Below are 144,179 nucleotides of genomic sequence, written 5' to 3'. Positions count from 1 at the left end.
AGTGAAGGTGTGTGGGGTATAGTAGACAGTGAGTGAGGGTGTGTGGGGTATAGTAGACAGTGAGTGAGGGTGTGTGGGGTATAGTAGACAGTGAGTGAGGGTGTGTGGGGTATAGTAGACAGTGAGTGAGGGTGTGTGGGCTATAGTAGACAGTGAGTGAGGGTGTGTGGGCTGTAGTAGACAGTGAGTGAACGTGTGTGGGCTATAGTAGACAGTGAGTGAGGGTGTGTGGGGTATAGTAGACAGTGAGTGAAGGTGTGTGGGCTATAGTAGACAGTGAGTGAGGGTGTGTGGGCTGTAGTAGACAGTGAGTGAACGTGTGTGTGCTATAGTAGACAGTGAGTGAAGGTGTGTGGGCTATAGTAGACAGTGAGTGAAGGTGTGTGGGGTATAGTCGGCAGTGAGTGAGGGTGTGTGGGGAATAGTCGGCAGTGAGTGAGGGTGTGTGGGGTATAGTCGGCAGTGAGTGAGGGTGTGTGGGGTATAGTCGGCAGTGAGTGAGGGTGTGTGGGGTATAGTCGGCAGTGAGTGAGGGTGTGTGGGCTATAGTAGACAGTGAGTGAGGGTGTGTGGGCTATAGTAGACAGTGAGTGAAGGTGTGTGGGGTATAGTTGACAGTGAGTGAAGGTGTGTGGGGTATAGTAGACAGTGAGTGAGGGTGTGTGGGCTATAGTAGACAGTGAGTGAGGGTGTGTGGGCTATAGTAGACAGTGAGTGAGGGTGTGTGGGCTATAGTAGACAGTGAGTGAAGGTGTGTGGGCTATAGTAGACAGTGAGTGAGGGTGTGTGGGCTATAGTAGACAGTGAGTGAAGGTGTGTGGGCTATAGTAGACAGTGAGTGAAGGTGTGTGGGCTATAGTAGACAGTGAGTGAGGGTGTGTGGGGTATAGTAGGCAGTGAGTGAGGGTGTGTGGGGTATAGTCGGCAGTGAGTGAGGGTGTGTGGGGTATAGTCGGCAGTGAGTGAGGGTGTGTGGGGTATAGTCGGCAGTGAGTGAGGGTGTGTGGGGTATAGTAGACAGTGAGTGAGGGTGTGTGGGGTATAGTAGACAGTGAGTGAGGGTGTGTGGGGTATAGTAGACAGTGAGTGAAGGTGTGTGGGGTATAGTCGGCAGTGAGTGAGGGTGTGTGCGGTATAGTAGACAGTGAGTGAGGGTGTGTGGGGTATAGTGGACAGTGAGTGAGGGTGTGTGGGGTATAGTCGGCAGTGAGTGAGGGTGTGTGGGGTATAGTAGACAGTGAGTGAGGGTGTGTGGGGTATAGTCGGCAGTGAGTGAGGGTGTGTGGGGTATAGTAGACAGTGAGTGAGGGTGTGTGGGGTATAGTGGACAGTGAGTGAGGGTGTGTGGGGTATAGTCGGCAGTGAGTGAGGGTGTGTGGGGTATAGTAGACAGTGAGTGAAGGTGTGTGGGGTATAGTAGACAGTGAGTGAGGGTGTGTGGGGTATAGTAGACAGTGAGTGAGGGTGTGTGGGGTATAGTCGGCAGTGAGTGAGGGTGTGTGGTGTATAGTAGACAGTGAGTGAGGGTGTGTGGGGTATAGTAGACAGTGAGTGAGGGTGTGTGGGGTATAGTCGGCAGTGAGTGAGGGTGTGTGGGGTATAGTAGACAGTGAGTGAAGGTGTGTGGGGTATAGTCGGCAGTGAGTGAGGGTGTGTGGGGTATAGTAGACAGTGAGTGAGGGTGTGTGGGGTATAGTCGGCAGTGAGTGAGGGTGTGTGGGGTATAGTCGGCAGTGAGTGAGGGTGTGTGGGGTATAGTAGACAGTGAGTGAGGGTGTGTGGGGTATAGTCGGCAGTGAGTGAGGGTGTGTGGGGTATAGTAGACAGTGAGTGAGGGTGTGTGGGCTATAGTAGACAGTGAGTGAGGGTGTGTGGGCTATAGTAGACAGTGAGTGAGGGTGTGTGGGGTATAGTCGGCAGTGAGTGAGGGTGTGTGGGGTATCGTAGACAGTGAGTGAGGGTGTGTGGGCTATAGTAGACAGTGAGTGAGGGTGTGTGGGGTATAGTCGGCAGTGAGTGAGGGTGTGTGGGGTATAGTAGACAGTGAGTGAGGGTGTGTGGGCTATAGTAGACAGTGAGTGAGGGTGTGTGGGGTATAGTCGGCAGTGAGTGAGGGTGTGTGGTGTATAGTCGGCAGTGAGTGAGGGTGTGTGGGGTATAGTAGACAGTGAGTGAGGGTGTGTGGGGTATAGTAGACAGTGAGTGAGGGTGTGTGGGGTATAGTCGGCAGTGAGTGAGGGTGTGTGGGGTATAGTAGACAGTGAGTGAGGGTGTGTGGGGTATAGTAGGCAGTGAGTGAGGGTGTGTGGGGTATAGTAGACAGTGAGTGAGGGTGTGTGGGGTTTCGTAGACAGTGAGTGAGGGTGTGTGGGGTATAGTAGACAGTGAGTGAGGGTGTGTGGGGTATAGTAGACAGTGAGTGAAGGTGTGTGGGCTATAGTAGACAGTGAGTGAGGGTGTGTGGGGTATAGTAGACAGTGAGTGAGGGTGTGTGGGGTATAGTAGGCAGTGAGTGAGGGTGTGTGGGCTATAGTAGACAGTGAGTGAAGGTGTGTGGGGTATAGTAGACAGTGAGTGAGGGTGTGTGGGGTATAGTAGACAGTGAGTGAAGGTGTGTGGGGTATAGTAGACAGTGAGTGAGGGTGTGTGGGGTATAGTAGACAGTGAGTGAGGGTGTGTGGGGTATAGTAGACAGTGAGTGAGGGTGTGTGGGGTATAGTAGACAGTGAGTGAAGGTGTGTGGGGTATAGTAGACAGTGAGTCAGGGTGTGTGGGGTATAGTAGACAGTGAGTGAGGGTGTGTGGGGTATAGTAGACAGTGAGTGAAGGTGTGTGGGGTATAGTAGACAGTGAGTCAGGGTGTGTGGGGTATAGTAGACAGTGAGTGAAGGTGTGTGGGGTATAGTTGACAGTGAGTGAAGGTGTGTGGGGTATAGTAGACAGTGAGTGAAGGTGTGTGGGGTATAGTAGACAGTGAGTGAGGGTGTGTGGGCTATAGTAGACAGTGAGTGAGGGTGTGTGGGGTATAGTAGACAGTGAGTGAAGGTGTGTGGGGTATAGTAGACAGTGAGTGAGGGTGTGTGGGCTATAGTAGACAGTGAGTCAGGGTGTGTGGGGTATAGTAGACAGTGAGTGAAGGTGTGTGGGGTATAGTAGACAGTGAGTGAGGGTGTGTGGGCTATAGTAGACAGTGAGTGAGGGTGTGTGGGCTATAGTAGACAGTGAGTGAGGGTGTGTGGGCTATAGTAGACAGTGAGTGAAGGTGTGTGGGCTACAGTAGACAGTGAGTGAGGGTGTGTGGGCTATAGTAGACAGTGAGTGAAGGTGTGTGGGCTATAGTAGACAGTGAGTGAAGGTGTGTGGGCTATAGTAGACAGTGAGTGAGGGTGTGTGGTGTATAGTAGGCAGTGAGTGAGGGTGTGTGGGGTATAGTCGGCAGTGAGTGAGGGTGTGTGGGGTATTGTCGGCAGTGAGTGAGGGTGTGTGGGGTATAGTCGGCAGTGAGTGAGGGTGTGTGGGGTATAGTAGACAGTGAGTGAGGGTGTGTGGGGTATAGTAGACAGTGAGTGAGGGTGTGTGGGGTATAGTAGACAGTGAGTGAAGGTGTGTGGGGTATAGTCGGCAGTGAGTGAGGGTGTGTGGGGTATAGTAGACAGTGAGTGAGGGTGTGTGGGGTATAGTGGACAGTGAGTGAGGGTGTGTGGGGTATAGTCGGCAGTGAGTGAGGGTGTGTGGGGTATAGTAGACAGTGAGTGAGGGTGTGTGGGGTATAGTCGGCAGTGAGTGAGGGTGTGTGGGGTATAGTAGACAGTGAGTGAGGGTGTGTGGGGTATAGTGGACAGTGAGTGAGGGTGTGTGGGGTATAGTCGGCAGTGAGTGAGGGTGTGTGGGGTATAGTGGACAGTGAGTGAAGGTGTGTGGGGTATAGTAGACAGTGAGTGAGGGTGTGTGGGGTATAGTAGACAGTGAGTGAGGGTGTGTGGGGTATAGTCGGCAGTGAGTGAGGGTGTGTGGTGTATAGTAGACAGTGAGTGAGGGTGTGTGGGGTATAGTAGACAGTGAGTGAGGGTGTGTGGGGTATAGTCGGCAGTGAGTGAGGGTGTGTGGGGTATAGTAGACAGTGAGTGAAGGTGTGTGGGGTATAGTCGGCAGTGAGTGAGGGTGTGTGGGGTATAGTAGACAGTGAGTGAGGGTGTGTGGGGTATAGTAGACAGTGAGTGAGGGTGTGTGGGGTATAGTCGGCAGTGAGTGAGGGTGTGTGGGGTATAGTCGGCAGTGAGTGAGGGTGTGTGGGGTACAGTAGACAGTGAGTGAGGGTGTGTGGGGTATAGTCGGCAGTGAGTGAGGGTGTGTGGGGTATAGTAGACAGTGAGTGAGGGTGTGTGGGCTATAGTAGACAGTGAGTGAGGGTGTGTGGGGTATAGTAGACAGTGAGGGAGGGTGTGTGGGGTATCGTCGGCAGTGAGTGAGGGTGTGTGGGGTATAGTAGACAGTGAGTGAGGGTGTGTGGGCTATAGTAGACAGTGAGTGAGGGTGTGTGGGGTATAGTCGGCAGTGAGTGAGGGTGTGTGGGGTATAGTAGACAGTGAGTGAGGGTGTGTGGGCTATAGTAGACAGTGAGTGAGGGTGTGTGGGGTATAGTCGGCAGTGAGTGAGGGTGTGTGGTGTATAGTCGGCAGTGAGTGAGGGTGTGTGGGGTATAGTAGACAGTGAGTGAGGGTGTGTGGGGTATAGTAGGCAGTGAGTGAGGGTGTGTGGGGTATAGTAGACAGTGAGTGAGGGTGTGTGGGGTATAGTAGACAGTGAGTGAGGGTGTGTGGGGTATAGTAGGCAGTGAGTGAGGGTGTGTGGGCTATAGTAGACAGTGAGTGAAGGTGTGTGGGGTATAGTAGACAGTGAGTGAGGGTGTGTGGGGTATAGTAGACAGTGAGTGAAGGTGTGTGGGGTATAGTAGACAGTGAGTGAAGGTGTGTGGGGTATAGTAGACAGTGAGTGAGGGTGTGTGGGGTATAGTCGGCAGTGAGTGAGGGTGTGTGGGGTATAGTAGACAGTGAGTGAGGGTGTGTGGGGTATAGTAGACAGTGAGTGAGGGTGTGTGGGGTATAGTAGACAGTGAGTGAGGGTGTGTGGGGTATAGTAGACAGTGAGTGAGGGTGTGTGGGGTATAGTTGGCAGTGAGTGAGGGTGTGTGGGGTATAGTCGACAGTGAGTGAGGGTGTGTGGGGTATAGTAGACAGTGAGTGAGGTTGTGTGGGGTATAGTTGGCAGTGAGTGAGGGTGTGTGGGGTATAGTAGGCAGTGAGTGAGGGTGTGTGGGTTATAGTTGGCAGTGAGTGAGGGTGTGTGGGGTATCGTTGGCAGTGAGTGAGGGTGTGTGGGGTATAGCAGACAGTGAGTGAGGGTGTGTGGGGTATAGTAGACAGTGAGTGAGGTTGTGTGGGGTATAGTTGGCAGTGAGTGAGGTTGTGTGGGGTATAGTTGGCAGTGAGTGAGGGTGTGTGGGGTATAGTAGACAGTGAGTGAGGGTGTGTGGGGTATAGTAGACAGTGAGTGAGGGTGTGTGGGGTATAGTAGACAGTGAGTGAGGGTGTGTGGGGTATAGTAGACAGTGAGTGAGGGTGTGTGGGGTATAGTTGGCAGTGAGTGAGGGTGTGTGGGGTATAGTCGACAGTGAGTGAGGGTGTGTGGGGTATAGTAGACAGTGAGTGAGGTTGTGTGGGGTATAGTTGGCAGTGAGTGAGGGTGTGTGGGGTATAGTCGGCAGTGAGTGAGGGTGTGTGGGGTATAGTAGACAGTGAGTGAGGGTGTGTGGGGTATAGTAGACAGTGAGTGAGGGTGTGTGGGGTATAGTCGGCAGTGAGTGAGCGTGTGTGGAGTATAGTCGGCAGTGAGTGAGGGTGTGTGGGGTATAGTAGACAGTGAGTGAGGGTGTGTGGGGTATAGTAGACAGTGAGTGAGGGTGTGTGGGGTATAGTCGGCAGTGAGTCAGGGTGTGTGGGGTATAGTGGACAGTGAGTGAAGGTGTGTGGGGTATAGTAGACAGTGAGTGAAGGTGTGTGGGGTATAGTCGGCAGTGAGTGAGGGTGTGTGGGGTATAGTAGACAGTGAGTGAGGGTGTGTGGGGTATAGTAGACAGTGAGTGAAGGTGTGTGGGGTATAGTAGACAGTGAGTAAGGGTGTGTGGGGTATAGTCGGCAGTGAGTGAGGGTGTGTGGGGTATAGTAGACAGTGAGTGAGGGTGTGTGCGGTATAGTAGACAGTGAGTGAGGGTGTGTGGGGTATAGTAGACAGTGAGTGAGGGTGTGTGGGGTATAGTCGGCAGTGAGTGAGGGTGTGTGGGGTATAGTAGACAGTGAGTGAGGGTGTGTGGGGTATAGTAGACAGTGAGTGAAGGTGTGTGGGCTATAGTCGGCAGTGAGTGAGGGTGTGTGGGGTATAGTAGACAGTGAGTGAGGGTGTGTGGGGTATAGTCGGCAGTGAGTGAGGGTGTGTGGGGTATAGTCGGCAGTGAGTGAGGGTGTGTGGGGTATAGTAGACAGTGAGTGAGGGTGTGTGGGGTATAGTCGGCAGTGAGTGAGGGTGTGTGGGGTATAGTAGACAGTGAGTGAGGGTGTGTGGGGTATAGTAGACAGTGAGTGAGGGTGTGTGGGGTATAGTCGGCAGTGAGTGAGGGTGTGTGGGGTATAGTAGACAGTGAGTGAAGGTGTGTGGGGTATAGTCGGCAGTGAGTGAGGGTGTGTGGGGTATAGTAGACAGTGAGTGAGGGTGTGTGGGGTATAGTAGACAGTGAGTGAGGGTGTGTGGGGTATAGTAGACAGTGAGTGAGGGTGTGTGGGGTATAGTCGGCAGTGAGTGAGGGTGTGTGGGGTATAGTAGACAGTGAGTGAGGGTGTGTGGGGTATAGTCGGCAGTGAGTGAGGGTGTGTGGGGTATAGTCGGCAGTGAGTGAGGGTGTGTGGGGTATAGTAGACAGTGAGTGAGGGTGTGTGGGGTATAGTCGGCAGTGAGTGAGGGTGTGTGGGGTATAGTAGACAGTGAGTGAGGGTGTGTGGGCTATAGTAGACAGTGAGTGAGGGTGTGTGGGGTATAGTAGACAGTGAGTGAGGGTGTGTGGGGTATAGTCGGCAGTGAGTGAGGGTGTGTGGGGTATAGTAGACAGTGAGTGAGGGTGTGTGGGCTATAGTAGACAGTGAGTGAGGGTGTGTGGGGGATAGTCGGCAGTGAGTGAGGGTGTGTGGGGTATAGTCGGCAGTGAGTGAGGGTGTGTGGGGTATAGTAGACAGTGAGTGAGGGTGTGTGGGCTATAGTAGACAGTGAGTGAGGGTGTGTGGGGTATAGTCGGCAGTGAGTGAGGGTGTGTGGTGTATAGTCGGCAGTGAGTGAGGGTGTGTGGGGTATAGTAGACAGTGAGTGAGGGTGTGTGGGGTATAGTAGACAGTGAGTGAGGGTGTGTGGGGTATAGTAGGCAGTGAGTGAGGGTGTGTGGGGTATAGTAGACAGTGAGTGAGGGTGTGTGGGGTATAGTAGACAGTGAGTGAGGGTGTGTGGTGTATAGTAGACAGTGAGTGAGGGTGTGTGGGGTATAGTAGACAGTGAGTGAGGGTGTGTGGGGTATAGTAGACAGTGAGTGAGGGTGTGTGGGGTATAGTAGACAGTGAGTGAGGGTGTGTGGGGTATAGTAGACAGTGAGTGAGGGTGTGTGGGGTATAGTAGACAGTGAGTGAAGGTGTGTGGGGTATAGTAGACAGTGAGTGAGGGTGTGTGGGGTATAGTAGACAGTGAGTGAGGGTGTGTGGGGTATAGTAGACAGTGAGTGAGGGTGTGTGGGGTATAGTAGGCAGTGAGTGAGGGTGTGTGGGGTATAGTAGGCAGTGAGTGAGGGTGTGTGGGGTATAGTAGACAGTGAGTGAAGGTGTGTGGGGTATAGTAGGCAGTGAGTGAGGGTGTGTGGGTTATAGTTGGCAGTGAGTGAGGGTGTGTGGGGTATCGTTGGCAGTGAGTGAGGGTGTGTGGGGTATAGTAGACAGTGAGTGAGGTTGTGTGGGGTATAGTTGGCAGTGAGTGAGGTTGTGTGGGGTATAGTTGGCAGTGAGTGAGGGTGTGTGGGGTATAGTAGACAGTGAGTGAGGGTGTGTGGGGTATAGTAGACAGTGAGTGAGGGTGTGTGGGGTATAGTAGACAGTGAGTGAGGGTGTGTGGGGTATAGTAGACAGTGAGTGAGGGTGTGTGGGGTATAGTTGGCAGTGAGTGAGGGTGTGTGGGGTATAGTCGACAGTGAGTGAGGGTGTGTGGGGTATAGTAGACAGTGAGTGAGGTTGTGTGGGGTATAGTTGGCAGTGAGTGAGGGTGTGTGGGGTATAGTCGGCAGTGAGTGAGGGTGTGTGGGGTATAGTAGACAGTGAGTGAGGGTGTGTGGGGTATAGTCGGCAGTGAGTGAGGGTGTGTGGGGTATAGTAGACAGTGAGTGAGGGTGTGTGGGGTATAGTCGGCAGTGAGTGAGGGTGTGTGGTGTATAGTCGGCAGTGAGTGAGGGTGTGTGGGGTATAGTCGGCAGTGAGTGAGGGTGTGTGGGGTATAGTAGACAGTGAGTGAAGGTGTGTGGGGTATAGTCGGCAGTGAGTGAGGGTGTGTGGGGTATAGTAGACAGTGAGTGAGGGTGTGTGGGGTATAGTAGACAGTGAGTGAGGGTGTGTGGGGTATAGTCGGCAGTGAGTGAGGGTGTGTGGGGTATAGTCGGCAGTGAGTGAGGGTGTGTGGGGTATAGTCGGCAGTGAGTGAGGGTGTGTGGGGTATAGTAGACAGTGAGTGAGGGTGTGTGGGGTATAGTAGACAGTGAGTGAGGGTGTGTGGGGTATAGTCGGCAGTGAGTGAGGGTGTGTGGGGTATAGTAGACAGTGAGTGAGGGTGTGTGGGCTATAGTAGACAGTGAGTGAGGGTGTGTGGGGTATAGTCGGCAGTGAGTGAGGGTGTGTGGGGTATAGTAGACAGTGAGTGAGGGTGTGTGGGGTATAGTAGACAGTGAGTGAGGGTGTGTGGGGTATAGTAGACAGTGAGTGAGGGTGTGTGGGGTATAGTCGGCAGTGAGTGAGGGTGTGTGGGGTATAGTAGACAGTGAGTGAAGGTGTGTGGGGTATAGTCGGCAGTGAGTGAGGGTGTGTGGGGTATAGTAGACAGTGAGTGAGGGTGTGTGGGGTATAGTAGACAGTGAGTGAGGGTGTGTGGGGTATAGTCGGCAGTGAGTGAGGGTGTGTGGGGTATAGTAGACAGTGAGTGAAGGTGTGTGGGGTATAGTCGGCAGTGAGTGAGGGTGTGTGGGGTATAGTAGACAGTGAGTGAGGGTGTGTGGGGTATAGTAGACAGTGAGTGAGGGTGTGTGGGGTATAGTAGACAGTGAGTGAGGGTGTGTGGGGTATAGTCGGCAGTGAGTGAGGGTGTGTGGGGTATAGTAGACAGTGAGTGAGGGTGTGTGGGGTATAGTCGGCAGTGAGTGAGGGTGTGTGGGGTATAGTCGGCAGTGAGTGAGGGTGTGTGGGGTATAGTAGACAGTGAGTGAGGGTGTGTGGGGTATAGTCGGCAGTGAGTGAGGGTGTGTGGGGTATAGTAGACAGTGAGTGAGGGTGTGTGGGCTATAGTAGACAGTGAGTGAGGGTGTGTGGGGTATAGTAGACAGTGAGTGAGGGTGTGTGGGGTATAGTCGGCAGTGAGTGAGGGTGTGTGGGGTATAGTAGACAGTGAGTGAGGGTGTGTGGGCTATAGTAGACAGTGAGTGAGGGTGTGTGGGGGATAGTCGGCAGTGAGTGAGGGTGTGTGGGGTATAGTCGGCAGTGAGTGAGGGTGTGTGGGGTATAGTAGACAGTGAGTGAGGGTGTGTGGGCTATAGTAGACAGTGAGTGAGGGTGTGTGGGGTATAGTCGGCAGTGAGTGAGGGTGTGTGGTGTATAGTCGGCAGTGAGTGAGGGTGTGTGGGGTATAGTAGACAGTGAGTGAGGGTGTGTGGGGTATAGTAGACAGTGAGTGAGGGTGTGTGGGGTATAGTAGGCAGTGAGTGAGGGTGTGTGGGGTATAGTAGACAGTGAGTGAGGGTGTGTGGGGTATAGTAGACAGTGAGTGAGGGTGTGTGGTGTATAGTAGACAGTGAGTGAGGGTGTGTGGGGTATAGTAGACAGTGAGTGAGGGTGTGTGGGGTATAGTAGACAGTGAGTGAGGGTGTGTGGGGTATAGTAGACAGTGAGTGAGGGTGTGTGGGGTATAGTAGACAGTGAGTGAGGGTGTGTGGGGTATAGTAGACAGTGAGTGAAGGTGTGTGGGGTATAGTAGACAGTGAGTGAGGGTGTGTGGGGTATAGTAGACAGTGAGTGAGGGTGTGTGGGGTATAGTAGACAGTGAGTGAGGGTGTGTGGGGTATAGTAGGCAGTGAGTGAGGGTGTGTGGGGTATAGTAGGCAGTGAGTGAGGGTGTGTGGGGTATAGTAGACAGTGAGTGAAGGTGTGTGGGGTATAGTAGGCAGTGAGTGAGGGTGTGTGGGTTATAGTTGGCAGTGAGTGAGGGTGTGTGGGGTATCGTTGGCAGTGAGTGAGGGTGTGTGGGGTATAGTAGACAGTGAGTGAGGTTGTGTGGGGTATAGTTGGCAGTGAGTGAGGTTGTGTGGGGTATAGTTGGCAGTGAGTGAGGGTGTGTGGGGTATAGTAGACAGTGAGTGAGGGTGTGTGGGGTATAGTAGACAGTGAGTGAGGGTGTGTGGGGTATAGTAGACAGTGAGTGAGGGTGTGTGGGGTATAGTAGACAGTGAGTGAGGGTGTGTGGGGTATAGTTGGCAGTGAGTGAGGGTGTGTGGGGTATAGTCGACAGTGAGTGAGGGTGTGTGGGGTATAGTAGACAGTGAGTGAGGTTGTGTGGGGTATAGTTGGCAGTGAGTGAGGGTGTGTGGGGTATAGTCGGCAGTGAGTGAGGGTGTGTGGGGTATAGTAGACAGTGAGTGAGGGTGTGTGGGGTATAGTCGGCAGTGAGTGAGGGTGTGTGGGGTATAGTAGACAGTGAGTGAGGGTGTGTGGGGTATAGTCGGCAGTGAGTGAGGGTGTGTGGTGTATAGTCGGCAGTGAGTGAGGGTGTGTGGGGTATAGTCGGCAGTGAGTGAGGGTGTGTGGGGTATAGTAGACAGTGAGTGAAGGTGTGTGGGGTATAGTCGGCAGTGAGTGAGGGTGTGTGGGGTATAGTAGACAGTGAGTGAGGGTGTGTGGGGTATAGTAGACAGTGAGTGAGGGTGTGTGGGGTATAGTCGGCAGTGAGTGAGGGTGTGTGGGGTATAGTCGGCAGTGAGTGAGGGTGTGTGGGGTATAGTAGACAGTGAGTGAGGGTGTGTGGGGTATAGTAGACAGTGAGTGAGGGTGTGTGGGGTATAGTAGACAGTGAGTGAGGGTGTGTGGGGTATAGTCGGCAGTGAGTGAGGGTGTGTGGGGTATAGTAGACAGTGAGTGAGGGTGTGTGGGCTATAGTAGACAGTGAGTGAGGGTGTGTGGGGTATAGTAGACAGTGAGTGAGGGTGTGTGGGGTATAGTCGGCAGTGAGTGAGGGTGTGTGGGGTATAGTAGACAGTGAGTGAGGGTGTGTGGGGGATAGTCGGCAGTGAGTGAGGGTGTGTGGGGTATAGTCGGCAGTGAGTGAGGGTGTGTGGGCTATAGTAGACAGTGAGTGAGGGTGTGTGGGGTATAGTCGGCAGTGAGTGAGGGTGTGTGGGGTATAGTAGACAGTGAGTGAGGGTGTGTGGGCTATAGTAGACAGTGAGTGAGGGTGTGTGGGGGATAGTCGGCAGTGAGTGAGGGTGTGTGGGGTATAGTCGGCAGTGAGTGAGGGTGTGTGGGGTATAGTAGACAGTGAGTGAGGGTGTGTGGGCTATAGTAGACAGTGAGTGAGGGTGTGTGGGGTATAGTCGGCAGTGAGTGAGGGTGTGTGGTGTATAGTCGGCAGTGAGTGAGGGTGTGTGGGGTATAGTAGACAGTGAGTGAGGGTGTGTGGGGTATAGTAGACAGTGAGTGAGGGTGTGTGGGGTATAGTAGGCAGTGAGTGAGGGTGTGTGGGGTATAGTAGGCAGTGAGTGAGGGTGTGTGGGGTATAGTAGACAGTGAGTGAAGGTGTGTGGGGTATAGTAGGCAGTGAGTGAGGGTGTGTGGGTTATAGTTGGCAGTGAGTGAGGGTGTGTGGGGTATCGTTGGCAGTGAGTGAGGGTGTGTGGGGTATAGTAGACAGTGAGTGAGGTTGTGTGGGGTATAGTTGGCAGTGAGTGAGGTTGTGTGGGGTATAGTTGGCAGTGAGTGAGGGTGTGTGGGGTATAGTAGACAGTGAGTGAGGGTGTGTGGGGTATAGTAGACAGTGAGTGAGGGTGTGTGGGGTATAGTAGACAGTGAGTGAGGGTGTGTGGGGTATAGTAGACAGTGAGTGAGGGTGTGTGGGGTATAGTTGGCAGTGAGTGAGGGTGTGTGGGGTATAGTCGACAGTGAGTGAGGGTGTGTGGGGTATAGTAGACAGTGAGTGAGGTTGTGTGGGGTATAGTTGGCAGTGAGTGAGGGTGTGTGGGGTATAGTCGGCAGTGAGTGAGGGTGTGTGGGGTATAGTAGACAGTGAGTGAGGGTGTGTGGGGTATAGTCGGCAGTGAGTGAGGGTGTGTGGGGTATAGTAGACAGTGAGTGAGGGTGTGTGGGGTATAGTCGGCAGTGAGTGAGGGTGTGTGGTGTATAGTCGGCAGTGAGTGAGGGTGTGTGGGGTATAGTCGGCAGTGAGTGAGGGTGTGTGGGGTATAGTAGACAGTGAGTGAGGGTGTGTGGGGTATAGTCGGCAGTGAGTGAGGGTGTGTGGGGTATAGTGGACAGTGAGAGAAGGTGTGTGGGGTATAGTCGGCAGTGAGTGAGGGTGTGTGGGGTATAGTAGACAGTGAGTGAGGGTGTGTGGGGTATAGTAGACAGTGAGTGAAGGTGTGTGGGGTATAGTAGACAGTGAGTGAGGGTGTGTGGGGTATAGTCGGCAGTGAGTGAGGGTGTGTGGGGTATAGTAGACAGTGAGTGAGGGTGTGTGGGGTATAGTAGACAGTGAGTGAGGGTGTGTGGGGTATAGTAGACAGTGAGTGAGGGTGTGTGGGGTATAGTCGGCAGTGAGTGAGGGTGTGTGGGGTATAGTAGACAGTGAGTGAGGGTGTGTGGGGTATAGTAGACAGTGAGTGAGGGTGTGTGGGGTATAGTCGGCAGTGAGTGAGGGTGTGTGGGGTATAGTCGGCAGTGAGTGAGGGTGTGTGGTGTATAGTCGGCAGTGAGTGAGGGTGTGTGGGGTATAGTAGACAGTGAGTGAGGGTGTGTGGGGTATAGTAGACAGTGAGTGAGGGTGTGTGGGGTATAGTAGACAGTGAGTGAGGGTGTGTGGGGTATAGTAGACAGTGAGTGAGGGTGTGTGGGGTATAGTAGACAGTGAGTGAAGGTGTGTGGGGTATAGTAGACAGTGAGTGAGGGTGTGTGGGGTATAGTAGACAGTGAGTGAGGGTGTGTGGGGTATAGTAGACAGTGAGTGAGGGTGTGTGGGGTATAGTAGACAGTGAGTGAGGGTGTGTGGGGTATAGTAGACAGTGAGTGAGGGTGTGTGGGGTATAGTAGACAGTGAGTGAGGGTGTGTGGGGTATAGTAGACAGTGAGTGAGGGTGTGTGGGGTATAGTAGACAGTGAGTGAGGGTGTGTGGTGTATAGTAGACAGTGAGTGAGGGTGTGTGGGGTATAGTAGACAGTGAGTAAGGGTGTGTGGGGTATAGTAGACAGTGAGTGAGGGTGTGTGGGGTATAGTAGACGGTGAGTGAGGGTGTGTGGAGTATAGTCGGCAGTGAGTGAGGGTGTGTGGGGTATAGTCGGCAGTGAGTGAGGGTGTGTGGGGTATTGTCGGCAGTGAGTGAGGGTGTGTGGGGTATTGTCGGCAGTGAGTGAGGGTGTGTGGTGTATAGTCGGCAGTGAGTGAGGGTGTGTGGGGTATAGTCGGCAGTGAGTGAGGGTGAGTGGGGTATAGTCGGCAGTGAGTGAGGGTGTGTGGGGTATTGTCGGCAGTGAGTGAGGGTGTGTGGGGTATAGTGTAGGTACATTCCCTGATGTGCTGCTTGTATTCCAGACACGAGCCATTCAAGAAAATGTAAAACACTCTTTTCCAAAATAACAGAAAATAATGAAAAGCTGCTCCGTGAGATAATGCAACAGTCAGAACCCTGAAATTACCCCCGGTATTTTAATAGATGAACAATTAATGTGTTAGGGTGGAATTACCCCCAGCATACAAGCATATGAATGAATAACGAGCGATGTCTGATGTTCATCCGTGATTCATCTGTGGCTAACTAAACAAGTTAAGGATAGCATTAGATTAAAAAAAGAGGCCTATAATGTTGCAAAGAAGAGTAGTAAGCCTGAGGATTGGGAGAGTTTTAGAAACCAGCAAAGGATGACCAAAAAATTGATAAAAAGGGAGTAAATAGAATATGAGAGTAAACTAGCAAGAAATATAAAAACAGATTGTAAGAGCTTCTCCAAGTATGTAAAAAGGAAGAGAATAGCAAAAGTAAACGTTGGTCCCTTAGAGGCTGAGACAGGAGAAATTATAATGGGGAATAAGGAAATGGCAGAGACGTTAAACAATATTTTATATCTGTCTTCACAGTAGAGGTAAAAAGCATACCAGAAATAGTGGGTAACCAAGGGGCTAATGAGAATGAGGAACTTCAAGTAATTAAGATCAGTAAGAAAAAAGTACTGGAGAAATTAATGGAACTAAAAGCCGATAAATCCCCTGGACCTGATGACCTGCATCCGAGGGTTCTAAAAGAGCTGACTGCAGAGATAGTGGATGTGATCTTCCAAAATTCTCTAGATTCTGGAATGGTCCCAGTGGATTGGAAGGTAGCAAATATAACCCCACTATTCAAGAAAGGAGAGAGAGAGAGAGAGAGAAAACTGGGAACTACAAGGCAGTTAGTCTGACATCAGTCGTTGGGAAAATGCTGGAATCCATTATTAAGGAAGTGGTAACAGGGCACTTAGAAAATCATAATATGGTTAGGCAGAGTCAACATGGTTTTATGGAAGGGAAATCGTGTTTGACAAATTTATTAGAGTTTTTTTGAGGATGTAACCAGCAGGGTAGATAAAGGGGAACCAGTGGATGGAGTATATTTGGATTTTCAAAAGGCATTTGATAAGGTGCCACATAAAAGGTTGTTACACAAGATAAGGGCTCATGGGGTTGGGGGTAATATATTAGCATGGATAGAGGATTGGTTAACGCACAGAAAAGAGAGAGTAGGGATAAGTGGGTCATTTTCAGGCTGGCACGCTGTAACCAGTGAGGTGCCGCAAGGATTAGTGCTTGGGCCTCAGCTAATTACAATCTATATTAATGACTTAGATGAAGGGACCGAGTGTAATATATCCAAGTTTGCAGACGATACAAAGCTAGGTGGGAAAGTAAGCTCTGAGGAGGACACAAAGAGTCTACAAAGGGATGTAAACAGGTTAGTGAGTGAGCAAGAAGGTGACAGATGGAGTATAATTGGGAAAATATTCACTTTGGTAGAAGAATAGAAAAGGGTAGAATATTTTTTAAATGGTGAGAAACTATTAAATGTTGGTGTTCAGAGAGATTTGGGTGTCCTCGTACAAGAAACACAAAAAGTTAGCATGCAGGTACAGCAAGCAATTCGGAAGGCAAATGGCATGATGGCCTTTATTGCAAGAAGTTGGAGTACAAGAGTTACTACAATTGTACAGGACTTTGGTGATACCTTACCTGGAGTGCTGTGCAAAGTTTTATCTCCTTATCTAAGGAAGGATATACTTGCGTTAGAGGTAGTGCAACAAAGGTTCACTAGATTGATTCCTAGGATGAGAGGGTTGGTCTATAAGGAGAGATTGAGTAGAACGGGCCTATACTCTCTGGATTTTGGAAGAATGAGAGGTTATCTTGAAACATACAAGATTCAGAGGGGGCTTGACAAGGTAGATGCTGAGAGGTTGTTTCCCCGGGCTGTAGAGTCTAGAACTAAGGGGCATAGTCTCGGGATAAGGGGTCGGCCATTTAAGACTGAGATGAGGACGAATTTCTTCACTCAGAGAGTTGTGAATCTTTGGAATTCTCTACCCCAGAGGGCTGTGGATGCTGAACCGTTGAATATGTTTAAGGCTGAGATAGATAGATTTTTGGACTCTAGGGGAATCAAAGGATATGGGGATCGGGCAGGACAGTGGAGTTGAGGTCGAAGATCAGCTATGATCTTATTGAATGGTGGAGCAGGCTCGAGGGGCCGTATGGCCTACCCCTGCTCCTATTTCTTATGTTCTTATGTTCCTCCACTAACACAGAGAGATGATGTGGAGATGCCGGTGATGGACTGGGGTGGACAAATGTAAGGAGTCGTACAACACCAGGTTATAGTCCAACAGCTTTATTTGAAATCACAAGCTTTCGGAGCTTTCCTCCTTCGTCAGGTGAGTGCAGGGTTCCATAAAGGCACAGCATATATAGTCAGAGAACAATGCCTGGTGATTACAGATAATCTTTCCAACTGCCCGTTATCACACCTCGGCAGAGAGATATTCACAGCAATCAAAGGAGTGGATGGTGTTCAGACAGTGGAACATTACATCACAGACTACTGAATACACAAGCGGTCAGATCACAAAGACAGAGAGAGAGAGAGACACCCGAAAGGCAGTGAGAGAGAGAGAATGACCAGTTGTATTAAAAACAGATAAACAGACAGTATTGGTAGGAGTGACCACCGCACAGTCCTCGTGGAGATGAAGTCCCGCCTTCGCACTGAGGACACCATCCAACGTGTTGTGTGGCATGACCACCGTGCTAAATGGGATAGATTCAGAACAGATCTAGCAGCTCAAAACTGGGCATCCATGAGGTGCTGTGGGCCATCAGCAGCAGCATTGTATTCCAGCACAATCTGTAAACGCATGGCCTGGCATATTCCTCACTCTACCATTACCAACAAGCCAGGGGATCAACCCTGGTTCAATGAGGAGTGTAGAAGAGCATGCCAGGAGCAGCACCAGGCGTGAAGCTACAACTCAGGACTACATGCATGCTAAACAGCGGAAGCAACCTGCTATAGACAGAGCTAAACGATTCCACAACCAACGGATCAGATCAAAGCTCTGCAGTCCTGCCACATCCAGTCGTGAATGGTGGTGGACAATTAAGCAGCTAACGGGAGGAGGAGGCTCTGCAAACATCCCCATCCTCAATGATGGTGGAGTCCAGCACGTGAGTGCAAAAGACAAGGCTGAAGCGTTTGCAACCATCTTCAGCCAGAAGTGTCGAGTGGATGATCCATCTCGGCCTCCTCCCGATATCCCCACCATCACGGAAGCCAGTCTTCAGCCAATTCGATTCACTCCACGTGATATCAAGAAACGGCTGAGTGCACTGGATACAGCAAAGGCTATGGGCCCCGACAACATCCCAGCTGTTGTGCTGAAGAATTGTGCTCCAGAACTAGCTGCGCCTCCAGCCAAGCTGTTCTAGTAAGCTACAACACTGGCACCTACCCGACAATGTTGAAAATTGCCCAGGTATGTCCTGTCCACAAAAAGCAGGACAAATCCAATCCGGCCAATTACCGCCCCATCAGTTTACTCTCAATCATCAGCAAAGTGATGGAAGGTGTCGTCGACAGTGCTATCAAGCGGCACTTACTCACCAATAACCTGCTCACCGATGCTCAGTTTGGGTTCCGCCAGGACCACTCGGCTCCAGACCTCATTACAGCCTTGGTCCAAACATGGACAAAAGAGCTCAATTTCAGAGGTGAGGTGAGAGTGACTGCCCTTGACATCAAGGCAGCATTTGACCGAGTGTGGCACCAAGGAGCCCTAGTAAAATTGAAGTCAATGGGAATCAGGGGGAAAACTCTCCAGTGGCTGGAGTCATACCTAGCACAAAGGAAGATGGTAGTAGTTGTTGGAGGCCAATCATCTCAGCCCCAGGACATTGCTGCAGGAGTTCCTCAGGGCAGTGTCCTAGGCCCAACCATCTTCAGCTGCTTTATCAATGACCTTCCCTCCATCATAAGGTCAGAAATGGGGATGTTCGCTGATGACTGCACAGTGTTCAGTTCCATTCGCAACCCCTCAAATAATGAAGCAGTCCAAGCCCGCATGCAGCAAGACCTGGACAACATCCAGGCTTGGGCTCATAAGTGGCAAGTAACATTCGCGCCAGATAAGTGCCAGGCAATGACCATCTCCAACAAGAGAGAGTCTAACCACCTCCCCATGACATTCAACGGCATTACCATCGCCGAATCCCCCACCATCAACATCCTGGGGGTCACCATTGACCAGAAACTTAACTGGACCAGCCATATAAATACTGTGGCTACGAGAGCAGGTCAGAGGCTGGGTATTCTGCGGCGAGTGACTCACCTCCTGACTCCCCAAAGCCTTTCCACCATCTACAAGGCACAAGTCAGGAGTGTGATGGAATACTCTCCACTTGCTTGGATGAGTGCAGCTCCAACAACACTCAAGAAGCTCGACATCATCCAAGATGAAGCAGCCCGCTTTATTGGCACCCCATCCACCACCCTAAACATTCACTCCCTTCACCACCGGCGCACTGTGGCTGCAGTGTGTACCATCCACAGGATGCACTGCAGCAACTCGCCAAGGCTTCTTCGACTGCACCTCCCAAACCCGCGACCTCTACCGCCTAGAAGGACAAGATCAGCAGGCACATGGGAACAACACCACCTGCACGTTCCCCGCCAAGTCACACGCCATCCCGACTTGGAAATATATCGCCGTTCCTTCATTGTCGCTGGGTCAAAATCCTGGAACTCCCTTCCTAACAGCACTGTGGGAGAACCGTCACCACATGGACTGCAGCGGTTCAAGAAGGCGGCTCACCACCACCTTCTCGAGGGCAATTAGGGATGGGCAATAAATGCTGGCCTCGCCAGCGACGCCCACATCCCGTGAATGAATAAAAAAAAGATAACTTTTTTTTCGCTGGTGGGGTTACATGTAGCGTGACGTGAACCCAAGATCCCGGTTGAGGCCATCCTCATGGGTGCGGAACTTGGCTATCAATTTCTGCTCGACGATTTTGCGTTGTTGTCTGTCTCGAAGGCCGCCTTGGAGAACGCTTACCCGAAGATCGGAGGCTGAATGTCCTTGACTGCTGAAGTGTTCCCCAACTGGGAGGGAACCCTCCTGTCTGGCGATTGTTGTGTGGTGTCCGTTCATCCGTTGTCGCAGTGTCTGCATGGTCTCGCCGATGTACCATGCTCCGGGGCATCCTTTCCTGCAACGTATGAGGTAGACAACGTTGGCCGAGTCACAGGAGTATGAACCATGTACCTGGTGGGTGGTGTCCTCTCGTGTGATGGTGGTATCTGTGTCGATGATCTGGCATGTCTTGCAGAGGTTGCCGTGGCAGGGTTGTGTGGTGTCGTGGACGCTGTTCTCCTGAAAGCTGGGTAATTTGCTGCGAACGATGGCCTGTTTGAGGTTAGGTGGCAGTTTGAAGGCGAGTGGTGGAGGTGTGGGGATGGCCTTAGCGAGGCGTTCGTCGTCATTGATGACATATTGAAGGCTGCGAAGAACATGGCGCAGTTTCTCCGCCCCGGGGAAGTACTGGACGACGAAGGGTACTCTGTTGGTTGCGTCCCGTGTTTGTCTTCTGAGGAGGTCTATGCAATTTTTCGCTGTCGATCGACGAGTCGAGCGTCATATCCCGTTCTTACGAGGACGTCTTTCAGCGTCTGTAGGTGTCCATCGCGTTCCTCCTCGTCTGAGCAGATCCTGTGTATTTGCAGGGCCTGTCCATAGGGGATGGCCTCTTTGACGTGGTTAGGGTGGAAGCTGGAAAAGTGGAGCATCATGAGGTTGTCCGTGGGCTTGCGGTACAGTGAGGTGCTGAGGTGCCCTTCTTTGATGGGGAAGTCCACAGGGAATTCTATCGTCAATTTGTCCGACCACCCCCTTCAATCAGACGAAATCGAAGTTCTCAGCCGAGGGCTCAATTTCTGCCCCACCACCAAAATGGACCCCATCGGTCTCGCGGGGGACACAGAGGAATTCATCAGGAGAATGAGGCTCTGGGAATTCTTCCACAAATCCCAAGATTTCAGCAGCGAACCCAATGAGACAATCAACGATCCGGAACAGAACAGCAGACAGTGGGATCCGCGGTACAGCAACCGAAGAAGAAATAGTCAAACTGGACTCCTCCGGAGGGTCGCTGCCCTAAGCTTGACATGTATGCTCAAGCTGTCAGGAGATGCGTCAACACCAGATTCATCAGCCGCACTCACAAGACAGTCCAGAATGTCACACGAGCACAACGCAACGCCATCGACGCTCTCAAGACCAACCGCAACATCGTCATCAAACCAGCGGACAAAGGAGGAGCCATCGTCATACGGAACAGAACGGACTGTTGCAAAGAAGCATACTGACAACTGGACAACCAGGAACACTACAGACGGTTACCCGCAGATCCGACCAAAGAACACACCCACCAGCTCAACAAACTGATCAAGACCTTCGATCCAGACCTTCAAAGCATCCTACGTACTCCCCGCGTGGGAGACTTCTACTGCCTCCCAAAGATACACAAAGCCAACACACCCGGACGTCCTATCGTATCAGGCAACGGAACCCTGTGTGAGAACCTCTCTGGATACGTCGAGGGCATCCTGAAACCCATCATACAGGGAGCCCCCAGCTTCTGTCGCGACACTACAGACTTCCTACAAAAACTCAGCACACGCGGACCAGTTGAACCAGGAACACTTCTCACCACGATGGACGTCTCAGCACTCTACACCAGTATCCCCCACGATGACGGCATCGCTGCAACAGCCTCAGTACTCAACACCAACAACAGCCAATCTCCATACGCCATCTTACAACTCATCCGCTTCATCCTGGATCACAATGTCTTCACCTTCGACAACCTGTTCTTTACCCAAACACACGGAACAGCCATGGGGACCAAATTCGCACCCCAATACGCCAACATTTTCATGCACAAGTTCGAGCACGACTTCTTCACTGCACAGACCTCCAACCAACACTATACACCAGATACATCGACGACATTTTCTTCCTATGGACCCACGGCGAAGAATCACTGAAGAGACTACATGATAACACCAACAAGTTCCATCCCACCATCAAACTCACCATGGACTACTCCTCAGAATCGGTTTCATTCTTGGACGCACGAATCTCCATCAAAGATGGGCACCTCAGCACCTCACTCTACCGCAAGCCCACGGCCAACCTCACGATGCTCCACTTTTCCAGCTTCCACCCTAACCACGTCAAAGAGGCCATCCCCTATGGACAGGCCCTGCTCAGACGAGGAGGAACGCGATGGACACCTACAGACGCTGGAAGACGCCCTCGTAAGAATAGGATATGACGCTCGACTCGTCGATCGACAGTTCCGACGGGCCACTGCGAAAAATCGCGTAGACCTCCTCAGAAGACAAACACGGGACACAACCAACAGAGTACCCTTTGTCGTCCAGTACTTCCCCGGAGTGGAGAAACTACGCCATGTTCTTTGCAGCCTTCAACATGTCATCGATGACGACGAACACCTCGCTAAGGCCATCCCCACGCCTCCACTACTCGCCTTCAAACAGCCACCTAACCTCAAACAGACCATCGTTCGCAGCAAATTACCCAGCTTTCAGGAGAACAGCGACCATGACACCACACAACCCTGCCACAGCAACCTCTGCAAGACATGCCAGATCATCGACACAGATACCACCATCACACGAGAGGACACCACCCACCAGGTACATGGTTCATACTCCTGTGACTCGGCCAACGTTGTCTACCTCATACGTTGCAGGAAAGGATGCCCCGGAGCATGGTACATTGGCGAGACCATGCAGACACTGCGACAACGGATGAACGGACACCGCACAACAATCGCCAGACAGGAGGGTTCCCTCCCAGTTGGGGAAAACTTCAGCAGTCAAGGACATTCAGCCTCCGATCTTCGGGTAAGCGTTCTCCAAGGCGGCCTTCGAGACACACGACAACGCAAAATCGTCGAGCAGAAATTGATAGCCAAGTTCCGCACCCATGAGGACGGCCTCAACCGGGATCTTGGGTTCATGTCACGCTACATGTAACACCACCAGCGAAAAAAAAGTTATCTGCTTTTAATACAACTGGTCATTCTCTCTCTCTCACTGCCTTTCGGGTGTCTCTCTCTCTCTCTCTCTGTCTTTGTGAACTGCGTATTCAGTAGTCTTGGATGTAATGTTCCACTGTCTGAACACCATCCACTCCTTTGATTGCTGTGAATATCTCTCTGCCGAGGTGTGATAACGGGCAGTTGGAAAGATTATCTGTAATCACCAGGCATTGTTCTCTGACTATATATGCTGTGCCTTTATGGAACCCTGCACTCACCTGACGAAGGAGGAAAGCTCCGAAAGCTTGTGATTTCAAATAAAGCTGTTGGACTATAACCTGGTGTTGTACGACTCCTTACATTAACACAGAGAGAGAGAGAGAAAGAGAGAGAGATGTCAAACAAAAATGTTCAGCATCCTAGTGTCAAACTGAGTCATACGGCCCAGAAGTGAACATGACTTTAGAATGGGAGGGTCCTGCTTGGCCAAGTGACAACCCAAGTGGACTGTGATTAACCCCACAGTGTGATGTACTCACCAAAAGGCATTTGATAAAGGTCCACATGAAAAGTTCCTCGTTAAGCTCAAAGCTGTGGAGATTTAGGGTAAATCTTGGGAACAGATTAGAAACTGGGTCTGGGGTAGAAAACAGTGAGTACTGGTTAGATGAGCAATGTTGAGTGGGCAGAGGAGGTACTGAGTGGGAGGCCCCAAGGTTCAGTATTGGGATCATTGCTGATTCTAATTTACATCAACACTTCGGATACAGAAACTCAATACAAATTGGTTAAATTTACAGATATATATTACTGACCTGGGCTTGGGTATACAGAGTATAATTTCAAAGTTTTCAGATGACACGAAATGTAATAAACAATGTGGAGGATAGTAACAGACTTCAGGAGGACATAGACTGGTGAAATGGGCAGACACATGGCAGATGCAATTTAACGCATGAGGAGTAGCAATATAAACTAAATGGTACAATTTTAAAGGGGGTGCAGGAACAGAGGGACCTGGGGGTGCACATACACAAATCTTTGAAGGTGGCAGGACAAGTTGAGAAGGCTATTAAAAAAGTATATGGGATCCTGGGCTTTATTAATATAGGCATAGAGTACAAAAGCAAGGAAGTTATGCTAAACATTTATAAAACACTGGTTAGGCCTCAGCTGGAGTATTGTGTTCAATTCTAGGCACCACACTTTAGGAAGGATGTCAAGGCCTTAGAGAGGGTGCAGAAGAGATTTACTAGGTACCAGGGCTGATGGACTTCAGTTATATGGAGAGACTGGAGAAGCTGGGGTTGTTCTTCTTTGAACAACGAAGATTAAGGGGAGATTTGATAGAGGTCAAAATCATGAAGGTTTTGACAGAGTAGATAAGGAGAAAAAATTTCCAGTAGCAGAATGGCCAGTAACCAGAAGACATAGATTTAAGATGATCGGCAAAAGAGCCAGAGGCGACATGAGCAAACATTGTTTTATGCACCGAATTGTAATGATTTGGAATGCACTGCCTGAAAGAGTGGTAGAAGCAGATTCTATAGTAACTTTCAAAAGGGAATTGGATAAATACTTGAAGGGAAAAAATTTACAGGGTTATGGGGAAAGAGCAGGGGAATGGGACTAATTGGATAGCTGTTTCAAAGAGCCGGCACAGGGATGAGGGGCCTGTCTTCTACCATGATACTATGACACCAAGATACATTACCAAACTAGGAGGAACACTGGGATCAAAGGAGACCCAGAAATTACAGAGTGAGGTAAACAAAATATATGATTGGGCAGGACAATGCCGCATGAAATTTAATACAGACAAGTATAAAGTACTGCACATAGGAGGAAAAATGGGCAAGACATGTTCTCCATGAATGTTGTTGGAATAGTAAATGATTACTGTGTGAGGCAAAGGAGGAGATTGCGGGGGCTCTGACACATATATTCAGAACCTCTCTGGCCACAGGGGATGTGCCAGAGGACTGGAGAACCGCTAATGTAATACCATTATTCAAGAAGGGGAGTAGGGAAAAACCGGGGAACTACAGGCCAGTGAGCCTAACATCAGTGGTAGGAAAATTATTGGAAAAAATTCTGAAGGACAAAATTAGTCTCCACTTGGAGAAGCAAGGATTAATCAGGGATAGTCAACATGGCTTTGTCAAGGGAAGATCATGTCTGACTAATTTGATTGAATTTTTTGAGGGGGTGACGAGGCGTGTGGATGAGGGTAACGCAGTGGATGTGGTATACATGGATTTCAGTAAGGCCTTCGATAAAGTCCCCCACAGGAGACTGGTCAAGAAGGTACGAGCCCATGGAATCCAGGGTGCCTTGGCACTTTGGATACAAAACTGGCTTAGTGGCAGAAGGCAGAGGGTGATGGTCGAAGGTTGTTTTTGTGACTGGAAGCCTGTGGCCAGTGGGGTACCACAGGGATCGGTGCTGGGTCCCTTGCTGTTTGTGGTCTACATTAATGACTTGGATATGAATGTAAAAGGTATGATCAGTAAGTTCGCTGATGATACAAAAATTGGTAGGGTGGTAAATAGCGAGGAGGATAGCCTCAGTCTGCAGGACGATATAGATGGGTTGGTCAGATGGGCGGAACAGTGGCAAATGGAATTTAACCCGGAAAAGTGCGAGGTGATGCACTTTGGAGGGACTAACAAGGCAAGGGAATACACAATGAATGGGAGGACCCTAGGCAAGACAGAGGGTCAGAGGGATCTTGGTGTGCAAGTTCACAGATCCCTGAAGGCGGCGGAACAGGTAGATAAGGTGGTAAAGAAGGCATATGGGATACTTGCCTTTATTAGCCGAGGCATAGAATATAAGAGCAAGGAGGTTATGATGGAGCTGTATAAAACACTGGTTAGGCCACAGCTGGAGTACTGTGTGCAGTTCTGGTCGCCACACTACAGGAAGGATGTGATCGCTTTGGAGAGGGTGCAGAGGAGATTCACCAGGATGTTACCAGGGCTGGAGCGCTTCAGCTATGAAGAGAGACTGGGAAGATTGGGTTTGTTTTCCTTGGAGCAGAGGAGGCTGAGGGGGGACATGATTGAGGTGTACAAAATTATGAGGGGCACAGATAGGATGGATACTAAGGAGCTTTTTCCCTTCGTTGAGGGTACTATAACAAGGGGACATAGATTCAAGGTAAAAGGCGGGAGGTTTAGAGGGGATTTGAGAAAGAACTTTTTCACCCAGAGGGTGGTTGGAGTCTGGAACTCACTGCCTGAAAGGGTTGTGGAGGCAGGAACCCTCACAACATTCAAGAAGCATTTGGATGAGCACTTGAAATGCCTTAGCATACAAGGCTACGGACCAAATGCTGGAATATGGGATTAGAGTAGACAGGGCTGATGGCCGGCGCGGACACGATGGGCCGAAGGGCCTCTATCCGTGCTGTATAACTCTATGACTCTATGACTCTATGAGCGTGAATATCCAACCAATGCAGCGCAGCAATTAACAAAACCAATAGAATGTTAAAACTACACAAAAAACACAGTCAAATACAGGTCAGAGTACATCATGATCAACCTGGTCAATGCACTGGTCACTCCGCACATTGAGAACTGTGTCCAATTCTGGTCACTGAGACACAAGGGAGACTTTCAAGCACTGGAGGCAGTGCAGAGATGGGCCATGAGACTGATCCCTAGTGTCAGGGGTCTGAGTTGTGAGGAGAGACTGGAGAGACTTGGGCTTTTCAGCCAGGAAAGGAGAATGTCTCCTTTCAAATACAGAGGGGTCGAGGATAGTAGATGGGTAGAGGAAAAAAAAATCTGGAATACCGCTTGAAATTAATCCGTGGGAGTAGAACAAGGGGACACGGGTTCAAACTAGAGCAAGGTAACTTTAGGACTGATATCAGATTCTTCTTCTTCATGCAATGAGTGATCGACACTTGGAATGGACTGCGGGCAAAGTGATGGAGGCAAAAACCCTGGAATCGTTTAAGAAATATTTTAAGTGCTGGACATAGTTCAAATCCCACCAAAGCAAGTTGTGAAATTGAATCCAATAAATCTGGTAATTTGTGGACTGGCACCAGAAAAATGAAAGCTGCCGGATTGTTGTAACAACCCAACTGATTCACGGATGTCCTTCAGAGAACAACCTGCTACCTCTATCTGATCTGACCTACATGTGTCTCTAGTGTCACCACCTTCTCATGGCAACAAGGGATGGCAATAAATGTGGCTTTACCATATAGCCCACATCCCAAGAACAATTAAAAAAAGCAGGTCACACCTTGGCCTCTCCACCTACTCCTCTGGCACCTTCTACTCCTTGAAGCATCTCGCCCTGTCCCACCCCTTCACCTCTCTTTACAATCCTTAAGATCTACTGCACCTCAAGCCCCACCCAGAGTCTTTCTCTTAGATATCCTCCCTTCTTTCTTTCTTCCCTCAATCTCTGCTCGGAGTGACTTCTCAGTCATGATACCTGTACAGCTTTGGATTTGCTTAACGATCTCTCACCCCCAACTTAATTCCCAGCAAAACCTTCATTATCTCCCATTGTCGTTCCCCATCTTCACTTCTTCAAGTCCAAGGAGTGCAGTCTTGAGAGTGTCAGCTTTGATTCAGTGGGTAGCACGCTCACCTCTGAGTCAGAAGGTTGTGGATTCCTGTACCCTAACTTGTACTAATCAACCCCGTGCTCGCTGACCTACATTGGCTCCCGGTCCGGCAACGCCTCGATTTTAAAATTCTCATCCTTGTTTTCAAATCCCTCCATGACCTCACCCCTCCCTATCTCTGTAATCTGCTCCAGCCCTACAACCCTACGAGATCTCTGCGCTCCTCCAATTCTTGCCTCTTGCACATCCCCGATTTTAATCGTTCAACCATTGGCGGCCGTGTCTTCAGCTGCGTAGGCCCTAAGCTTTGGAATTCCTCCCTAAACCTCTCCGCCTCTCTCTCCTCCTTTAATCATAGAATCAGAGGAATTTACACCACAGAGATCGTTCGCCCATTGTGTCTGTGCCGGTCAAAAAAGAGCTATCATGCCTAAGCCCACTTTCCAGTACTTGGTCTGTAGCCTTGTAGGTTACGGCACTTCAAGTGCATATCCAAGTACTTTTTAAATGTGATGAAGGTTTCTGCCTCTACCCTTTCAGGCAGTGAGTTCCAGATCCCTACCATCCTCTGGGTGAAAAAATTTCTCCTCAGCTCCCCTTTAATCCTTCTACCAATTACATTAAATCTGTGCCCCCTGGTCACTGATCCCTCTGCTAAGGGAAATAGGTCCTTCCTATCCACTCTATCTAGTCCCGTCATAATTTTATACACCTCAATTAAATCACCCCTCAGCCTCCTTAGTTCCAAAGAAAAGAGCCTATCCAATCTTTTTCGTCAGCTAAAATTCCCCAGTCCTGGCAACATCCTCGTAAATCTCCTCTGACCCTCTCTAGTGCAATCACAACTTTCCTATAATGTGGTGACTAGAATTGTACACAGTACTCAAGCTGTGGCCTAACTTAGTGTTTTATACAGTTCTAGCACAACCTCCCTGCTCTTATATTCTATGCCTCGGCTAATAAAGGAAAGTATTCCATATGCCTTCTTAACCACCTTGTCTACCTGTCCTGCTACCTTCAGGGATCTGTGGACATGCACTCCAAGGTCCCTCTGTTCCTCTACACCTCTCAGTATCCTCCCATTTATTGTGTATTCCTTTGCCTTGTTTGACCTCCCCAAATGCTTCTCTGGATTGAATTCCATTTGCCATTTTTCTGCCCACCTGACCAGTCCATTGATATCTTCCTGCAGTCTACAGCTTTCCTCTTCACTATCAACCACATGGCCAATGTTTGTATCATCTGCAACCTTCTTAATCATGCCCCCCTACATTTAAGTCTCAGTCATTAATATAGACCACAATCAAGGGACCGAGTACTGAGCCCTGCGGAACCCCACTGGAAACAGCCTTCCAGTCACAAAAACACCCGTCAGCCATTACCCTTTGCTTCCTGCCACTGAGCCAATTTTGGATCCAACTTGCCACTTTCCCTTAGATCCCATGGGCTTTTACTTTTTTGACCAGTCTGCCATGTGGGACCTTGTCAGAAGCCTTGCTAAAATCCATGTAGATTACATCAAACGCGCTACCCTCATTGACTCTCCTTGTTATTTCCTCAAAAAATTCAATCAAGTTAGTCAGACACGACCTTCCCCTAACAAATCCATGCTGACTGTCCTTGATTAATCCGTGCCTTTCTAAATGATGATTAATACTGTCCCTCAGAATTGTTTCCAATAATTTGCCCACCACTGTGGTTAGGCTGACTGGCCTGTAATTACTTGGTCTACCCCTTTCTCCCTTTTTAAACAACAGTACAATGTTGGCAGTCCTCCGGCAACACATCTGTAGCCAGAGAGGATTGGAAAATGTTCTGTCTTTGTCCTTTTCCATAACTATGCTAAATCTAACTGAATTATGATCACTCCCACCAAAATGCTCTCCCACTGATACTCCTTCCACCTGTCCAGCTTCATTCCCTAAAGCTAAATCCAGAACTATCCCTTCTCTTGTTGGGCTTGCCATGTACTGGCTAAAAAAGTTCTCCTGAATGCATTTTAAGAATTCTGCGTCCTCTTTAGCTTTCACGCTGTTTGTGTCCCAGTTAATATTAGGGTAGTTGAAATCCCCTACTATTACTGCCCTATTGTTTTTGCACTTCTCAGAAAATTGCCTGCATATTTGCTCTTCTATCTCCCTCTGACTGTTTGGGGGTCTATAGTACACCCCTTTTTTGTTCTTTAGCTCAACCCATATGGCCTCATTTGATGATCCTTCCAACAGATCATTCCTCCTCACAGCTGTAATTGTTCCTTTAACCAATATTGTCACCCCCCCCTCCTTTTTTATCCCCCTCTCTATCTCATCTGAAAACCCTGTAACCAGGATCGTTGAGCTGCCATTCCTGCCCCTCTTTAAATCATGTTTCAGTAATAGCTAAGGTGTCATACTTCTACGTGTCTATCTGTGCCCTCAGCTCATCTGCCTTATTCACTATACTCCTTGCATTGAGGCATATACCATTAAGCACTGCCAAACTCCTTTGTTGTCTATTTTCTAGCCTTTGTTTCCTCTGCCTTCCAAACTCACTTACTACCTTTCTACCTTCCATTTCCAGCTCTGCTTCTCTCCCTTCTGAATCCACGCTCAGGTTCCCATCCTCCTGCCAAGCTAGTTTAAACTCTTCCCAACAGCACTAGCAAACCTCTCCACGAGGATATTGGTCCCAGCCCTATTGCAGTAACCTGTCCGGCTTGCACAGGTTCCCACCTCCCCCAGAACCAGTCCCAATGCCCCAGGAATCTAAAGTCCTCCCTCCTGCACCATCCCTCCAGCCACGCATTCATCTGCCCTATCCTCCTATTTCTATACTCGCTAGCACGTGGCACCGGGAATAATCCGGAGATTACTACCTTTGAGGTCCTGCTTTCTAATCTCTTTCTTAACTCCTTAAAATCTGCCTGCAGGTCCTCATCCCTCTTTCTACTTTGTCATTGGTACCGAGATGGACCATGACCTCTGGCTCTTCACCCTCCCCCTCAGAATGTTCTGCAGCCGCTCAGTGACATCCTTGATCCTGGCACCACGGAGGCAACATACCATGCTGGAATCACGCCTGCGGCCGCAGAAATTCCTGTCTGTTCCCCTAACTATGGAATCCCCTATCACTATTGCTCTCCTGACCTTCCTCTTCCCCCCCTGTACAGCTGAGATACCTGTGGTGCTGTGGACTTGGCTCTGGCTGTACTCCCCAAAGGAACCATCGCCCTCTCCAGCTGAATACAGGTTAGAGAGCGAGATGCCCTCAGGGGACTCCTGCACTACCTACCTGGTCCTCCTTATCTGTCTGGCAGTCACCCAATCCCTCTCTGCCTGCACACTCTTAAGCTGCGGGGTGACCACCTCCTGAAACGTGCTATCCACGTGGCTCTCAGCCTCGCAGAGGCATTGTAGTGACGCCAGCCACTGCTCAAGCCCTGAAACCAGGAGCTCGAGCTCCTCCAGCAGATGACACTTCCTGCACATGTGGCCGTCTAGGAAAACGAGAGATGTCCCGAACTTCCCACATGGCACAGGATGTGCATTCGACAGGACCAAGGTGCCCGGCCATGCCTCGATTTACTTGTTTATTAGCTACTAACTAAACTTACCAGAAATAAATTTAAGACTCGTCCCTGATCGGGACTCAAAAAAAACGCTCACCAATCAGCTCCATCCCTTGTGCTGACATCACTTCAGGTGTTTTAAAATGTTTTTTTAATATACCTCTCACTGACGCCGCTCCTCTTTATCCCCGCTCTCCGCTCTCACCTCTCGCCACCGCTATCACGCTGGTCTCTAAGATGCTCCTTAAAACCTACTTCTCCTAATATCGCCTTATCTGGCTTGGTGTCAAATTTGTTTGATAATGCTCCTGTGAAGCACCTTGGGATGTTTTACGTTAAAGGTGCTATATAAATGCAAGTTGTTGTTATTTAATTAAGCTCAGTTGTGACTTAGAATAAACTGTCATCTATGTTTTAGCAATTTATACCTAATTTGTAAATTTAACCTGGGGGAGGGGTGAACTGGGTGGGCTGTGGGTCAGACACGGACCTTTTACATCTGGAACCGGGTTTAAGTCTAACCCACACGGATGGGACGAAAGGCTCCTCTCTCTTCTGGGTCTCAGGGTCGAGTTCTTGGACAAGAGAGAGCTGTACAGACAGGGCAAGCCTGCACCTGAACCGAGCCGGGACCAATATCATCCCAGAGAGGATAACCAAAGATGTGAGGGACCAGCCCGAAACTTGACCGCCTGTTTCATGGCTGCTGAAGTGCGTGAGTACTTGCAAGGATGTTTCCATCCGTGCCACACAACAGCACCATCCCCACAGGTCTGTCCAAGTTTCAGATCATTACTGACCACTACTATAGTAGCATATGCCGACGGGCTCCCGGCAGGAATCGTACTGCCGAGAGAGCCCATCAGTACAATGGATGGAAATCCAGGACGCTGTTGCAGTATCTGAAGAGGCAACGAGGGATCTTAAAGGGGCAGAAGAGCCCCAAAGAAGGAGAAAAGGAGTTTTTCTGCAATACGGGCTGAGGAGTTGGGAGATCCAAATCTGAGGTGCTAAAGCACCACCTCTGGCAACAAGGTGTAATTACAGTGTGACAAGTTTACATAGGTATTTTCCATTATAATTGTGGACAAAGCAATTTATAATGGGTAAAAGGTGATAGATATGTGTGACAAAAATGTGACAACGGGAAGTAAGGTTTTGTAGACAGGAAGTACATGCAGACATAAGATTTTTAATATTATAGATATGTTAAAATAGAATGTATTTTAAACATAAAAGTTACAAAAAATAAATTGATCAATTTTGCAGCAACCCACTCTTCATTTGACTACAGATGCATATCATTAAAACTTTCCCTTTAAATGGCTGAAACCTGGTTACATAACTTCCTTCAGCCAATCGAAAATGAGAGCGTTGAAGTTTTACTTGGTTACATCATTAGGGCCAAGAGACACGAAAACCTGACTATTTTTCTCAAACAGCTCAAAAATTAAAAAAATTAAAAGTGTCAAGAAAATGTAAGACTCAAGTCACACAGAGTGATGCACTGGTCATACTCGTTAACTGTCACAGCTGGGTAGAGGGGCTCGGTGAATGATTGCTGCTGGAAGGTGTGTAGCAGGGTGAGTCTCCTATCTGACACACTGTAAAACGAGATTACTCCAGCCTCAAAATCCACGTACACTCCCACCCTGGAGGGGTTTCCAGCAGTTACTTTAGTTTTATTCCCATTGTACAGAGCTGTACATGACCCCAGCACTGAGCACAGGCTCCATGATTTTTCGTTCATTCCCAGTGAACACTCAGCTCCCTGTCCCTTCCGGCTCAGGCTCCTGTAACAGACTCCCAGCCTCCAGCAACCTCCTTTCACCTCCGCCTCCCAGTAAGAACGGCCAAAGCTCACACCCTCAGCACACAGGACCTGTGGGAAACAATCAAATCTCTGTGGATTGTTGGAATACTTTTTATTCTGCCTAGTTAACGCTGCGCTCCTGTTACTGTGGGACACGGCGAGTTGAAAATGAGCTGTGACTAGATCCAGAGTCGGTGTCTGTCCATCTGTGAATAAAAGCAGAAATCTGAGTAAATCCCTTTCATTCATTCCTGGGAAATTACTGGAGAGGGTGTGAGTTTATTTACATCTTGTGGGGGGGGGGGGGGGGGGAAGAGTTGCAGAATTTGGGGCCGTTGGCTGATCTCCCAACAACAAAGGATGCTTTGCCGCAGAAGGTACACACATTACAGCTCAACCCTCTAGATGTCTCCCTTCTTCATCTTCCAACCTCACATTACAACGGTCCTGCTTTTAAGCTTAACTAAAAGGGCCATTACATCAGCTCCTCCATGACCTTGTAGACGATGTAGACATAGAAATACGGCAGGGGGACTGTGATATACTCGAACATATTAACATCGAGCGGGACGAGGTATTGGCGGTTTTAGCAGGCCTAAAAATGGATAAATCCCCAGGCCCGGACGAAATGTATCCCAGGCTACTGTGTGAGGCAAAGGAGGAGATTGCGGGGGCTCTGACACATATATTCAGAACCTCTCTGGCCACAGGGGATGTGCCAGAGGACTGGAGAACCGCTAATGTAATACCATTATTCAAGAAGGGGAGTAGGGAAAAACCAGGGAACTACAGGCCAGTGAGCCTAACATCAGTGGTAGGAAAATTATTGGAAAAAATTCTGAAGGACAAAATTAGTCTCCACTTGGAGAAGCAAGGATTAATCAGGGATAGTCAACATGGCTTTGTCAAGGGAAGATCATGTCTGACTAATTTGATTGAATTTTTTGAGGGGGTGACTAGGCGTGTGGATGAGGGTAACGCAGTGGATGTGGTATACATGGATTTCAGTAAGGCCTTCGATAAAGTCCCCCACAGGAGACTGGTCAAGAAGGTACGAGCCCATGGAATCCAGGGTGCCTTGGCACTTTGGATACAAAACTGGCTTAGTGGCAGAAGGCAGAGGGTGATGGTCGAAGGTTGTTTTTGTGACTGGAAGCCTGTGGCCAGTGGGGTACCACAGGGATCGGTGCTGGGTCCCTTGCTGTTTGTGGTCTACATTAATGACTTGGATATGAATGTAAAAGGTATGATCAGTAAGTTCGCTGATGATACAAAGATTGGTAGGGTGGTAAATAGCGAGGAGGATAGCCTCAGTCTGCAGGACGATATAGGTGGGTTGGTCAGATGGGCGGAACAGTGGCAAATGGAATTTAACCCGGAAAAGTGCGAGATGATGCACTTTGGAGGGACTAACAAGGCAAGGGAATACACAATGAATGGGAGGACCCTAGGCAAGACAGAGGGTCAGAGGGATCTTGGTGTGCAAGTTCACAGATCCCTGAAGGCGGCGGAACAGGTAGATAAGGTGGTAAAGAAGGCATATGGGATACTTGCCTTTATTAGCCGAGGCATAGAATATAAGAGCAAGGAGGTTATGATGGAGCTGTATAAAACACTGGTTAGGCCACAGCTGGAGTACTGTGTGCAGTTCTGGTCGCCGCACTACAGGAAGGATGTGATCGCTTTGGAGAGGGTGCAGAGGAGATTCACCAGGATGTTACCAGGGCTGGAGCGCTTCAGCTATGAAGAGAGACTGGGAAGATTGGGTTTGTTTTCCTTGGAGCAGAGGAGGCTGAGGGGGGCATGATTGAGGTGTACAAAATTATGAGGGGCACAGATAGGATGGATACTAAGGAGCTTTTTCCCTTCGTTGAGGGTTCTATAACAAGGGGACATAGATTCAAGGTAAAAGGTGGGAGGTTTAGAGGGGATTTGAGAAAGAACTTTTTCACCCAGAGGGTGGTTGGAGTCTGGAACTCACTGCCTGAAAGGGTTGTGGAGGCAGGAACCCTCACAACATTCAAGAAGCATTTGGATGAGCACTTGAAATGCCATAGCATACAAGGCTACGGACCAAATGCTGGAATATGGGATTAGAGTAGACAGGGCTTGATGGCCGGCGCGGACACGATGGGCCGAAGGGCCTCTATCCGTGCTGTATAACTCTATGACTCTATGAATCTATGACCTTGACTCTTGTCTAATATCTAATACATTAGGTATTATTAGCTCAACATACCAAACACTCAAAAAGGCTCCACAGCACGATCTCAGGACATAACTTAGACTACCTTATCTATTTTCTTGCACAGAAAAGAATAAACATATAGATGTATCCACGAGAAGATTAGAATTATCCAAGGCTATTTTATACGACAGTCGTGGCCTTACAGATATTACCTGTCAGCTACATTTGCAGATTTTTTAATTCTAAGATTTAACTACAGAAAATGGAATTTAATATAATTGAATTATTTTGGTAAAATGATTTCCCTTATTATTTCTCAATCATAAATTCTTAAAGGGACAGCAACAAGTCTGAGGAAGTGGGAAGAGATGTCTGGAGGCAGTTCGGGGGACCAGCAGGGCAGCTTGGTTCTCAGACATGGGCGTGGAGATGCTGGTGGAGCAAACTGAAGACAGAAGGGTCACCGTCTTCCCCATGGATGATCAGTGCGTCTCACAGCGAGTTGGGGAGGGGGCTTGGCAGGAGTGTCACAAAGCCTGTCAATGCCTGAAGCAATTATACCAGGAACTGTACAGAAAGAAATTCAATGACATCAGCAGGTGTTCTAAGGATGACATTTGCTCCCTCCCCCATCATCACATATCTCATTCTTTCTACTCAGACGAGCTGACCCCTATGATCACCTCTTCATAATTTGTCATTCCTTTGTTATTTCCCCCTCATACTTCCACCTACTTCTTGTTAAAGCAAACAGGGTTCTAGGTTGTATTCACAGGACAATTCAATGCAAAACTAAGCCTACCATTTTGTCCTTGTATAAGACCCTGGTTAGGCCTCACTTATACTGTGTCCAGTTTTTGGTCTCTTCACAATGTGGGTGATATTGAGGCTTTCGAAAGGGTGCAGAGGAGGACAACAAGATTAATTTCCAGTTTAAAATACCTTAGTTACACAGATAGGCACAAAGAGCTGGGTGTCTATCCTTTAGAGAAGCATAGACTTGGGCGATTTGTACGAGATTTATAAAATAACGAAGGGACTAGACTGTGTTCATGTAGACCGATTATTTCAACTGAATAGGTTAGGGAGAACCAGGGACCACAGACTCTCATTCCTTATGAAGAGAACACCGTCAAAATCTTATGTCACCGTGACAATAGAACATGGTGACGCTGGAGGATTGGTCCCAGATAATGGTTTGTGGCCAACTCTTCCATCTCTTCTCTCCTCATGCATCACTCCTTCCCTTTTGGGGGTGACTGTTCAGCTCATGAACATGCCGACTTTGGCCTCGCATGCACAGTGATATGACATATGCTTGCCATCCAAGTATCGTTCTCACCCTAGCCCACTCCTTGTAAGGGAATATCTCTTGCAATAAGGGTTTTTTTTAAATGTAGATTAAGGATTTTAAAATGTATTAGAAGTTTAGGTTAAGTTACTGAATTTATTCAGTCATCTATCCAGCATTTAGTGTTTATCTAACAGAGACTCAGTATTTTTCCACCACGAGCAGACAGATCGGCCCCATTCCACATAGTGTGTGGAAGGCATCCCTTGAATTCTAAGATGTGCTAATTTTGGAGATTAGCAGGGACAATGGAAAAGCATAAAGTAGCAGACCGACCAGCCCCGAACTACATCAAGCACCTGGGCTGTGTTTAAGGCATCTTATGTTCCTTTGAAATGCCTGCCAGGGATTAGCAGTTAGACAAACAAGATGGTCATTATCTGTTGAAGGGAGATGAAATTGGGGAGGTGCTAACCACAACAATTTTGATGGCTCAGGGGTCGGGTTCCTAAAAGGGGTGTATATGGACCCAGTACAATCCAACATCCAGCATAGAGAAGGGAGACAGTTCAGCGTGAAGGAAGAAGGCAAACAATTCAAGGCAATGACAAAGTTACAATCTCCACCCACAGGACAACGGGGTAATATGATTCCCCGTTCTTTGATAATTACCGCTTAAATACTTGCATGTATTAATCCTTGCTTTTGTTCAAATAAAAGGTCATTACTCGAACCAGTTGGTGTCAGGTTGAAATAGTCTTACTTCCTCTTTCCCTAAGTCGGACAAATGACTTGGATATGAGGACTAGAGAGAGAGAGATCAGGAAAACCCTGATCAAGATGCACTGTCACTCAATCGTACCCTGCCAAGCACTAGCTCAGAAATAGGCACCCTGCTTGACTTTGTGGCATAGAGAGAAATGCACCAGATGATGGCCAGAGAATAACTGAAGTGGGAAAGAGGTGGTAGCAAAGGGCAAAGGGCAGAGGGTCACATCCTTGCCTCAGAAGATCTTTTCTGAGCATCAGTGTGGCCAAGATCCCCCACCCCCTACACCCCCTCCCCACACCCATTTCAGAGCCTTAAGAAAAAAGTCTTGATTTCCTTTTTGGGACTCTTCTGCATGCTTTAACTGCCCAACTGCCTCTTTGGATGCTGCAGCACTGGCCCCGTTATACCACCACCTGGACTGACCTCTTCCACTGCAGCAGGCTCCCTCTTGTGCCCAGGATCTCACTGGAAGCCCATCCAGCATTCAAGATGATCTCGCCCCACCGACCCAGGAAAATGGGTCGGGGTTACAGCAGGGTCATAGGTCACAGTGGCGGGCGTGGCTGCTCCTTTGCTGCGAAGAGCCCCGTTATGTCCAGTTTTGGGTAGCTTACTTCAGGCCATGGAGAGGGTGCAGAAGAGATTCACTAAGATGATACCAGGGATGAGAGGCTTTAGTTATGAGGAGAGACTCGGGCTCTTTTCCTTAGAACAAAGAGGAGATTTGATCGAGGTGTTCAAAATTATGAGGTTTTGATAAGGTAAATTGGGAAAAACTATTTCCACTGGAAGGTGAGTTACCAAATAAAGGCCATGAATTTAACATTATGACCAAAGGAACAAAGGGAGAGGTTAGGAGAATTTGTTTGATGCAGGAGGCTATTGGGTGATGGAATGCCATACCAGAAGCAGAGATGGAAGCAGAGTCCTGAATAACTTTTAAAAGGGAAGTGGATAAATAGTTGAAACATAAAAAAATTAAAGGATATGGGGAAAAGGCAGAAGAATGGCAGACTAAGTGGATAGAGAGCCAGTCACGGGCAGTGGGCCAAGTGGCCTCCTTGTGTGATATAAAATTCTATGAGTCGTTGAGTATATTCAAGACTGAGATCGATGGATAATTGGACACTAAGGGAATCAAGGAATATGGGGATAGGAGGGGAAAGTGGAGTTGAGATAGAAGATCAACTATTGAATGGCGCAGCACACTCGAGGGGCTGTATGGTCTACTCCTGCTCCTATTTCTTAGATTCTTATGATACCGTGATTCAAAAAGGACATCAGTCACTTGCTTGATATGTGGATGAACTGCAGATTGACTGATATTACTGATGTCCCCTGTCGGAGCCTGGGTGTATCCGGAGGCAAAAAAGTTCAGGGCTTCAACAACCTTGACTGAAACAGGCATGGCCGTGTTTGACCCAGCATTGGCTGCAGGTCTTTTTTGGAGTCGGTGACACATGTCTATCACTGCCTCCTTGGAGAATTGTAACTTCCTCACGCACAGCTCCTCGCGTAGGTTCAGGTTTGTACTTCTGGGGCTGTAGGCTTGGGTGGAAGGATAAGGGCATGTGCGATCAGGACTCCTGATCGTTCACCTGAGGAAGGAGGTAGCCTCCGAAAGCTTGTGAATTTAAAATAAAATTGCTGGACTATAACTTGGTGTTGTAAAATTGTTTACAATTGTCAAACCTGAAAATGGGCAGTAAGGAGACAAAAATTGGCACCTTGGTGTTAAAGTGCAATTTTCTGCATCTTACAATCTGTCTCGGGTACAGCGGAGCCCAGTCTAACTGTGATTCCCATCAGGGTGTGTGAGTTGGTTTCTCTGTGTGCAGTTAGTTACATGGAAATTAAACAGGTGCTGTAACCACAGACTAACCTTATTATGGATTATAGAACATACTGATCTGGAATGCATCCAGCAGTGATGTTTGCAAGTCTGCAACTTCCCCAGCACATCATCCTGTAATTAACTGGTATCATTGCACAGATTAGTGCAAGTATTGTAAACCAGGATCCATGATAGTATTGCTTTAGTACTTACACAGTAAGACCGTGATATCTCTGTCCCTCTCCACCCGTTCCTGCAGCCACTGTTCCAGCTCCTGGAGTTTTGTTGCATCTAGGCCCGGAGATGGGAGTGATGGGATTGGTTTCGATAAGTCACTCAATCTGATGAATCACACAAACACATTTAAAAGGCTGTGAGCTTTTGAGGAATGCAACAGAGATCGGCCTTTACTGGCAGAAGTTACAACAGTACTTCAGAATTACTTTTGAAGTGGCAGCCAATTTGCACACAGCAAGCTCCCACAAACAGCAATGTGACAATGAGCATCTACGTATTTCACCACTACTCTCTGTTTCCTGTCCCTTAGTCAATTCTGTATCCATGTTGCTACTGCCCCCTTTATTCCATGGGCCGCAATCTTGATGATAAGCCTACCATGTGGCACTTTATCAAACGTCTTTTGAAAGTCCATATACACCACATCAACTGCATTGCCCTCATCTACCCTCTCTGTTAACTCTTATCAGGTTAGCTAAACACGATTTGCTTTTAACAAATCCATGCTTCTTTCCCTAATCAATCCACACTTGTCCAAGCGACTGTTAATTCTGTCCCGGATTATCATTTCCATAAGTTTCCCCACCACTGAGGTTAAACTGACTGGCCTATAGTTGCTGGATTTATCCTTACACCTTTTTTTGAAGAAGGGTGTAACATTTGCAATTCTCCAGTCCTCTGGCACCACCCCCATATCTCTGGATGTTTGAACATTATGGCCAGTACCTCCGCAATTTCCACCCTGAAATAATTTCAGTGGGCGCCCGGTAGAGAGGAGCATACGTCAAAGCACACGTGCCTGAGTTAGAAGGTCATGGTTCAAGCCCCGCATCAAGACTTGAGCACACAATCTACGCTGACACTCTAGTGTCGTACTGAGGGAGTGCTGCACAGTCGGAGGTGGCAGCCAATTTGCACACAGCAAACTCCCACAAACAGCAATGTGATAATGAGCATCTACTTTCTGTTTCCTGTCCCTTAGTCAATTCTGTATCCATGTTGCTACTGCCCCCTTTATTCCATGGGCCGCAATCTTGATGATAAGCCTACCATGTGGCACTTTATCAAACGTCTTTTGAAAGTCCATATGCACCACATCAACTGCTGGATGCATTCCAGATCAGTGTGTTCTATAATCCATAATAAGGTTAGTCTGTGGTTACAGCACCTGTTTAATTTCCTTGTAACTAACTGCACACTGAGAAACGAACTCACACACCAGGATGGGAATTGCAGTTAGACCGGGCTCCGCTGTACCCGAGACAGATTGTAAGATGCAGAAAATTGCACTTTAACAGAGAAATTAAACCGAGGCCCTGTCTGCCCTCTTAGGTGGATGTAAACGGTCCCATGGCAGTATTGGAGAGGAGTAGGGGAGTTCTCCCCAGTGTCCTGGCCAATATTTATCCCTCAACCAACATCACTAAATCTGATTAACTCGTCACTTGTCTCATTTGTGGATCGAGGGACATTGCTGTGTTCAGACTGCCTGTCTCATTTGCCTATGTGACAACAGTGATTGTATTTCAAAAGTGATTCATTGGCTGTGAGGTACTTATGGATGTCCCGAGGATGTGAAAGGTGTTTTATAAATCCAAATTCTTTCTTCTTATCAAATAAATCAGCACAGTCCAGACATAGAACCTGGGACATTTCTGAGCTATTTTCTCCAATCTCATCCCTTTCCTTTCTCCATATTCCTTGTCAAATACTTATCCAATTTCCTTTTAAATTATGTTATAGTCTCTGCCTCAGTAGCCCCAGTGGTAAAGCATTCCATGTTCTAATAACTCTCTGTAATAAAAAATTCTTCTAACTTCTCTCTTCATTCTTCTCATGATAACCCTGGGTTTATGCCCCTTGTCACTAATTCGCCGACAATCTTTCACTGTTTCACTCTGGTAAAACCTTTCATAATCTTGAACACCTCCATTTGATCTTCCCATGTATCCTTTCTGTTCCAGTGAGAAAAGTCCCAAAGTAGGAGCCTTTTGTAATAACTATAACCTCTCACTCCTGATACTATTCTAGTGGGCCCTCACCTCCAATATCCTTCCGATAATGGCATGTCCAGAACTGCATACAATATTCCAACTATGGACTTAGCCAATGTCATGCACAAATTCAACATCTCTGTATATTTTTATTAAACCAACTGCGCTGGTTATAAACCCAGATCTCAGAAGTAAAAGGACAATGCATCACTTGTTCATGCAGCCAACTCCTCTTTTCTCTGATCTCAGCCAGTCTCTGCATTGGTTAAAATCTCCCTTGGATATCCTTATATCAAATTCTGGGTCTCTCTCTCTGCTGCGAATACCTTGCCTGATTCTTACCGCCAGTAGATGCTGGATCATGTCCCCTTGCCCCAATATATCGGGTTCATATTCAACAGCCATGTCAGATAAAGTATAGAAATGGAGCTGACCAAAGGCCGATATCAGTTCAATGTGGGTGCAACCAGTTTCTGGCCACGTGCTACTTGATATTATCGCCCAACATGTTCAATTAAAAAAAAATAGGAAGCAATATGCTACTTACCTGGCGGCTTCAGAATTAAACACCTGGAATAAAATACAAATGGAAAGAAGTATCAAAATAGAAACTGCACTGAATAAAAGTGTTAAAGAGAAATAATAGCTTCAGTGGACCTTTGCATTTTTTATTGAGACCAAAGTGAAGAGCAAGACTCACAATGTAGCCTGAAAACAGTAAGGGAGCAGACGAGATAAATCTGGGAACGCCAAGCATGGGTTTTAAAAGTTCGTAGATTTTAGGAGCAAGGGAAGATAGAAGACAGAAGAAGGTAAGGGATCCAACAGCGTTGAGATCCTAGGAAAAGATCAAGAAATTACAGCACAAAGAGGAGGCCATTCTGCTCAACGGACCTGGGCTAGATTTTCCTTCGAGTGGGTGGCATAAATGTAAGTAGGTTTGTGACTTAAATTGTGATCTCACAGGTTTAAAAATAAGCCACAGGCTGCAGGCATTGAAGATGTGTATTAAAGCCAGGCCAGCCAATTTGTGGAATGTCATGGCTCACCGCCCACTTCAAATGGAGACAATGATAGTCCATTGACTCATCTCAGATTCATTAAGCCATGATGGTCCCTTTTCATTTTCGGTCTGAATTTCCGCATAATTGTCCCAATCTCTTGCTATACCTTTAGCGGAATTCCGGGAGAAAAGGCACAAATGGCCGTTTTCAGCCATTGATTTTCTGGGGTTCTAGCCAATCACTTGCCGGAGATCCACTGCAGTAATTCCAGGCATTTGAGACTAGCAGGAGACGATCTCACGGACAGAGGAAAGGTAGTTGGTTTGGTTGACGGGCCAATTGATGAATCGCTGAATGGGGAATACGTCAGAGGAACACAGAAAACAAAGGACAAAGGGTCACACGGGCAGTCAGACTGCTTGGTCTGGGGAGGAAGCCTGGACTCACGAGGGGAACTCGATCAGCTCAAGCTTAATGCCAGTGGGGAACAGAAGGCTGACCAGGTTGTGTTGAGTAAGAATATTAAAAGGGACAGTGTGGCATATTTTTATTATTTTACTTGCTGTCAAAGAAGGTTCTGTACTCAGTCTAATCAAGGTGAGATTTGATTACAATTGTTACCCTGTACATTCACTCATTGTCTATAAATAAAGCAGCTTAACGATTCGTATCTGTTCTCATCTCACCAGGTGTTTTTGGTCTATCTTCAGAAAGATTGGAGCAGCCATGTGAAAGACATGATATCCAATTCAGCTCACAAGGGGGCCCTATTGTTAAACCTCCATGTTACACTATTGTATAATTAGATATTGAACAGTACGGGTACACTCCTGAACGTAGATGCTCAGACCGCTCACTGCATTGCTGTACCTGAAAGATTATCTAAGGCAGACTGCTGTAAGAATCAGGAATTTAAGATTGAGTTAGTTGGAGGCCATGCCACCGAGGTTGTGTATGGTACACTGGAGGGATCGGGCTTGATGAGCTAACGTTTCTTACAATCAACCTCGTCATTCTGTATCACATTAAGATTTCTAACAGGTACAATCCTTTTGGTCTCTGATCAGCATTCCCTGGTTAATGCTGGTATATTTGCATATTGTGCTATGATCTGAGGTGGAACTGCCTATAGTGGAAATATCCCACTCGGCCCACATGCAACATGAAATGTAGAGAAAAATATTTTCACAGATGTTGAGAGAGAATAGTTATACACTTTTAGAAAGGTGCGAACATGGGTCGGTGCTCAAAATAGTTAAAGGAATAACTTTTAATTGGCTGACTTGTCACTCTTCAGATAGACAATCCTATTTCATTTAATTTTCTGTACAGAAGCAGCAATTGTTACCTGTATAAAGATGATGTCTTTCTCCTTGGAGACATTATTCTGATCGTTCAAATATTTCCTGAAATCTCTTGCTTTGGCGTTAAGTTTTCTGATCTGGGCATCAATCTCTGCAATTACACGATTCTCCTCTCTGTCCAGATATTCAAAAACTTCTCTTTCCTCATTTTCAATCTGCTTCCTCAGTGCATCACTCTTCTTCTTTATTTTAATTTTCTTTTGTTTTATCTCATCCTTTGGAAGGAGAAATGCATCAAACTGTAAATCAATCCCCTCCTCTAGGCACTGTGGGTGCATAATTGGGCCGTGTAGCACCCATTGTCTCGGCGCTACACGGCCTCTCCGACATCCAAGATGGCGTCTCGGATGCACACGCACGTTTCCAGCGTGACGTGCGCCAGACGCCATCTTGGCATAGGAGTTTGCGCAGGCGCAGATAACGCATGCTGGAATCATGTGAAGTAGGGAGAAAATGGCTTCAATCAGTGTGCAACGCTGATTTAAAGTGATAGACACCATTTTGGCACTTGGCGCTCAACTCAATGCACAGTCTTAACCCCAACCATTTGAACGTGTCTTGGAGTGCCTGGAGGACCCCCCCACCAGCGCTATTTAAAGGGACCATGCAGGATTTACAGATTAGTGGCTGGATTATTGCTTCTGGCTGCCGAGACATTTGTAACTGTTTCTGGAGGTCTCCTAGACTTCAATACTAGGACGCAGGGACATAGCCTGACATTTAGAGCCAGGACATGCAGGAGTGAAGTTAGGAAATGCTTCTACACGCAAGGGGTGGGAGATGTTTGGAGCGCTCTTCTGCAGACGGCAGTTCAATGAAGAAAGTTAAATCTGAGATCGATAGATTTCTGTGAATCAAGGGTATTAAGGGATATATGGAGTTAGGTCCCAGGTCCACCATGATCTCATTGAATGGTGGAACAGGCTCGAGGGGCTAAATGCCACTGCCACTTGTTGCCTCTAGATATGCGCCACCTTCTCCTGCAAGAAAGCGGGACGTGTGTCTGGGTGATGTGCCTGTCGTGGTTGAATAGCTGCCAGTGTGTGTGGCCTGTGAGTTGTGGGTGGGCAGCTTGAAACAGTAGTAATGTGTAAGGGTGAGAGGAAGCATCTGATTGGAAGAGTTGAGTACTGATGGAAAGAGTTTATTGGTATGTGGGTGATGGGGGTGTAGTGTGTGGTGCAGTTGGTAGGAGACGCCACTCGACAGTTGGCCTCACTCACCTTGCCCACTCATGTCAAAGCATTGAACTTCTTCCTACACTGCATCCATGTTCATGATGCTGTGCGCCTGGCATTGACTTCGTCCCCCGTTGCCTCCCACTGCCTTTTGTATATGTCCGGAGGGCCTCTTGCCTCCCCCCAACCCCCCTGCGGATATAGGATGTCCCTCCTTCTGTCCTCCTCTTGCACCAAGGCCTCTAGTGCATCAGCAGAGAACCTTGGTGCATGCACTCTCGCAGGCCTGGTACCAACTCAGATTGGGAGATTGGTGAGGTCTGGCATGCAGATTGGAGGATGTGAGATTTAGTAGTGCACAACCTTTATTCAATGTTTTACATAACTCATCAGTGTGTAAACATAGGGATGGGACCTGCATCTGTATTTTATGTGTGTGATGTCTGATCTCCGTTCAGACTCCGTGCAGACAGTGGACTGTTATTTTCAACAAATAACAGGTACCATCTACCTTTAAGAGATTCTAAGAAACATCCTCCCTTTAAGATATTGAGTTCCCTCTGGTGGTGGAAAATGTGAATTGCATTGATTCCACGTGCAAGGCCTGGAAATGAATGCTGATTACAGGTAAGTCCTCGGGTGGGTCGAAACTTGCAGGGGCCATTGGGCGCGGGGTAATAGCACATCACGCTACCTACGCCCAAAAACGGCCCCTATCGAATTTTTCCCCCTGTGTCTCTCCAAAGCACTCATCATCATCACGGTCTTCAAATGGTATTGGTCGAATTGCCCTCCTGTTGCTGGGTTAATGGTGGGGCAGGACTTCCGTCCATCCACATGACTCCACCACTAACCCACCGAACCCTCCTCCCGGGCCTCTCCTTAGCTATGGGACAGATTAGGAATGGAAATACACTGGTCACCGTTGTTGGGAGGGAGGGACATTAAGTGCTGGTGTAGCCTTTAAAAAGGTAGATAAAGGGGGGCATCAGTTTCTCAGCAGCAAGAAGTCCAACTGCTAGAATGTCAGAAAGGGCAGCAGCCTTGGCGGGGGGGAGCTGGGAGGGACCATCAGATTCACAGATGTACCCATGGAAGTGTTGCTGACTGAATTCAGGGCGAGAAGGGATCGACTGTTGGCCACTGAGGGCAGGAAGCTCCATAATTGGGTGATTCAGCGTGTCTGGAGGGAGGTGGTAGAGGCAGTCAGTGCAACCTCCATCATCTCAGGAACTGCCACATAGGGCAGAGAGAGGGTCAATGATCTCTCAAGGGTGTCCATTAATACAGCTGTGGCCACTCATACAGTCTTGGCCACTCATACAGCCTTCACTCACCTCCTTACCTCTTGTACTCTGTTCACTGTCAACGCCTGGGTGTCAGGGGAACTCACTATGCAAAGGGCGACCTCTGTAAACTCTCAAACATCATCTGAACTCACAACCACCCTGTCACTCACACAGGCTGCCACAAGGAGTTCTGCTGGTCTTGAGGAACACTTAGTTTAGAGACAATGCACCTACATGTCTTATCATCATGGAATGCATACACTCATATTGGGAAGGATATCCCTTCACATTCCTTTAACTATGTCTTCTATCTCCACAAAAGAAACGGTGACCTACAATCAGCAATAGCAAACTACAATTGGAGAGGAACACTAAAACTGAAACCTGAATGGCCACATGAACAAAAAACTCTGCAAGCAATAGGCAGAGAAACAGAAGAGACTGTGGGAGATGGCAAGGTTGGAGGCAAGAGAAGGTTGGTAAAGGCAGGCCAAGGCTCCTCATTAGTGTCAGTTGCATGTGCTTTCTCAAAGTATTGCAATACCCTTACACTCAGCTGCCATTTCTTCAAGGGAAAATGTCACTGTGTGCACAACTAAACAAGCTTTTCTGTGTTTCATAGGATGTGCTGTGGGGGAAGGGGCTCACCACTCCCACAACTACCAGGCACTTCCAGAGTGGCTGCTGCCACTTCCACATCTGCAATTCCTTCCACTTCATCACCAACTCTGTCATTGCATCTTACCTGCACAAGTGCTAGCACTGAGACACCCACTTGGAAGGAAGTAGCTGGTGAGTCAGAAGGGTTTTCAGTGGGTGAATCACTGAACACTAGTGAGAGTGAGGACCTGGGAGTGGAAGAGGGGGATTGCCGTTCCTCCACGGTGGTGTGGGGGAGGGAGGAATGACTGCCCTCGACTAAGGAGCCTAGGAAACCAAATCTCAGGGGCCCAGTCTTCCAAAGAACTACGATTAGGGAGCATTGATCTCGTGTAGGCAGTGGAGACGGTTTCCACGCATATGGTTGAGATAATGGAGATAAGGGATGAGTTCACTACCCTTATCTGCAACACATTGCAGGAAGTTTCCCATGACATTCAAAACACCCTGGAGAGAGGGACAGTCTGAGAGATTGCTGCAGCATCAAGGAGGCAGGAGGAGGTAACAAGACGATGGTAGCTTCCAGTGGCAGGAACCACTGTATCAAAAAATGCTTTGAGGGTCAGTCTGAATTTGGCATTGTCACAGGGCTTGCAAGACTTGATTGGGACTATTTGGAACATAACGATATTGACCAGTAGCACCTCTGTGCACGTGCCCTGCACTATTAGGCTACAAGGCGTAGTCACAGATGCCGCTATCTCGCCAGAGAGTGACGCTGAACATGCATCGTTAAGGCCCCTTCCAATGCCTGCACAAGGGAGCTTCAAACATGGACCAGTCACTCCTTGACACTGCAAGAGAAAGGCTTCCAGAAGCTGATCCGAGACAACTGCTTCACTGAGACGAGAAGCACTCTAAGGCCTCTAAGGCTCCAGAGGAACCATCCCAGCCACCAACCGCTCAATATCATCACACTCAGGGAGCACCTTGTAGAAGTACCAGACTAGGAGCTTGTGCAACTGAGGTTGACAAGGTGTTAACAAGTCATTGTAGATCATAAAATCATAAAATGGTTGCAGCACAGAAGGAGGCCATTCGGCCCATCAAGCCCGTGCCGGCTCTTTGTAAAAGCAATCCAGTTAGTCCCATTCCCCCACTCTTTCCCCGTAGCCCTGCAAATTTTTTTCCCTTCAAATATTTATCCAATTCCTTTTTGAAAGCCACGAATGAATCTGCTTCCACCATATTTTCAGGCAGCGCATTCCAGATCATAACTACTCGCCCCGTAAAAATGTTTTTCCTCATGTTGTCTTTGGTTCTTTTGCCAATCATCGTAAATCTATGTCCTTTGGCTCTCGATCCTTCCGCCAATGGGAACAGTCTGTCTTTATTTTATCTAAACTCCTTGTGATTTTGAACACCTCTATCAAATCTCCTCTTAACTTTCTCTGCTCTAAGGAGAACAGCCCCAGCTTCTCCAGTCTATCCACGTAATTGAAGTCCCTCATCCCTGGAACCATTCTAGTAAATCTTTTATGAACCCTCTCTAAGGCCTTCACATCCTTCCTAAAGTGTGGTGCCCAGAATTGGACACAATACTCCAGTTGTGGCCAAACCAGTGTTTTATAAAGATTCAACATAACTTCCTTGCTTTTGTACTCTATGCCTCTATTTATAAAGCCCAGAATCCCGTATGCTTTTTTAACCGCTTTCTCAACGTGCCCTGCCACCTTCAATCATTTGTGCACATATACCCCCAGATCTCTCTATTCCTGCACCCCCTTTAAAATTGTACCATTTACTTTATATTGCCTCTCCTCATCCTTCCTGCCAAAATGTCTCACTTCGACCTTCTTTGCGTTAAATGCCATCTGTCACCAGCCTGTCTCTATCCTTTTGCAGTCTATTACTATCCTCCTCATTGTTTACCACACTTCCAAGTTTTGTGTCATCTGTAAATTTTGAAATTGTGCCATGTACCCCTAAGTCCAAGTCATTAATATATATCAAAAAAAGCAGTGGTCCCAGCACTGACCTCTGGGGAACTGTACATCTTCCTCCAGTCCGAAAAACAACCGTTCACCATTACTCTCTGTTTCCGCGTGTAGATCTCCTTTTTGGTCCCTAATCGGTCCCACCCCTCCCCTTACTACCCATTTACTATTTACATGCCTATAAAAGACTTTTGGATTCCCCTTTATGTTACCCACCAGTCTATTCTCACACTCTCTCTTTGCTCCTCTTATTTCGTTTTTCACTTCTCCTCTTACTTTCTATATTCAGCCTGGTTCTCACTTGTGTTATCAACCTGACATCTGTCATACATCCCCTTTTTCTGCTTCATCTTACTTTCTATCTCTTTTGTCATCCAGGGAGCTCTGTCTTTAGTTGCCCTACCGTTCACTTAAACTGTCACTTAGAAAGGCACGGACTAATCAAGGACAGTCAGCACAGATTTGTTGGGGGGAGATCTGACTAACTTGATTGAATTTTTCGAGGAGGTGACAAGGAGGATCGATGAGGGTAGTGCAATTGATGTAGTCTACATGGATTTTAGCAAGGCTTTTGACAATGTCCCACATGGCAGATTGTTCAAAAAAATAAAAGCCCATGGGATCCAAGGGTCTGTGGCAAATTCAATCCAAAATTGGCTCAGTGGCAGGAAGCAAAGGGTAATGGTTGACGGGTGTTTTTGCGACTGGAAGGCTGTTTCCAGTGGGGAGCCGCAGGGCTCGGTACTGGGTCCTTTGCTTTTTGTGGTATACATTAATGATTTGGACTTAAACGTAGGGGGCATGATTAATAAATTTGCGGATGACACAAAGATAGGCCGTGCGGTTGATAGTGAGGAGGAAAGCTGTAGACTGCAGGAAGATATCAATGGATAGGCAGAAAAGTGGCAAATGGAGTTCAATCCGGAGAAGTGTGAGGTAATGCATTTGGGAAGAGCAAACAAGGCAAGGGAATACACAATAAATGGGAGGATACTGAGAGGTATAGAGGAAGTGAGGGACCTTGGAATGCATGTCCACAGATCCCTGAAGGTAGCAGGACAGGTAGATAAGGTGGTTAAGAAGGCATATGGAATGCTTTCCTTTATTAGCCGAGGCATAGAATATAAAAGCAGGGATGTTATGTTGGAACTGTATAAAACACTAGTTTTTCTTTTATTCATTCATGGGATGTGGGCGTTGCTGGCAAGGCCAGCATTTAGTGCCCATCCCTAATTGCCCTTGAGAAGGTGGTGGTGAGCCGCTTTCTTGAACCACTGCAGTCCGTGTGGTGAAGGTTCTCCCACAGTGCTGTTAGGAAGGGAGTTCCAGGATTTAGACCCAGCGACGATGAAGGAACGGCGATATATTTCCAAGTCGGGATGGTGTGTGACTTGGAGGGGAACGTGCAGGTGGTGTTGTTCCCATGTGCCTGCTGCTCTTGTCCTTCTAGGTGGTAGAGGTCGCGGGTTTGGGAGGTGCTGTCGAAGAAGCCTTGGCGAGTTGCTGGAGTGCATCCTGTGGATGGTTCACACTGCAGCCACTGTGCGCCGGTGGTGAAGGGAGTGAATGTTTAGGGTGGTGGATGGGGTGCCAATCAAGCGGGCTGCTTTGTCCTGGATGATGTCGAGCTTCTTGAGTGTTGTTGGAGCTGCACTCATCCAGGCAAGTGGAGAATATTTAGGCCACAGCTTGAGTACTGCGCACAGTTCTGGTCACCACATTACAGGAAGGACGTAATTGCACTAGAGAGGATGCAGATGAGATTTACGAGGATGTTGCCAGGACTGGAGAATTTTAGCTCTGATGACAGGTTGGATAGGCTGGGGTTGTTTTCCTTGGAACAGGGCAGGGGAGTTCTCCCCGGTGTCCTGGCCAATACTTATCCGTCAACCAATATCACTGATTATCTGGTCATTTATCACATTGCTGTTTGTGGGACCTTGCTGTGTGCAAATTGGCTGTCGTGTTTCCTACATTACAACAGTGACTACACTTCAAAAGTACTTCATTGGGCGTAAAGCATTTAGGGACATTCTGAGGTTATGAAACGCATTATATAAATGCAAGCCTCTTTCTTTCTTGCTGGATGCCATTAGTGACTGTAAATGGTGATGACACCCGACTGTGGCCTATTACTTGGGCCATTAATACCAACGTGCAATTACCAAAAGTTTCACAAATCTGCTAGGACATCTGACCTTTAGAAGAATCTCCCATGGTGCATCACAATTCACAGAATCGAATGCCTTTGAGACTCTGATGCTTTTCTCTACACTTCTCCTGGATTCGGCGGGCTGAGAAAATCATGTCAGATGTTCCGCAACCAGTCTGAAAGCCCCATTGGCTTGCTGGGAGAAATTCTCCCACTTATTGTTTGTTTAGTCAGCAGAATATGATGCGGGCAAGAATTCTACCTGCTTTGTCTCTCCAATAGACTTCTGAGGCAGCGATGTGCAAAAAAGTCTAAATAAGACATTCTTGATCTGTAAACCATGTTGAGTTGTGTGTAGGGAACATGTGTCTTATATGATAACATTCTAAGTGCCTCCCATGCAACCTCTTCCATCTCTTTCTTCTACTCTTCATAACATACGGATGGAAGGATTCTCATTGGGAAATTGATGTCCTCATTGCAAAACTGTATTTTCTGCAGAGCTGACTAAACAGGACGGGAAAAGTCCTGACAGAACCCCCAGAGCACCAAACAGCTAAAGTCGATATGCAAGCAAAGTAAGACAAATTGTCAACTCCAGTAAACAAGATGGCCTCCTCGATGGGTTATTCACCTCAGGAATACTGCTCTGCAGCTCATACCCCCATTTACAGAGTGCCTGTAATAATCTGGGTTGGGTTTGGGGTTGAAGTGGGGGTGGAGGGAGGTAACCACGACCACTTGACCCCATTTAAATGTGTAAGGACGGTCTACCAGTGGCCCTTAAAGAAATGTCCCGTGTCCTGGACAACCACGGGTGCAGGAAGTGTCGCCAGCTGGAGGAGCGCGAGCTCCGGGTTTCGGAGCTTGAGCAGCAGCTGGCGTCACTACAGTGCATCCGCGAGGCTGAGAGCTACGTGGATAGCATGTTTCAGGAGGTGGTCACCCCATAGCTTAAGAGAATGCAGGCAGAGAGGGACTGGGTGACCACCAGACAGACAAGGAGGACCAGGCAGGTAGTGCAGGGGTCCCCTGAGGGCATCTCGCTCTCTAAACAGTATTCAGTTCTGAAAACTGGTGAGGGAGAGGGTTCCTCTGTGGAGTGCAGCCAGAGCCAAGACCATAGCACCATGGGTGGCTCAGCTGTACAGGGGGGAGGAGAAAGGTGGTCGGGAGAGCAATAGTGATAGGGGATTCAATAGTTAGGGGAGCAGACAGGTGTTTCTGCGGCCGCAGACGTGATTCCAGGATGGTATGTTACCTCCCTGGTGCCAGAGTCAAGGATGTCACTGGGCGGCTGCAGAACATTCTGGAGGGGGAGGGTGAATAGCCAGAGGTCATGGTCCATGTCAGTACCAACGACATAGGTAGGAAGAGGGATGAGGTCCTGCAGGCAGAGTTTAAGGAGTTAGGAAAGAGTTTAACATACAGGATCTCAAAGGTAGTAATCTCTGGATTACTCCCGGTGCCACGCACTAGTGAGTATAGAAATAGGAGGATAGGGTAGATGAATGTGTGGCTGGAGAGATGGTGCAGGAGGGAGGGCTTTAGGTTCCTGGGGCAGTGGGACCAGTTCTGGGGGAGGTGGGACCAATGTCCTCGTGGGAAGGTTCGCTGGTGCTGTGGGGGAGGGTTTAAACTAATTTGGCAGGGGAAGGGGCACCAGGATGTGGTGTTGGAAAGGGGAAACAAGGGGCACTAACGATCAGGAGAGAAGGATAGCCCTAGAGTAAGAAATAGTGAGGTATTAGGTGAGATCAGACTAAGAGAGCTTAAAAGAAAGTCTAAGACGGGTTTGCAGTGCATGTGTTTAAACCCACGGAGAGTGGTAAACAAGATTGGTGAGCTGCAGGCATCATTAGCCACATGGGAGTATGATGTCATGGTGATAACGGAGACCTGGCTCAAAAAAGGGAAGGATTGGGTACTAAATATTCCTGGATATTCAGGAAAGAAAGAGAAGGAAAAAAAGGAGGGGGAGCTGGTGGCAGTATTGATTAAGGAGAATATTGCAGTGCTGGAGAGAGAGGATTTCCTGGAGGGGCCAAGGACAGAATCTATTTGGTTAGAGTTAAGGAACAATAGAGGTGCCATTACACTACTGGGGGTAGTCTATAGGCCATCAACTGGTGGGAAGAATATAGAGGGGAAAATTTGCAGGGACATTACAGAGAGGTGCAAAAGCTATAGAGTAATGATAACTGGGGACTTCAACTATCCTAATATAGACTGGGATAACAATAATAATATAAGGGGCAAAGAGGGGGAGGAATTTTTGAAATGTGTTCAGGATAACTTTCTCGAGCAGTACGTTTCCGGCCCAACGAGGAAGGAGGCATTGCTGGACTTGGTTCTAGGGAATGAGGTGGGCCAAGTGGAGCAAGTGTCAGTGGGGGAGCATTTAGGGAGCAGTGATCAAAGTCTCATAAGGTTTAGAATAGCAATGGAAAAGGACACAGACCACTCTAAAGTAAAAATACTCAATTGGAGGAGGGCCAATTTCAATGGGATGAGAACAGATCTGGCCCGGGTAAATTGGAATCAAAGATTGGCAGGCAAAACTATAATTGAACAGTAGGCGCCTTTAAAGAGATGATTCGGGTACAGACAAGGTACATTCCAACGAGGGAGAAAGGTAGGGCAACTGAATCCAGAGCTCCCTGGATGACAAAGGAGATAGAGAGCAAGATGAAGCAGAAAAAAGGGGCATATGACAGGTGTCAGGTTGATAACACAAGTGAGAACCAGGCAGAATATAGAAAGTTCAGAGGGGAAGTGAAAAAGGAAATAACAGGGGCAAAGAGAGAGTATGAGAATAGACTGGCAGTCAACATAAAAGGGAATCCAAAAGTCTTCTACAGGCATGTAAACAGTAAACGGGTAGTAAGAGGAGGGGTGGGGCAGATTAGGGACCCTAAAAGAGATCTACTCGTGGAGGCAGTGGGCTTGGCTGAAGTACTAAATGAATAATTTGCATCTGTCTTTACCAAGGAAGAAGATGCTGCCAGAGGCTCAGTAAAGGAAGATATAGTTAAGATACTGGTTGGGCTTGAGTACTGGGCAGAGTTCTGGTCACCACATTACAGGAAGGATGTAAAGTTAGGCCACAGCTTGAATAATGCGCACAGTTCTGGTCACCACATTACAGGAAGGATGTAATTGCACTAGAGAGGGTGCAGAGGAGATTTACGAGGATGTTGCCAGAACTGGAGAATTTTAGCTATGATAACAGATTGGATAGGCTGGGGTTGTTTTCCTTGGAACAGAGGAGGCTGAGGGGTGATTTGATTGAGGTGTACGAAATTATGAGAGGCCTAGATAGAGCGTATAGGAAGGACCTATTTCCCTTAGCGGAGGGGTCAATAACCAGGGGGCATAGATTTAAAGTGATTGGAAGAAGGATTAGAGTGGAAATGAGGAAAAGTTTTTCACCCAGAGGGTGGTGGGGGTCTGGAACTCACTGCCTGAGAGAGTGGGAGAGGAAGAAACCCTCAACTCATTTTTTAAAAAAATACCTGGATGTGCACCTGAAGAGCCGTGACCTGCAGGACTACGGACCAAATGTGGGAAAATGGGATTAGGCTGGGTGGCTCGTTTCTCAGCCGGTGCAGACACGATGGGCCGAATGGCCTCCTTCTGAGCCGTAAATTTTCTATGATTTCTATGATTCTATGGGCTAAAAATCGAAAAAGAAGAGGTACTAGAAAGGCTAGCTGTATTTAAAGTAGATAAGTCACCTGGTCCGGATGGGATGCATCCTAGGACACTGAGGGAAGTAAGGGGGGAAATTGTGGAGGTACTGGCCATAATCTTCCAGACATCCCTAGATACAGGGGTGGTGCCAGAGGACTGGAGAATTGCAAATGTTACGCCCTTATTCAAAAAAGGGTGTAAAAATACACCCAGTCAGTTTAACCTCGGTGGTGGGGATACTTTTGGAAACGATAATCCGGGACAGAATTAACAGTCACTTGGACTAGTGTGAATTGATTAGGCACGGATTTGTTAAATGCAAATTGTGTTTAACCAACTTAATGTGGTAACATAGAGAGTAGATGTGGGCAATGCAGTTGATGCGGTGTATATGGATTTTCAAAAAGCATTTGATAAAATGCCACATGGTAGGCTTGTTATTAAGATTGCGGCCCATGGAATAAAGGGGGCAGTAGCAATGTGAATACAGAATTGGCTAAATGACAGGAAACAGAGAGTAGTGGTGAACGGTTGTTTTTCGGACTGGAGGGAGGTGTACGGTGGTCTCCAGGGGTCGGTGCTGGGACTACTATTTTTCTTGATATATATTAATGACTTGGACTTGGGAGTACAGGGCACAATTTCAAAATTTGGAGATGACAGAAAATTTGGAAGGGTAGTGAACAGTGAGGAGGATAGTGATAGACTTCAAGAGGATACAGACAGGCTGGTGGCATGAGCGGACACGCGGCAGATGAAGTTTAACATAGAAAAATGCGAGGTGATGCATTTCGGTAAGAAAAATGAGGAGAGGCAATATAAACTAGAGGGCACAATTCTAAAAGGGGTAGAGGAACAGAGGGATCTGGGGGTATATGTGCACAAATCGTTGAAGGTGGCAGGGCAGGTTGAGAAAGCGGTTAAAAAAGCACACGGGGTCCTGGGCTTTATAAATAGAGGCATAGAGTACAAAAGCAAGGAAGTCATGATGAATCTTTATAAAACACTGGTTCAGTCGCAACTGGAGTATTTTGTCCAGTTCTGGGCACCGCACTTTAGGAAGGATGTGAAGGCCTTAGAGAGGGCGCAGAGGAGATTTACTAGAATGATTCCAGGGATGAGGGACTTATGTGGATAGACTGGAGAAGCTGGGATTGTTCTCCTTGGAACAGAGAAGGTTGAGAGGAGATTTGATAGAGGTATTCAAAATCATGAGCGTTATCGACGGAGTAGATAGAGAGAAGCTGTTCCCATTGGCAGAAGGATCAAAAACCAGAGGGCATAGATTTAAGGTGATTGGCAAAAGAACCAAAGGTAACATGAGGAAAAACTTTTTTAGACAGCGAGTGGTTGGGATCTAGAATGCACTGCCCGAGGGGGTGATGGAGGCAGATTCAATCATGGCCTTCAAAAGGGAACTGGATAAGTACTTGAAACGAAAAAATGTACAGGGCTACAGGGATAGAGTGGGGGAGTGGGACTAGCTGGATTGCTCGTGCATAGAGCCAGCACGGACTCGACGGGCCGTATCACCTCCTTCCATGCTGTAACTTGCGACTCTGTGATTCTATAATGCGGCTATTTCTAGAGGATTGTTCTATAGGTCCCATTTGCCCCAAAACCACTCAAAAACTGGCAGTAAATTAAAGGACGATCCAGCCCTTGGTCTCTGATTTGTTAAAAATTCATTCTCAGAATGTGGGCATCACTGGCAAGTCTGGCATTTACCAACTAGAGAACAGGCGACCCTAGACTGGGTATTGTGCAATGAGAAAGGATTAATTGACAATCTTGTTGTGCGGGATCCCTTAGGGAAGAGCGACCATAACATGATAGAATTCCTCATTAAGATGGAGAGTGAAGTAGTTGAATCTGAAACTAGGTCCTGAATCTAAATAAAGGAAATTATGAAAGTACGAGGTGCGAGTTGGCTATGATAGATTGGGGAACTTTACTAAAAGGGATGACGGTGGATAGACAATGGCTAATATTTAAAGAACGTATGCAGAAAATACAACAATTATTCATTCCTGTCTGGCACAAAAATAAAACAGGAAAGGTGGCTCAACCGTGGCTTACAAAAGAAATTAGGGATAGTATTAGATCCAAAGAGGAGGCATATAAAATTGCCAGAAAAAGCGGCAAGCCTGAGGATTGGGAGCAGTTTAGAATTCAGCAAAGGAGGACAAAGAGATTGATTAAGAGGGGAAAAATAGAATATGAGAGTAAATTAGCAGTGAATATAAAAACTGACTGTAAAAGCTTCTATAAATATGTCAAGAGAAAAAGATTAGTGAAGACAAATGTTGGTCCCTTACAGTCAGAAATGGGGGAAATTATAATGGGGAACAAAGAAATGGCAGAACAATTAAAAACATACTTTGGTTCTGTCTTCACAAAGGAGGACACAAATAACCTCCCAGAAATGTTAGGGAACCAAGGATCTAGTGAGAGGGAGGAACTGAAGGAAACCAGTATTAGTAAAAAAAAATAATGCTATGGAAATTAATGGGGCTAAAGGCTGACAAATCCCCAGGGCCTGATAATCTACATACCAGAGTACTAAAGGAAGTGGCCCTGGAAATAGTGGATGCATTGGTGATCATCTTCCAAAATTCGATAGGCTCTGGAACAGTTCCTACTGATTGGAGGGTGGTAAATGTAACCCCACTATTTATGTAAGGAGGGAGAGAAAAAAACAGGGAATTACAGACCAGTTAGCCTAACATCAGTAGTGGGGAAAATGCTAGAGTCTATTATAAAAGATGTGATAACAGAACACTTGGAAGGCATTAACGGGATTGGACAAAGTCAGCATGGGTTTATGAAAGGGAAATCATGCTTAACAAATCTACTGGAGTTTTTTCAGGATGTAACTAGTAGAATAGATAGGGGAGAACCAGTGGATGTGGTGTATTTGGATTTTCAGAAGACTTTTGATAAGGTCCCACACAAGAGGTTAGTATGCAAAATTAAAGCACATGGGATTAGGGGGAATATACTGGCATGGATTGAGAATTGGTTGACAGACAGGAAACAGAAAGCAGGAATAAACAGGTCTTTTTCCGGATGGCAGGCAGTGACTAGTGGGGTACCACAGGGATCAGTGCTTGGGCCCCAGTTATTCACAATATATATCAATGATTTGGATGAGGGAACTAAATGTAACATTTCCAAGTTTGCAGACGACACAAAGCTGGGGTGGAATGTGAGCAGTGAGGAGGATGCAAAGAGGCTCCAATGTGATTTAGACAAGTTGGGTGAGTGGGCAAGAACATGGCAGATGAAGTATAACGTGGATAAATGTGAGGTTATCCACTTTGGTTGTAAAAACAGAAAGGCAGATTATTATCTGAATGGTGATAGATTGGGAAAAGGGGAGGTGCAACAAGACCTGGGTGTCCTTGTACACCAGTCGCTGGAAGCGAGCATTCAGGTGCAGCAAGCAGTTAGGAAGGCGAATGGTATGTTGGCCTTCATTGCAAGAGGATTTGTATACAGGAGCAGGGATGTCTTACTGCAGTTATACAGGGCCTTGGTGAGACCACATCTGGAGTATTGTGTGCAATTTTGGTCTCCTTATCTGAGGAAGGATGTCCTTGCCATGGAGGGAGTGCAACGAAGGTTTACCAGACTGATTCCTGGGATGGTAGGACTGATGTATGAGGAGAAATTGGGTCGACTAGGCCTATATTCACTACAGTTTAGAAGAATGAGGTGATCTCGTTGAAACATATAAAATTCTAACAGGACTAGACAGACTAGATGCAGGGAGGATGTTCCCGATGGCTGGGGAGTCCAGAACCAGGGGTCACAGTCTCAGGATACGGGGTATGCCATTTAGAACCGAGATGAGGAGAAATTTCTTCACTCAGAGGGTGGTGAACCTGTGGAATTCTCTACCACAGAAGGCAGTGGAGGCCAAGTCATTAGATGTATTCAAGAAGGAGATAGATATATTTCTTAATGCTAAAGGGATCAAGGGATATGGGGAAAAAGCAGGAACAGGGTACTGAGTTAGATGATCAGCCATGATTATTTTGAGTGGCAGAGCAGGCCCGAAGGGCCGAATGGCCTACTCTTGCTCCTATTTTCTATGTTTCTATGTTATTGCCCACCCTAGTTGCCCTGAGAAGGTGGTGGTGGGCCTTATAATGGTTTGATACAACTGAGTGGCTTGCTAGGCTACTTAGAGAAGGCAGTTAAGAGTTGGCAGTTGGTGTGGAACTGGAGTCACATATAGGCAAGACCAGGTAAGGATGGCAGGTTTCCTTCCTTAAATAACATTAGTGAACCAGTTGGGTTTTTACAACAATCTGACAGCTTCATGGTCACTTTTACTGATACTAGCTTTTTATTTCAAGATTTTTTTAAAACTGAATGCAAATTCTCAAACTATCATGGTGGAATTTGAATTCACCTTCTCTCGATTACTGGTCCCGTAGCATAGCCATTACACTACTGTACCCAGCACTTGTCAGCCATGGCACAGTGGGTAGCACTCTCACCGCTGAGTCAGAAGGTTGTTGTAGGTTCAAGTCCCACTCCAGAGACTTGAGCACATAATCCAGGCTGACACTCAATGCAATACGAGCGAGCGCTGCACTGTCGGAGATGCCATTTTTCGGACGAGGGCCTTTAATGCCTCTCATATGGACGCAAAAGATCCCGCAGCACTATTTCGAAGAAGAGCAGGGGAGTTCTCCAAGGTGTCCTGGCCAATATTTATCTAGAGTGTCTATTGACACCACTGTGCCAGCCAATGAGTTGGAGGTGAGGTGGGACTTACAGCAAATGGCATATTTTACAGCAAACAATGTCAATTTACAGAGTCTATTTAAAAAGAGTCTGCACGAACTGCTGCAAACACAATTCATGACCGAAACTGCAGCAACATCTCCTGATAAAAGCATAGTGATTTCTCCAGCAAAATGTAGAGAGTGGAGGATAGTTACATAATACAAATTATGTTAGTAAAATCGGTCCCAGTTATTCACAGCAGTGCGGTCTCCAGGCGTGATTGACATGGCAATTACCCAATCATCTCCATTCTGGCCGAGAATAGTGTTGTCACCATATGCAGCCATGTTTATCCCATAATCAACATCACTAAAAACAGATTATCTGGTCGTTTTCTCATTGCTGTTTTTGGGATCTTGCTGTGCGCAAATTGGCTGCCGCGTTTCCTACATTACAACAGTGACTACACTTCAATAGTACTTAATTGGCTGTAAAGTGCTTTGGTTGTCCTGAGGTCATGAAAGGCGCTATATAAATATAAGTCTTTCTTTAACTTTTAATGCAGAGGTTGTAGAATTGTGTCATTACCCCACTTGCAGCTGTATTATTCAAACCTACCTGAGTTTTCTGTTTTTCTTTCTGAAGGTCTCTAACAGCAGCCTGTACAGCTTCCACATTGTTCCTGATCTTTCCCATTTGATCATTGAAGGAAGTCTGAAATATAATCACTTTGTTACTTCAATCAGTCCTTCTCTTTAAATACATGCGCATATCTAGTTGGTATCTTCAGAATTCCAAAAACAAATGGAAAATATACAGATTAAAACATAGGCCGGGAATTTCCTCAGAGTTGCTCCCGCTCCTCACCTTAACTTCACTGGAAGTGTGGCACTAGCTGCGTAAACATGGTTTCCGCCAAAGTTACACCGGTAGAGCAGGAGCAGTTCCGAGGAAATTCCTATCCATAGATTAAGGTGTAGATTTTCTGAGTCCTTGCCTATGGCAAAGTAATTCCCAGATCTAAACGCTCATCAGACATTCAACTGTACCAAGGCATGCTGATGGCATGTGCTACATTTTCATGGGCGAGGACTTGGATAAGTTACACCGACCCAGTGATACTCAACTGTAAACCTGGCTTCTGTCGAGACTGTATCAAGAAAACCTGGAATGAGGCAGTTTTTGATACTTACCCCTGCCCTGAATGCAGAGCAGAGTACAGGGAGAGCTCGTATCTGGAGAAGATCTACAAACTGGGGAATACAAAGGGCTAGGCTGACACTTCAGTGCAGTACTGAGGGAGTGCCGTGCTATCTTATGGATGAGTTGTAGGTGCACGTAAAAGATGATACCATTTGAAGAAGAGCAGAGAGCTCTCCTGGTGTCTTGTCCAATTTTCCTCTATCAACCAACCCCAACAACAATGGATTAAGCAGTCATTCATCTCATTTGCTGTTTAGAGGACTTAGTTATGCACAAATTAGCTGCTGCATTTGCCCAAATAACAGTGACTATGCTTCGAAAGTAATTATTTGGTTGTGAAGTGCTTCTTTCTATAGAACATACGAACATACGAGAAAGACCAGCTGGTTCATCAAGACTGTCCCACACTCATGTGTATGATGCTGTGGCATCATGACCGAAACTTCCTGCACCCACCCTCCCCTCTGCAGGTTTGTGATCTCTTGGGAGAGGTGAAAAAAACAGAAAAACCCAAGGCCAATAAGGGAAAAAATACTCTAGAAAATTCCTCTCTGACCCCCCCCCCCCCCACCTCAGGTGATCAAACCCAGTCCAGGAGATCACACAGACCAAGTGTTATCTATAAAACTACTTCCCTTCCCAGTCAGGAACCGGCCCAGCTCCCTCTTGAAGGCAGAGAGTCAGCACCCACCACACCAGCCGGCAACACATATGGATTCACAAAAAAAATTACACCCAGATAGAGGGTTTATTAATGTGCCTTCTTACCCTCAGCTCCTTCTCTCCCTCGCTGATGCTCCCACACCTGTGGTCCTTGTGTTTCCCGATTAAAGTGCAGAGAGTGCAGACACACACTTTATCATCCTTACAGTAAATCTTCAGCAGCTCTTGGTGCTCTGTGCATTTCCAGCGGGACACGTCTGCAGTGGGCTCCACAAGAAGATGGTTTTTAAACACAGCGCTCTCAGTGTGATGTCTGAAGTGTTCAGGGCACATCGAGGCTTCGCACTTCAGGCAGGTCTTCACGGCTGGTTTGCTGGTACAGTAGTTGCATGGAAGGAAAGTTATTGAAGTATCCCAAGCGTTGTATTTCTGGATTATATTCGCCAGTTTGTAGTTCTTCTCCAGGTATGGCCTCTTCTTGTACTCTGCTCTGCATTCAGGGCAGGGGTAAACAGTAAAAACTGCCTTATCCCAGGTTTTCTCAATACAGTCTCGACAGAAGCTGTGTTTACAGTTGAGTATCACTGGATCGGTGTAAATCTGGAGGCAGATGGAACAAATTAGCTCCTCTTCTAACCATGCTTGAGGTGAAGCAGTCGCCATTGCCTAAATAAGAACAGAAAGTGAAAGTGTTACAAAGTGACTTGTAAAGTGTCAAATACGTAAACACAGAGAATCTGAGTACTGCAGATGGTTCTGAAGATCAGTTACAGCATCGCAAGGGTACTGAATTATATTAAGCTGAATAAATACTTTCATCAATCTCATCCAAATGTAAATGTGATTAAATGACATTGTAAGGAAGATTTAATTTCAACTAACATTGGATAGAAGACCTAATGCTCTAAGTCTAGGAACCTGACAGGAGTGAATCTCTAACAAAGGAAAGAACTTGCATTTATGTGGCATCTTTCATGACCTCAAGACTTCCCAAAGCGTTTTACAGCCAAAGAAGTACTTTTGAAGTGTAGTCACTGTTGTAATGTAGAAAACATGGCAGCCAATTTGCACACAGCAAGCTCCCACAAGCAGCAATGAGATAATGACCAGGTAATCTGTTTCAATTATCATCGTTGAGGGATAAATATTGGCTGGAGCACCAGGAACAACTCCCCTGCTCTTTTTTTGAATAGCGCCATGGGATCTTTTACATCCATCTGAGAGGGCAGATAGGGCCTCAGTTTCATCCGAAAGAAGGCACCTCTGGCAGTGCAGCATTCCCTCAGTACTGCACTAAAGTGTCAGCCTAGATTGTGTGCTCAAGTGTCTGGAGTGGGACTTGAACTCACGATCCACTGGCGAGAATGGTGCCACTGAGCCACGGCTGACACCTTAACAACATCACTCAGGGCCTGCACTCTTTTATCTGAATCTCATTCATGTCAAACAAACACATATAAAAGTGAACAGATTGACTGAGGTTCCAATTAATTCAGCAACATGGAGACGGCAAAGATCCAGGAATGCCACTCCCAGTGGTGTCAGGAGAGGGCAGTCAATTTTGATGAATTCACAACTGAAACATTAACTCCTTTGCTCTCTCCACAAAGGCTGCCTGACCTGCTGAGTGTTTCCGGCATTTCCTGTCTTTATTTCAGATTGCCAGCATCAGCAGAATTGTTATGGTTATAATTGATTATATTGTTGGCCCAGCCTTTTCAACAGGATGTATTCTCAACGCTTAACCTGGTGGCAATAAGTAAGCAAATACAATAGGCTGTATCGAAGTGTGAGGTAATGCATTTGGGGAGGGCAAACAAGGCAAGGGAATACACAATAAATGGGAGGATACTGAGAGGTGTAGAGGAAGAGAGGGACCTTGGAGTGCATGTCCACAGATCCCTGAAGGTAGGACAGGTAGATAAGGTGATTAAAAAGGCATATGGGATACTTTCCTTTATTAGCCGAGGCATAGAATATAAGAGCAGGGAGGTTATGCTAGAACTGTATAAAACACTAGTTAGGCCACAGCTTGAGTACTGTGTACAGTTCTGGTCACCACATTACAGGAAAGATGTGATTGCACTAGAGAGGGTACAGAGAAGATTTACAAGGATGTTGCCAGGGTTGGAGAATTTTAGTCATGAGGAAAGATTGGATAGGCTGGGGTTGTTTTCTTTGGAACAGAGGAGGTTGAGGGGAGATTTAACTGAGGTGCATAAAATTATATGGTGCCTAGATAGCATGGACAGGAAGGACCTATTTCCCTTAGCAGAGAGGTCAATAACCCGGGGGTGGGTGGGGGGGGGGGTGCATAGATTTAAAGTAATTGGTAGAAGGATTAGAGGGGAGCTGAGGAAAAATGTTTTCACCCAGAGGGTGGTGAGGATCTTGAACTCACTACCTGGAAGGGTGGTAGAGGCAGAAACCCTCATCACATTTAAAAATACTAAAAATACTTGGATACACACTTGAAGTGCCGTAACCTACAAGGCTACGGACCAAGTGCTGGAAAATGGGATTAGGCTGGGTAGCTCTTTTTCGACCGGCACAGACACAATGGGCTGAATGGCCTCCTCCTGTGCCGTAAATTTTCTATTTCTCTAATCCAAAATGGGCACCTACTACGATGCAGTTACACCATTAACTTAGGTGAGTTTAGCCTTTCCTTATACACTTCTCCCTCTACATATCCCACAGAATTTCGTTCTGCCAATTCGGTAAATACTTGGGTAGTAACATCTATGACAGGTAAGGATAGGATAAATGACACATATAAATTATCTCGTAAAAATCGAGGTTTATTCTTATCCCTAACCTGGCCCATAGGGTGAATAGTAGCATTCCCCAAATTACAGATGGTTAATACAGCCTCACATTTGTTTCACTATTTCCCTTAGAATACCAATAGACAAGGTCGTAGCCCCTTAAAATATGTGGGACTTCACTTCACATCAAAAATCCCAGTGTTTGATCAATAGACGAAAGCACCTGTGTTCCATACGCCCATCCTATTCCCTTTGCTCGCTCGTTTCGCTTATATATCATTTCATTTATTTTATCCTGCGTCTGAGTGAAAAACTTGGCAATGTTGTGCATGTTATACACAATCTATCGTTCTTCCCGTGCTAGCTCATCAATTGCGTTTAGGATTGGTGCATCAACCAGTTTGTCCATCGTGCATGTCCGTAATGACGCGCATGCTTCTCTTTAGTCTCAACATCTACCAGATTCCAAATTGACGTTCCTGTTCCAAAAACCCTTGTTATCGCACCTACCCATCCCACAGTGTCCGACTGTAATTGTCTTGTCCTGAAGATTCCCTCCTCTGGAACATAGGAACAGGAGTAGGCCATTTAGCCCCTCATGCCATTTGATAAGATCATGGCTGATCAGTCATCTAACTCCATATACCTGCCTTTGGCCCATATCCCTTATTACCTTCGATTGCCAAAAAGCTACCTATCTCAGATTTAAATTTAGCGATTGAGCTAGTATCAATTGCCGTTTGCGGCAGAGTTCCAAACTTCTACCACCCTTCTACCACCCTCTGGTCTAGTTTCTACCCCCCGTTGTGTTATCTATCATTCTCTACCTCTGGTACCCATTTTATCTGCATGTCTCTTGTGGCCATTTGCCACAGTACCGTAAATTGGATGCTATTCACTTATGGCACATTTTACAGTTTCTAAGTCCCCTGTCATATTATACCCTCAATAATAAATGTAATTAATATATAAACAACAATGGCATTTCGCTTCATCTGTGGAGAAAGCACAAAGTATTATTTGTTCTGCCTCCATTTGTTTTGGAGACTTGGAGTAAAACACCCTACACAATCTTAACTTGATATCTCCAACTGTCTGTCGTCTTGGGGCGCTCTGTGCTTTGCTACCGACTAACTTCCCCCGTTGGACGGCTGTAGACCCACAGGGTCAAAGTTGTCCCAAATGTAGAAGTAACTCTGTAAGATTTCAAAACTTTGTTGCAGCACTGACTGTGAAAAGAGGGTGGAGCCAGCTTTACCACAGCAGCTCCATGCTCAGGCAGATTTCAACTAAATTTAAAGAAACTTTGAGAATTGAAAAAAAAACAATCGATTTAGACCTCAAACCTCACAGACATAAAATAGGGCATTTGCCCGTAACTATAATAATTCTCCAAAGTCTTTTGACTTTTTCTTGTACATTTAATAGTGGTACTATGCTTAGAAAACATAATAAGTAAAATGCTTATATTAAACGATCAGGACTACAAAGGGTGAACGATGCTTCAGATTTGTGAGAAGTAAAGGAAATGGAGCCAGCTACAGCCTGAAACTACAGAGTGCAAACACTTAAAGAGACCGTACACTAAAAACTAAAGAATAATCTTATAGTTTGTAACAGTAAGAGAGAGAGATGGAATCTTCCCTTTTCATATTTTCCCCCTGTTTTAAATCATCTATTCTTCATCTCTCATCTGAATTTTCAATCTCTGATGTTGTCCTTTTTGTCATCTCTGCAGACTCTTGCTCTACGCATGAAAGCCCTGGACGACAAAAGAAATGGAAATGAATTGATCCTGGCAATGGAACAATCTTCACAATCACCATACTCAGGCTTCTCATTGTTCAGTCATTGATGAAATAAAGTCAGCATGTGTGTCAGAGCTTCTTAAAATTCTGTCAACAGGCACCTGCGAGTTCCCAGTCTCTTGATCTCCGATTGAGAGGGACGCAGATGTGCCACTTATCTCCATGGCGTCCTCTGCATGTGTGAGCCTCATAATTTGTGGCGGGCCACCTCCAGTCCTTTCTCCTACAAGGGGCGAAAGAACAGACCTGTGAGTGACTGAAGGTCACATATTCACCCGATGGATGCAATGCATTGGGTGAGGGTGACTATCAGACAGAAGCATCAGAGGGTGGCTATCAGACAGATGCATCACGCAGCTTGGAATCGGAAAACCTGGAAGGAAAAATTTAATCATTCAATCAAGTTGAGATCGCAGAATCCGACCCGCTAACTTCACTTCCGGGTTTCGCACACGTAATCCCCCCCCCCTCGCCCCCCCACTCGGAACCCATCTTTGCATTAATATCGGGGCCTGTGTCTCCCTTTTTATTCTCTTGGACCATTGCATCCAGCACCCTTACAGTGGCTCGCAAATCATTATTCTGTTGCTTTAGCTGAGAACACCTGATTTGGGTTTCCCGATTTATGTCCTCAATATCTCCTTCATATCTTCTTTGCTCAACTACTTCTGACTGTTAAATTGCTACATCATGTTCCTGACCATGGATTCTCCTACCACACTGGAATATTTCCTCTTTTTTCTCCCATTGCTCTCTCGCTTCTTTCAGGATGACTTCTAAAACAGCTATTATTGCCTGTCCTTCTGACTTCTCTATTTCTAGTTTCTCATTACTCTCCACCCAACTGAGTACAATGTATTGTAGTGGCCAGCAACCACACTGCTTTCCGCTGCTTATCTTTATAGCTTCATTTTTCTTTTAACTCTGGCCTCACTCGTGCACACTTCTGCATATTTCTCCTGCCACTTTGGCAACAACTTATCTATATATTTCTGAATTTCCTCTTCCGTCTTACTCCAACCGTATTAGGACACAAAATCCTGACTACTACAATCCTCTTTTTATAAATTTGGTCGGGTGTGAAATCCCTTTTATGTCTCAATTCTGGGCACCATGCTTTAGGAAGGATGTCAAGAACTTAGAGAGGGTACAGAGGAGGTTTACTAGGATGATACAAGGGATGAGGGACTTCAGTTACACGGAGAGATTGGAGAAGCTGGGATTGTTCTCCTTAGAGCAGAGGATTGTTAAGATCTCGAACGCACTACCTGAAAGGGCGGTGGAAGCAGATTCCATAGGAACTTTCAAAAGGCAACTGGACATGTAGTTGAAGAGGAGTAATTTGCAGGGTTATGGGGAAAGAGGTGGGGTATGGGACTAAATTGGACAGTTGTTTCAAAGAGCCTGCACAGGCACGACGGGCCGAATGGCCTCCTTCTGTGCTGTAAGATTCTATGATTCTAACATAGACTTGTATAGCACCTTTAACATAGTGAGTCTTTCTATGATGCATCACAAGTGGGCAGTAATTGAAGTAGTTTCACAACTGGCTGGATCAAAGGAGACTGACATGGACCTGTGCTGGAGCGACAGGAAGTGACTAGAGACAGAATTTGCAGATGACTCCAAGGTGATGGGGCTGCAATCAATCCAGAGCCGGCTGTTCGAGTTCAGAGGAATTTAGATGGTTTAGAATGTTGGGCTGAGAAATGGAAAATCAAATTTTATTGTCAACACGAGTAAGTGATGAGTGTAGGGAAGGATAATAAACATTGGAACTGTAACATTAAATAGATAGGATGTATGATACAACACAGGAAAAGAAACTGGGGAATTGCTGGGCAGCAGTAAATAAGGTAAGTTGAATCTTGGGTTGTAGTGTGGAACAATGTAAATGTGTGGCACTGAGCCTATAAAGGGCATTGGCTCATCGCCATCTGGGCTACTGCAATTCTGGGCACCATATCACAGGAAGGACATCATGGCTCTGGGAAAAGGGCAGCAAAGGGCCACCTGTCTGAGTAACAAGGAGAAACTGTAAGAGGGGAGTGGGAGAGGATCTGTTTGAGGGATTCACGATTATTAAGGGTATTGACAAGTTAAACCCTGAGGAAGTGTTTACCGTGGCCCTGAGAATGACAACTACCGGGTACGGTAGCATAGTGGTTATGTTACTGGGCTAGTAATCCAGAGGCCTGGACTAAAATCCAAAGTCATGAGTTCAAATCCTGCCACGGCTGCTGGCGAATTTAAATTCAATTAATTAAATAAAAATCTGGAATTAAAATACTAGTATCAGTAATGATGGCCATGAAACTACCGGATTGTCGTAAAAACCCATCTGGTTCACTAATGTCCTTTAGGGAAGGAAACCTGCCGCCCTTACCCGGCCTGGCCTATATGTGACTCCAGACCCACAGCAATGTGGTTGATTCTTAATTGCCCTCTGAAATGGCCTAGCAAGTTACTCAGTTGTAAAATCTCGCTACAAAAAGTCATAATAAGAATAAAACCGGACGGACCACCCGGCATCGGACCACCGGACACGACAACAGCAAAACACCAAGCCCAGTTGACCCTGCAAGGTCCTCCTTACTAACATCTGGGGACTTGTGCCAAAATTGGGAGAGCTGTCCCACAGACGAGTCAAGCAACAGCCTGACAAAACCATACTCACAGAATCATATCTTTCAGCCAACGTCCCAGACTCTTCCATCACCATCCCTGGGTATGTCCTGTCCCACGGGCAGGACAGACCCACCAGAGGTGGCGGTACAGTGATATACAGTCAGGAGGGAGTGGCCCTGGGAGTCCTCAACATTGACTCTGGACCCCATGAAATCTCATGGCATCAGGTCAAACATGGGCAAGGAAACCTCCTGCTGATTACCACCTACCGTCCTCCCTCAGCTGATGAATCAGTCCTCCTCCATGTTGAGCACCACTTGGAGGAAGCACTGAGGGTAGCAAGGGCACAAAATGTACTCTGGGTGGGGGACTTCAATGTCCATCACCAAGAGTGGCTCGGTAGCACCACCACTGACCGAGCTGGCCAAGTCCTGAAGGACATAGCTGCCAGACCGGGCCTGCGGCAGGTGGTGAGCGAACCAACACGAGGGAAAAACTTACTTGACCTCGTCCTCACCAATCTACCTGTCGCAAATGCATCTGTCCATGACAGTATTGGTAGGAGTGACCACCGCACAGTCCTCGTGGAGTTGAAGTCCCGTCTTCGCACTGAGGACACCATCCAACGTGTCGTGTGGCACTACCACCGTGCTAAATGGGATAGATTCAGAACAGATCTAGCAGCTCAAAACTGGGCATCCATGAGGCGCTGTGGGCCATCAGCAGCAGCAGAATTGTATTCCAGCACAATCTGTAACCTCATGGCCCGGCATATTCCTCACTCTACCATTACCAACAAGCCAGGGGATCAACCCTGGTTCAATGAGGAGTGTAGAAGAGCATGCCAGGAGCAGCACCAGGTGTACCTAAAAATGAGGTGCCAACCTGGTGAAGCTACAACTCAGGACTACATGCATGCTAAACAGCGGAAGCAACATGCTATAGACAGAGCTAAGCGATTCCACAACCAACGGATCAGATCAAAGCTCTGCAGTCCTGCCACATCCAGTCGTGAATGGTGGTGGACAATGAAACAACTAACGGGAGGAGGAGGCGGCTCTGCAAACATCCCCATTCTCAATGATGGCGGAGTCCAGCACGTGAGTGCAAAAGACAAGGCTGAAGCGTTTGCAACCATCTTCAGCCAAAAGTGCCGAGTGGATGATCCATCTCAGCCTCCTCCCGATATCCCCACCATCACGGAAGCCAGTCTTCGGCCAATTCGATTCACCCCACGTGATATCAAGAAACGGCTGAGTGCACTGGATACAGCAAAGGCTATGGGCCCCGACAACATCCCAGCTGTTGTGCTGAAGACTTGTGCTCCAGAACTAGCTGCGCCTCTAGCCAAGCTGTTCCAGTACAGCTACAACACTGGCATCTACCCGACAATGTGGAAAATTGCCCAGGTATGTCCTGTCCACAAAAAGCAGGACAAATCCAATCCGGCCAATTACCGCCCCATCAGTCTACTCTCAAGCATCAGCAAAGTGATGGAAGGTGTCGTCGACAGTGCTATCAAGCGGCACTTACTCACCAGTAACCTGCTCACCGATGCTCAGTTTGGGTTCCGCCAGGACCACTCGGCTCCAGACCTCATTACAGCCTTGGTCCAAACATGGACAAAAGAGCTGAATTCCAGAGGTGAGGTGAGAGTGACTGCCCTTGACATCAAGGCAGCATTTGACTGAGTGTGGCACCAAGGAGCCCTAGTAAAATTGAAGTCAATGGGAATCAAGGGATAAACTCTCCAGTGGCTGGAGTCATACCTAGCACAAAGGAAGATGGTAGTGGTTGTTGCAGGCCAATCATCTCAGCCCCAGGGCATTGCTGCAGGAGTTCCTCAGGGCAGTGTCCTCGGCCCAACCATCTTCAGCTGCTTCATCAATGACCTTCCCTCCATCATAAGGTCAGAAATGGGGATGTTCGCTGATGACTGCACAGTTTTCAGTTCCATTCGCAACCCCTCAGATAATGAAGCAGTCCGAGCCTGCATGCAGCAAGACCTGGACAACATCCAGGCTTGGGCTCATAAGTGGCAAGTAACATTCGCGCCAGATAAGTGCCAGGCAATGACCATCTCCAACAAGAGAGAGTCTAACCACCTCCCCTTGACATTCAACGGCATTACCATCGCCGAATCCCCCACCATCAACATCCTGGGGGTCACCATTGACCAGAAACTTAACTGGACCAGCCATATAAATACTGTGGCTACGAGAGCAGGTCAGAGGTTGGGTATTCTGCGGCGAGTGACTCACCTCCTGACTCCCCAAAGCCTTTCCACCATCTACAAGGCACTTGCCTGGATGAGTGCAGCTCCAACAACACTCAAGAAGCTCGACACCATCCAAGATAAAGCAGCCCGCTTGATTGGCACCCCATCCACCACCCTAAACATTCACTCCCTTCACCACCGGCGCACTGTGGCTGCAGTGTGCACCATCCACAGGATGCACTGCAGCAACTCGCCAAGGCTTCTTCGACAGCACCTCCCAAACCCGCGACCTCTACCACCTAGAAGGACAAGAGCAGCAGGCGCATGGGAACAACACCACCTGCACGTTCCCCTCCAAGTCACACACCATCCCGACTTGGAAATATATCGCCGTTCCTTCAACGTCGCTGGGTCAAAATCCTGGAACTCCCTTCCTAACAGCACTGTGGGAGAACCGTCACCACACGGACTGCAGCGGTTCAAGAAGGCGGCTCACCCCCACCTTCTCGAGGGCAATTAGGGATGGGCAATAAATGCTGGCCTTGCCAGCGACGCCCACATCCCGTGAACGAATAAAAAAAAAACAGAGGCATGGGATGGAGCTCAGAAGAGAGAAGGTGAACGGACAACATCCTTCCACCTCATTTTCCTCACAATCTACTCGCTGAACACCCAGTGAAACACGGCACTATGGTCTGCCCCAGATCTCCTCTAACCGGAGGGGTTCCGAGGACAGGCTGAAGACCGGAAGGCAAGTGCACAGAGTGGTGAGAATGACCTGCTGCCACGTGGAGTGGTTGCCACAGATAGCATTGACACATTTAAGGGGAGGCTTGAAGCATACATGAGGGAAAAGAGGATAGAGGGATACGGGGTCAAGGTGCGTAGGGTACAGGATTGTTTGCGTCATTTAAATGTCATGAATTTTCACACTTTGGTTAATGGAAAACCCAGGCTGTAAGTTAACCACAAACAACAGACTTTTGTCAACTGCAAAGAAAAACAACAGAAAACAGAAATGGTAAAGGTCGCGACTTTGGACACTGCAACAAAAAGGACACAGCAGCAGCATATCACAGACTTTAGTCTACTGCTAAGGAAAACAACAGAAAACAGACATAGAACAGGAAAGGTCGTGACTTTGGACACTGCAACAAAAAAGTAACAATGACAATGAGGCCTCTTTTATGGGAGTCAACAACCATAAGACTAAACCTCAAAAGATATAAAAAGGAGAGGCAATCGTCAAGAAGTGGCAACGATAAAAGTACGAAAGCCAGGAAGAATCGCTTTTTAAAAATTCGTTCATGGGATGTGGGCGTCGCTGGCGAGGCCGGCATTTATTGCCCATCCCTAATTGCCCTTGAGAAGGTGGTGGTGAGCCACCTTCTTGAACCGCTGCAATCCTTTGTAGTAACGGTTCTCCCACAGTGCTGTTAGGAAGGGAGTTCCAGGATTTTGACCCAGCGACGATGAAGGAACGGCGATATATTTCCAAGTCGGGATGGTGTGTGACTTGGAGGGGAACGTGCAGGTGGTGTTGTTCCCATGTGCCTGCTGCTCTTGTCCTTCTAGGTGGTAGAGGTCGCGGGTTTGGGAGGTGCTGTCGAAGAAGCCTTGGCGAGTTGCTGCAGTGCATCCCGTGGATGGTACACACTGCAGCCACAGTGCGCCGGTGGTGAAGGGAGTGAATGTTTAGGGTGGTGGATGGGGTACCAATCAAGGGGGCTGCTTTGTCCTGGACGGTGTCGAGCTTCTTGAGTGTTGTTGGAGCTGCACTCATCCAAGCAAGTGGAGAGTATTCCATCACACTCCTGACTTGTGTCTTGTAGATGGTGGAAAGGCTTTGGGGAGTCAGGAGGTGAGTCACCCGCCGCAGAATACCCAGCCTCTGACCTGCTCTTGTCGCCACAGTATTTATGCGACTGGTCCAGTTAAGTTTCTGGTCAATGGTGACCCCCGGGATGTTGGTGGTGGGGGATTCGGCGATGGTAATGCCATTGAATGTCAAGGGGAGGTGGTTAGATTCTCTCTTGTTGGAGATGGTCATTGCCTGGCACTTGTCTGGCGCAAATGTTACTTGCCACTTATGAGCCCAAGCCTGGATATTAACCAGGTCTTGCTGCATGCGGGCACAGACTGCTTCATTATCTGAGGGGTTGTGAATGGAACTGAACACTGTGCAATCATCAGCGAACATCCCCATTTCTGACCTTATGATGGAGGGAAAGCCATTGATGAAGCAGCTGAAAATGGTTGAACCAAGGACACTGCCCTGAGGAACTCCTGCAGCAATGTCCTGGGGTTTAGATGATTGGCCGCCAACAACCACTACCATCTTTCTTTGTGCTAGGTATGACTCCAGCTGTCCCTTATTAACCTATGCTTCTCCAAGTGAGAATTGATTTTGCCCTCGACAACGGTCTCTCGTAGTTTCCCCACCACTGACGTTCGACTGATTGCCCTGTAGTTACTAGGTTTATCTCTCTCCCCTTTTTTGAACAGGGGTGTAACATTTGCCACCCTCCAGTCCTCTGGCACCACTCCCATATCTAAGGATGATTGAAAGATTGTGGTCAGAGCTTCTGCTGTCTCCACCTTAGCTTCCCTCAGCAACTTAGGATGCATCCCATCTGGACTGGGGTACTTGTTAACTTTGAGTGATGCCAACCTATTTAGCTACTCATTTCTATCTATTTTTATCCTATCCAATATCTTTACTCCACCCCCCCCTCCTCTACTACTATATTAACTTCATCATCTTCTTTTGTGAAGACAGATGCAAAGTACTCATTCAGTACTTCAGTCATGACCTCTGCCTCCACAAGATTTCCTTTTTTGTCCCTAATTGACTCCATCATTCCTTTAACTATCCTTTTACTTTGTATGTGTTTGTAAAAGATTTTTGGTTTTCCTTTTATGTTAACCGCTAATTTTTTCTTATGCTCTTATATCCTTTTTCAATCTCCCCCTGCACACACTGTATTCTGCCCGGTTTTCAACTGTGTTCTATTCCTGTCATTTGTCATAAACCTTTTTCTGATTTATTTTAACCTCTATTTCCTTTGTCATCCAGGGAACTCTAGCTTTGGATGCCCCATCTTTCCCCCTTATGGGAATATGCTTGGTTTGTACCCGAATTATCTCCGCCTCGAAGGCCTGCCACTGCTCATTTACTGTTTTCCTGGACAATCACTAAAATTGGCTCTTCCAGTTGTGTATTTTCACCATTGATTTTTCTTTGTCACTTTCCATAACTACTTTAAACTTACTTATATTATGATCACTATTAGCCAGATGTTCTCCCACTGAAACACAATCCACTATCCCTACTTCATTCCTCAGAACTAGATCCAGCACAGTTTCCTTCCTCATTGGGCTAGAAACATACTGATTGAGAAAGCTCTCCTGTACACATTTTAGGAATTCTTCACCCTCCTTCCCCTTTACTGTTTTTTCCCCATAGTCTATATTAGGGTAATTGAAGTTCATAATATAATATTGTTAAAAGGCTAGGCCATTGGGGAGGAGATAGTTTATACAGTATCAGCCAACCTCTAACTTTGATCCCCGCTCCTTCTCCGGGCCTTCTCATTTGGCTCTTTTCCCCATCCCATTTGCTATCACCTGGCTGGATTTTGTTTCTTCTATCCACATTCAGTTCTACTATTTTCACTTGACCATCTGAGAGATTTTAGGAACCTGATTATCCGCAGATGGGTACACCAAAATCTTAACTTCGTCCTTTGACTGCCCTCAGTTTTACTTTGCAACCCAACCGCTTCCATGCCCCATTCATCTACCAATTCGCACCCTTACCTGTGCTGTTTTAAGGCCACTGCTCTGCCCGTTTATTTCCTCCCACCTCATTGCCCTTCACTTTCTTACATAAATGTGGTCATCCCGGAACCCCCCCCCACCATTTCAAATTCTCCACAAGAAGCAGCCACAACCACATTCCAAGTGAAATAATTCTAAAACAAAAAGGAAAAACAAAATCAACAGGACTAGCAGAAATGAAAGACTCGAATGAAGGTTGAAACAAGATTATGTACTTGCATTTTCATAAAGTTTTTGACAAGACCCTTTATCGATATTTAACTGCTAAGGAAGGATGGAGTAAGAGGTAAAATGGCACTGAAATATGCCTGAGAAACAGTAAGGAGCAGGTAGCCATCAATGGGACATTTTCACACTGGAAAGGGGTTATGAGTGGGGTACCTCAGCGTTCAGTCCAGGTACCCTTGCTATGTTTAATATTGATAAGTTTGCAGATACCACCAAAATAGGGGGCAGAACAAGTGAGGAACGATTAAGGTTCAATAGGACTGCATCTGCTGTAATAACAGATGGCTGATGCAATTCAGTGTATAGAAGTGTAGAGCAATTTGTATAGAAACAAGGAATCAATGGTTCATGAGTTCCTAGCTGAGTAGATAAAAAGGCATACAAAGTTGCAACAACAGGGGGATCAAGGATAAATAAAACTGAAATGCACTGTTGATTACAAGGCATTTGCTAGACCCCATCAGGTGTACTGTTTGCTATTCCGATCACCTACTTGAACATACTATCTACCCTGAGAGGTAATGAACACAGATTCCAGCATCAGTAATCTAGTGAGGAAAGGTTAAGGAAAATTTTATTTTCTTTGGATGAGAGGTCTTCAAGGTGATCTAGTTAAGTTTAAGAAAGGAATTGGAAAAAATTAACCATCAACTCTTCTCTGAAGGGCTAAAATATTCAGAATTAGGAAATTAAGAGTAAGAAAGGAGATCCGCCAGAACTTTTTCCATCCAAAGGTTGTGGAGTTGTAGAATACTAGGGGAAGCCAATGAAGTAAACAGGGTCCAAGAGGCAATTAAATGCAGTGTTATGTAGAACCATTGCCAAAAGCATCCTCTTGCACCTGAAGGCATGTCGCTGCATCGCCAAACGATTTGCAAAATAAACTCTGAAGTCATGTTATTCGGGGACCAGATGAAATTGCAGGAAAAGGCTAGTAAGTGCATCAGAAGCCATTCCTTTAATGATGCACTTCTACAGTCAAAACTGCAGTCTGCCATTAATCATACTAGAAATCTCCATGGGCAGTCATAAACAAGCTCTTACTGTCATGAACTAAAAGGCAAGCCGCCAAATTTGCATCTCATCCCAAAATTAATCTCAGATACCCAAAGTGTCATTTTTATTTTTATTTATGGAAAATTGAAGTGACTCTTTATCAGAGTCTAGGCTCAATACAAGTACTTTAACAATAAAGTAACCATGAAATGATCATTAATTCCAAAACAATTCTGGTTTCAGAGGCAGTAAACAAAAATACACAAGAACATGGTACTGTGATTAGCACTACGCACCACTATTAAAGATTTCTTTTACATTAAAATCAGTTAATAGAAACAAGATCTAGTAGCGACGCTGGAAACGGGGATCGTTGGACGGTCTCTGCACTCGGTCTTGGTCACCAAAGCTGCTCGTTCCTTGCATGCCACCTCCTGCCATCATCTGGACAGTGCGGTTCATCGGTTGAACACTACTCTGCTGGTTCCCCCCTTGCACAAATCCTCCATGCCTGTGGAAAAAGGATATTTGTCTCTTAATTCAGTGGTACTGATGGACAAGCCAAGAGCCAAATACAAACGAGCCAAAGTGGGTCCACAGAGACAGCTGTTATGAGCCCCAACAGAAATTAAACCTCTATAGCCAGTAGAACATCTGTAGATAGGACAAGGCACTCACTACATTTAGCAGACCCATCAATACTCATGTTACAGGTTCACGCAGATCTCAATTTGGGGATGAGAAGAAGAATGAAATCTCACCAAATCTCTTCCTATTTAACTTCAACTATGTCAAAATACTGACCAGGTGCAGCACAAATATATTATACAACAGGAAAATTAAAAGGATGAGAAAAAGCAATTTAAAGGCAACCATCCGGCCCAACCAATGTTGGAGTTTATCCTCCACGTGAGCAGTAGTCCTGATCCCATATGCCCAACCTGTTCCCATATCCTTTTATTCCCCTTTCCATCAGCCATCTATCTAACCTATTCTTAAATGCTGACATGGGCTGTTTCATTCATTAACTCTGGTACAGCCCCAATGTTTCTCTTACTTTTAATCTTGTATCTATGGTCCCCATTGAAGCGCATCCGTCAAAAACCCCAACATTTCCACTACAGCACCCATTTTGAAGGCCCCTGCTTTTTTGACTCTGCCTCACTATTCAACAATTTGACAATCGTTTTATATCTTAGTAAACACAACGCACTGTCAAACTTCATTTAAGAACACAGCTCACAAATTAATAGGTTATAAATTGAAATATTTTTTAATACTGAAAAGTTACTGTGGGAAATATGTTCCCACACAAGAAACCCAAGCCTCAGTCTTGTAAGGAATTAAATAGAAATTACAACACGGAAACAGACCGTCCGGCCCAACCAGTCCATGTTAGTGTATATCCTCCACGTGAGCAGTAGTCTTAATCTCATATGCCCATCCTGTTCCCATATCCTTTTATTCCCCTTTCCTTCAGCCACCTATCTAACCTATTCTTAAATGCTGACATGGGCTGTTTCATTCATTAACTATGGTGGAGCCCCAATGTTTCTTTTACTTTTAATCTTGTATCAATGGTCCCTTGTTCTAGGCCCCTCAATCTCTAGAAATGGTCTGTTTCTATACACTGTCCCAACCCTTTATAAACACCTCTATCAAATCACCCCTTAATCTCCTCTGTTCTAACAAAAGCAGTCCCAGTTTTTCAGGTCTCATACTTTTATTTCCTTGTGCCAGGAAACATTCTAGCGGATCAGCATGACAGCCTCTCTATTGCCTCAACATCTGCTACTTTTTGTTTTACATGTTCCACCATCTTATCATAATCCCCTGCAGCTTCCTTTGGACCTCAGAATTATTTACTATGCTCCTATTTTAGTATCATCGGCAAATCTGGACACCACTCCCTCTATGCCTATATCCAAATCACTGATATACACAGTGGACAGAAGTGGTCCGAGAAAAGAATCCAGTGGGAGATCGGAACCCACATCCAATCACTCTGAGAAACTGCCCTCACTTCCTTCTCTATGTTTCCTCCCTTCTAAACCAGTTTTTAAATTCAATTTGCTGAATCCTGATGAGCACAAATATAATTATGCTTGATCATATGCTACGATCTCTCTTAGTTGCTTTAAAGTCTACACAGATATTTTTCTAGTAGCAAGTATAATTGCATGGCTGGCTACTTGTTTCTCAGTAAATGGAGCAAAACAGAATGGATAACGGCACTGACTTCATTCACTAATGCCAGCAGCAATGAAGACTATACTGACCTCCATTCTGCATATTTACATCAGTCATAAGTTGTTCCGAGAATGCCAACTGAACTCAGCTGCTCTGGTAAAATGAGAAGGATTGGGATCAACCTTTTCACAAAAGTAGTTCATGATCAAATACTTCAATTTTAATTTACTTCTCACCAAGTAACCCTCATTTAAAAAAACAAGTCATGTTCAGTTGCAGGATGCAAGTTTCACCCACCGCTCATCTACAGACAGCTGCTGAAACCATTCAAGCAGAAGTTGAAATCCAACTGTGTGGATATGCAAATGAGTTTCTAAATGGAAAATTGGCCCAAGATCAGCGTCTGCTTTTAAAATGTGTTTTGTATGAAAGGTGGCTAAGCAGAAAAATAAAAAGGGAGATAGTTGACAATCTTAAATCATCGCCTGCTTCAATAAACATTTCCCTCAGAAATGTGATACTGTATAGATAGAAAATATGAATTCCTTCACAAATTTTCTCCTGTAAATACAATCTACTAACATACTGAAAGTTTTATAAACTATAGAACAGTCACAGGACAAAGCTAGTCATGCTTACGGGCTGTTTAGCCATAATGAAAATGCGTAATAAAGATTTGTTTTGAAGTCTCACTTGAAACAGTATTTAATTTTTGAAAACCAGATAATGTGCAGTTCCCATTTTGTGAACAGACCTAGAGATGACGACGGAAGACAGCTTGTAAATATTAATGGATGTACATATACGTGCACACAGTATCTGATTAAGGGGTTCAACAAAGTCCAATTGAAATGAAAACATTTGCTTTATAGAGAATGAATAAACAGAATTCTTGCCACAGAGGCTATCACAAAATGTAGCCAATTTTGAGGTTTATTTACCGATGATGTCTGCCAATTTATGAAAGCAGTGTAATGTAACCTTTTGAAGTGTAAGGTCCAATTAAAATGATACATTCAGAAAGATGGAATAGCAGCACAAATTCCAGTTCTACAAGATCAATTTTAAGGTTTTGGGGACTAAATGCCCATTCTGGGGAATGGAATTTCTCTTGATTTCTTGTTTCCAGAACAGGTGCAAAGTAACCAAATGCAGAGTAAGATTTCATCTCCAACAGATATCTATATGTCAATCTCAGCACATCCCTAATGTGACTTCTTTTCCCCCCACCAACCATCCCTATGGCACCTGAATAAGCCTGCTAATTTAGTGCCAAATTATGGGCAGTTCTGTGCTGCAGACCCACACTCATGAGGTACTGCCCCAAACTCATTGATGACCTGTAAGAGCCAGCAAAGAAAGGCCACTTTCATCTCATTAAATTCGACTGGTTTTAAACCCAGGCCCCAGTGATTACCTCCTATAAATCCCAATGCCAACAAGTACTAGGAAGGATACTCAGAACTCCTGATCAAATATTGTTTAACTAAACTATATTTGTGCTCAGCAGGATTCAGCAGCAGCCAACAATCCCAAAGCCAATAAGCTTCTCACTTAATAAGACATGTCTCTTCTTACCCAGGCATTCCTCCTCGTTGCATCATATGACCTTGTCCAGACTGGGCAGGTATGGCCCTATCACCTCCTACAATAGCAGAATACTGAGTTATTCTCCACAAGAAAAAGCCTTACATTACCTATGACACTAATCATTTTTACAAAAGATTCATAAATTAATTCAACAAAAACTCAGGACAAATTTATTGTGGCTAACTGTTTGCTCGCCATTACTATATTTCAGGGGAAAATACTTTCAACAGCTAGCCAGAAGTAAACAAGAACCAAAGCATCATCTCAAAAACACCCCATCCCTACCCTAACAGAAGGGCTTGATAAATGCAGAAATTCAGTGCCCTAGAACTTATGACAATGAACACAAAGTCATTAAGCTGTAAAGGCCAGTGTAGGTCCAAACTTTAAAGCCATTTGGGTTTCAGTAATGTCAGCTTGGCTCAGTTGGTGGCACTGTTTCCCGAATCAGGCGGCTACTGATTTGAGCGCGTAATCTAGGCTGACACTTTAGCACAGTACTGAGAAAGATCTGCATTGCTAGGGATGGCACCTTTCAGAGAGATGTTAAACTAAGACCCGCCTGTCAGCTCAGCTGGGTGTAAAAAAATCCTATGGCACTACTCAGAGTAGGGAGGTCCCTTAGTGACCTGGCTAACACCTCTCCCTAACACCACCAAAAACAGATTCTCTCATCATCCATTGCACGAATGAATGATGTGGCATTGTGGGACCTTGCTGTTTGAAACTGGCTGCCACATTTGCCTAAATAACAAGAGTCAAAAGTAATCCACTGGATAGGAGGTCCTGGGGATGTGATATGGCACTATATAAATTCAAGTTGTATGAAGCTTTTAATCTGAGTTAGATTTGTCCCATTTTGCCATATACTAAAAGCACCACTTTATGATTAACTAGAGACCTGAAACTTCAGATCACCTAAAGTATACTTTAATAAAAGCAAAATACTGTGGGTGCTGGAAATCTGAAATAAAAACAGAAAATGCTGGAAACATTCAGCAGGTCAGGCAGCATCTGTGAACAGAGAATGACAAAAGGCCATCGACCTGAAACGTTAACTCAAGTTTCTCTCTCCACAGATACTGCCTGACCTGCTGAGCGCTTCCAGCATTTTCTGTTTTTATTAAAGTATACTTTAAATAGGTGCAGTAGCTGCTGCAAATGTTGGGTAACTGCAAAGGATTAAATTACTGATTGCAATTATCAAAGTCACCATTGATTTTTTCCTGTTGAAGTCTGCCCTAGTGAGGAAGTGCCCTGCAATTTAAAATCCAAGTTTGCATTGAGGTTCAGTTCATGGATGTACAACTGTACACTAATACAATCTCCAGTTAAACTAAAATAAAAGTACAAGAAAATCCCTAATCATAAACACCAATAAAGTGTGTTACTGAGTTGATAGATTAGTGCTCAAGTAGAGTTTGCACATGTTGCCAATACAAAATTAAGATTCCAAATCTACTTCCAACAAGAAGCCAGGAGGGAAATCATTTAAAACTGAAAATTAAGTTTAGAGAAATATCAAAATTGAGAAATTTCAGACACAACAACCACCTTTCCTATCAATGGGATTAGATGGCTTGATACAACATAATATACTGTACACCGTATCAGCTTTAAAATGAGAATAGCTAATTATTCACTGTACTGCCCACATCAGTGAAGCAGGCCTATGGAGGATCCAGGTCAGTCAATGGTTTGGGGCAGTCATTTGATTTGGCATGGAGTACACTATGAAGAGATCATGGGATAGATCCCATCATAAATCCACAGCCATGCTAATGGAGTGGGAAAAGAGTGATTCCACAGGGAGACACAACCACGTGGTTGCTCCTCAATCCCTATATTTCAATAGTCCTGCTGACACATTCAACCATTCAGTCATACAGACATCATTTGTCTAATCCATTTCTCCACAATGTGCTGCAGTTTGGATAATGTGTCTAATACTGACACTTTTGCATCTCTGACCAATTGCTATGACTTGGGAAGCAAGAGGCAATTAATGTTAGTTAACTTTAATTGGGTCTTTTCCATATTTGTCAGTCTAACATAAAACTAAATGTACAATTCATGTTTAAAGCTATACTTTGCAAAAAAAGTGGATCTCCCGTGTTGCTCACAGTGAATTGGAGGATACAACAGAAGTTTGGGAGAGATGTGGTGAGACAGTGAGGTAAATGGATAGTAATATTTTTTGATTCCCATAAAGCAATTTAATTTTTTTCCCACTATGTGCATATTTGAAGTCTGACATGCACCATACACAAGACATACTGTAACACATAAAAACTGGTTTAAGTATTGAAGATTAGAAAACTTATAGTTCAAAAGCAACAGGCCGATTCAAATAGACAATTAAAACATTGTGGTAACCTAGACTGTCGGGAACAAATTTAAATTTTGACTAAAGAGGTTCCAAAAACTGCACACTCCAGTTAAAAAAACGTGACCCAATAGTTAACACAGAGCTGGCTAAGCTTGTCTTGTTACAACATTACTTCTGATGTGAAGATGCCGGTGATGGACTGGGGTGGACAAATGTAAGGAGTCTTACAACACCAGGTTATAGTCAAACAGCTTTATTTGAAATCACGAGCTTTCAGAGCTTTCCTCCTTCGTCAGGTGAGTGTAGGATTCCATAAAGGTACAGGATATATAGTCAGAGAACAATGCCTGGTGATTACAGATAATCTTTCCAACTGCCCATTATACCCTTGGCAGAGATATAATCAAGGCAATCAAAGGAGTGGAATGGTGTTCAGACAGAAAAACATTACATACAAGACTACTGAATACACAAACGGTCAGAACACAAAGACAGAGAGAGAGAGACACACCCAAAAGGCAGAGAAAGAGAGAGAATGACCAGTTGTATTAAAAACAGATAACTTTTTGCGCTGGTGGGGTTACATGTAGCGTGACATGAACCCAAGATTCCGGCCATGCAGACACTGCAACAACGGATGAACGGACACCGCACAACAATCGCCAGACAGGAGGGTCCCCTCCCAGTCGGGGAACACTTCAGCAGTCAAGGACATTCAGCCTCCGATCTTCGGGTAAGCGTTCTCCAAGGCAGCCTTCGAGACACACGACAACGCAAGAAATTGATAGCCAAGTTCCGCACCCATGAGGACGGCCTCAACCGGGATCTTGGGTTCATGTCACGCTACATGTAACCCCACCAGCGAAAAAAGTGATCTGTTTTTAATACAACTGGTCATTCTCTCTCTTTCATCTGCCTTTTGGGTGTGTGTCTCTCTCTCTGTCTTTGTGTTCTGACCGTTTGTGTATTCAGTAGTCTTGTATGTAATGTTTTTCTGTCTGAACACCATTCCACTCCTTTGATTGCCTTGATTATATCTCTGTCGAGGGTGATAACGGGCAGTTGGAAAGATTATCTGTAATCACCAGGCATTGTTCTCTGGCTATATATGCTGTACCTTTATGGAATCCTACACTCACCTGACGAAGGAGGAAAGCTCCGAAAGCTTGTGATTTCAAATAAAGCTGTTGGACTATAACCTGGTGTTGTAAGACTCCTTACAACATTACTTCATAAGATAAACCATGCATAGACTGAATTTGAGATCTACATCAAGTCCATACTACCTGAATTATCTGCCTCAGTGTAAAATGATAAGCCAACACTTGCAATTACTTGGTTGTCAGAGACATAGCTGAAGTATACAGACATTTAGAAGGAAATAAAGTAAAAGTAAAACGCTAAGCTTGATCACAGCTAGTTTTAAGAAAGAATGACTAATCAATCATAAGATTGGAATCTTAAAACCCACCGTCGACTTCTTTTCATTATAAGCTCCTTTCCCCTAACAGGTTACCTTGCCAACGGTCGTGATCTCTTCCCATCATTCCTCCATCCATAGTACCCTGCCAAGAGCGTTCTGGATGACCTTCGATCTTCCGCCCATGGTCACTGCTCCAATCCCTATCTCTGCTCAAGAAAAAGTAACAAATCTTACAATGTAAATCAGTAAACATGTAATGATATTCCAAAAGAGATATGCTAAGTGGGGCGAGAATTCAATTTCCATGGTAACTATAATTTGTTAGTGTTGGCATGAACCATATTTATCTTAACTCTTATGTAACTTACACTCACTCAAGTACTGCTTCGGCTACTCCTCCCCTAACCCCCGCCCCCAAATCACCAGTTCTCCATCTCCAAACTTATCTCTTTCATGAGATCCACTTGTTGTGCCCTCAATCACCTCCCCACCCAATTCATAATCAACCACCTTTCCCTGCTCCCATGCTTCCCGTTATAAATGGTTCTCCCTGTTTTGGCACCTCCAATTGTCAAAAAGCCTACCCTCGACTATCTTCCTCACTGACTGCCCCATCTCCAACCTCCTTCTTCTCCAAGGTCCTTAAACATGCTATTGCTGTGCAACTTCATTCTCACTTCTCCCTCAACTCCCTACTCGTTTGCACCCCATTCATAAAACAACCAGCCTTGATCAGTGTCCCCTGCGACCGTGAAACATTATTACCCACACCCCTGGTCTCTTCACAGTGCTTGACACAGTTAATCATGCCATCCTCCAACACCGCTTCTCATGGTCCATCTCTTTGGATCTGCCCTTGCTTCGCTCCACTCCTACCTGTCCCAACGCAGCCGGTGCATCTGCAGCAAAGTTGACTCCTGCCACCTCCTCCACCCCCATGGTTTCCTGCAGTACACTCCATAATTCCATTCTCAGCCTCTCACTTTTCTCAGTTACATGTTGCCCATCAGCAACATCACACAATCACAAAATTTGTTTTAATGTGTATGTGGAGGATACTCAGTTCCACATCTCCATCACTTCCCTCGAGTCCACCACAACCAGGATTTCCTCCAAGTGAACAATGGAAATACCAAAGCCACTGAATTTGGATCCTGCCAATAATTCCATACCCCTAGCAGATTCCATCTACCTCCTCAATGGCTCACTCAAAAATATCGTGGCCATCATGATTACTTCCACCTCCGCAACAGAATGATACTAGGGCTTAAATAGTTAAATTACGAGGAGAGGTTGTATAAGCTTGGCTTTTATTTCTTTTAGACAGTTGAGGGGCGACGCAAACAAAGTATTTAAAATGATTAAGGGATTCAATAGGGTGGATACAGAAAAACTATTTCCTCTGGTGGAGGAATGCAGAACCAGAGGGCATATGAAAATTAGAGCTAGACTATTCAGGAGTGAAATCAGGAAGCACTTTTTCCATGTAAAGGGTACTGGAAATCTGGAGCTTCCCCCCCCCCACCACCCCCCACCCCCCGCAAAAGGCTGTGGATGCTGGGTCAATGGAAATTTTCAAGTTTAAGATCGATAGATTTTTGTTAGGTAAGGGTATCAAGGGTTATGAAGCAAAGGTGGTAAATGGAGTTGAGGTACAAGTCAACTATGATCTAACTGAATGGCGGAACCAGGCTCGAGGGGCTGAATGGCCTACACCTATTCCGATGTTTCTATTGCCTGCCTCTGCCCTCAGTCATTACAACCACAACTGATATAATTATCCGTGCTTTTATCAGCTCCTGACTTGATATCTCTCATGCCCTCCTCACCACCATTCTCCCAAGCTGCAGGGTCCATAATCCATGTCTCCAAAATTCCACCATCATCATCCTGTCCTACACCAAATCCCGCTTACACATCACTCTAATCTTTGCCTACCTATCCCCAACATGTTCTTGTCCTCATCTACAAACTCCCTCCATGGCCATGCCCTACCCCAACCTCTGTGATCTCCTCCACCCTTATGCCCTACCTCAGCCCTTCATTCCTCCCATTCTATCCTCGTGTGCAACCTACTCCCTCAGTTCATATAACACTTACCTTGACTGCTGAGGCATAATTCCTCCTCTGTTGTCTCCTCCTACTCGTTTCATATCTGGTCCATAGCCACTACCAGATCCGCCCCAACCTTCTCGCTGTGACCCTGAATCGCGGCTGTGACGCTCTGGTCCTCCGTGTCTTCCATCAGGATAATGCTGAATACACAATTATATTCAAATATTTTGTTAGTTTTTTGAACAATTTAGAATATGAATTATTATTTTAACTGTTGCGTTTTGAATACAATTCCTTTTAAACCAATATCCTCATGTCCAACAACTGCTGCTACTGCATAGCTTCCATATTGGGATAACGAAGCAGATTACTGCTCAGTGGCGAGACCTGGGCTAGTACACATTGGTACCCTCACAATAAAACCTTGTTGTTCTCCCTCCATTTTATCAATACCAGAATGGTCAAGTGCCCCTCTGAACCCTTCTTTCTTTCTCCTTCAAAGCTGCAAATATGTGGGCCTACATGCTCATCCGCCTCCTTGCATCCTTCTTGTATTAAAATCAAGACTTATGACACCATCTCTGACTCTTCCAAGATCACAAAACTGGGGAATCTTCCCTTTCCCTGACAATGAACAGGTTTTAAAACTTGAGCTTGATATTGCCCTGCACTATGGGCTGTGGTCTTTCATTTAGGTTTCTCAAATAGACTTCTGCAGAGCAATCTTAAACTTGTCTGTGAAGAAAAAGAATCACTAAAACTAACATTTAGCACCATTACCGAGAGAAAGACTGCTTATTTTCCCTCTGCCCCCATTCCCCCACTGAGTCCTTAGGTGGTCAGACAATTGACAAGGCAAGAGTTTGAGCTCTCACTAGACAGACAACAGATCTCAGGGGCTCGAAAGCACGATGAGCAGCATAACATGTGCAAATACATTGTCACCATCCCCACTGTCCCTGCAAGATACAGGCCATACCCCATCAGGCGGTTCCACCAGTCTGCAATGTGGAGCTTCATCATCTGTGTACCTCTGCAACCCAATCATAATCTGCATCAACCTCATGATATACAAGCACCTGTTCTTACACCTGGCTTTCAGATATTGCTTCCAACAGCTTTGCCCCAAGTCCAAGTTTCCTCATCAGCTCTATGATGGACAACTGCCTTCAGAGTGCTGGAAGGACGACACAGGGCAGGATTGCGACACGTATGTTCCAGATGCCCAGGTTGAATGTCATGTGCCAGCCACTAGTTACAGAAGGTCCTCGTATGAGGGGCTTTAGCAAAGAGATGTCCCCACCGTGAAACTGACTTTCCCCCCTTCCAGATACTCAGTAACAGATCTCCCTCTCTGCAACTGATGTCCCCCAAACATTTTTCGGAGGTCCAATGGCTATTTGTCTCCACATCAAGACTCCATCACCAAGAAAAAAACGACAAACCTGGCTTAAGACCTGACAGTCCCAATCCCATCGATGCAATCAATGAATTTATTCAAGCAAAGTGAAATATGTTACCTGTCCATCTCGGTCACCAATAATGCTTCGGGAACTGTAGAAGAAAAGAACACAATAAAACCAAATGAATGCGAGCGTTTAGACTGCCACAGTTATGAAGCACATACTATATACACTGGCAAATGAACTACCAAGATACAATTTAAATCTCCTTCATAGAATCATAGAAAGGTTACAGCATGGAAGGAGGCCATTCGGCCCACTGAGGCTGCGCCGGCTCCATGAAAGAGCAATCCAGCTAGTCCCACTCCCCCGTCCTATCCATGTAGTCTTGCAAATTTTTTCCTTTCAAGTACTTATCCAGTTCCCTTTTGAAGGCCAGATCCTAACCACTTGCTGTGTAAAAAAGTTTTTCCTCATGTCACCTTCGGCAAAAGAACCAATCACCTTAAATCTATGTCCTCTGGTTCTTGACTCTTCCGCCAATGGGAACAGTTTCTCTCTATCTACTCTGTCTAGGCCCTTCATGATTTTGAATACTTCTATCAAATCTCCTCGCAACGGTCTCTGTTCCAAGGAGAACGACCCCAGTTTCTCCAGTCTATCCACATAACTAAAGTCCCTCATCCCTGGAATCATTCTAGTAAATCTCTTCTGCACCCTCTCTAAGGCCTTCACATCTTTACTGAAGTGCAGTGCCCATAACTGGACACAATACTCCAGTTGTGGCCGAACCAATGTTTTATAAAGGTTCATCATGACTTCCATAATTTTGTACTCTATGCCTCTATTTATAAAGCCCAGGATCCCATATGCTTTTTTAACCACTTTCTCAACCTGCCCTGCCATCTTCAACGATTTGTGTACATATACCCCCAGGTCTCTGTTCCTGTACCACTTTGAGTTGTGCCCTCTAGTTTATAGCCGTTCTTCTTACCGAAATGTATCACTTTGCATTTTTCTGCGTTAAATTTCAACTGCCGCGTGTCCGCCCATGTCACCAGCCTGTCTATATCCTCTTGAAGTCTATCATTATTCTCCTCACTGTTTACTACCCTTCCAAGTTTTGTGTCATCTGCAAATTTTGAAACTGTGCCCTGTACACCCAAGTCCAAGTCATTAATATAGATCAACTTCAACTACTATGACCGTTAACTGTTATGTAGTACCACTGCAGTGGACTATTTTGATTGGGTTTCCTCCTCCAGCTGTATCTGTTAAGCATCTAACCAAGACAAACTGGAGACTTGCTCCCACCTGAACACCGACCGCTATCACTATTAACTGGCCCAAAAGGATCTTCTTGAAGTTCTGTTAAATACACCCATACAGCACTGGTATTTACACCAAAACACTGCACGAGCATGGCATTCAACAGCAATCTATTTTAAATTAGATCAGATAAAAATACTTAAAACACTCATTTACACCCGGTGTAAACACGTAGGTCATACCAGATTAAGATGTAGAACATAAAACAAATTTGTTCAAGTGTTCCAGCTAGTTTTAGGTTAATTTTCCAACTTAACAGTACCCTGAACCTGAAGGCCAATAGGAGGAAGTCACAGGGAGAGCATTTTCAGCACAAAGTGCCCCACTCCCTCTTGTAAAACGTTTTATTTAAAAAAAAATAGAATTGGTTTCTTGTCTGGCAGTACACATCTCAGCTCATTAATTTTCCCTCCCATGTCAGGTATCTAATTGCATCCAAAGCTGCTCAAACAGTAGATTCCTGGGATGGTCCATGTGCATCCTACAGCAACCGTATAACTGAGTCAGTGCTGTGGGCCGGCACAGGAGCAATTCTGGAGATGGGAACGTTAGGTTTTCTGTTCTCAGCCAAAACATCTTTACTTAGCTCAGCAGTCCAAAGCACCGACTGGTGTGTGCATAAATGGAAACAATATGGCCAATTTACATCACAGAAATTCCAGGTGAAAGGAGATCTGAAACATGGGGTCTCTCCCTGAAGGGAGAGTAAACAAGCAAACTGAATACATTTCTTAGCTACCATCAAAATCCTCTTAGAATTACATAGAATGTACAGCATCGAAACAAGCCATTCGGCCCAAAAAGTCCATGCCGGTGTTAATGCTCCACACGAGCCTCCTCCCTCCCTACTTCATCCGGCCCGATCAACATATCCTTCTATTCCTTTCTCCCTCATATTTATCTAGCTTCCCCTTAAATGCATCTATACTAGTCGCCTCAACTACTCCTTGTGGTAGCGAGTTCCACATTCTAACCACTCTCTCAGTAAAGACGTTTCTCCTGAATTCCCCATTGGATTTATTGGTGACCATCTTACATTTGTGGCCCCTAATTCTGGTCTCCCCCGCAAGTGGAAACATCTTCTTTACGTCTGCTCTATCAAACCCTTTCATAATCTTAAAGACCTCTATTAGGTCACCCCTCAGTCTTTTCTAGAAAAAAGATCCTCAGAGTGCTAAATCTTTCCTGGTAGGTGTTACCTCTCAGTTCTGGTATCATCCTAGTAAATCTTTTTTGCACCATCTCCAGTGCCTCTATATCCTTTTTATAGGATGATGACCAGAACTGTTTACAGTATTCCAAGTGTGGTCTAACCAAGGTTCTATACAAGTTTAACATAACTTCTCTGCTTTTCAATTCTATCCCTCTAGAAATGAACCCCAGTGTTTGTTTTTTTCATATGGCATTATTAACCTGCGTCACTACTTTTAGTGATTTGTGTATCTGTACCAGTGATTTAGTGATTTGTGTATCGATCCCTCTGCTCCTCTACCCCATTTAGACTCATTGTCCAGACAGTACGTGGTCCCCTTATTCTTCCGACCAAAATGTAATACCTCACTCTTACCTATACTGAAATTCATTTGCCAATTGCACGCCCATTTTGCAAGTTTATTAATGTCTTCCTGTATTTTGTTGCAGTCCTCCTCGGTATTAGCTACACCTCCCAATTTGGTGTCGTCCGAAAATTTTGAAATTGAAATAGAATACCTCATATTAAGGTTCCTTTGTTGAAGCTTTTCTATCCCTTTAACTTCATACTAATTATATATACAAACCGAAATCCCCATTGAGAGCATAGTTCAGTTCACCCATTAACCTTTACTGTTGAAATAGGCTCCACATTCCCATGGCCAGTTATTAAACTTTCTCTGGTTGTTTAGCTTTCAGATCAGTGTAATGCCTCTGCTACCACTAGTTAAACTAATTCCATTCAAACCTGGCTGTAAGAAAACGGTGACTAACCAAACTTCTTGCGTAGAATCTGATTCCATGGTATCCCTGGCATTTCAAACATGCAGAAATAGTCATCAGACCTATCAATGCTCATCCTAGCCAAGAGACAATGCAACCTAGTACACCATCCACCCCAATTGCTACTAATACTAACTCATGGGAAGGCAAAAAATATTTCTACAAAAAAAATTGTCATTTTCAAGAAATAGTCTAGGAAATTCCTCCCCCACTCTGAGGCAATCAAGCAAGCTCCAAGAGACCCATGACACATCTCAACATGCACTTAATTCTCCCCCCACCCCGATATAGAACCATAGAAAAGATACAGCACAGAAGAGGGCCATTCGGCCCATCGTGTCTCGGCCGGCTCGAAGAACAACCAGGTGCCCATTCTAATCCCACCTTCCAGCACCTGGTCCGTAGCCCTGCAGCTTACAGCACTTTAGGTGCAGGTCCAGCTACTTTTAAAAATGAGTTGAGGGTCCCTGCCTCTACCACCAATTCGGGCAGCGAATTCCATACACCCACCACCCTCTGGGTAAAAAAGTTTTTCCTCATGTCCCCTCTTATCCTTCCGCCAATCAGCTTAAATCTATGTCCTCTAGTTCTTGAACTCTCCGCTAGGGGAAACAGGTACTTCCTGTCTACTCTCTCTCGGCCCCTCAATTTTGTACACCTCAATCAAGTCTCCACTCAGCTTCCTCTGCTCCAAGGAAAACGACCTCAACCTATCCAATCTCTCCTCGTAGCTGCAATTTTCAAGCCCTGACAACATTCTTGTAAATCTTCTCTGCACTCTCTCCACAGCAATTATGTCCTTCCTGTAATGTGGTGACCAGAACTGCGCACAATACTCGCTGTAGCCTTACCAGCGTTTTATACAGTTCCATCATTACATCCCTGCTTTTGTATTCTATAACCTCGGCTAATAATGGAGAGCATTTCGTATTCCTTCTTCACAACCTTATCTACCTGTATTGCCACCATCAGGGACCTGTGCACATGCACTCCAAGGTCTCTCACTTCCGCTACCCCTCAATATATTCCCGTTTACTGCCTATTCCCTTTTACTGTTTGCCCTCCCTAAGTGCATTACCCCACACATCTCCGGGTTGAACTCCATTTGCCACTTTTCTCCCCAATCCACCAACCCATTGATATCTTTTTGGAGTCTACGGCTATCCTCTTCACTATCAACTACATGGCCAATTTTTGTGTCGTCTGCAAATTTGCCAATCATGCCCCCTACATTCAAGTCCAAATCATTAATATGTACCACAAACAGCAAGGGATCCAACACTGAGCCCTGTGGCACACCACTGGAAACGGATTTCCATTCGCAAAGACATCCATCGACTTTTACCCTTTGTTTCCTGTTGCTGAGCCAATTTTGGATCTAATTCGCCAGATTTCCCTGTATCCCGTGGACTTTTACCTTTCCGACCAGTCTGCCATGTGGGACCTTGTCAAATGCCTTACTAAAATCCACGTAGACAACATCCACTGCACTACCCTCATCAATCCTCCTCGTCACTTCCTCAAAGAACTTAATCAGATTTGTAAGGCATGACCTTCCCTGAACAAATCTATGCTGACTATCCCTGATTAAACCATGCCTTTCCAAGTGACAGTTTATCCTATCTCTCAGTATTGATCCTAATAGTTTGCCCACCACCGAGGTAAGACTGACAGGCCTATAATTGTTCGGCCTTTCCCTCGTACCCTTTTTAAACAATGGTACTACGTTTGCAGTCTTCCAGTCCTCCGGTACCTCCCCTATATCAAGTGAGGATTGGAAAATGATCCTCAGAGCATCCGCTATTTCCTCCCTGGCTTCCTTCAATAGCCTAGGAAACAATCCATCCGGCCCTGGTGACTTATCAACTTTCAAGGATTCCAGTTCCTCTAGTACTTCCTCTCTCGTTATGTTTACCATATTCAATATTTCACATCTCTCCTCTTTAACTACTACGTCCGGATCATCCCTTTCCCTTGTGAATATGGAGTCAAAATATTCATTTAAAACTCTACCCACATCCTCTGTTTCTACACACAAGTTACCCTTATCATCCCTGATAGGTCCCACCTTTTCTTTAGCTATCCTCTTGTTCTTAAGGTACTGATAAAACATCTTTGGATTTTCTTTAATCTTACTAGCTAATATTTTTTCATGCCCTCTCTTTGCCTTCCTCATTTCCTTTTTTACGTCATCCCTGTACTTTCTATACTCCTCTAGGCTTTCTGCAGTATTTAGTTTTCTGTGACAGTCATAAGCTTTCTTTTTCTGCTTTATCAAGCCCCGTGTACTTCTAGACAACCAGGGGACGTGTCTGCATTGCACCCATAGAATTTCACTTTTCAGTGCCTCCCACTGGCTTGCCACTGATTTCTCCTCAAGTAGTTGTGTCCAGTCCACTTCTGCCAAATCACCGTAGTTCTGTAAAATTTGCCTTCCCCCAATTTAAAACGTTTACTCCTGATTTAACTCTGTCCTTTTCCATAATAATGCTAAAACTAACTGAATTGTGGTCACTATCCCCAATATGGTCACCCACTGTCACTTCACCCACTTGCCCATCTTCATTTCCCAGGACTAAATCTAGAATTGCATCCCCTCTTGTTGGGCTTGTCACGTACTGGCTAAAAAAGTTCTCCTGGACACTGATCAAGAATTTTGTACCCTCTGTGCCCCTCACACTGTTTGAATCCCAGTTGATGTTAGGGTAGTTGAAGTTCCCTACTATTATTGCCCTCTTATTTTTGCACTCAGAAATTTGCCTACATATTTGTACTTCTATCTCCCTTTCGCTATTCGGGGGTCTATAGTACACTTCCAGTAGTCTGACCGCCACTTTTTTATTTCTTAGCTCAACCCATATGGCCTCGATTGATGATCCATTTAGCATATCATCCCTTCTCAACTGTAATTGGATTCTTTAACCAATAATGCTACCCCCAATGTCCATAGGAAAATAACATTTCAGAGATCTTTTCTTGCTTTAGGAATTAATTTCATACCCAGAATCACGCCTGTCCGGCATGCGATCAGTTTTCCAGTCCCCACGTGGTGGCCCCCTTCGTGGAGAATCGCGCCGAGGGCTGTGGTTGCGATGGGAGCCGTGATCAAGGTGTCTATCGTGGTCTCTACCAGATTTCATCACAATATCACGGCCCCGGCTACCACCCCGCCTATCATGAAATCCTTCAGGTCTCTTGTCAAATCTTCCTCCAAATGGTGGTTCATCCCGACGCGGTGGGCCGCTATCTCGGCGGTCAAACCGATCCACTCGCCTTGGCAAGAGAGACATGACATTAAGCAACAATATGTCCAAACTCACTTTCACTAATGGCAAAATTAATCAAGGCCAGTGAAAACAAAGCATAAATCAAAAATCACTGTCAGGATCTGTGTTAATCTAGAAATCCGGGGACTTGTCGTTGGTCAGAACACCGTCGTCTTTGGGACCTGGGGCCTAAACCAATCCAGACTGACAGGATAATTGTCTCTTCTCTCTGCCTGCTGTAAAAGTCTTAAGTAAAATGTATCTCTGGCAGTCACTCTAGCTCCTATTGGGCACTGGCATACATTAAAAAAAAACATCCATCTCACACTGGGCTGAAAAAAAGGCTGATGTGGAAAATGAAGGTGGGCCACTGGTGGTTGCAAGTTTAAATTTAGGGTAGTGTAGAAAAACATTCCTCTATATCTTACTCATCCTATACCTGATCTGAGAGAGGCTGATACAGGTACTGGGGGAAGAAATGGAAAATGTTGCAACTCCCAGCACTAGAACCCTTCAATGTATTGAGCATAACTAAGCAATTTATAAATCAACAGGAGACTGATGTCAGGCATTTGAAAATCAATAGGATGATAAAAACCCATAACTTGTGCTTAGAACCACCACTTACTAGAGTGTCCAGTTTCTCCCAGGCAATTATATCAAATAGTGAAAAAAAAAGTTATTTTAAGATTTAGATCTTCACCAACATCAACAAACTTGTTTTAGACAACAATTTTCCACAATTAATACTTGTGACTAGAAACCGCAGTTAACTATTGGGAAGATTCTGACAATCAGGAGAATAGCAGACATGCAACCAAATATATTTTAGCTCAAGTGTGAACAATGGTCATTATGAATGTGCCAGTGGACATTTTAGGCCCTGTGTAAATAAACCTGCAGTAACAAAAGTTAACTCTCGATTACCTTATTTTTTAACCAAAAAGGTTGGAAATAAACAAAATTAAAAACTGCTATTTTTTGGGAAAAACAGAGTTTCCATTTTGTTTGGCACCATCCTTGCAAATTTATCATTCGATAGTCAAAATAATGCTGAAGTTTCATATTTGTGTATTTGTAAAGTTCACTAATTTAACTCCATTGAGGCAAGGCACAGGTAGGATTCTCAAACTGTAAACACCCACAACTGCCAAATGCTTCAAGCTTCTTTAAATCTAAGAAGGCTGTGCAAGTATAATTAACTCCCGCCCAGTCTCAACACACATCACATGGCCTACCCTGAACTGCGACTCACCTGTCCATCTGCATATCTGGAAACCCCCGCCCTCGATCCCGGTGATCAAAGTCATTGAACCTCTCTGGGCGGCCAAAGTCTGACCCGTGACTGCTGTATCTGTTGTCACTGTCCATATGGGCTATACGTTTCTGGTCAGGCCAGTACTGATCGTCCCGTCTAGGAGAGGAAGATTAAACCATTTTTAGGATCCAGCATTACACACAATACCAAGTAGGCATAGAAACAGGGAGCGACATCACAGATTAAACATTTACCTATCGCTATCATACGGCCTTTTTATACCACCACGGCGTTCATGTTCATAGCGCATTTGCTCCTGTTGGCGTCGGAGTTCTTCTTTCTCTCTATTAATTCGCTCCTGTTCTCGCCTCCTCTCCTGTGGGGCAAGTGGAAGACACATTTTTAGGATTATATAATGGACAACATTAGAGAGAAAAGAAAGCTTAATTTAACTCTCAACGCAATCTACTGATTTTCTATCTGAATTAAACACTTTCTTTACATTTTTCTTGTACTAAACTATCACAATTAGGAGTTAGTCACTATGGTTAAAAGGCCATGAAAAACAACTAGATAGGCTTTTCTCCATCTCTGACTGAACATTAATTATGACATCTTGCATTAATAAGAACCTCTATAACTTATCAAACATGCTGAAAAAACATTGGTTTTCTTTCAATATTGTCTCTACATGCTTGCCAGATGCTGCAAGTAGGTTTGTGATAGAGTGCAGCATAACCTGCTGTTCTAGACAAAGGAAGCTTCATTTAAAAAGTGACATGTGAAAGCTCTTTCTTAATTCATCACTGGTCTCTATTTTCTAAGGTGCAGATGAAAAAATGCTGTTATGAGAATATTTCTTTAAAGGATAAGGATAAGGATAGGGAAGAACTTTCAGTAAAAAAGCACACAATTCTAATTATTGGGGTAAGGAAATCTGGAGAATGATGTTTAGGATCAGCCCAGGATTTAATCTAGACAGCCTGATTCAGGGTAACTCCAAACATGCTTTCCAGGTCTCCGTATGGAGCTGACCACCTACTCATTTCAAAGATCCGGTGATTTTAGCAGTTTCCCAGTGAGAAACAACAGGGGCTCGATTTTAGGGTCGGGTTTCCTGCGGGTTTCCAGCGGGGGGGGGGGGGCCCCCGAAAATCCCGATGAGGTCACGTGACCGGATCGCGCTGCGATCCCGACCACTTCCGGGTTCCCCGATGACGTGCGGGGCTGCGTGCGTGGCCCCCGCTGGTGGGAATCCCGCAGGCAATTAAAGCCAGCGGGGTTCCACTTGAGAGTACTTACCTTGCTTGTTGAGGTCAGTTAATGAGCTGAATCAGCTGTCAAAAGAGGAAGTGTGGGATTTTACCTGCATCGCAGACTGTTTCACACACTGGGGGAAACAGTCTCTCTCCAACCAGGCGTGTTGCAGCCAGCAGCCTGTGGCAGCTGCCAAGGTGCACTTCACGGGGGAGAGCCCTCACCCACGCAGGAGGCCACTGCGTCACATAGGGCAACCCCTGCCCCCCACCAACCCCCCGCCAAGCCAGAGGACAGACCGACACGAAACCGCAGCCCAAGTCCGAGGAACCACCCACCTACCCTGCACAACCCCTCAGACCAACACCTGCCAGATGGGTGGTGCGTGGACACCCTCGGAGGACGAACAGCATGACCAGCCCCAGCAGCCTCGCAGTCCACCGCAGAGACGTGGAGCCCCCCAACACGGTGTTGTTGCACGCCCACCTGCACAGCAGGAGGGAGGGCTACCGCAGAGAGAGACGCATCGCAGAGGGCACTACCCTCGCCACATGGTCCACAGACCGATGCGAAGCTCCCCGGACCTCTCCGAGCAGCAGTGCACACGGAGGCGCAGATTCGCTCAACATGTAGTCGTGGAGATCTGCAGGCTCTTTCATGCCGAGCTGCTCCTGGCTGGCCCCAGCACCAAGTGCTTACCTGTCGCTACCAAAGTCACCACTGCCCTCCACAACTTCTCCTCCGCATCCTTCCAGGGTGCAGCCGGCTACACCGCCGATGTCGCTCAGTGGTCTGCGCGGAAGAGCCCTGCAAATACACCTGCACCTACTCTGCAGTAACACGATGGGTGGCATCAGTGGTGGGTCCTCATAGTGATACCCAGGAGCGGGCATTATTGGACACAACAGACAGGATTCGCGGAGACATGGCAGTGGTGGTGCCAATATAATGTGTGCTGTTTGTTGCTCTGAAATTCAATATAGGTAACACCCATGGCAAATCCTCCGACACCCTTGTGCACCCCCTTCATGCTCACGAAACATTTGCCTTACGCTGCCTACTGCACATATGTGATGCATGCCCTGTGGCTGCAGCACAGGTGGTGGCAGGTTGAGTGAGGCTGGCCGTGAGGGAGATGCACGAGAGGGTGAGTATGGGATAGAGCCATGAGATTTTATGAGGATTGGGTCGCATGTTAGTGGCAGGATGAGTACTGGCGAGGTGAGTAGGTGGAGGTAAGATGAGGATGGGGTTTGAGTGGGTATGAGGGGTGATGTGACAGAGTAGTGTTGGCGGTGCCGAACGAGATGTGGGGTTGGGGCAGTGTTGCGGCAGATGGAGTGTAGGGGAAAGACTTCGTGTTCTCACTGTGGCTGACCTACTGAGGTCATTGCAGCGCCTCCTGCACTGTATGCAGGTGGGCGATATGTTGGTTGCGCAGGTGACCCCCTCTGCCACCTCGAGCCAGGCCTTCTTGGTGGCAGAGGCTGGCCGCTTCCTCCCGCCCGCCGGGTGGAAGATCTCTGTCTTCACCCTCCTCCTCACCCCATCTGATGATACCTGGGGTGAGGCATCATTAAACTGGGAGCAGCCTTCCCCCTGGGCTGCTCCATGCTGAAATTTGTTCCATTGGTTGCAGCATCTGTCAGTGGAGGACTGCCCCTTTAACTAGAGAGCCTCCAGCTGACAGATCGTACTGCGCATGCGCAGCCCGCCCGACGCGCAGACCAGCAGCGTGGACCCCGGAGGAGCAGGTAATTGATTCCTATTAGTGTGTTGCCTGCTACGATCGCGCGGGCAACCCACTAATTTCACCGAGCGTGTTGACCACGCTCCCGAAACCCAACCCGCCGGAAACCCGCAGGCCTGGTAACATCGACTCGAGGAAACAAATAAAAAGTATCTGAAAATGTATTCCTACATTTAGCTGTGGCCTGGTTAGGCCACAGCTGGAGTAGTGTGTGCAGTTCTGGTCGCCACACTACAGGAAGGATGTGATCGCTTTGGAGAGGGTGCAGAGGAGATTCACCAGGATGTTACCAGGGCTGGAACGCTTCAGCTATGAAGAGAGACTGGGAAGATTGGGTTTGTTTTCCTTGGAGCAGAGGAGGCTGAGGGGGGACATGATTGAGGTGTACAAAATTATGAGGGGCACAGATAGGATGGATACTAAGGAGCTTTTTCCCTTCGTTGAGGGTTCTATAACAAGGGGACATAGATTCAAGGTAAAAGGCGGGAGGTTTAGAGGGGATTTGAGAAAGAACTTTTTCACCCAGAGGGTGGTTGGAGTCTGGAACTCACTGCCTGAAAGGGTTGTGGAGGCAGGAACCCTCACAACATTCAAGAAGCATTTGGATGAGCACTTGAAATGCCATAGCATACAAGGCTACGGACCAAATGCTGGAATATGGGATTAGAGTAGACAGGGCTTGATGGCCGGCGCAGACACGATGGGCCGAAGGGCCTCTATCCGTGCTGTATAACTCTATGACTCTACATTTGCCTTTTCTTTAGCCACCACATTGACTGAATGAACTAAATTTGAACAGTTCCTCAATTATTGGTACAGTTCCTGGTCGTCCCGTTTTACCTGCTCTATTCGGATTCTCTCCCGTTCCAGCTTTTCTCGTTCTAACCGTTCCCTCTCGAGACGCTTCCTTTCAACTTCAAGCCGCTCCCTCTCCCTCTGGAGCAGCTCCCGCTCTTCACGCTCTCGCATACGCTCTCTCTCCCATTTCTCCCGTTCTCTGTTAGAGGAAAATAGATTTTCAGTTAACTACAAAAATAAATCAACACCACTTAGAGATAAAAGCGGCCCTTACTAGATAGACTGATCATTTCAACGTACATACTTTCAACGTATAAGTATCCCCCTTACCAAAGAATGCGGAAAACAGCCGAACATATCCATTGGCCGAATGCTCACTGATACTGTAAATGGCTCCTTTTGCTCAGCCACTTCAAAACTGCCATCACTCCCCTCCTCAAAAATCACAACGTGGACAGTGTCTATCGTAAATCGACTCCCTTGGAAAAACTCAGTAACCTTCCCCTGAAGTCACTTCCCTATCCAGCAACTCAGTCTGAACTAGTATGCAATCTTAGCACCATGTTTGATCCAGAGTGAATTTCAAATTCTATAATTTATTAAACCACGAAGGCTGCTTACTTCTACCTCCACATGATTGCCTGCCTCGGCTGAAACCATCATCCACAAATTCGTTACCTCTAGACATGACTCCTCCAATGATCTCACCAGCCTTCCAAACTTGGCTCCTTAGGGATTCCAATTCATCCAAAACTAAATCATGTGCTGCACCAAGTCTGCCTCATGTGCTTGTCCTCACTGATCTCAATTGGTTTCATTCCCCAATGAACCAAATTCAAAATTCTCACCCTCGTTTACAAATCCTTTCATGGCCTTCTCTAGGTCTACATCCCAGCCTCTGCCCCACAGTCTTCCAACTTTGGCCTGCTGTGCCTCCACACACTGATGCACCGTGGATGATAAGAGCAGTCAGCCATTTTGGGCCCCATGTCTGGACCTTTCTCCTTAAATTTGTCCACCTCGCTACCTCTCTCCCCAGCTTTAATAGTCTGCTAAAGACCCATCGTTTGACCATGCTTTCCTTCATCTCTCCTGACCTTTTCATCACTCCTCAATGTCTGCTTCTCCTCTGAAGTGCCTTGGGAGGCACTATTTAAATATCTCTATTTGTGGGAGTTCACTAGCAGTCTCATGGAATTGTGAATCTCCTAGAGGGAAAAAAAATATTTTGCCATTTGCTCAAAAGGGAGTTATTCAACCAGTTGCCACTGAGGCCAGAGACCAGTATCCCTTTCCTGCTCCTTCCTAGTTGCCGATTCTACCACTTTAACACCAGTCAAAAGCAGAGTTGTTTTTCCCCCAAATTACATAACATCAGATTTCAAATAGGAGGGCACCAAATATGGTGACAAGGCACTGCCAGCCACCCAGTGGTAACAAGGCACTGCCAGCTACATAGCCGTCTTCAAGTTGCATCGATTGGACCTTTCTTGAATATGGCTCCTCTTGTAGTTCAAAAGGAGTAAGGAAAAGGTTTTTTTTAATATAAAGTGACAGCTTGAACCATCAGATTAAGTTTCTAAAAAAAAACAATTTTCACAAAGACCATTTTTAAAGCTCAATTATGCTTTGCTCAAAAACTGCAAATGTGTACTCACTGCTGAAGTTAGTCACTAGTATGTCAAATTTACAATCCTTTAATTAGACATCAAATTCATGTTGAGGACAACTGGCACCTTAAAAATGCTCCTCACACCTCTTTACTCTCTATAGTATTTCCCTTGGATCAGATTGTCTTGCTTTGCAAACAGAACTTGTTCAGATCAATATCCAAAATGCACTTGCAATCTACACATATCCTAATGTAGTGTACTGAACCCATCAGAGAACCAGGCCTACAGTGGATTCAGGCCAGTCAATGGTTTGGTGCAGTCATTTTATATAGCATGGAGTACACTATGAGGGGATCATAGAACAGATCCAAACATAAATCAGCCATGCACTTCAGTTTTGAGTCAGAACAGTTAGAAAGACAGAATAATCTAAAGATTGTGTTTTTCTGACCTCTTATTTTGTTAAAAGATGCTAGACTGCATGCAGATATTAATAGGTATTTTGCAATATTATGAAAACTAAATTGGAATCGAACTTCCTGAATCGCCACCTAGTCTTTTCTGTTAAGATTTCCGTACCTGCGCCTTTCTATCTCGCGAATCTCCCGTTCACGTTGCCTCTGCCGTTCACGCTCCCGCTGCTCTTTGATCTTGTCGAAGGACAGCATGTCTTTCTTGTCCTTTTCTTTGCTGTCTGTTTTGTTGTCCTGACTCTTCGTAGACTAGTGTTAAGAACAAAAAGTTGCCCCCTCCAATTTTAATGATGCGTAGCTCAAACTGCAGTTAACATTACTACACGAATCTGACACGCAGGAATTTCTTGGATAGGATCACAACTCAGTTCTTTTTTTCATAAGTAGGTTGACTCCTTAAATTAGGTACTGTCATTCATTATTTCCCCCTCCCCCAACAACTAACATGGCAATAATGTGAATGATGGGAGTGCAGTTTGCTTTATCAGGAAGTTTCAAAGATGTACATTGTTATTCCTCATTTCAATAGGGTCAGGACGTGAAAAAACTAATGTAAAAGTTAGGCCTAAGATACTATGCATTGCTCTCATCGCTAATTTGTAACATATCAAAGAGGGACTGTCATATTTCAGGATTTGAGACTATGGGGAGGTGGGGGAGAAATAGAGGGGCTTTGATGCAATATATGTTAAATGTGTTACTACTGAGTTAAACTTCACCCTCAGGGGTTAAATCTGTAAGCAGGGCTGGCAGGTGTAGCTTAGGTTTTAGGCCATGTCCCTGGTTCAGCGCCCTGGATGCAGTGAAAGATAGTTCAAGATTCCAGTGATTGCCTACACTCAGTGGTCCCCCAATAACTATTCCCTTGATCTCAGCAGTTTCCAAGTTAGACTGGTGGATTCTTTTATGGTGGGGAAAGAGTGAGTCTGCTTGACTAAAAATTGATGTTGGAGTCGGGCTTTTAAGAAACCAATAGAGCTGCGTAGGCAATAGTCAATCAGGCAGCAGAGTGCTGCAAGAAGGTTGAGGAGGCTTCAGGGAGAGGAGGTTTGGCACTGGGCTGTATGACAGAAGGCAGGAGTTATTCTGTTTAAGATAATTAAGACAAAGTGGTGTGGCATAGCTGGTTTTTATTTTTATATTACGCAAAGACAAGCTGCATTGTTTGAAATAAATGTTGTTCTGTGTCTTCATCGTACTGTGGAATAAAGCAGCTACTGCTTTGTATCAAGCCCCATCTCGCCTGGTGGTCTGTCAGGAGATTGAAGACATAAACGTGAAAGATAAGTATCTGGTCTAGATCATAAGGGGATGCTATTATTACATCCCCAGGTTATGCTTTTGTACAAGTAGGTAAGGCTAGTATGAATCAACTCCCAAAAAAACGATCAGACAGCTTAAGGGAGTGACTGACAACGCTGAACCTGAGAATGTATCTACAGCAGAGCTAAATTTGTAACAGGGACCAGGACGCCGTTCAGATTCGCCTTTAATTTCCTTCAATAGCAAAAGCAAAACTTCGGATTCAGGTTCTTGTTCAAGCACAAGAATGCTGATCACCACCTCAAGAAACTGGTTAGTGAAATTCCACTTCTTTTGAAAGAAAAAGTATGAATTTTTGTGCTTATGGTGAGAAACAGCACTGCTGGAGAATAAGGAACTTTGGGCACCCACCTCAGAGCATCTTTAGGTGAACTAGGGCATGACAAAGACGTACTGTAAAACTCCATCCACTTTGCCCAGCGTGCTTGGGCAGGCAAACAAAAAACATGGGAAGTTGCTTTCTCTTGGGTGCAGTGCACCTGAAGTTGTGCTGTGCCTGTCGGGCACCCATAGAGGAAAATCTACTGTTACCCCTTATTTGAATTTGCTTTGTTTCTTTGTTCTTGTCTTTTCACTTTGCTGCTGGTATATCCTAGATATCAATGTTTTCCCAGATTCATGTCCATCCTGTTTCTGCTCTATACATGAATTGAGAAAACAATGGAATGGACCTGCTCTAAAGATTCAGAGTAGTAAATGGGCAATTACTTCCCCACTGGTGAAAAACTAGCGTACAATTCATTGTAGTGTGCTGCCCCCATCAGTGAAACTGGCCTATGGAGGATCGAGGCCAGACAATGGTTTGGGGCAGTAGCTTGATTTAGCATGGAAAGCACTATAAAGGGATCATGGTCTAGTTCCCACCATAAATCCGTAGCCATGCAATTCAGAACACTTCCAGCTGTAACAGAGAAAGGTATCCAATACGATTATGCACCTGCAACCTGATTCTAGGTCGACATCATGATTACAAACTACCTGAAATTCACTAAGTTTCTAATCAACTAAACCATAATACGACAGAGCCTTCTAATCATGAACATACACTGTGAAACTCATGGAAGCAGTTTTTAAAAAAAAGTGCAAACACCATGTCCACTGCTATCATAGTTAATGCACCAGGCATTCACTCTGAAGACTTCATGATTGTGATGTAAGTACTGTGAGTGATCAGTTAAGTGCCAATAATCCAAGGAGATTTTATATATAAATTGGAAATGAATAAGCTTGGCAGCAACCCAAGGAAACTTTGATTTCAAAATCCAATCTTAAGAAAGGTGGTTGACAATTTCACTCAGAGGCCACAGGGTGGCTGCCATGACAAGGCAAAAATGTAACTCGTGGAAAATGGGTTGTGGTTTAAGGACAGTGCTATGGCAGAACAGAGGGAGCTTTGTGTTGCATCTTGTCTTCTTATATTTTACCTGGGAATATTTGATGTCAAAGATGTTCCATTCCCCAATATCCCTCATCATGAGCACAGAATTCACAAGCAAGGCTTTGTACAAGATGGTTTGAGTATAAGAGGCACAGATTTTCTTTCAAAAAGGTTTCCCTTTCTCTTTCCATTTTTTCAGTTTAATACGTTATGTTTTTTAATGTATTTTACTAGACTGTAATTGGTTGGAAGGATACACTTAAGTCACCTTGACTTTCAGAGCTGTGGGATTGTCCTGGTTGAGTGGAACAATAAGTAGGACTTACCGCCTCATCTTTGGACTTTGTTTTCACACTGATGACTGGCTCTCCCTTAGATTTATCCATCACTACTATTCTCTCTGAACCTCGACTTCCTAAAAAGTCAAAGATAAGGAAATACTTTTGTCCACAGTGTAAAGTCAAAGACACTTTGCAATTCCAGAATAACACCCACAAGTAATTCAAAAAATAAGAAAATGAAAAACTGACCCTGAACTGTGTTTTCAGAGCTAGACTTCGAACTCAGCTGACTGAACCTATGCAGCAAGAGATGTGCGGCTGAGATTATTGCAGCACTACTCCAGAAGCTTGCCAACCCATCTTGTCACCTACTCCAGTGTAAAGTGCATTTAAAGATTTCTCCCTCTCCCAACTCATAATCAGCATGCCTTACCTGATCTGCTTCCATCAGCATGTGAGGATCCAGCCTTCCGTTCATTTTTTGAATCTTTTTTGTCATCCCTCTTTTCATCCTTTGAATCTTTCTTCTTGTCATCCAATTTCTTGGAGTCCTCTTTTTTGTCATCTTTTTTTCCACTGCTAGATCTGAAGTACAAGTTGCATTTGACTATTAAAGGGGGCGTCTGTGTAGAAGTTGGCAGAAAACTATACAGCGGTCGTTATATAAAGAGGAAAACAGGTTGCAGAACGGCTTAATTAATTCAGTGTTAGCCAACGCTCAATTTGTTTCTGTACACATCAAGTTGTGGAATGAGCAGACATGGGAATTGGACTTTTTTCCTGGTATTAACCACTTTCAGATCAGGCAAACATCTTCATACCATACAAGTTACTTCTGAGATTTTTCATGTTCCATGGAGAAATTATTGCTTCACATTCTAATTATCGGAGCTATACGTTTATTTTGAAAACCCTAGGGATATTCAGAGCATCATAAATCACTGAGTTGTTTAATTATCATGCACATTGCTTCCAGTTGCAAAGGAATGTAGGAATTATTCTTTTCTATTTAAGTTATTTTACAGTATTAATAGAACACAATAATTAAAATGTATGGTACGTAAATTTACCAGTAACTTCTTTGGATGTGGGTTCAAGCTCCCCTTCAAGACATAAGCACGAATTCTAGGCTGACACTTCAGTGCAATATTGAGGGAGTGTTGCATTGTCAGAGGCCATCTTTCAGGTGAGACATTAAACCAAAGTTCCGACTGCCTGCTCAGGTGAGCATAATAGATTCTCAGACATTATGAAGAAGTTCTACTGGTGCTCTGACCAACATTTCTCTTAACTATCACCAAACAAACGATTAACTGGTCAGTTTTATCATTTACTGTCTGCAAAGATCTTGTTGTACTGCCTACATGACTACACTTTAAAAGTAATTCACTGGACATGAAGCACTTTGGGAAGCCCGGAGGGTGTAAGGCACTTCATAAATGCGAACTTTTGTCACCAAGGGCAAAAAAAGACGCTCATCTAATATAAATCACCCCACAAATGTTCCACCTCTATACCAAGCCTTGAAAATATGTTTTACTACACACCTCAGATAAAGCTTGCTTCTTTCCTCACTACAAAACGCTATTTCTATTTGCGAGGATAGTCTCTCCAAAATGAGGGACAATAAAGTTTATTTGGAGGTCGCTTAATCTTTTCTTATTTTATTCTACCTTTTGTTACTCTCAAATAGAGAATTTTTCTCCCGTGCTGGACTTTATTACTTCTTCACGAGACCAAGCAACTCCAAAATAAGCAACAGCCTACTGTTCAAATTGTACCTGCACACACAACTTTATTTCAGAAAAAAGTCAGCACTACTGGAACAAATCTGTCCATCTGAAATTTCCTTACGTTTTCAAAGAGTTTGCCATCAAATATATGTACATATACATTCACATCCCCCCCACTAAAATGCTTTGTGTAAATGGTACCAAGAGTTTACCCGAGCAAACAAAATGCAAGGTGCCAAATAGAACTCCATTTTCTGTCAAAGGTGTGCGGTGGACAAAGAAAATATAGAATTGAATGCAGGTAGAGTATTCATTTAGGTAATTTAAGGATTGAAGTTTTCATAAAATTTAGCACAAATCCAGTGTGCATCCATAAACACAGATTTAGTGATTTTCTTGCACAGCAAATGTGTAGCCTTCATCTATAAAGTACATATTAGTTAATGGATTTTCCGTTAATGGAAACACACAGTTTTGCTCAAAATGGATCTATTCCAATGAAAGCAATTGCTCATACGAATTCTTGAAGTGGGATGAGAATGTTATATGGGCTTTTGGCAAGATCACCATTAAAGATTACAAACATGGATATGTCCTGTTTCAAGTTATAGATTGCTATGTTAGTGTCTTTTGATTAAATTGTAGCAAAACCAGGCACTGGGATTTTAAAAATGGAAGCCTTGGCCGCTGTGTCTGTCATGTTTTCTTGCGTCTTTTTAGTTTAAGAGCCTGTAGTTAAAGCCAATATACACCTCTGGCAGTGTTACATTCTAACAAACTGATTTCTGTTAATTGATTGCTGGAAGGGGTTTCTTCCACTTTTGTGGAAAATGTGCATGCACATATTGTCTGGTTTAGGACCCCAGCAGTCTTTGAACTCAGTTAACCAAGTTATGGATCTCTATAGACAATGGGTGTTTTATTTTGTAGATTTTGGCCAAACAATGGGCAAGTGCACTTCAAAAGTAATTCATTGTTTGTGAAGCACTTTGGGACATTTGAGAGATGTGATATGCTGATATATAAATGCAAGTTCTTTAGATTCTGATCAATCAGCCATTAGAGAACACAAGCTTTCAGGCACTGCCATTATATCTAATGGCTAGATCATCAAAAAAAAGCAGTGGTGATTTACAAAAGCAGATCAGACACGGCAATCAAGTAGCCTGGGGTGGTGCTTGTAATTCAAGCTCTATGTGCCTGGAAGATTTAAAGGATTAAAAACTTGTTTACTGGTCTATTGAGAAAGGATCTGGGCCTTCTTCAAGATTTACTTAGTGAGGAAAAGACTTGTCCTGTGGTTTGAGAAGCTGGTCAAATGGCAGCCACAGGCTCAAGTTCACTCGGATCACATGTATTTGCAGGTTATTACAATAATCAGAACTCCATGAGCGCACAATGTACAAATACATATATTAAAAAAATCTTAATTAAAAAAGAACTCAAAAGAGCTTTAGGGATCTCAAAAGTCTTTTATTTTGGTCTCAGGTAACAGTTAAAAGTATGAGACTTAAGTGCTGTAGTACTATTTTATCTGATTTAACTTGCTTCCTTGTATTTTTTTTGTTGTAATCAACTAGCAATTTAACTGGAGATATATATTCTGTAGTATTTTTCTTCCTGTATCATTTCTGGTACAACTCAAGGTAAGATAGTAGTTTGTTAGCCCCAAGGCATGTAATGCCCCATTCACTCCATCCATAATACTAAAATATCAGTTCATAGGAGGCGTGGGCCTTTGAGCAGTGAGAATTTGGGTAGAATTTTGGGAATGGGCCTTAATTGTAACAGGTTACTTTCTCTCTTACCTCTCCCTTTGATACACAACACCCCCAATTCAGAAGCTGGGTAATCAGCTTCAGGCCTCAACGAGTGCTGCTTTGCACACAAACAGCCTGGAGTGACTAATTTTCCTAAATGGCCATTCTTCCTCAGTGAGCCTAGACAGCAATTTTCAGAAGGCTATTCATTTATGTGGGCTTCACCACTGAGCCAGTTACTCTCCTTACCCTGTAGCTGGGCACCTGCACTACCTGGAATCACTAGAGATCAGAGTAGGAATTATAGCCATTCACTCTTGCTTGGGACATCTTCCAAGGAGATCAAGGCTCCTTGTAGTGCACCACCATATTTTTGGCAGCTAGCCAACTCATCACAGGCGAAGGATCAAACCTAAAACCACTGCCTATATAGCTCAGTGTCACTTGATGTGGTGCTATTAGAGAATTGTAAACAATTTTACAACACCAAGTTATAGTCCAGCAATTTTATTTTAAATTCACAAGCTTTCGGAGGCTTTCTCCTTCGTCAGGTGACGAAGGAGGAAGCCTCCGAAAGCTTGTGAATTTAAAATAAAATTGCTGGACTATAACTTGGTGTTGTAAAATTGTTTACAATTGTCAACCCCAGTCCATCACCGGCATCTCCACATCATGACTATTAGAGAATGGTCTCCCCTCCCACTTGTGCTTTAAACAAAAGCAGCAGTCAGCATATCGTTGGCAAGTTCTGTGTTCCTTTTATGAAGTGCAAATAAGTTTTACATTAACAAGTAACAGAATGTTTTGTGCAATCTTGTGACAACAGCTTGTCCTAAAGAACCTAATGAACCACTTTTACTGTCCGCGACTGTGGCTAGAGCTTTTATTGTTATGAAAGAATAAAATGAAATACCTGGATAGTCAGAGGCATTTCTGTTTACCTACTGTTAATGGCCCACAATGTTGCTACTAGCTTTTCATGTACTGGCCAAAGTATAGGTTGCCTAATATTCAGCATCGTTCCTAATAATATCATACTGACCATTTCAGAAGGCTACCCAAGCAAAAAAAACCTATTAAAACCCACTTGTCAGTTTTGGAATCTGCAGAATGGCGCCTGTCGCTGCTGAGTTCTCGACTGGCCGCTGACTTGGGATCCTTTTTTGAGTCGTCCTTCTTATCTGCTGGTTTCTTGCCTGAAGGCTCATTTTTTGCCTGAAAACAAAACAACTTTACATCACATATCTACTCAGAGCAGCTCCTCACAACCCCAATGCACGAGCATAATCAAGTCACATTCTGGACTAGCTGATCGCTTGTGATGCTGCTCACCAATAATAATAATAAAGATTGTCTTTCCACATAGCAGTTCCTCTGCTTATTTCCCATTCTCCAATTTACTGTGGCCACCTTGCTCAGTGTATGGTGGACACATTCTCGCTGTCTTGTATTTTTTTATCTGAGACTCTCACTTGTTCTCTGCCGCTATCTGCAAGTCTTTTCTTCCCTTTATTTCATCTCTTCTGTAAGTCTCCCACTTTAGCTGTCCCCTATACATCGCCCATTCAACACAGTTCACACACATAACTAGACCACATTTATAGTCTGCTCTCGGATAATTAATTAGTCCACATTCAGCGGCAGGTCACAGCAACATCTCCTCAGGACTCAGTTTCCCCAATAGCTGACTTTTAGCTGCCGCATGGTGCCTTGCATCACTTTGGTCTTCACCCCATCAGGGCAATAATGTCTTTTAAATAGAGTTTCCTCAGTAGGTTCTCAGAGATGGTAGTGGAGGAAAAGAGCAAGAGCTGTGATTGAAATGCTGTACTAGCGTGGGTTTTCCAGCACATAATGCCACGTGCAGAGGGGACTCTGGGCCAGGGTATGCTACCTGGAACTGGATAAGGAGTGGGTAGGGTCTTCCTCCTGCACAGGTGTCACCCCTATACCCAGATATTTTGCAAGTCCAAGCCCAGGAGGGAACGGCAGAGCGAATGCCCTGAAGCGGCATGCATTGCCAGGTTCGGGGGCGGGAGGAAAGAGAGAATGGGTAAATTTTCATAGCTGCCAAAAAGTTGACTACTTTTTTCTGGAGTTTTCATTGGTTACTTTTTAGCTAATGTGAATTTTGAAAGCAAATCCATAACCTTGCCTGGCCTATCAGCATTGATCCTGAACCTTAAATGTGAAATCAGGTGCTTACTAGTAACCAATAAGATTGCTAAAAATGACAAAAGTCATGTGATCACTATAGACTACTGAGATTATTTAAAAGGGACATCAATTATCTTTAAATGATTCCTAGGGGAAAGCCATTTATTTTTACGCACACCATAGTACTGTACAAAAATTATATTGAGACCTAGAATTAAATACGAAGTGTTAGAAAATACTTAAAATTTCTATTATAATCTCACTAGATACGATTTTTAGAAAAACACCTAGATATTTTGCTGTGGTCCAGGTTGAGGAAGTGAGTGGAGTCAGTGAGATATTTTGCCCACTGAACTACCTGGTCAATTATAAATAAATGGATCTCTTCTTACTGTTGATATTTTCAGGCACTATCCTGAATACTGAAAGAGTGTATTTGAAATATTAACCTGTATTTTTTCTTTATAGATGCTGATGGACCTGTCTATGTCCAGCGTTTACTGCTTTATTTCAGACTGGAATTTATCCAGTGTTGCTTTGCACTCACCTTCTCTACAGAAATCATTCGCCCATGCAGCTCTGTTCTATGCAGATTGCTGATACATTTTGTTGCCTCCTCACTGGTTGACATGGTCACAAATCCATAGCAACGTGCTCCAGGACTACGAGCATTAGTCACTACTTTTGCACCAACCACCTAAACAGAAAAAGCATTGCCCTGAATACATGGAACATTGCAATTTTCAGACAAATGAATTAAACAATCAGTCCTGTAGCATCCGACTAGTACATATGCCAGTAAATATTTGCCAACTTACTACTGGCATAATCTGTGATCCAAGCATTAACCCAATTCATCTGTGCTACATCTTTACAAATTAAAATTTTACTTCTGTGAAATCACAGCAATAGAAACACAGCAAGGACAGAGAGAGAGAGAGAGAGAGAGAGAATTTTTCAAAAGAATTAAGTTGAATTTTGAAGCAAAAAGAGCTTCCAGTTATCTCACATGTGTTTTGTTTAGAGATAGAAAATGCAAGCATTCTAATTGTTGAGAAGAGACAAAAGGTGCGAAAAGCAAGTTAAAGTGTTGGGGGACAGGCAGTAAATGCATTATAAGTACAATGAGCGTTCTGAAAACTGAACTTGTGGTTTCCCAGGAAACTAGTGATGATCAGGCAGTAGGCCTGGGGCAGGGGTCACAGTTCCAAAAAGGTTTGGGTGAGAGTCATCTTGGGTAATGAGGGGAGGGAGAGAAAGACAGGAATTTTAAGGGAAAGAAGAGGGGAGGAGGGGGCAAAGAGGTGAAGAGAAGGGGAAGTGTTAGGGAGGGGGAACATCACATATCTGGATTTTTTTGACCATTTCCATAGAAAGGAGTTGGAAAGAAAGTGTTAATTTTTATGCATTTTTTTTTAAAAAAGGCACCATATATCATTGAGTTTAAAAGAAAAAGAGGCACCCAGGTGAAAGATGGTTAATATATTAAATTGGAAGTTGTTGCTCCCAGATGATAAACAATGATTCTTGGTTTGCCTGGGTATTTGGAAAGACATCTCATATTGGAAAACCCATTGATCTCTGTCGGTGTGAGAGGGGCTTTTTTGACAGTGAGAAGCTTTCAAAGAACAGTACACGAGAAGGTCAGTCAGGTAGCAAAGGGCTGCAAGAAGGTTAAAAAAGACAGGAGTCCGGGGGGGGGGTTCTGCCCTGTCAGAGCAGTTAGTCTGTTTAAGTCAAGCAAAATGACCTCTGAAGTGGCATAGCGAAGCGTGCTCAGCATTTTTAGGTTATTACATGAGGATAAGTTGTATTGATTGAATTAAATGAATCTGCTCATATCTCTTACTATATGTTCACCGTACTGAGGAACTAATTCTCCTCAACAATGTAAAACCCTTGTATCCTGCAGCAACTAAAATGTGTCTGGAATTTGGTTTACAAGAAGCCTGTTATAGTTTTATGTCAAGTTGGAAATATGAAATACACACACTTTCTTAAATCTAAAAGGCTGATCAGAATCACTGTCTGCCACTCAATCATTTTATCCAAGAGTGAATTAGATTGTGCAATTTAAAATGTGAGCTGGGAGCATTAGTAGGCGTGGCTGCAGGCCACCAAAGCATGAGTCAATTAAAATTCAAGGCAATATGCAATTACCATCTTACAATTGATATTGTAGTCGAATCTTGAGAAATTTTAACAGAATCTACATTAGTGCGTCAAAATATTGAAATTAAAAACAGTATATTTTTCCATGTTGAGTTCTTTCTGAATGTCTGAAGATTATTCAGACTAAAGAACTCTGCAAATTTTTGGATAACATTATTCCCCTGAAACCCCTTCCTGAAAGTTACAGGAAACTTATTTTAAGTGAGAAGCAGAGGCAGAGGGGTTCAGAGAGGGAATTTCAGAGACAGTGACACAATTTAAAGCAGGCAGGGGGAAGATATCAGACGAAGGGTTTTTGAGAGGAGGGGAAGAGAGGAGGATTGTGGTGTTAAGAGGTGATTACAGAGGTGGGGAGTGGTGTGGTCATGGAAGGATTGAAAAGTTAAGTATTTTAAATTTGAACGGTGTAAGGCAATTAACCCAGCATCAAAGCTGAAGGTCAGGCTAGGGTGTGTGGCCCAACTAAGAGTTCTATATACAAATGCACGGAGTATAAGGAATAAATTAAATGAACGACAGGTTCAAATTCAAATTGGAGGGTATGACATGATAGCTATTACTGAGACATGGCTGCAGGATAGTCAGGATTGGGAACTAAATATACTGGGTTATAAGGTCTAAAGGAGACATAGGGAAAATGGAAGAGGGGGAGGAGTAGCCTTAGTGATTAGAGATGAAATCACTTCAATGATAAAGGAGGATATAACGAGAGGTAAGCAGCCAACAGAGACCTTATGGGTTGAACTGAGAAATAGGAAAGGATCTAAGACTATAGTGGGAGTTGTGCATAGGACCCCTGGCAGCAGCTCTGAAGTGCTAGATTGTATAAATACAGAGATTAGACAAGCGTGTAACAAAGGCATAGTGGTCTTAATGGGGGACTTTAACCTTCACATAGATTGGGAAAAGCAGACTAGCAACTGTCAGAAAGGTAGTGAATTTCTTGAGTGTGTCCGGGATAGTTTTCTACAGCAGTATGTCCTAGAGGCAACAAGAGGGCAAGCCATACCAGATTTAGTAATGAGTAATGAACCAGATTTAGTTAACGGCTTAACTGTGCGTGAACATCTATCCAATAGCGATCATAACATGAGTCAGCTGCTAAGATTCTAGACTTGGGTAAGGCCGACTTCAACGGGATGAGACAGACTGTCCACCGTAAACTGGGCAAATCTGTTAATGGGTAAAACGACAGATGATCAGTGGGAAATGTTTAAAGAAACATTTAACGTGATACAGAATCAGTTTATACCCTGAGGGGCAAGAACTCTACTTGCTAAATAAAACAGCTATGGACAACTAAAGAGGTAAGAGACAGTATAAGACATAAGGAAAGGGCATGCAAAAAGGCAAAAAATGGCACAGATCCAGGTCAATGGATGTTATTTATATGGACTTCCAGAAGGCATTTGATAAAGTCCCACATAAGAGACTGTTAGCTAAGATAGAAACCCATGGAATCAAGGGAAAAGTACGGACTTGGTTAGGAAATTGGCTGAGCGAAAGGCGACAGAGAGTAGGGATAATGGGTAAGTACTCACATTGGCAGGATATGACTCGTGGAGTCCCGCAGGGATGTGTCTTGGGGCCTCAATTATTCACAATATTTATTAACGACTTAGATGAAGGCATAGAAAGTCTCATATCTAAGTTTGCCGATGACACAAAGATTGGTGGCGTTGTAAGCAGTGTAGATGAAAACATAAAATTACAAAACGATATTGATAGATTAGGTGAATGAATTCCATTTGCCACAGTTTTGCCCAATGTAGACAAATGTGAGGTCATCCACTTGGGATCAAAAAAGGATAGAACAGGGTACTTTCTAAATGGTAAAAAGTTAAAAACGGTGGATGTCCAAAGGGACTTAGGGGTTCAGGTACATAGATCATTGAAGTGTCATGAACAGGTGCAGAAAATAATCAATAAGGCTAATGGAATGCTGGCCTTTATATCTGGAGGACTAGAGTACAAGGGGGCAGAAGTTATGCTGCAGCTATACAAAACCCTGGTTAGACCGCACCTGAAGTACTGTGAGCAGTTCTGGGCACCGCACCTTCGGAAGGACACATTGGCCTTGGAGGGAGTGCAGCGTAGGTTTATTAGAATGATACCCGGACTTCAAGGGTTAAGTTACGAGGAGAGATTACACAAATTAGGGCTGTAGTCTCTAGTTTCGAAGGTTAAGGGGTGATCTGATCGAAGTTTATAAGATATTAAGGGGAACAGATAGGGTGGATAGAGAGAAATTATTTCCGCTGGTTGGGGATTTTAGGAGTAGGGGACACAGTCTAAAAATTAGAGCCAGACCTTTCAGGAGCGAGATTAGAAAACATTTCAACACACAAAGGGTTGTAGAAGTTTGGAACTCTCTTCCGCAAATGGCAATTGATACTAGCTCAATTGCTAAATTTAAATCTGAGATAGATAGCTTTTTGGCAACCAAAGGTATTAAGGGATATGGGCCAAAGGCAGGTATATGGAGCTAGATCACAGATCAGCCATGATCTTATCAAATGACGGAGCAGGCACGAGGGGCTGAATGGCCTACTCTTGTACCTATGAAACATTGGAGGCCCAGGAGCCAATGTAGGTCAGTGTTGACTAGGGCGATAGGTGAGCGGGACTTGGTACAGGATAGAAAAAAAGAGTTTTGGACAAGCTGGGGTTCAGAGAGGGTGAAGGATGTGAGGCCGGCTAGCAAACTCCAAATATCTTTGCTTCTGTGTACTTGAGCATAAAAAAATGTAGTTAGTTATTTTAGCCTGTATGAATCTGATTAAACGTGTGTTTTCTGCCATCTGATAAACTGAAGCCACATCTTACCATAATCAGGGTTAACTATAAGATTTGGGCTATATTAATTCTACAAGGTAGAAAGCAAAAGATACAGTCCACATACAGAAACTGGTCAGGCTCTCAATGAGAAAATTATATTTTAAAAGCACAAATTGTATTATCCTGTTATCAGAGACCATGGGCTCAATTTTAAAATCATTGGGGGCTGCGAAAATCCCAAGCAGGTTCGGAAGCCGGCTCCAACCCGTCAACTTTCGAGTTCCCCACAGATGCGCCTGTGCTTCACAAATCCGGAAATCCCGCCGGCAGGATGATAGTTAAAGAGCCAAATGTACCTCATTGAGGTACTTAAGGTACTTTATTTCTGACGTAGTAGGTAGTTGAAACTATTTTAAACTTACCTGGGTGGCTTTTCCACGGCTTCACGCAAAAATAAATGTAATAAATTAAATAAAAAACCATTGCACAAAGTTTAAAAAACAAAATAAACCCACCGTACCACCCTGCTCCAACGTTTCCCTCTCTGATGTCCCCTCCCCCCCGATGTCTCCCTCCACCCCCCCCCCCCCCCCAATCTTCAGCGTCCTCCACTCTGTTCCAGTGCCAGATGACGTCTCGCTCTCTCTCTTCCCCACCCCCCCACCTCAGCATTGCAGCTCCTGTTGGCAGCCAGCCTGTCAATCAGGCTGGCTGCTGGGCACGAAAGCCAGAAAGAACTTTAATCACCATCAATTACATCATGATCGCGTCGGAAAAGGTAAGTTTTTCTTAAAATTCGGGTTTGCCACACGCACCTTCACCACCATCACCCTCCCCCGCCAACCCACCACCATTTCAAAATTGATCCCCATCTTTCAGGTAGATTAGGGGTAGTAAAAAAAAACCCTCCACCAAATATTTCATCATTGAACAAGCTAAAAATTGTTCAATTAGCGCTTTTATACCTTAAGGTACACCAATCCTTAGAATATTTTGTCACACATTATAAACCACTCAAAACTTCATGATTTTCATAACTCTTACCTTGCCATATTTACTGAAGAGGTTCTTCAAGTCAGTTGCTCTGGTGGCAGAGGACAGGCCACTCACCCAGAGGTTCTTGCCTGCAGTGTCTGAAATGCTACCAGATCGGCCTGAATGACAAAGTATTGTCGTTAATAAGCAAAAGAATATTTTTTTCTGGACTCACATTAACGTGGAAAAAGAGCAGATGAAAGATTAAGAAATTCCAAAATTGTTACTTTGCAAATACATTGCGGTTCATTTAAGGCACTCCATACTCAAGTCAACAACTGGTGCACAGAGAAAAGGTAGCTACATCACTGTGATGTCTTCATTATGCCAGTTCTACCACCTGAAATTCTGATTTGGGCCAACACAAGAAAATGCAGAATGCGGTCTATCCAGATTAAATATGATTTTTCTATCATATGCTTCCCTCTCACATTATATGTTAATCCCCTACTTTAATTACGTTCCTAGCCTCTTCGTCCTCTGAAAAAGAAATGCTATTAATTTCTCTACGACTCGCAATCCCCTTACTGAACAGGTATCAATCTAATTCTTAAGAGCCAACAACCGACCCCAAACTAATTACCTTCTCTGGGGTTGGAGATATATAACATTTATATAGTAAAAGGTTAAAGGGTTTGCAGTAAATAAGTTAGTGAATGTAAACAAATTCATTCTTTTATTTCTTTGATTATATTTACATGGTTTACAAATAAATTAAGATGTTTGGATGAAAACAAACTTCCAAAAACCTTGGAACTGGCCCTTGTCAACAGACCACGTCAGTTCTCAGTGACTGGATACGAGAGAGAAAACGGCAAGAAACAGCTAAGGTTGTTAACTTTAAATCAGTACAGAACCTTGACTACAGCCCTGACATAAACAATGAGTAGAGTACAACACTTCATATAGTAGCCATAGACTCCAAACACTGGTTAACATTCTATGGCCTACCTTTCTCATCCTTCGCCACGGTTTTAGTATCTTTTCCATCCTTGATAGAGCTAAAGATACAAAATCAGACTTGTTAGATATGGAGAACAAATGGGATTTCAGAAATGTACGTTTAAAAAAAGTCAGATCTTTTTCCAATCTAAGAAAACTGTCCAATACCTACCAAAGTATAGAGCTACTGTCAGTTACAGATCACTGAGAATGCAATAAACCAAACATTTTGGATGTAGGGGCACCAATGACATTTTAGATCCCAATTGGAACTGTACAAAAATTGCCTCATTACATTTTTGGTACTGTCGGTGAAGAGTACACACAGAAGCAAAATATTCCAGTTTGTGAACAACCTCTGCAGGCTGGAGGAGAGCAGAAAGTGTAAAAGGAAGTCGCCTCTAACGGTACAGGAAAAAAAATTAAGAACTTTTAAACAAAAACAAAAAGATCAAAATTACCACCACTGTGCAGGCCAATTCATGAGACAAGTTTACTGGAATCTTAGTATGAATGAAAAAAAGAAAGCTTCTGATCTAGAACTGAGAAACAACAAACCTCTTGTTCTGATCACTGCCCTCTATAATCGAGGTTTCTTTCTTAGCTGCTTCATTAGAATCACCTTCATCTTCTGTTTTCATTGTTTCATCTTTGCTTTCCTCAGTTCCTGGCTGCTGTTCTTTCTCTGCGCTCTCAATGCCTGCCCCTTCTAACTCTTGTTTCTGTTGGTCGCTTTCTGTTTCGCTCATATTTGCTGTTGTGCTCATTTCAGTTTCAATTTTATTGCCACTGGGTACTTGATCGGAGGGTTTCTCGGAGTCAGTCCCCGGTGGTTTTGATTCTTTCTTGGGTGCATCCAAAAGCAAGTCATTGTCGAGTTCTAGTGTCAGCGCGTCCTCTGCTTGTACAGTGACTGAGATGTTGTCATCTTCTTCTTCTTTCTGGTAGGACTCTATGTTGATTACTTCTTGTGTAGTTAGCTGTGTGTCTTCAGGGGGCTCCTCCTCGATAGGGACTGAACTACAAGCTTCCCCCGAACTCTCGGCTACATTCTCCTTCTCTACGGGATCAATGGGAATAGAATGGCACAAGGTTTAATTACCACTGAAATACAGCAAGAACATACACGGAGCTAACATGCCTGCCGTGTAACTATGCAGGACACCGCCCCTAGCTTTCACTAGAACCACAGGGAGATTGGAAAACTGAGGGAGCACACAGCTACCTAAAAAAATTAAATTCATTGTAATTTCTTCACTAATTTACCAATAGATATTTTATTAACCCCACAGATCGGCAGGAGTCCTCAATGCTGCGAACCAATAACTTTGGAAGTTAGCAGTAGTAGTTCAAGTGAAAACCTGACATGTCCATGTAATTCCAAGAAGTAAACAGCTGAAGTTAGAAATTCCTTTGCAGTTCAAGATGATCAGAAATAATTATTTTCAAACTGCATCCATGAGTGTTCAATAAATGTTTCCTTTTGATAGTCCTAAGTCTTCTGATTAACTTCATTTCTTCCAAGTGAAGCAAGAGTCCAACAAAACACACGGAATGTACTTGCGCGGGTAGATCGTTCATCAGTCTTTAATATTCTTGGATAGATTGCTCTTCCATTTGCTTTAACCTGTAGCATTTCCTTAATTCACTTGACTTTGTATTTTGTTTTTTATTCAAATATCGTAAACTGGTAAGTTTCTTTCACTTTGGTAATAGGAAAGCGATAGACTCTAAACTGAACTAAGAAATGGAACTTCCACTTCATTGCCCATCCTGTAGAATTTAAGAGGTTTGTCAGAGTACTCTTGTGTACTCATACACATCACCAGATCGAGGTATGAAAACCCAATTAGATTGCAAAAGTGGTAACAGCACTAATATGTGCTGGTCGTATATAAATTATATACATGTCTATGTAGCACAACTGACTCTGCCTTCTCCCTTCCCACCTCCCCTCGCCCCCCCCCTCTCGAAAAGAACTCCCAGGCCAAAATTGCTACACGTTCCCGTAGGCAAAAAACACTAGGATGACAAAAACATGCCAGAACAAGTTACTTTACTATCCAATGGATTACACAGGTTGACAAGACTCTTCTATAAGCTTCAATTTATTGTATATGTGTAACTTGCAGAATTCAAGTTAAATCTGAAATCAGATGCTGAGGTTTAATATACATCCCACAACTCAAATATCTGTTATTGAGTGCATCAGTAGCTATAAAAGTCACCTAAAACTGTTGTGTAAGACTGTGTAAGCTTACTTTGAGTGGAATAATATGTTCAATTTATCAATTAAGACATCAAGAGAAAGGAGATCCCATTTGAAATATATAAAGCATTGCTGGCTCTTCCCTTTCAGGAAAGCTAACAGAAGGTTCTAATGTTGTCAGTTATGCCACTAGAACTTTGTAGCAGATTGGATTAATGTAGTAGATCTGGGATATGCCTAAGTTTTCCAGTCTCCCTGTACCTGTGCTGCTCTGAACCACTGCTATTATATACCAGAATACTTGCATGTGATCAAGTTTTTAAAAAAAAGTGAGAAAAATTAAGTTGCACTGGGGCACATGGATGGAAGGAGGGTTTCTTTAATACCTGATTCTTCAAGTAAATCTTCAGCGTCCTAAAAACAAATGAGATTAGAAATTGTGTTAAATATGGTTTATATCTGATACTGTAAGCTTTTCATACAAAATTAAGGTCCATAGACCATTTAATACATACAAAATTTAACAGTTACTTTTCAAGTTTTTCTTTAGTTGACATAAGCACAATGTATTTTACAAGCAAATGCTCTTATCTGAATTACACTTTAATGTATAATGTAATAGTTTTAACACTCAGGCCAGAAGCTGACTTTTCTCCGTTCACTGCAGTGGGACTGTAGGGAGCATTTTCTGCTTCCGCACTCCTGACATGCCAGGAACACAAAATTGGAAAATTATGTACCCACAGCTCAAGTTCATTTAAGAGAATTCCAGGCTCCAATGCAGATGAAGGATGGAAAAATACATGAACTATTTAAAAGCCTCTCAAGTTAGAGCACTGCAAATAAAAAAGTCCAAGGAAGTGATCTGGCAACTGTTAATACTGCTGATTGCAACTACACTTCAATCAATTGAAAGTGCTCCATCTTTACTTCAGGTTTATGAAGTCATGGAGTTGTGCGCCATTACATAAATACAAGTTGTTGTACTATTATAAACATGTTGTCTAGAAGAAATATACCATAATACTGTAAAACAGACATGTTTCCCCATATAGTATATTTTGTGCAAATAGGGAGTTTTGAATAAACTATATAAATACATTTTCCCATTGATTTTTGCTCTGCGGGCATCGATATAAAACTCTTCATCCTCCATTCCAACCTATCCCAACATAACTAGTGCATCTCCTGCAATGGCTCCTCCTTCCATTCCCAGTTATCTCCAGTGTGCCCCAAGATTTCTTCTTTGGACCCCTCCTATACATGCTGCCAGAGACACTCTCCCTAAGCATGAGCTGACCGTACATATCTCTGTAGCTTTTTAAAAATTTATTCATTCATGGGATGTGGGCGTCGCTGGCAAGGCCAGCATTTATTGCCCATCCCTAATTGCCCTTGAGAAGGTGGCGGTGAGCCGCCTTCTTGAACCGCTGCAGTCCGTGTGGTGAAGGTTCTCCCACAGTGCTGTTAGGTAGGGAGTTTCAGGATTTTAACCCAGCGACGATGAAGAAACGGCGTTATATTTCCAAGTCAGGATGGTTTGTGACTTGGGAGGGGAACGTGCAGGTGGTGGTGTTCCCATGTGCCTGCTGTCCTTGTCATTCTAGGTGGTAGAGGTCGTGGATTTGGGAGGTGCTGTTGAAAAAGCCTTGGGGAGTTGCTGCAGTGCATCTTGTAGATGGTACACACTGCAGCTACGGTGCACCAGTCCCCCTCTCTAACTACTAACTCAGGCTGAACCAGACCATCTGAGCGTCAAATCCTATTAGCCTGTCCATTACCATTACAATTTATTGCCAGCTTGGGAACATTAGCCTCCTCCACTCCTACTGCAGCCTGTCTGCCACTGAATCCCGTAAGTATTTGTCACTTCTAAATTCAATATTTTCAATGCCCTTCTAGCTGGTCTCTCATCCTCCATAAACTTCAACCTACCCAAAACACAGCTAAATCCTACTTGCCCATCGCCACCCATTCTCGCTGACCTACATTAGCTCCTTGTGCCTCAAGGTAATCAATTTAAAACCCCACGATCTCAACATACTTGAAGCCTCATATTTGTTCCTGTACCCTTTGGTCCTCTTAACTCTGGTCTTTAAAGCTTCCCTTCCTCTTTGTCATTCAGCCCCACTCTCTGGAATTCAAAACATTGGATTTTATCCAGGTGGCCCCCTTCACCTTCAATATCTATGTATGGGCAGATAAGAGACTCAAAGAAAGCAGTGAAGCTAAGTTGTCTTAGCAACAATGTGTTGAATGGTGTCATAAGGGACAGTCTTCTAGTGCCTGTTCCAGGCATTTCTGAAAGTAGTTCAGTGTGCCTTGTCTCAGATAATATTCTCTTGTTGATGAACTCAACCGGGATCTCGCACACTCTCCCAACATCCCAAACAATGGGCTAACCAGTGGGTTATAGTGGTGGGTACCCCCAAGTGCAAAAAAAACATATGGGCCGTATTCTAAAGGAAACTATTAAAAAGGGGCTAAATGTAGAAGTCACCGGGTGCAGATGGTATGCATCAGAATACTGAAAGAAGTTATGGAGATATAGCAGAAGCAATAACCATAACAAATTCCATATACAGGATCCTTTTCTGAAGTCCTGCACACCTATCATCCTCACCAACCTCCATTGGTTTCCTATTTCCCAATGTACTGATTTACAAATCCCTCCATGGTGCAATCTGACCATACCTCATCAATCTCCTCTATCTTTACATTCCAGCCTGTACCCTCCACTCTTCTAAGTCTGGATTATTGTGTCCCCCACCCCTATGTACCATCAATTGGCAGTGTCTCCAACTATCACAGGCTTGGTCTCAAATGCTTTTTCCAAAATCCCTCTGCTGTGCTTCAATTCTTCCAATCTTCAAAAGTCTCCTCAAAACTTACTCTTTGACCTCATCTTTGGTCATCTCCCCTAACTCTTCTCCCAGGTCCTGCCTAGATTCCAAATTCTCCTCCCTTGTAAAGTGCCTTTGGATATTCTGCTACTTTAAAAGGTGCTGTGTAATCGTAAGCTATCAATACAGGTGAACTGTGTTACTCCCTGGAATATCAGTAGGGCATGGTCACTGGTCACACGAATTACAGTGACTGCACACTTTTTATTTTCATTCTACTTCCTAACTTGGGGCATCGTTAGCAATGCGCATCGAAAAGTAAAGGGCACTTGTCCACTCCTATATATGTACATAGTCAATTGCTAAGAACAAGTACATTCAAAACATTCCCTTTGACGAATGTTTTGCTTTCTTGTATTTATAATGCTACGAAGTTTTCCTGATTGTAAATTGGTTACACTTGTTACTGACTATTGCTTTTTAGCCCACAGTACTGCCTAACCTGCAAATAATAACTATGAATAAAATTCTGCAGAACTCATGATCCACAAAGATAGTTTTTTTTAAAACAGTGAAATTAATAATTCTACAATATTTTAGTTCTAAGACCAAAAGCAGGAAAGAAAATAGAATTTATTACAGCTACACCAGCAAATTACTGGCATGAAAGCAATATCAAACTTGTTGAATATAAAACAAGCTTGTAATATCAGTTTCACACAAATTTAAACTTTATATATCAGCAGCATTAACATTACCACTAAATCTACATAGCTTCCACTGCAAAATTGCTTTTATTCCAAGATGCCTTTTTAGTGGCCTGTTAAAATGAACAATCTCAAAATTGCACCCTACTTCTTTAATTGACATGGATTCCTCCTCAGCGGTGTAAGGCATCTCTGTGTCCATCATCTCCTTTGGTTCATCCACAATCTGAAACATTACAAGAAGCATTAAATTCTTTAGGCAAAAAGGTTTCAAACTGACATGCCAACAAGCCGTTTGAATGTGTGCAGTCAAAAATGCTGCATGTAAACAAGTTTTGTTTCAAATCCTTCAGCAAAGTGACCCTATAGCAGCAGAATTAGCTGGATTCAGTTGCCCCTTTCAAGACTTAATTCTTATACTGACATTACTTACGTTGGACTAAGTTGAAAATTAAAGTGAATTTCTGATGCGCAAAGTCAGATTGTTACAAAAATCATTCTCCATGTCAAAAAGATCCCCGTTTCTTAGAACTACAGTTCACCCATGCAAATTTCCAACTCTTTGCTGTTCAAATTGAGGGTCATCATTGCTGGGTTGAAGAACACTCCCACATTTGACACCCAGTATTGGCATTATAATTATTAGCACTACCCAGTTCAGGTATATTGTGAATTAATGAGTACAGTTCGTTCTACTCTGCTCTGCTCCAGCATAATTCCAACCAAGGAACACCACACCTCTGCTATTACAACAGTGCACCCTTTTCCCATTCTTTACACCACCCACTGTGGCTGAGATTGCCAATTTGTTGGCAGATGGGAGTCCTATGCTCAACGCAAACTAGATTGAGACTAAAATCAGAATCTCACAAGTTTAGCAGGCTCGTTGCTAGAGAATCCAAAACTAATACCACTGTATCTTCCTCTACTTCAAATATTGATTTAATTTCTCCTTAAAAGATACAATGGATTCTACCTGTGGCAAAGCATTTCATGTGCTAACAACTCCCTCCTAGTAGAGCAATTTTGAATCTCTCTACTCATTCTAAAGAATTTAAATTGATGACCACTTATCACTGATTCCCCAACCAGAGGAAATAGTCTTTCCCTATTCACTTTATTAAAACTGTTCATAATCTTAAAAATCTCTTAAAATGCCCTTTTAGCCTTCGCTGCTCCAATGGAAATAGTCCCAATATTTCATGTTTCTCTTCATAACTTGAGTTTCCCATCCCAGACATTTGCCTGGTGAATCTCCACAATACATTATCTATGGTTTTAATGTCCTATCTATAATTGGGTGCCCAAAACTGAACACAGTACTCCAACTGTGGCCTCACCAATATTTTGCACAAAATTATGAATTCTTTACTCTTGTGCTTCATGCCCCTATTTATAAAATCTAAAATGCTGTGGGCCTATTTATGGCCTATCTACTTGCACTCTCAGAAAATTATTAATTTCAAGTACAGCCAAAGAGGAAGCTTTCATCTTGTGAGTCTGGGTGGGATTTGAACCCAGGTCTCAAAAGACAAAAAGGACAGTTTTGTAACCCGTTGCACCATCCAGTCCTTTCCAGAATAAGCCAAATTCCAAGTCCAGCTTTGTTCCCATTACACTTGATTCTATCCAACCACAATTGAATGCAAATATACATCCATGAAAAGAGTGAGTTAATTTAAATTCTTCATACTTCGGCTGGAAGATCGGAGGTTAGAATCAGAGGTTCTTCTGTACCCATCTCCAAAGGCAGCTCCATAGTGATCTCTACAGGTAGTCCAACGTGTTCAATATTCCCGGTTAAAGACGCTGTGATTTGTTCAATCTCATTTTCATCAGCACACCCTGCCATTGCACCTTCGATGTCAGTTTCATTCCCAAAATTAACATCCAATGCTGAAATGTCCTGTAATTGGTCAACACTGGCTTCAATATCCTCCTGCAATGAAATATGCACATTACTTTAGGGAGTGACTATCAATAGGCCAGGAAACACTTATTGTACAGGACTCAAAGCTGATACAGAGCCAAGTTACCCATACTGAAGATCTAGCTTTCAAATCTATTCTTCAGAAATCTTTTTTTAAAAAAAAAGTTTTTCTCCCTTACAGAATTCCTGGAGCTTCAACACTACTATTTCTCCTTCCTATGCTGCTGCATTTTCATGCCAGGCCTGCTCTCCCCCAGCGCTACTGCTGCCTCAGCTATTTATATAAAACTAGGATTGTGCACTGCTTGCTCTGTGGCTCCGGCACTGCCGCAGTTCCATACCCCACGCCCCGTTATCTGTAGCCTGGCTCCGATGCAGCCCTTCTTGCATCACTAACTCGGACAGATTTACCCAGTGTCGCTTTCCACCTTCCAATTCTTCTCGCAGATATTTTGCTTCCCCTGGTTTCTGTGTGGCTCCCAATATCCCACCTACCCATCCCTGTGTTGCCGATAGCTCCCATGAGACTTGGGCTGGTGTGAGAAGCTTCTCAGAGGGAAGCCACTGGGAACAGCAGTGCCAGAAGGAGAGGGCTGGATCCTCCCTCCTCCCATCCCCTGCACTGGCTGGACATTGTACTGGCATTACTGGTTCCAATACTGCACCTGAGCTTCAGCCTTGTTCCTTCCTTTCTGGCCTCTGTTAACCATGCTCTATTTTCCTCCTTTACCCTTCTCTACCGTCACCCAGTGTCTAACCTCACTTCCCCCCTCCCCGCTCAAGGCTTTTACTGGCCTCCATCATTCGTCACTGATGGTTCAATTATCTTCAACTCCATCAATCTAAAGACTACACTTGTGATTTCCCAATCCCATGCACACCATGGGAGATCGACTAGTTTAATAACCGTATAACAGATATAATGAAATTGGTATGTCCTGCCATATTTACATTAACAAGTAATATGGAACCTTTTTGCCTGTGACATCTATGGGTATTTTAGTGTTATGTGACAGTCTGACTGCAGGCTTTGACTACTGAGTGCCTCTGCAGAGCAGTTTTAAAAAAACTTCTCTGTTGGCCATGTTTATTTTATAAGAACATAAGAAATAGGAGCAGGAGTAGGCCATACGGCCCCTCGAGCCTGCTCCGCCATTCAATCAGATCATGGCTGATCTTCGACCTCAACTCCACTTTCCCGCCCGATCCCCATATCCCTTGATTCCCCTAGAGTCCTTGTACAAGGACACCCAAGTATCTCTGAACACCAACATTTAATAGTTTCTCACCATTTGAAAAATATTCTGTTTTTCTATTCTTCCTACCAAAGTGAATAACGTCACATTTCCCCACATTATACTCCATCTGTCACCTTCTTGCCCACTCACAATCTGTCTATATCCCTTTGCCGACTCTGTCCTCCTCGCAGCTTACTTTCCCACCTAGCTTTGTATCGTCAGCAAACTTGGATACATTACACTCGGTCCCTTCATCTAAGTCATTAATATAGATTGTAAATAGCTGAGGCCCAATCACCGAACCTTGCGGCACCCCACTAGTTAGATTGCCAACCTGAGAATGACCAGTTTATCCCTACTCTCGTTTCTGTCCTTTAGCCAATCGTCTATCCATGCTAATATATTACCCAATCCTATGAGCCCTTACCTTATACAACCACCTTTTATGTGGCAACTTATCGAATGCCTTTTGCAAATCCAAATATACTAGATCCACTGGTTCCCCTTTATCTACCCTGATAGTTACATCCTCAAAAAGCTCTAATAAATTTGTCAAACACGATTTCCCTTTCATAACACCATATTGACTTTGCCTAATCATAGTATGATTTTCTAAATGCCCTGTTACTACTTCCTTGATAATGGATTCCAGCATTTTCCCGACAACCGATGTCAGGCTAACTGGCCTGTAGTTCCCTGTTTTCTCTCTCCCTTCCTTCTTGAATAGTGGGGTAACATTTGCCACCTTCCAGTCCACTTGGACCATTCCAGAATCTAGAGAATTTTGGAAGATCATAACCAATGCCTCCACCGTGAGTTAAGTAAACAGGAAAGCGTTCAATTTGCCAATAATTTTTCTAACTTTTAAGTTTTCCCAGGCCTCCAGCTTCTTAATTTCATTCCCTTCGGTCCTTTGGATTCCCACATTCCAGCCACCCAACTTTGAATGCCATGATTTTGGCCCGCTCAGTTTCCAAATGCTGCCTGCTCCAATTCAGCCCGTTCCAACCTCACAGACAAAGGACATCAGCAAGAAGGGGGCAATACCAAGCACAAATGGGTTGGGGAAGTATCAATAAAAGTTCAACATAAGAGGGCAGCAAGTGAGAGGCACATGGTTGTGGGGGCAGTGAGAAAGGGGGGTTGGGACCCAGTGAAAGAGATATAGCGCATGAGAGTGGGACATAGGGGATATCAACAGAGGGAGGGTAGCAGTGCAGTGGAATTGGAGTAGGACAGAACAAAAAATGTTGAAAAGGAGCCATCGAGACAGAAGAACATGGGGCTCAAAGCGAGAGAACAAAGGGCAGTGAGAGCAATACACAGAATGTCAGTAAGGTGGTCAGATGAGCGAGAGGGGGATATAGCAGTCCAGTTGTCCAACTTCTTGTGAGCAGTGCCACAGGTCAACTACACACACCACCTATTAATAATTTTAAAAATCTTTCATCTGCATGTACTTCCTGTCAACTTTGCCATTTTAAATTCTTATTTCTATGTTTCTAGTGTAAACTTCCCAAGTAAACGTGTCACACTCCATTACCAGCACAGACGGAAGGGTGTAATTAAAGTATGACAAGTATACATAGGTAGTTTCTATTAGAAATATGGACAAAGGCATTTATAATGGAAATATAAAAATTAGGGTAGAAAGTACGCCTTCAAAATGACAACTGAATTACATCATCACACCCTGGTCCAATTACCCCCCCCAGCCTCTGATCCAGTTTCACCGAAGGACTACACTTGATCTTGACTCCAGATAGTATTAGTGAAACTCCAGTGGCTTTAGTCAGAGGAAATGGTGGGTCTTTTAAAGCATTAAAAAAACAGGTGAGGTTACAGCTTCACCCCTGGAGCATGAATTTCAGGCATTCTTATAATTTTTTTTTAAGAAGGGTAACAGCGCCACCTCTGAACAAAGGGAAAATAGGAACTATTGTTATGATCCATTGACATCAATAGGACATTACAGCGTCACCCATTGGGTTTCAATGTGACAAACAAAAGAAAACTCAAGGATTTATATACACTCACAATATACATACATGTACTGCAAGACATAAGGCTACTGGATTACTAACATTTTTTTCTTCTTTCTGTGTCTCTTCCTATTTGATTCTTTTTGCTCAGTTTTAATTTCTTATACTAAAAAAAATTGTAATATACACTAGATGTCCCATGATGGCACTGTTGATGCTGATTGGATTCAAACTGGAAACCCTAAGCATATTAGTGCATACATCTGTACAAAAACATCAAAATTGAATTGGAAGGTTTGAAACACTCCTGTGAGGCTTGAAATGGTTTCTCGATTTTCTTTTAAAACATCAACAAGCTGCAGTCACAATGGTGCATTATTTATTTATTTGATCGGGACACAGAAAAAGAAATGTCTGAGCACAATTAAAGCAGTAAAATATGAGCAGAAGAAACAATTAGAAGCTTTTTTTTATATATTAATGACCTGGACTTAGGTGTACAGGGCACAATTTCAAAATTTGCAGATGACAAAATTTGGATGGGTAGTGAATAATGAGGAGGGTAATAATAGACTTCAAGAGGACATAGACAGGCTGGTGGAATGGGCAGACACATGGCAGATGAAATTCAACGCAGAAAAGCGTGAGGTGATACATTTCAGTAGGAAGAACGAGAAGATGCAAGGGTATAAACTGAAGGGTATAATTCTAGAAGGGATACAGGAACAGAGAGATCTGGGGGTATATGTGCACAAATCGTTGAAGGTGGCAGGGCACGTTAAGAAAGTATACTGGGCCCTGGGCTTTATAAATAGAGGCATAGAATACAAAAGCAAGGAGGTTATGATGAATCTTTATAAAACACTGATTCGGCCATAACTGGAGTATTGTGCCCAGTTCTGGGCACCGTACTTTAGGAAGGATGCGAAGGCCTTAGAGAGGATGCAGAAGAGATTTAGTAGAATGGTTCAAGGGATGAAGGACTTCAGTTACGTGGATAGACTGGAGAAGCTGGGGTTGTTCTCCTTAGAGCATAGAAGGTTGAGAGGAGATTTGATAGAGGTGTTCAAAACCACGAGGGGTCTAGACAGAGAGAAACTGTTCCCATTGACGGAAGGGTCAAGAACCAGAGGACATAGATTTAAGGTGACTGGCAAAGGAACCAAAGGCGATGTGAGAAAAAACTTTTTTACACAGCGAGTGGTTAGGATCTGGAATGCACTGCCCGAGGGGGTGATGGAGGCAGATTCAATTGTGGCTTTCAAAAGGGAATTGGATAAGTACTTGAAGGGAAAAAATTTGCAGGGGTATGGGGATAAGGTGGGAGGGGTAAGAGGGGAGTAGGACTAGCTGGACTGCTCTTGCAGAGAGCCGGCACGGACTCGATGGGCCAAATGGCCTCCTTCCGTGCGGTACCCATTCTAATTTAATTACATAGGTATTGGGAGCGTGACAAAACACTGAACCCTTCAAGGACATTTAAGCTACCAGGCTGTACAATCAGCACAAAAGACAGACAATTAAAAAGTTACAGATTCTCCAAGTGCATCCCGGCATGCCTTCAACACACTACAAGCAGCCAGGAGGCAAAACGTCATCCTGCTATTTATTTCTCAGAAATCCAAAAGAGAATAAGAAACAGAGCATATTTAAGGCACAAAGCTAGAGAATCTGAAGAGGGCCCTGCCTGGCAAGGTAACCAGAGTCAGGGGCATCCTGGATGGCGGAGGAGCGGGCTGGGTGTCGCCAAGGACTTTGGCAGAACGGATGTGCTGGCGCTTTGTCCGGTACGCAGCCGAAGCCATTAGTTGTGTCGAGAAGGCTCAGCGTGTTGAGCAATCCCGTCCGATCTGACCAAGCTCAGACAGAATTTCTCATTGGCGCAGGGCCTGAAACCTCCCTCAGGGGCCTGTGCCTCACAACTTGAGCCATCTCTCCGAAATTCCCACCGTGCCATTCCACTCTGCATGGAGGGGTTTCCTGTACAGGCTGCTCCTGCAAACTCTCCATTTCATCGCCCTTCCATCCGGACACGCCTTGGCGTATCATTCTGCTGTCTGGCGGAGGTCCCAATGGAGGGATCTACGTGGGAGTCCTTCCCTGCACTACTGGGGATATGGGGTGGAGTGCGTTGCACGGAGCAGTCCCGCAAACAGGCTGTTAAGCCGTTTTTCGGACTCCCAGGCTGCCTGTAATTTCTGTGGCCTGGATGAGTCCGTTTTCCACATTTATATTGAGTGTGAGTGGTTGCAGCCCGTCAGCCCGTTTCAATATTTGAAGGAGCTGCTCAAGTTCCGGTTGCACGTCAGTCCCACTTTCCTAATCTTTGGCCACCCAGTAAAGGGGGGCGGACGAGTCGGAGGATCCCCTCATGCATCTGCTCCTGACCCTGGTCAAGATGACCTTCTACAGGTTCAGGCTAGATGCTGCCCCTGGGGGCGGTTGCTTCAGCTGTCTGCCTCTCTCAGTATTCTCCGCGCCCGGGTAGACCTGGAGAAGGAACACGTGGTGTCTGCCGGTACGCTTGAGGCTTAACGCGACCAGTGGGCACCACAGGGACTGGAGTGTATAACAGACATGGACAATAAAATTATCATTTGTTTGGTTTTGGTGGTTGAGTCATCAAGATGACATGGGTTGCCCCAACGTCTTCAGTCAAGGGACACGTTTGTACCTACCCCCCACCCTTTTTAAAGGGGCTTAAGCTAAAAAAAAGCTGGAGAATCTGAGCAGAAGCAACGCATTTAGAAGGATTAAAAGGTTCCAAATGCTTTTCTACATCTTCTACAGCAGTGCTGTCCAATACGTTAGCCACTAACCACATGTGGTGAATGGGGAATCCAGATGTGAATTGCATTTCTCATTAGTAAATAAAAAGAGTTATAGACAGCGTCGATGGGCATGTGATCTCAATACTCATATTTGCACACGTGCTTTTAATTTTTGTGTTTGTTGGTAAAATGGTAAGACAAAAGGCAGAGTGTACAAATTTTTGATTGTTGCGAGTACTTTATTTCCTTGGTTACTAAATGATAGTAGATGTTTGCTAAGTAAATACACACGTGAGGTGCATTTTACCTGCTAACGTTAATGCATGGGGCTAGTCGGTAATTTTTATTGGACAACAATGTTCTACAGGCTGCTAAGCAGCCAGAATGCCATTAGAATATGTATTTATTACTAGGGTGCACAAAATAGAAAGGGACCCTTGAAGACATTTAAGGCACCGAAGTGTAAATTCTGAAGAAACGTAAGATATAAAGGCTCCAGGGTGCTTTCTAGTTCTTTTTCATGATTCTCTACATACAAAAACACAGCTTTAAGAGAGCCGGTGTACTATAAAATATAGGTAATTTAGCTGCACATCAACATTAAAAGAGTTTCACTATATCAAAGTGGGCTGGCTACTGCATTTTTTCTTTGTTTTAAAAAAAAAACTCCTTTGCAGAACAATTAACTGGATGAATAGATTAGTTTTTAAATTGTGCATCTATTCCTTTATAAAAACAAACATACCAATTAACGTACATCATTTGTTGGGGGAAAGGAATAAATGAAACAAATAGTACTTTTGAAATGTAGTTTAGATGCCTCTAACATGCAATTTTGGGTAAACTCACTAATGTACTGAACTCTTGCTACATTACTTTGAAAGAACCATAAAGTGCAAGACCAATCAAACAATTTGCACCAAACGTGAATGTTCAGCATTAAGATAAATACAGGAGTGTAAAATGTGAAACACTAAAAAAAAATCAGTCACTGCATAATTCCACAGCTAGTGTTTTAGTCTTCAAATATCTAACTATGCAACAGATCCTAAAAACAATGCAGTTTTGTCCAATGACCAACCTGTCCATCTCCAGAATCCTCCTCCAGACCGTCATCTGTTCCATCATCCTCTGCTCTCCGACCTACCCAAAAGAGTATAAACAAGCTTCAAGATTTAAATTTTATTAAGGGATACACTCAGATCTCATGTAAGATTGCTCATGGTGAGTCATTGGATTGACTTAGGAGCGTCGTCAACAAAATGTGACAAGAAAAAGTGCTATAGCAACTAAGTGTTAAACTTGTAGGAATGAAGTATACACAAGACATTTAATATTAGCAGTATGATTAGCAGATCTTCCATGGGATTGCTCACAGCAAGTCAGAAGGGTGAGATAGAGAAATGGTCATGGGGAAGTGTTGAGTGTTCCACTTACAGGATGTGTGTTATACGTATATATATATACACATACACATACTACCTTTTCCTGTTCGCTTTGGTATTTTTCGTCCTGGAGTGTCTGCTGCAATTGGAATTTCATCAGGATTCCCTCCTTCCTCTTCTATTGCCTGAAGGCAGAGATGGCAATTATTATAGGAGAAAAATAAGAAAACTCTTTTTAAAAAACACTTGCGGGAATATATTCAGACATCTAAAATGGAAATGCTTAACAACCCAATGAATTTACATATACTCTATAGCTATTTTAACTAAGTTAAAATAATTAAAACAAACTGCTTGAGGACTTTATTGAAATTGTAATTAGACCACAGGGACTGAAGTGTATCCTCGACACGGAGAATAACATTATTTAATTGGTTTTAGTATTTGATCAATCAAGATGACATTGGTTTACCCAGTGTCAGTGGAGGGACACATTCCCACCCATCCCCCTCCCCCCAACTTTTTTTTTAAGGGGCTTAAACTAAAAAAAAGAATTCCACCCAAACACACTAACCAAATGGTTAAAAGTAGCATGGAGGAATTTCATCCTAATTAGACCTTATTAAAATCACCCTGCCATCCAGCACTGCTACACTCCTGCAACCACCAATTTTGAATTGCAGACTAGTGTCTACCCCTCCTAGTTTTGCAACTCAGACTGTGGGCGTTAGAAAAGAATGAACATTCGGTTTGTTACTCCAATCGATTTAGAGGTGGACTAGGGCAACTTTAATCAACAATTTCCCTAAAAGATACTTCAGTTCAAGGCCTCGTGTGACGTTGATAACCAATGAATTCGCACATTTACTGAATGACATTTCCTGACACGACCTTCCTGCATATGTTAATTTCTCAACTATACTGTACTTTACTAAATTTCCAAATTAGGATCCGCAATCCTTTCGATCAAGAACTAGGGATAGGGTACAGGTTCGTCCCAGATAACACGTGGCACTTACGCGAACAAAAAAAACCCATTCCAGTGAGAATCTTTTCTTGGGTTTATGCACAAAAATGGAGCAACGCCGCTCTAAAGCAACGAAAGTCAGTGCGCGCCTAAATGCAGCGAGTGCGATGCACTTTAAATCATTCTAGTGGAAATTCTCACTACAAATTTTAGACGAAAGATTTAGGTGCGAGAGAGATGTTGGACTGGAGATAACATTCGTTAAAATTTTACTGAAAACCTGATTTAAAAAAAAACATATTTGTTCGGAGGAGGATGGGGTTTAAACGGCGAAATCTCGTTAGGGGTAAGGAATTTGATATGAACCAGAACGCGAGGGCGGCAGCAAACACGAAGCGGGATTCCGCAGCAAATCGACTGCCGAGGAGGCAATGGGATCGGTGGCCTTATCTACCAGGCCAGAGGCCCACAGTGGGTGTCAGGGGAGGGGGGACGAACTTGAACACCAGAAGGCCTGCGAGGCTACCGATCATCTTTTGAACGGCCTGGTGACAAGGCCTCGCAGTTGGTAGCGCGCCGCGGAGGCCTCTCACCTTGCGGAGCCGCTCCACCAGGACGCTCTTGTTGCCGCTGGTGTCGAGGTTTCTCTTCTTCAGCTGCGCTTTCAGGTCCACCACCCTAAGCTCGGTGATCCTGCGCAGCTCATCCGCCGCCGGAGCCACAGCCGCGCTCTCCGCCGCCATCACTGCGATCTACCGCGCTCCAACTGCAACACAACAACTCGACAAAATGGCGCCTCCTGCTTCAAGGGGAAACCGGCGCCGCTGCCGCTTACTGCGCACGCGCGGTAGCCACGCCGGCCCAACAGATGTAAAGCGCGCATGCGTGAAGAGGCAACGGTCGCAAGAGACAATATCGGCGCACACTACCGAATAAAAGCGGCTTCGTGCATAATAATAAAAGGACACGGTAGGTGAGCGGCTGAAGTACATGGACGAACGTTTGGGCAGGTTGGCCATGTGGTTTCAGTTGCTCACGTGAATGAGGCACGACGCACAGTGGAGGCGGGAATTTGCCTCGTTCACGGGCTGTCAGCGGTTTGCGTCCGTCATTAATCCCGAGACCGGCTGCCGAGTTCGAAGCTCTATGGGTTAAGATTCCAGGCTCCTCGAATGGTGGACCAGCTTCATCCCCTTTATGGTCACTGTTCGTGATTGACGAGCTGCAGCCGTCTGGAACATTCCTGAATTTTTGTACTTCAGTGAGATTTAGGCCTGTGACTTGAAGGTGGGTATGGGCGGGTGAGGTAAAAAAAGGAGGAGGAGGAGGGGGGTGGGGTGTGAAAGTAGTTTTGCAAACGCCCTTGTACTGCGACAGAATGATGGTCAAAAGCCCACAGGAAATGTTCTAAATATGGCCTCCCGCCGCCTCCGCACGGGACTGTGTGCTCATGCGCCCCCTCCAAATTGGCGGGCTCCTCGCCTCTAAAAAGAGAGGGAATGGTTATTACACAGTGCGCCCGTCCTGCATAGCAAAGTTCTGTGGGAAAACAGGCCCTTCCAAAGGCCGAAGACCACCGTGCTCAAACATGGAAAAGTGTTGGGATTTGTGTTTTGGATTTTTCTTTTGCACCAGACATGAGAGGGGAACAATCTGAGGCTTATGGTGGGAAGTATGTAGCAATGATTGACAGGTCAGCATTGTTGGGAGCATAAGCCTGCCAACGAAGGAGGATGTGTGCCCCTACTGTATACCCTTTCACGTTGGTACTTCAAGCCAGTACTGCTCCATTGATTAAGCTTTTTTTAAAAAGCCATGATTTTTCTAGCGTCCATGAAAAGTGGTGCTCTGCAGCACTTGGTGATGTGCCTGGTGTGAGAGGGCTAGCATAGCCAAATTTCCAAATTATGCCCCATCCCCTCATTTCATTGGGCTCCCTCAAAATAGAAAACATGCAGAAAGAGTGAGGCTTCAGTGCTGGTTGACTGCCTTGTGAAAAATTCAGTGAGCCAGCCAGCAGCTGTTAAAAAGTTGCTGCTGGCCCATGAAGAGCTCATTGGACAGTTCTTTGCTTGTGGTGTATAATACTGGTTCAATTTGTGCAAGGATGGCCTTTGGGAAGAATCCAGTATTCAGCCTGGATGCACTGGAGATCCTGATAAGAGGTGTGCCAAAATAGTGTCTCTCTTCATGGCAGAAGGCTACCTCCCTCTGAAACCTGCTGTATCCCAGATCTGCTGGATCTGGGAATGAATGATACTGGAAGTGCCAAAGTAAGTGTTTTCACTTTAGCATACACATGTACTTTTCCTTCATAAAATATGTGGCCCTGTTGTAACTCACCATTTGCTGTATTCTTAGGGAAAGCAACTGCAGAGCTGCTACCTTGCATTTTCTATTTGTTACACACCTTCATTTTACAGAAGCTGCATGGCACATTGACATGGGTGACAAATTCCATGCACCGATTTCCTGCAGGTCACCCACAAGACTTCTGACAAGAATAGAACCAAATTAGTGGGAAATGTCTGGGCCAGGTAGAGATATTTTCAGGTCATAGATATTGCTTTCTTTGCTGAGCCACTGGCTAACATTGCTGTGCTCTGGTTACAGGCCAAGGCTGTCCACAACCGTTGGGAAAGAATGAAGGCAGGAGGTAAACCTGTCTTACTGAAGAAGATGGAATGTGAGAGATGGCACTGTGGAGTCGAGATGATGTCACACAGCAAGTATCACGCAGGATTCACGATCCTCCATGTTGTCACAGCCTTGCCTGATCCTTGCAGCAGGGTGTAACATTGGGAATTTTACGTACTTGACCCAGAAGGAATTTTGTTTAATATGTTACGATTTTGCTATGAAGTTAGATTCAGTGATTATATAAAGAATGCTGATTAGGATAGTTAGTTAGATTATCAGATGGAACAGCAATCAAGATTGTACACATCTTTAGTTTTAAGATAATATGGAGTCATTGAGCACGTTCCATAGCAGTTCACGAGACATGCTTCTCATTCACGGTGGTCGCTTTGATTGGCAGCTTGTTGAGCCAATCTTTGGCACAGAGCTGAGGGAGAGGTCAGCCTTTGTCTGTCTGTCTCTGGAGAAGTGAGTCTAAGGGACTCTGCATCTTAAGCAGTCAGAGGAAGAGATGACTCACTATATCGTCAGCCAGAGGGAGGCTGTGAGGCTCTAGAACGTGAAATGAATTCATACAGCCTGCAAGAGAAAAGGTTAGTGCTAGTTAGTTCAGGGACTGCTCGAGAGGAGTGAGCTTAGCCTGTAAGAGAGGTAGGGTTGCATATTTTGTAGTTTTGATATAAGAAGTCATAGGAATTGATTGAGCCTTGCTGGAAAAGAGTCTTTTGTTCACTCAAGTATTCTATATAAAATAAACCAGTTTGTTGGTCCACTGTTGATCTCATCTCAATAGATAAACGTGAGGTCGTGGTATCCATATCCAGTATATGCAACAATATCGTTACAATTCTCGGGCACGCAATTGTTTAATTGGATAGCAAAGGAACTCCCCGAATTGTAGGAGTGATGCTGAACCCAAGAGAATATTTTCTGCAGACCTGCAAATTTGTAACAATGAGTTACATGTGTTACTCACGCATGATGCACAGAAGACATTTTACCTTGCTTGTCTTGGAAGCTATTGTCAAGGGGAGTTGCATTGTAAATCTTAATAATTTTCTTTTCCTGTAGGTCCCTTCCAAGAAGAAGAGGCAAGAATGAGTGACGACACTCAAAGTACTTCACAGCATGTTGTAACAAGCACACCACATGCCACTAGCGCCAGCACGGGATAATATCACCGCAGAAAATATAGTTGGTGAGTTTGAGGACAGGCCACCAGATGAAGAATAACTCAGAAGAGGAGGAGCAAGTGGAAGAGACAGAAAAGGGAAAAAAGCATCTGAAAGGCTACAAGCTTATGGTATTTGCCAGTAGCAGGGAGTTACATCCTTTAAGTTCACCATGAGCAGCCTGCAGCAGCTATCTGCAAAGATACAAAGGTACATCTTTGAATCACTGCAGCCCTACAGGAGGGGATTTACTCAAATGTAAATTACTGTGGAGTGAGTGCACCTTTTGTGATCTTCAGTAGGAGAGCCCTGAAGTAGTGAGGGAGAAAGCATATGTAAGAAAATCAGAAGGAGACTATACCAAATGGTCGTGGTAATTAAATAATTTTATTCAATACAAAACAAGGTACAGTTAACAAGTCAAATTGCTACCAATTTACCAGCTAAAGCAATATTACGCATTCCTACAGGGAGGAACGTTGACCTCAGTTGTTTTTCTGACTGACTCAAACTTTTTACCTTTCAGCTAATACTTATATGGCTCTAGTCATGTACCCTTGTTCTCTCATGATCACTTGTTTATTATTTTTCTGATCTTGGGCATCATTTTATGTTAGCTGCATTAGACTAGCATATACTATCTGTAGAACAAAACTTGTTTTTAGAATATAAAGACGTTACAAGTGCCGTTACTTGTTTCTAATATAGTGCTGCCAATTCTGCATATTGAGTGGAATGAAATGTTAATTTAGAGGAGAGACCCTGTGTGGAAGATAAACAGCGAACCCTGTATGAGTTTGATGGCTCCTCATGTATTAACAGCCAATGTACACATTCATAGCCCCGGGTATTTCTTTGGACTGAAATAGTGGGGCGTTGAATTGGAGAATGGGCAGTGGACGTGTGTGTGGGTTCCCTGAATACGGTAATTGGGCTAGTAACAAGGGTGATGTCCAGATGTCTGCCTTGCAATAACAAATTCCGGTGGCTGAGTTTTGCTGACGATACCAGTGTATCCCCCTTCGCATTAACAAGTTCAAGGGGGTATGTGGTGAATGGAGGATCACTTCTTGAAGCCAAGTGATACAAGGTGAAGTGCTTTATCGCCCAGAATGTTGTTAATAATTGGCGCTTGCATGCATTGTTCGTTTTCTCTACGCCTGTGAGAATACATGATGCAAAAGCAATTGGTCTGAACCGTTCCTGCCAAGCTTTGTTCTAAGGCCGCAACCTCGACATGGAAAGGTTGAGGTTTGAGGGGAAACCAAGCAGGTAGCTTGCATAACCCCACGCTCAAGCTGTTGCACCACCTTGTTGTGTTCTTCTGTCTATTTATCCTTCATCCAATCATTGGGATGCTGTGCCTTTTTGAAAGATCATATGGTGGTTTGGCAACTTCCGCAAACTGGGATAAACTATCTTTAGTAGCCGACAAGCCCCAAGAGGGATCTCAAAGCAGTCTTTGATGTTGGCAGAAGCTTCAGGATGATGTCCACTTTATGCTGATCAGGGCTCCAGCCCACTGGTGACAGTCATGCTGAGAAAAGTGACACTAAGCTGTAGGAGCTGTGTTTCCAGTAACAGTTCCTTGTGCTTATCGGCTGTTTCTGTGGCGAACAGTAAATCATCCGCATATTGCAGTAAACACTCTGGTCTAGAGAAGTTCTTCAGCGCCTGTGCCATTCGCTTATGCAATATTGTTGGTGAGTTCTGGAACCCTAGGGGTAAGCACGTGTTGTTGAATGTGAAAGCAAACTTATACTGGTCCTCCCAGGCCACTGGGATACTCCAAAACCTGTTTGATATGTCTAGGGTGGTGAACCACTTAGCTTGCGGTGGAATTTGTGACAACAGGGTAGTCGCTTCACGCGCAATAGATGAGCACGCTGGAGTTTGTCACGACAGATGGGGTCGGGACCTGAGAAATTCTATCTTAAATACCTCTCTCCTGAATGCTATCTCTGGTGAACCAGACTGCAATTCACTAACCAGGGAGAGGGGAATCATGCCTTAGGCTGGAGTACAGTTAACCACACCAATAAATAGTGTGGTTAATCACACCAAAGTTTAAAGAATTAATTTTGTTTAGCATCAGATTTCTCCACGTATGTAAATCTTACTTCAGGTGGCTTAGTTCAGCAAAAGGAAGGCATAGTACAGTTTACGAATACAACAGCAATATAGTCAAAAAAAAATCAGCTCACCCACAATCAATCTATTTTATGCTAAGCAGATCAGCAGCTAAGGTTCATCTCCTGCTAAAGTTTCATCTACCCGAGGGTTCATTGGCTCCTAAGGGATCTGCTCATCAGCTCAGTCTGCCTCTGGCATTTGGTTTATATTCATGAAACCATGGAATGAATCAGCACCAGAAGGATGCTATTCGGCCCATTGTGTCTCTTTCAGCTATTTGAAAGAGCTATCCAATTAGTCTCACTCCCCTGCCCTTTCTCTATAGCCTTGCAAATTTTCCCCCTTCAAGTATTTATCCAATTCCCTTTTGAAAGTTATTATTTAATCTTTCAGACAGTGCATTCCAGATCGTAACAACTTCTGCGTACATTAATTCTCCTCGTCTTGTCTCTGGTACTTTTGCCAATCACCTTAAATCTGTGTCCTCTGGTTACTGATCCTTCTGCCACTGGAAACAGTTTCTCCTTATTAAAACCCTTCATGATTTTGAACACCTATTGAATCTACCCTTCTCCTTCTCTGCTCCAAGGAGAACAACCCTAACTTTTCTAGTCTCCCTACGTAACTGAAGTCCCTCATCCCTGGTACCATTCTGGTAAATCTCCCCTGCGCCCTCTCTAAGGCCTTGACATCCTTCCTAAAGTGTGATGTCCAGAATTGGACACACTTCTCCAGCTCGGACCTAACCAGTGATTTATAAATGTTTAGCATAACTTCCTTGCTTTTGTGCTCTATGCCTCTGTTTATAAAGCGAAGGATCCCATATGCTTTTTTAACAATCTTCTTGTCCTACCACTGTCAAAGATTTGTGTACGTACACCCCCCCCCCCCCCCCCCGGATGTCTCTGTTCCTGCACCCCTTTTGAAATTGTACCATTTTAGTTTATATTGTTTCTCTTCATTCTTCCTACCAAAATGCATCACTTCACACTTCTGTTATATTTCATCTGCCCTGTGTCTGCCCATTTCACGAGTCTGTCTATGTCCTTCTAAAGTCTGTTACTATCCTCCTCACTGTTTACTACATTTCTGAGTATCGTGTCATCGGCAGACTTTGAAATTATACCATGTATACCCAAGTCCACATCATCATTAATATATATTAAAAAGAGCAGTGGTCCTAATAACAACCATTCAGCACTACTCTCTGCTTTATGTCCCTTAACCAATTTCGTATCCACGTTGCCCCCTTAATCCCAAGGGCTCCAATTTTTGCTAATAAGTCTATTATGTGGTACTTCATCAAAGGTCTTTTGAAAGTCCACATATACATGAACTGCCATGTATCTTCATCAGCCCTCTGTTACTTCATCAAAGGATTCAATTAAATTAGTCAAATATGATTTGCCTTTAACAAATCCATGCTGGCTGTCATTTATTAACCCATATTTTTCCAAGTGACAATTAATTTTCTCCACCACTGACATTAGGCTGACTGGCCTGTAGTTGCCGGGTTTATCCCCCTCTCCATTTTTGAACAGGGGTGTGTGATTTTCAGTCCTCTGGCACTGCTCCCATATCTAAGGAGGATTGGAAGATTGTGGCCAGATCCTCCACTATCTCCACCCTTGCTTCCCTCTGCAACCTAGGATGCATCCCATCCGGACTAGGTGACTTTTCTACTTTTGAGAACTGCCAATCTTTTAAGTACTTCTTTATCTATTTTTATTCTATCCAATTTCTCGACTACCTCCTTTACTGTGACATAGGCAGCATCGTCTTCTTTAGTGAAGACAGGTGCAAAGTACTAATTTAGTACCTCAGCCATGCCCTCTGCCTCCACATGATCATCTTTTTGGTCCTTAATCCACCTCATCCTTCCTTTTGATTGCAGTCACTATTTATATGTTTATAAAAAAACTTTTGGGTTCCCTTTTATGTTACCTGCTAATCTATTCTCATACATTCTCTTTGACCCTCTTATTTCCTTTTTCATTTCTCTGTACTTTCTGTATTCAGCTTGGTTCTCTACTGTATTATCAGCCAGACATTTATCATAAGCCTCCTTTTTCTGTTTCATTTTACTCTCTATATGATTAGTCATCCAGGGAGCTCTAGCTTTGGATGCCCATCCTTTTCCCCCTCGTGGCAATGTGCCTCAAGTATCTCCCCTATGAAGGCCTCCCATTGTTCATTTACTGCTTTACCTGCTGATCTTTGACTCCAATCCACCTGAACCAGATCCCCTTTCAATTCGCTGAAATTAGCCCTCCTCCAGTTGTGTTTTCATGTTTGCTTTTTCCTTTTTCCATAACCACTCTAATCCTAATATTGTGATCACTGTTTCACAAATGCTCCCTCACTGAAACATGCTCCAGTTGCCCCACTTCATTCCCCAGAACCAGATCCTGCACTGCTTCCTTCCTCGTTGGGCTGGAAACAATTTGATCAAGGAGGATGGATAGGTATTTCTGCGACCGCAGGCATGAGTTCCGCATGGTGTGTTGCCTCCCTGGTGCCAGGGTAAAAGATATCACTGAGAGGGTGCAGAACATTTTGAGGGGGAAGGGGAACAGCCAGAAGTCGTGGTCCATGTGGGAACCAATGACATAGGAAGGAAAAGGGGTGAGGTCGTGCAGTCAGAGTTTCAGGAGCTAGGGAGGAAGTTAAAAAGCAAGAACTCAAACTGGATTACTCCCATTGCCATGCGCTAGTGAGTAATGGAATAGTAGGATAAGATAGGTTAATGCGTTGCTGGAGTAATGGTGCTGGAGGGAGGTCTTCAGATTCCTTGGGCATTGGGACCACTTCTGGGGCAGGAGGGATCTGTTCAAGATGGATGGGTTGCATCTGAACAGAGCTGGGATCAGTGTCCTTGTGGGGAGGTTAACTAGCGCTGTGGAGGAGGGTTTAAACTAATTTGGCAGGGGGATGGACACCAGGATGAAACATTAGAGAGGAGAAACAGGGTGTACGTAGGACTGGGAGGGACAAATAGAACTAGAGTAAAGAATAGTTCAGAAATAGGAAGGGTCAGAAAGGGGGCAAATGCAAGGCAGTCTAAGATGAGTTTGGATTGTAAATGCACGTAGTGTGGTAAATAGGGTTGGTGAGCTGCAGGCTCAAGTTGCCACATGGGGCTATGATGTAGTGGCAATAACTGAGACCTGGCTCAAAGAAGGGGAGGATTGGGTACTTTATCTTTCCTGAATACCTTGTAGCCAGGAATATTGAGAAGGAAAGAAAGGAGAGGGAGTGGTGGTATTGATCATAGAAACTGTTATAGCACTGGAAAGGGATGGATGTAATTGAGGGGTCAAAGACAGAATCTATTTGGTTAGAATTAAGGAACAATAGAGGAACTACTATGTTACTGGGTGTAGACTATAGTCTACCAAATTGTGGGAAGGAGTTAGGAGCAAATTTGCAGGCAAATTACAGAAGGATGCAAGAACTATAGAGTAGTGATAAGGGGGACTTCAATCTCTCACTCACGCACGCACTCACTCACAACCAAAGAGGGGGAGGGATTCCTGAAATGTGTATGAGAACGTTCTTGAACTGAGTGTTTCCAGCCCAACAATGAAGGAAGCTGTGCTGGATCTAGTTCTGGGGAATGAAGTGGGGCAGGTGGTGCATGTTTCATGGGGGAGCATTTGGGGAACAGTGATCATGATCTGTTTATAATAGTTATGGACAAGGACAAGGAACAATCAAATGTGAAAATACTTAACTGGAGGAGGGCTAATTTCAGTGAGTTAAAAAGGGAACTTGCCCTGGTGGATTGGAATCAAAAATTGGTAAGCAACAAAGGTATGAGGAGTGTGTTGGCTATGATAGATTGGGAAGTTTCATTAAAAAGAATGATGGTGGATAGGCAATGGCTAACATTTAAAGAACGAATGCATGAATTGCAACAATTATACATTCCTTTCTGACACAAAAGGAAAAGCGGCCCAACCATGGCTAACAAAAGAAATTAAGGATCGTATTATATCCAAAGAGGAGTCATATAAAGTTGCCAGAAAAAGTAGCAAACCTGAGGATTGGGAGCTGTTTAGAATTCAGCAAAAAAGGACCAAGAGATTAATTAAGAGGGGAAAAGTAGAACTTGCAGGGAACATAAAAGTGGACTGTAAAAGCTTCCATAAGTATGTAAAAAGAAAAAAATTAGTGAAGACAAATGTAGGCTCCTTACTGTCAGAAACAGGAGAATTTATAAAGGGAACAAGGAAATGGCAGAGCAATTAAACAAACGCTTTGGTTCTGTCTTCACAGAAGAGGACACATATAACTTCCCAGAAATGCTAGGGAACCAATGGTCTACTGAGAAGGAGGAATTAAAGGAAATTAGTATTAGTAAAAATAAATAGTGCTGGAGAAATTAATGGGACTGAAAGCCAATAAATCCCCAGTGTCTGATAATCTGCATCCCAGAGTACTAAAAGTGGTAGCCATGGAAATAGTGGATGCATTAGTTGTCATCTTCCAAAATTCTATAGATTATGGAACAGTTCCTGCAGACTGGAGGATGGCAAGTGTAACCCCACTATTTTAAAAATGAGGGGGAGAGAGAAAATGGGGAACTACAGACTGGTTAGCCTAACATCAGTAGTAGGGAGAATGCTAGAGTCTATTATAAAGGATGTGATAACAGGACACTTAGAAAATATCAATGGGATTAGACAAAGTCAACATGGATTTATGAAAGGGAAATCATGTTTGACAAACCTGGAGTTTTTTGAGGATGTAACTGGTATAATAGATAAGGGAGCACCAGTGGATGTGGTTTATTTGGATTTTCAGAAGGCCTTTGATAAAGTCCCACATAAGAGGTTAGTGTGCAAAATTCAATCACATGGGATTCGGGGTAATATACTGGCATGGATTGAAAATTGGTTGACAGACAGGAAACAGTAGTTATAAATGGGTCTTTTTCGGGGTGGCAGGTGGTGACTAGTGGGGTATCGCAGGGATCAGCGCTTGGGGCCCCAGTTATTCACAATATATATCAATGATTTGGATGAGGGAACCAAATGTAATATTTCCAAGTTTGCTGACAACACAAAACTAGGTGGGATTGTCAGGAGGATGCAAGGAGGCTTCAAGGTGATTTCGACAAGCTGAGTGTCTGGGCAAAATCATGGCAGATGCAGTATAATGTGGATAAATGTGAAGTTATCCACTTCGGAAGGAAAAACAGAAAGGCAGAGTATTATTTAAATGGTGATAGATTGGGGAATGTTAATGTATAAAGGGACCTGGGTGTCCTTGTACACCAGTCACTGAAAGCAAACATGGAGGTGCAGCAAGCAGTTAGGAAGGCAAATGGTATGTTGGCCTTCATTGCAAGAGGATTTGAGTATATGAGCAAGGATGTCTTACTACAGTTATACAGGGCCTTGGTGAGACCACACCTGGAGTATTGTGTGCAGCTTTGGTCTCCTTACCTAAGAAAGGATATACTTGCCATAGAGGGAGTGCAGCGAAGGTTCACCAGACTGATCCCTGGGATGGCAAGACTGTCTTATGAGGAGAGATTGGGTCGACTCGGCCTGTATTCACTCGAGTTTAGAAGAATGAGCAGGGATCTCGTTGAAACATTTAAATTCTGACAGGGCTAGATGGACTAGATGCAGGGAGGATGTTTCCCCTTGCTGGGGGGGGTCCAGAACGAGGGGGGTCACAGTCTCAGGATATGGGGTAGGACATTTCTTCACTCAGAGGGTGGTGAACCTGAAGAATTATCTACCACAGAAGGCTGTGGAGGCCAAGTCACTGAATATATGTAAGAAGGAGCTCGATAGATTTCTAGACACAAAAGGCATCAAGGGGTATGGGGAGAGAGCGGCAATCTGGTATTGAGATAGAGGATCGGCCATGATCATATTGGATTGAAGGGCCGAATGGCCTACTCTTGCTCCTATTTTCTATGTTTCTAAAACTAATTGAACAATGGAAGGCCTCTGTACCTAAACCAAAGGAGATGGTTTGGGTACAGAGTAGATACATTCCCAAGAGGGGAAAGGAAGGGCATCCAAAGCTAGATGACTAAACATATAGAGATTACAATGAAACCGAAAAAGGAGGCTTATAACACCGTAGATAACCAGGCTGAATACAGAAAGTTCAGAGTAGATCTAAAAAAGGGAATAATGAGGTAAAGAGAATATGAGAATAGATTAGCGGCTAACATAAAAGGGAACCTAAAAGTCTTTTATAAACATATAAATAGTGGAAGGGTGGAATCGATTTAGGGACAAAAAAATCATCTTGTGGAGGCTGAGGTACTAAATGAATACTTCTTATCGGTCTTCACAAGACTATGGTGCCAATGTAGCAGTAAAGGAGGAGGAGGAGGTAGTAGCGATATTGGATAGAATAAAAATAGATAAAGAGGAGGTACTTAAAAGATTGGCAGTATTCAAAGTAGAAAGGTCACCCGGTCCAGATGGGATGCATCCTAGGTTACTGAGGGAAGTAAGGGTGGAAATTGTAGAAGGTCTGGCCACAACCTTCCAATCCTCCTTTAGATATGGGGACGGTGCAGAAGACTGGAGGGTTGCAAATGTTACACCCCGGTTCAAAAAAAGGGAGAGTGATCAACCCGGCAATTACAGGCCCGTCAGCCTAATGGCAGTGGTGGGGAAACTTTGAGACAATTATCCAGGACAAAATTAATTGGCACTTGGAAAAGTATGGGCTAATAAATGAAAGTCAGCACAGGAAAATTGTGTTTGACTAACTTGATTGAGTTCTTTGATGAAGTAATGGAGAGGGTTGATGAGGGTAGTGTGGTTGTGTATATGGACTTTCAAAAGGCATTTCATACATTACTATATAATAGACTTGTTAGCAAAATTAAAGTCCACGATATTAAAGGGACAGTGGCAGCGTGGATACAAAATTGGCTAAGGGACAGAAAGCAGCGAGTAGTGATGAACGGTTGTTTTTCAGACTGTAGGGAAGTATACAGTGTTGTTCCCCAGAGGTCAGCATTAGGACCACTGCTGCTCTTGAGATATATTAATGACCTGGACTTGGGCATAGACGGTATAATTTCAAATTCTGCAGATGACTCGAAACTTGGAAATATAGTAAGCAATGT

The 144,179-nt window shown here is 44.8% G+C and overlaps 2 protein-coding genes, 1 long non-coding RNA gene and 2 other non-coding genes across 9 annotated transcripts; 1 reads left to right on the top strand and 4 right to left on the bottom strand.

The window, feature by feature from the left end:
• Positions 1-31,510: 31,510 nt before the first annotated feature.
• LOC137299342 (E3 ubiquitin/ISG15 ligase TRIM25-like) lies at positions 31,511-61,027 on the bottom strand. Its single transcript, XM_067968016.1, has 6 exons — positions 60,447-61,027; positions 59,094-59,189; positions 42,811-43,041; positions 41,006-41,028; positions 38,441-38,568; positions 31,511-32,348 (listed from the first exon to the last, which is right to left on the bottom strand). The coding sequence occupies exons 1-6, from the start codon at positions 61,002-61,004 to the stop codon at positions 31,798-31,800; spliced, it is 1,587 nt and encodes a 528-aa protein (XP_067824117.1). The 5' UTR covers positions 61,005-61,027; the 3' UTR covers positions 31,511-31,797.
• A 357-nt stretch (positions 61,028-61,384) lies between these two features.
• On the top strand, positions 61,385-64,989 carry LOC137299713 (uncharacterized). Its single transcript, XR_010957964.1, has 2 exons — positions 61,385-61,451; positions 64,848-64,989. It is a non-coding gene; the product is annotated as an uncharacterized lncRNA (long non-coding RNA).
• Positions 64,990-74,943: 9,954 nt separating this feature from the next.
• safb (scaffold attachment factor B) lies at positions 74,944-131,955 on the bottom strand. Of its 5 annotated transcripts, none has more exons than XM_067968011.1 (24): positions 131,720-131,955; positions 130,257-130,344; positions 129,856-129,917; positions 122,547-122,792; positions 121,002-121,079; positions 117,690-117,717; positions 115,653-116,154; positions 115,104-115,153; positions 114,162-114,271; positions 108,715-108,864; positions 107,098-107,225; positions 102,951-103,102; positions 102,563-102,651; positions 99,642-99,784; positions 97,492-97,648; positions 93,899-94,020; positions 93,642-93,800; positions 92,121-92,393; positions 85,935-85,968; positions 84,460-84,614; positions 82,453-82,565; positions 78,596-78,662; positions 77,107-77,170; positions 75,251-75,338 (listed from the first exon to the last, which is right to left on the bottom strand). In XM_067968011.1, the coding sequence occupies exons 1-23, from the start codon at positions 131,867-131,869 to the stop codon at positions 77,131-77,133; spliced, it is 3,096 nt and encodes a 1,031-aa protein (XP_067824112.1). In that variant the 5' UTR covers positions 131,870-131,955; the 3' UTR covers positions 75,251-75,338; positions 77,107-77,130. The 5 variants fall into 5 exon arrangements, 4 of the variants coding, with proteins under 4 accessions (XP_067824110.1, XP_067824114.1, XP_067824113.1 ...); XR_010957884.1 differs by having other exon boundaries at positions 75,318-75,338; positions 77,107-77,165; XM_067968009.1 differs by lacking the exon at positions 77,107-77,170 and having other exon boundaries at positions 74,944-75,338; positions 131,720-131,954.
• Positions 80,248-80,386, bottom strand: LOC137299813 (small nucleolar RNA SNORA42/SNORA80 family). The gene has a single exon (XR_010957990.1). It is a non-coding gene; the product is annotated as a small nucleolar RNA SNORA42/SNORA80 family (small nucleolar RNA).
• Positions 101,603-101,741, bottom strand: LOC137299814 (small nucleolar RNA SNORA42/SNORA80 family). The gene has a single exon (XR_010957991.1). It is a non-coding gene; the product is annotated as a small nucleolar RNA SNORA42/SNORA80 family (small nucleolar RNA).
• Positions 131,956-144,179: the final 12,224 nt, after the last annotated feature.

The sequence above is a fragment of the Heptranchias perlo genome, chromosome 29 (assembly GCF_035084215.1).
Source record: "Heptranchias perlo isolate sHepPer1 chromosome 29, sHepPer1.hap1, whole genome shotgun sequence".
Taxonomy (NCBI): Eukaryota; Metazoa; Chordata; class Chondrichthyes; order Hexanchiformes; family Hexanchidae; genus Heptranchias; species Heptranchias perlo.
This window is presented reverse-complemented; position numbering and strand designations above follow the sequence as displayed.

Excerpts from the sequence above, each read along its gene's own strand:
- LOC137299342 (XM_067968016.1), bottom strand. The coding sequence starts at position 61,004 with ATGGCGACTGCTTCACCTCAAGCATGGTTAGAAGAGGAGCTAATTTGT. Across the intron at positions 43,042-59,093 it reads AAGAAAAACAGAAAACTCAG|GATGAGATAAAACAAAAGAA; the intron begins GTAGGTTTGAAT and ends CTCCTTCCAAAG. Across the intron at positions 41,029-42,810 it reads AAGACATCATCTTTATACAG|GTGTTTAATTCTGAAGCCGC; the intron begins GTAACAATTGCT and ends ATTTTATTCCAG.
- safb (XM_067968009.1), bottom strand. The coding sequence starts at position 131,869 with ATGGCGGCGGAGAGCGCGGCTGTGGCTCCGGCGGCGGATGAGCTGCGC. Across the intron at positions 115,154-115,652 it reads GGCAGTGATCAGAACAAGAG|CTCTATCAAGGATGGAAAAG; the intron begins GTTTGTTGTTTC and ends TTGTATCTTTAG. Across the intron at positions 94,021-97,491 it reads AGAGAATCCGAATAGAGCAG|GAGAGGAGGCGAGAACAGGA; the intron begins GTAAAACGGGAC and ends CTTGCCCCACAG.